Below are 105,121 nucleotides of genomic sequence, written 5' to 3'. Positions count from 1 at the left end.
GTTAAACAAGAACAAAAGTGTGAAAGGGTTGTGTATTCTTATTTATAATATTTTTGTTTTTAATAATATAGAATTCATCTGTTCAACATGTTCTGTGTTGTCTGTGATACGAATAGTGACAGTAAGCAGACTAAGAGAATGAAGAAGATGAGCACTTTCTGAGAACAGTTTATTAAGCAGAAAATGGAGATAAAAGAGATATTGAAATGTTCCATGTGTCAAATATGTTTTTTTGAAGAGTAAATCTGCTGCAGTACAAGCAAACCACCACAATAATATAGTTTTGGTCACTAACCTTCCCCTACTGTGCTGTAATAATAAAGGAAAATATAAATAATGCTGTTGTGACTTGACGTACCCACAGGTTCACCCAGACACCGCTGAAACTAACTAGTTAAAGTTGTCGTGGGAAGTAAATCAACCTTATGCTTAAATTCAACATACATTCATTATCTAGATGCACTGTGTACATCCTATAAACTGCATATCAAGTATATGCACTCTGTTACATCCTTGAGGTCTGACAAACGCGTTGAATGCATTCACACAAAACATTTCCTCACAATGATCTTAACATTATTCTACTCTCAATTGCTTTTTAAATCATTTTTTTCTGTTTTATTTTAAGGAACACAAAATGCCAACTAATACACACACACAAAACATATGAAATATATAAATAATCTGAACCCTCAATTGTTTTCACCTTGCTTTACTTGCTAACACTGCTCCTTTACCTGCACCTGGGGCCGAGGCGCTGCTTGTGAACAGGCAAGGCGAGCAACTGCCTGGGGCCCCAGGCCATGAGGGGCCCCGAGGGCTGACAAACTTTACTCCACAGCAGTGTCTCATAATGTAGCCAGTGACTAGGAAAATAAAGAGGAGTTATCCAGCTGGAAGTGAAAATGAAAGAGAAAATAAGATGATGAGGAAAAAAGAAAGCAATCATTTTGAATTTACCTTAACATGCTTCTATAATAATACAGTATGATAATCATAAACTATATCACTTTTTAAAATCTCTCCTCAGGATCATCAAGTTCCTGTCAGCAGCAAAAGAGAAGGAAGATAAAGTTTTCCCTCCAAATGTTCATAGTGAAAACTGCAAGTTCAATATCCCACTTTATAATTTGTATTATATATGTTTACATTGTGCCACCTTATGTCTGGTAATGTTTTTATTGTTCTTTATATTCATATTTTGAAAAAATATTAGGGTTTCTTTTCTTTCTTTTCTTTAAAAGACTTACTGAGTAAAAACTCTGGAATACATTTGACTTAATTCTTTTTCACGCTTCCTATCCTTCGTTGGTGTAATGTTGAAGAACGCTGTTCGAGGGGCCCCCTGGGAATTTCTGCTTGGGGCCCCAATAGACTCGAGACTCGCCACCGCCTGGGGGGCAGTGTGAAGCCGCTGGTAGGGACTACTTTACGCGCGCATGTGGACGAGACGTAAATAGGGAAGTACACTACAAGAGGTCAGAGGTCACAGCTGAACCTCCGGGGTGAACCTCCTGACCTCGGTTAAAAGCAGCAGCATCCGCTCGACAGGAGGCCTGCTGCTGCACGAGATGCTGTCATGGCTGCTCAGGAACAGGGCAGTACTCAGGCTAGCTGATAGCTTGTTTTATATTCGTTATATTCACAGGCTATTCTTCATATTAGCATCAGTCACAGCTGACATGTGATGTGCCCTCTGTTACGTGACCCTAGTTAACATTCAGCTAGTTAGCTGTTAGCTCACACCTGTTAGCTCCTCAGCAGCAGTAGTCTGGCCCCTCGTGTCTCTGACCCTTCACAGCAGGAGAATGGATGAAGCTCCAGTGGGACACTGGTCAGACCACAGCACATGTCTGCTTCACAGGTCAGTGCACCACAGACCCCTGGTGACTCAAACTGACATGAGCACAGCGAGTGTCCGCTGTGCCAACGCTAGTTTCATACTCTACATCCACAATACTATGCTTTCATTTCTGCTTTCTGTAGCAGTGTAAACACAGGAGCCTGACGTTCCTGTCTGCAAGTACATTAACCTAAACTTTAGTTATTGAAGCCTTGTTATTCACCCATCCCAGAGATGAGACATAGAGAAATACATAGTACTTATATTTTATGTGAGTTTGACCCTCAGTCATTCATGAACACCCTTGTTTTAAAAGACAAACTGGCCAAAGTCTTCAGTCTCCAACAGTAGTGTATGTCATAAATCCCACCTCCTCCACGTTAGTCGATGGGACATGGACCAAACTACAAATTAGATTTTTGTTCAAGTGCTAATTTTCTGATAAGTTAGGTTTTAATTCGTTATTTGAAGACATGAAAACAGAGTGAAAGGTCATGATGGACAGCTGGGACTGATTTGTGATTGTTTGAGTGTGTATATCGACGGGACCTCGCTACTGCGGCTCCATCCTTCAATCACTAGTCCACATACTCTTGGCTCCACACGTGCAAGTTGGCAGTGTTTGCATCCAGGATGTTTTAGCTTCATTTCTGGATAGTGGGAGGAAGTGAGGCTATGTCTCACTGCATGGACCCAGTTTGTCTTTACTGAATCCCAAATTTAGAGCCCCTGTGAACAGTTGTGTGAACATCTTGTGTTTGCACAAATATAACCCTGTAGGCCATCATACACTAAAAACTGCTCGTGATTCTTACATAATGAACACAGGACTGTTTGGGATGACTGAACAGTTACCAAAGATTTCTCTGACCAATGAGAGGAAAACAGAGGACCTCTTACTGCAGTCTCTGAATGTGATGCAAGAGGCATCACTTGATTTGGTCTGTGTAGAAATTACTCTCATCACATTTGAAGGCTGTAGAAGGATTTTCCTGTTACTGAGTATGTGCACTATATCAGATGTGTCCCTACCCTGCAGAGAATAGTAGAGTGCTCGGCCTAACTGGAATTGGATGTGACGGGGAAGAAAAGCAAATCGTCTCATCTGCAGAGGTATCGGAGAACGCTGGCGTGGATGACCCAGAGGAAACTGTAAGTGATGACTGGACCACTGTGTGTGGTAATTGCAGCTTCATTTTTGCTGGAGCAAGGCTTATCCTGCATCCCAGGTGGGTGGTAGTAAAGTATTAAACAAATAAAGTGGATTTTTTTGAGAGTATTATTAGTCTGTAGTCAGATTAAACCCTACAGCCACAGCAAATCATCATTTTAAGTTCAATTAAAGCTTGAATTCTAAGCTCTACACAATCCTAATGTGTATTTTACATTTAAACACTATGTATTTGAAAAACTACAGTAATACTGTTTACATGAATGTGATGCTATAATCTTTTAAATTTAATGAATAAACACAAAAATATCAAAAACTACACATATTCTTCAAAGACAGTGAATTTCTTCCATCTTGCTCTTTTTTTCTTATCACTTAAATGTAAGTGTAGGTGATTTCATTGTTTTTTGTATTTCCTGTGGCAGCTGTGGCATGTTGTCGCTCTGTGTGTACTGACAATAATCCTACATCCATTATTATGTAACTGCTGAATACAGATATTTATAATCTGATCATGCTGGAGCTATGACATCATCTGGAGCCGCTGACCATGACACGCGCTTGGGGAAGCATGCAAACTGTTCTGTCATGGTAAGCTACTGCTTGCAACAAAACAGGATATGTATCACCGAGATGTGTCATGACGTGATGCGTGGCTTAACTTCATGTATTCTCCTGTGCTAGGGGGCGATGGGTTGTCAGACTTGCAAGGTGGAGAAACTCCTGAAACAATCTCAGAGGGAAGCTGTGTTGAGCCAGAGACAAAGGTTAACCACCTTGAAGGAGAACAGCCGGATGACTGGCACTGATAAGGTGAGCGTGTGTTGTTATCCTGTGATCTGGTTGTTAAGCTTTCAATGGACAAAGCTTAGATTCGGCCGGACATGGACGATGGCAGGGTCAGCACTAGACGCCTGCAGCCATAATCTGACCTCACCCTGCACTCCTCGCCGAGTCTCCTCACTGTCACCGAAACTCAACATTAATGACCGCAACCATATGTGGCACATATATCTTATGCTGATCTAGATTGTAAACAAACCAAATATTTTCAGACTTTTATCTTCTCTAAATGCTATTTGCTAAATCATAAAGAGATTACATAACAAGCCATTATGTAATATGCATTTTACTTAATACATTTTAAAATATACAGTTTCTACAAATTGTTTGGCAGCTTTGCTGTACGTTTTGCATTAGTCTATAACAGTTGATACTGACATAACATGTATTTTTTATATTTTCAGGAAAATCTTATTTTTAGATAATCTTGTGAGTTAGAAGTAACTTTTTAAGAAGGTTAGAAGAGTGTCAGGGATTCACAGAAACTGAGCATAATACACCACAAGGACAGAGAAGAAGCTGCACAGTAAGTCAAGTGGCTGTGGTGTTAACTGTTGCTGGTACAATCTTTTGTATTTAGGATCAATTTTGGAGAACAACTTTTTTTTTCTTGCTCTATATTTAATGCGAAAGTAGATGATATAAAATAAAAGCAATTTCCCAACAATGTTAAATAAAGCTGGGTTAGTAAATGAGTATCTGACATCAGTGTCCACGTGCAGATAAACATTCAGGCTGTAACATTATTACAGTGTTCTTAGTTTTTGACTGTAAAAACTTGCTTTGGCTTTAATTGCAGTGTAGTGTGTAAACTGCAGTGGTTTCTATATTTATTTCCTTTGGGTCTGGGCAGGTATTTGAATTTCCGTCTGATCTATGTGAGATGTTACGATACTCTTTTTACCTTCCCGATACAAATATCTTGAGTATTGATCCAATACCAGTGCATGTAATAAAAATCAACTAATATTACATATTTTAACAGCTGTATGCTACTAACCCTGTATGGAAGGGATGATTGCTGCCATTGTTGTTTGGCCTTGCTCAGGTTTAACCATTTGAAAACAAATGAAAGAGATAAATGAATTGAAAAATAACATAAATAAATGAATCTGGGAATATACAACATTTGCAACCTTTAATGTCTTGCATACAGTAACCATCTGTGTCTTTGCAGAGTGAAATGTTGACAAATAGCTTTTTGAAAAAATGATTTTAGCTAGCTCAGGCTAACTATACACTACTTGAAACCACTTTTTCTTCACTGCTCTTCGCAGTGCTTGTCAGTGGCATAACAGTGCAACTGCTGTTTATGAGCAGTGAAGAAGTGATCTGCGGGAAAATTCTATTCTCTCTATTTTAAAGACGTGGTTTTGAATAATCCTGTGTATCGCTGATGTCCAATTCAACATTTTTGCTCATATGGGAGACATTTCTGATGTTGGCATCATTATTGAAACAGGAAGTAGAATTGTCTATAGCTGAGTTGTGTTATGTAGCTGACATAGGAAGAATTTCCTCTGGTGTTGATGAAATTGAATGATTTGTATTGTTGCATTTTCCAGCCAGAACATTTCTGAAGGCTACTTATGAAAGTCACTACCCATGATATACACCATCATATCACACAGCTCTAATTTTTGTAGACTCATCTTACTCTTGAATGCTTGTTATGAAAGCTGTGCCGAAGTCCTCAGACAGGACTGAGAGTGGGCAGGTGTGGACAGCATCAGAGTAGTTCACTCTGTATGCAAACAGCAGGAGGCAGGACAGGACCTGCTGTACAAGGAACCTCAATAAGTGAGTTCCTCTGGTCTGTAGCTCTATAGGTTAGTATTTATGCCCTGCTTTGGAGTGGGAAAGAGGAAGGATGTGATGAACACAGCAGGACGTTTTATATTGATATCAAATGCATATCAGTCAATGATTAAGACTAGATATTATTGATAGTTGATGGTGATACTATTCTGATATATTTTGATCTTAATATATTATTATTTGTGAGTGTGTGAATCTCATGTGACTGGATCAGCATTTATCTCCAAAATATCCATGTTGCTCTTCTTTATACATATATTTTTTACTGCTTTTAAAGCTTTTTTAAGCTGCCATAGCTCATGATGATGCTGCTGTTGTTGCACCTCACACAGCATTTTGTTAATCTGCAGAACCTTCACAAAAGGGAATGTCAAAACAGCTGTTCACACCTCCAAACGTGTCTCAGTCAGCTGAGTTAAGGCAGGCCCGGAGCTCCTGTTCTGCCTCCTGACATCCGTTGACAGCTGTCTGAACAGGTTTGGTGCCCTGTAACATAACAAGGTAGGCAGCCATCCTCTGAATCACTATGTGAAAAAATAAAATAAGCTAATATGAGACCAACAGCAGCACCGGTTAGTGTTTGCTTCTTACATAGCTCTGCCCTGCTGAGGAATCAGAAGATACCTTGATCCCACAGATTATGATTTTATTAGAATGATTCATCTAATCAGTGTCATAGAAAAAGAATCATGCTACATGATACCACATTCACACTGGACATATCCTGCTGAATAACAAACAAGGTTTGTTTTTTTAAACAGAGAAAGATAATTATATGTTCATCTTTTTTTGTATGCAAATATGTATTAACAAATACATGTGAAAATTATATATTTTTTAATTAGTCTACGCATTTGTGCATTTTTCCACATTTATATAGTGCTTGTTGTTGTTTTAATCCTGCTTATCTATGGATGTAGTTAAGTGAGTGATTGCTCCAGAGGAGATCAAATGTACAGTGCAGTTGTCTGTTGCAGCTGATGTTATTGTGCTAACATCAGGTGTGCTTTACACTCATTGCTCCCAGTCAGCACCTCCCCTCAGTGTTTAAACAGCAAGTAGTGGACATAGGCGGGAACATTTGACATCAATCGCATGTGAAGTCGCAATGCCTTGAGTGTTAAACAGCCACTGTGCAATATATGCTCTCAATTGGAATTGCAGAGAGGGTCCTGCTGGAGGGGGAGGGACGGATCTTAACAGGGGTAAGGAGCTACTGTGGTTGCTAGGCATCCACACTGAGGAAAGCATGTCTGTTTTGGGCCCTGATCCTCCTCTCTCCTCTACCCAAACAGAGTGCAGCACCACTGTGAGCCACAGAGGGCAGCCACACTGCACACGCTCTGCTGCTCTCCTCCATCCCTCCATAGTGGAAAAAATAACCAAGGATGGCCCAAATAATCCTCTTTAATACCCTTCTGCACTTGATTTCCTGATCTGTGATTGGATGCTAATGGTGTTGCTGCAGTTTGTGATAGCTGATTGGTCTAGCCCACCATTCAGTGAGTGAGGCTTTGTCAAGGCAAGCCTCCTGGGGGAGCCTGTGTGGCATAATGACCTGTGACGAGGTGAAGCAGAGTCGCTGCAAAAATAAAAAAGCTGAGAAGCAGTGCAACAAAACTGGGAGCAAAGACCAAGGGGTATGCCACCTCACATGACCTTGCCATCTTCAATCATGGCTGCTGATCAGTGGTGGTGAGGTGGACAGGCAGGAACGATGGAGACGTTGCTGGGAGAGTTTATTGACGGGATTGTCTGTGACTGCTGAGAAAGACCAATTTTGATTAACGGAGACGAAAGACATCCTGGAGAGGGAGCACTGCTCAGTGCTGCTGCGCATTATACCGCCTCTGCACCCCTGCATATCTGTGTCTGTGTGACTAAGTGTGTGTGTGTGTGTGTGTCTGTGAGAAAGTGAGAGAGAGAGGGAGAGAGAGAAAGGGGGCGTGTTGATGTGTGTGCTCTGCTGCACAGCCACTGTAGTGTGAGCTGAATGATGCTCGCTGGCTGTGTCTCTCTCTCTCTCTTTCTCTCTCCCTCCCTGCCTCTCTCCCTCTCTCTCTCTCTGTCTCTCTCTCTCTCTCTCTCCCTATTTCCTTGCGCTGCCTGGCTGTGCCTCTTTCCGCCGAGCACTGATGAACCATTTTATGCTACAGAGCTGCCATAGCCATCGTCCCGGTCACGCTGTTGGCTCCTTTTCTGTCCTGCCAACACAGTAGGAAAACACCTGCCATTGCATCAGTCCTTTAACTGCTGCTGCTAAGGTACTGTACCGTCCTCCGCCTGCTGTCAAGCCATGTTTTTCTGAGCCAGGGATTGTTGTACTGGCTCTGCTGCAGGATCCCTGTGCTGCTGATGCTGCTGCTGCTTTAGGGATAAGGATGATCATAACATGTCTTGGTGCCTTCAGCTGTTAGCGTCTTAGATAACTGAAATTTATATCTTCTGTATTTGACACACTCATTGCCCGTTTACCCTTCCATGCATTTCTTATGAGATGGATCAGTCTGTTTTAAGTTGCTCTGCACACGAGTGCAGGTTTGACAGGACTATGAGGAGCCAGAGGACATTGCACATCATTTGCATGCAGCAAGGATTCACTGCTTTATTTTTTTTGCATTGATTCAGTTTCTTTTCCAAACTGCAAAAATGCTGCAGGATATTAAAAGAATACTTGATTCTGCAAAGCAGGAGTGGTGTGTATGTTGTCTGTGTGTGATATGATATGATAATCGGGGTTAACATCGGTTTCAGTTGTCACTATCATGCCTGTCAGAAGGGGCTGTCTACATGCATATGAGATGTGTTTGTTTAAAGTAAAGAAAATCACAAGGATTACAGGAGTTAAGTTAATTGATTTGTGATATGTAGCCTGCCATGATGTTGATTAATGTGCTTGCGTGAAATTTATCGAAAATTTGTGCAGAATATCAATACCAAACTTGTGACGACAAGAGCTGACACTGTGTGGTTGGTGTTTTTTTTCACAATCCAATAGGTGTTGTGTAAACATTATGAATTACTGGGGTGTAGGAGGGTTAATAGGTGTGTAAAGGAGATAAGTGTTTCTGTTGGTCGTGTCATTAGACTCAAGAGTTTGCAGTGAGACAAGATCCTATAGGTGGCAGTCATGAGAGCAGAGGGCAGTAGTGGGTTCGGACAGTGAATGCTGAGCTGAGATTTCCTCTGGGAAAATATCTTGTCTGTGTGTGTATGTGCATGTGTGTGCAGGTATGGATGTCTCTTCCAATTCCCAAGGTCACTCATTTGAAGAACCTCCATAATTAGGGCTGTCAGTCTTGACCCACACCTCTGATATGAGGGAGTACTCTGAAGACAAATCCTCCATTCATACTGTGCCGCTCCTCCTGCCCACCTTGACAAGCAGACATGGCCATTCATCATTTCAGTGGTTATCCCTGAGCTGCCATCAACTGACTTTTATCTTCACTATGCACAGGAGACAGGTATTCATATTTTGGATCCAAAGTTGTTTTCTCCACAACGAGGTGATAGCAAAGAGAGGAAGTGGGAGGTGTGGCTTTTGTGGTGATGGTGGTGGGGAGTTCAAGGGGAGGACGAATATTGTTGTTGAGCATTATAATTTGAATTCAGCCTCAGGTCAAATAATATTTGCATAACATTTTTTATGTTTATTTCGTCCTTGTGGTCGCAGCAAATGGGTGGGGCTTACCGCATTGAGAGTTCAGACATTTTGTTTTTACAACAGACTGTACTATACTTACTAAAATGTTTAGAAACAATCTCACAGTTTTATTTCATATTGAAGCCATCCGGTATTTGCTTGATTTGATAATGTACTGGATTTTTAGTAGTGTGATATTTGAGTTTTAAAATCTGGTACTTATATATTAACTGGTTTGTTTTTAATTATAACAGTTCAGTAGTATAAATTAAGATAACTTGCAATTGAATAATTACCAATTTTTAACTTGGGGGTAGCAGAAACAGCAGCTGTGGACAGGACACTGACATACTGTATTATCCCCTTTAAAATATCTCACGCTTGCTAGGAAACTCACGCCAAGCAACATTAGCATTAATATGGAGTCCTGTTTGTGTCCACCTAGCAAATTTGAGTTTTTACTACCCTTTAGCTCTGTTTACAGTCTCCAGCAGCCCCTGATGGAAGTATCTGTATCTTAAGCTGCAATTTTCTTCACCAGCCAATTTAAGTCTGGCACTGAGCTGGGAAGGTAGTGTTTTCCTTTTTTTGGTAAAAACAGCTCCCTGTGTCCGGAAACACTAACTGTGAACCAAAACAGCCGTACAACCAAAACAAAAAAGATGCTTAAATACTCAGCAGAGGTGAGAAGAATTGTAGAGTCAGGATCTTCACTACAAGTGGCCCCCTTTCACACACTAGACCTATAAAATTACTACTTAGATCAGCTTTAAATATACTGCAAAATAAACTTGTCATTGCTCTCTGGTGGGCAATATTTGTACAGTGTGTTTCTGAATGACCCCACAGATATCTTTGGCATTTCTCTACTCCTATTTCTTTGAGATTTTACACTGATACTGACATACATATAACACAGATGAGCCAAAAATGTAGTATAGTGTAATATCACCATGCTAATGAATTAGTTTGGCTCTGAAAATGTTGTTTTGACATCCGACAGTCCTCTGAGGTCCACTGTGGTCCTCGTAAATGCTGTCATCCTCCCATGTCTACTAGGGTATACACCATGCGGATTCCGCTTGCAGCCCAAAATTTGTGAACATGCTGACTGTGCCTGCCAACTGCATATGCTCCAGGTGCAATATATCCACCTACTGGAATGGAATGTGGGATCAGCTTATGCATGCATAGAATGCAAGACTGACACTGACCCTTATTTTAATATGAATGGAACCCTGGGCATGTACATCTGACCAGAACCTGTACGGAACACAAAATTGTGTTCAGAAAAAAATCTCAAGGGTTTGTGCTGGTGAAGCTAGTCTGTTTGAGTGTGTAGATATTGTGTACAGTGACAAAAACATATACTTTACAATATGACCCTTCAGTATGTGCTGTGTCCTGTCAAACAAATATTTCATCGATGTCTTCAGTATGTATGTGCATTAGATAAGCTGGATAGCAATGCTAGTGTGACGCATTGTCTCCACTGCTGGTGTGACCAAAAGTGAGAGGAGGGCTGTGGCGCTGAACATGGCTGCTCAGTGGAGGATGAAACAGTGTGAGTGGTGCCCGGCTCAGCGTGCTCCTGAGTGACTGAAGCTAGGCTGTAGTAACAGCTGGAACACTGCTGCTGCTGGCGCCTGGATGTGGCCTGGATAAGGCACGTGACCCCGCCACAGTGTGAGGCATTAGTGATATGAACAGCAGGGTCCGCGGCCGCTGTTACATAACACCATCTTCACTGGGAAATCTCTGTAAAGATGGCCCCGGGAAAGTCACTGACAGCAGAGTGAATGTGCATTATCCTTGTCAGCAACCGCGTCACTTGTTCTGATTGTTGGAAGGTCCTGTGCATGACAAAGCAAGTATGCATCTCTAGTGTGTCCTGAGGGTAACTACATGTGAGGGCAGATTAATGTAGATGTTTTGTGCTATTTAAGCCTCTAAACTAGATCCGCTCTACGTCATTGTATTTATGTACATGCTCTTGTCAACATGTGTATCTACTTGAATGCACCAGTGCGTATATGTTGGGGATTGTGTCTTTAAATATATGGATGTTTGATCATTTACAGGAAGTTTGAGTGACGCCATTGCTTCCGCTGCTCAAATGTGATGTAAGTAGATATGTTGTGCCAGCTGTCATCACCTTGGCAGTTTGACTGACTGCTGTAGTCGTGCTCAGACATTCGGGAGGGATTGGCTGCTGACTTCCCTGGAGGTCACAGGAGAGTAGCCAGTAATCACCTCAGGGATCTGACTACGTTCATAATTGATTGTTCCTGGAGTTGATCAGGGCTGTCCACTCAGTCAGATGGACAACACTGATCTGGTGTAAACAGCACAAGATTAGATGAGTCCCCGGAAGTCAGCTGTAGCTATTTGTTCATAGGGTGGTGTTATTTTGTTACTCCAGTTTCACATAATGGGACACAATACTAAGTTGTTGCTCTCATACTTTCATAGCTTATGTGTATATTTTAGCTTCATCACTGTAATAAAGAACTCCAAGCCAAGACCTTGCACACAAATAGGATTTTAGCCGATCCTGACAAATGAGGCTTGTTATGCCTGAAACATATATTGGAAGCTCACTCTGAACTGTCATTTCATCCAGTTATGTTTTCACCACTGTCTATTTGATTGTTAATTGGATTATATGTTTGTTTGTTTGTAAGCCAGCCTGGATAGATTTCATAGAAACTTGGTGGAAGGATGCAGAATGGGTCAATTTTGGTGTGGATCCGGATCAGCCGGGTAATTCAGCCGACATTTATAACCTCTCACCGACCTAATTTTGCTCATCACAGTTCATTTGGTCAATACTTTTCCCAATGCATTCACGACCTGTTCAGTTTCCGCTACGTTCTATGCTGTGTTACCCTGCCACGTGTCCTCCCGCTTCACTCCCCCTGCTGACCTGCGCTCATCAGAATTAGGACCTTAATAGTACTGAAGTTTATTTTGTGTTTGTTTGATTTGCTTGAGAGTTTAAAAATAATCCTTTATTATTATTTAGTTAAAGTTTGAAATAATTGGGATGGTGATTTGAAGTTATATCGCCCACACCTACCATAAATTATTTTTTCACTTTCTTTAGAATTACCATCTTTTCAAGGAATAATGCATGACTCCTAATGAAAAAAATTATGTATCAGGTGGAGGTATTCGTTCTACTGAGTGCCATTCTAGTTAAGTCTGAGTGAGGTGAGATGAGGTGGAAGGCTGTCTGTTGTGGACAATCACGTCTAAGGGGGGCAGTTGGGGATGATTATTTGGATCTTGCCAAAATCCACAGGCAGTGATGATTATTTGTCAGGATTTGCTTTGTATTAAAAAAAGCTTATCTCCACAGCTTCAATCTCAGACTCCCTCTTTGTACCTGTACTCTTGCTTACAGGTTTTTCAGACTGTCTGCTTTTTCCACGCTCAACTCATATTTTCTTAAAAAGCAAAATTATGATCAGTGTCATGTTGCACAAGTACCTTAAACCCAAATTTGCTAAATTAAGTTTTTCCAAAATGATGATTTGAACTCTTGTACATTTGAAATCAACAACAGAAGCAACAGTAATGTCTAATGTAAATGTCTGATGATGTCTAATTTAAATTTCTTTAATATGGACACATTGAATTCTGTGTCCGCCATGTTGGGGGTAATTACACATGCTTTGATAGCATAGGCTCAGAACTGAGGATTGTAGGCTGCACCACAACACTCTGTGCCAGTGAGTTCAAGGCACACTTGCTGTTTCTACACCACTCTCAATGTTGAGGAAAATTAATGGAATATTAATGTGCTCCAGAGTTAAAGCTTTGTGTTTATTTGAGGATGTAATTGTTTTTAATGTTCTGATCAAGTGGAATTTCATAACAGATTGCCTGAAAGAAAAGGGCTTGGCTGTGCGGTGAGCGTTGCAGCACAATGACTTTTTTTATGCCTCCGCTGTGGTGACAGCTGTGGCCAGACGCATAAAGTTTTCAGCCTGTCCGTCAATGCATCCACCCGTTCCCTAAGTATGGGGAACATTTCAGAGGAATTTCTTCGAAATTCAAGGATCACCTGATTAGATTTTGGTTGTCAAAATTCAAGGTCACTATGACCTCACAAAACATGTTTGTGGTACATACATTACTTATGACATAAATGATGATATAATTTATGTGATGACATTTTATATCTAAAAGGTGAAAGGTAAACTTAACTGTAACACCACTGTGTAACACTGTAAGTATTATTCAAATACACTTGATGCCTTATGACAGTCCTTCAAAGTCTTCACTTCATATATTATATGACAGACATGGTAATCTGCAGCATGACTGATTGGGGGATTGGATGCGACTGTGATTTGTGTCGTGATAGTAGTTTTGCAGTGTTTCCTCTCTGTTCACTGTATGATAGGTTGCACTACACTGTTGTATGTTGTAAGTCTCTGTGTGGTTGGTAAGCCCTCTCTCCAATCCACTGCTCTCAATGCTGGTGCATCAATGAACAAGAACACAGGGTAATTGCATGAAGAAGCTCTAATAAGTTGTATTGAATTAGCTTTGCCCTCACTGAAATGAATTAACGAGGCCGTCATGACAGACTCCCAGACTGACTCATTATACCTGCTCAGCCAAATGTATCATAAAATACTGTATTATTGTAGAAAGGCTAACAATCTAGGACTACAGCCTAACATGAGTTTGTATGGTTGAATAACAATTAGACTCACATTTTGCCTGAATAACAAATGCCTGAATGGATAACAGAAAACTAAATCTAATTATGACAATTATCACAAATAATGAGCTCATATTGTTCTGACATAGTTGCTATGTGCGTGTTTGAGCATGGTAGTGGCTTTGTAAATTTCTGTTACTTCCCACCAGTTTAAACTGGAGGGAACAGGGATTCAGGCTAACTTTGTCACAGAACTCTCCTGAAAACAAATTTGAATTGTCTGGAAGTGAAGTTAAACATCTCAAAATCAAATTGTTGTTCTTATACTTATTTTATGATATTTAAACTGTTGAGGAATTAAATGACTGTTTATATGTGCTCCATTCCAATAATTAAGTTTAGAACAAAATAGAAACATCTGTTTCTTGGATGTATTTAGCCGGCGGTGGTCCCGTTGTGGCATCTAACCATGATATGTTCCGTCTAAATGTAGCTAATATTCTCACACAGCCAGGGTAAAGCTAGTAAGTAGCATTAGCAATCAGCTTGTGACTGTTTCTCTCCACTGACTAATAAAAATACATCAATTTAAATTGGTCCTCAAGTCACCTCAGACTCTGGGTTCTGTTGTAGGCCTATTTGGATTAGATGAAGCTGATACGAGTTTCATTTAACCAATGCAACTGTAATGAAGGTCCTCCTCATTACTAGTATTTTGTAACACCTCTCAGTGGAATTGAGTGAAGGCCGGACCTGTGAAGACAAACATATCCACTTAGTTTGAGTAGTTTGTTATCTCAACATGATGTGCTCATTGTGATATAACCTTTACCAAAATGATTTTGGATTGAGTAGGGTGAACTGTTGCTTGATTGTGTAATGTTTCAGGTCACTCACCTCTGTTGTGTCTCCTCTCAAGGGTGTTCGGGCTAAAACAGTCCCGAGGGTATCGGAGCACCAACTTAAGGGTTCTGGGAGATACCATGTGGCAATTAGTGTAGGGTTGTTAGTGTATGTCAATCTGCTGTTCAGGTTTTCTATGCCTCCTTTGTAATGTGTAACATAAATGAAGACTATGCAAACTATTTAACATGAGTGTAGTAGCGATGTATTTTAATGTATTTGTTGTGTTGGTGTAGTTTGGATGTCAATTGAGAGGCAGAGTTCCCTATACTGTGGTAGGGGTCGAGGTCGTTGCCAGTGGCAGGCTATATAATGCTGCCAGTTTCCATCAAGTGCTGCTGCTGTCAGGACCACATGCTGCTGGTGGTTCACTGTATGTTATGTGGAGAAGTATGACTGTGACTTTGTCTTCTTTGTGGGTGAAATGAACACCTGGTTGGTCTGCACCTAACCTGTGCCTCAAGCCTCCTGTTTTAAAGTCCAGCCGCTACACGGCCATCCTAAAAGCAACATATTTGCGAGTGGAGAGATGGACCAATATTATGTTTTGCACCAGAACATTTTGGGACCTGTTGTGTTGTCACTACTCTGTGCTTTGTTCACTACTTGGCGCTCAGTTCAATTTGTCATTTCCAAAGTGATAGTTCAAAATAATCTAATTAAAAAAATATAAATAAAACCTTTGTCCTGGAGGCTTCTGTTCTGTTTGTCTCCAACACATATATTGTCTCCAGGGATGCTGTTTGTCTCAAGCTCTGAAGTAAGTTCACAAACATATAATCTTCTAAACATCTCCCTCACATAAATCAATAGGTGTTTGAACTCACCAGAGTCACCTCTGCTCAGATTAAATGTTTCACCCAAGAACATGGATTATAATATGATGAGGTTAACCAGTCACCTGTTGATAGTAGATGTAAGAGAAAAGAGTGTTTGAGCCCTGATGAAAGTTAAGGTGGATGGCGACGTCTACATGGCTTTAGGAGTCGTGCCTTGCAGCAGGGTTACAAGCAGGACAGAGAGAGCCTTCATCCAGATGTCTGTTTGCGTTAGGGAGGTTACGGCACTGCCTCCTGCCATGAGAAACAAACACTAATTGCCCATTGGCCCCCGGTTGGAGATGTACAGCTGGGGACATGTGGCTAAAAATACACTGCTTGTTCCCATGAGTGGCGGACACACAGCACTATAGCATTAGTATTCAGCACTAAAGCATGGCATGGACTAAAAAAGGTCATCTTCTGGCCATGGCCACAAATGTCAGGGTATTAGGGTACAAAGCGACACCAACACAGGGTGGGTGAACTGCAAGCTGCACCCCAGGCTAAGCCCCCATATGGACCAGCCTACTGAACTATCGTCCTCTTGTCTGAGCACTTGCAGGGAAATGTCACATGGAAACAGCCAGACGAGTGTCATGACATCCTGCGTTTTGTTTGTACCCAGCAGAATCCCTGTTTGTTTTTTTACCTCCATGCAGCGATGGCCCTCCAATACTTTAGTCGAGTTTCAACTCTCCCTCTATGACACAAAGGCAGCATCTGGTTCCACCTGACTGGAGCCATGAATAATTTAATAGGGGGCATTATTATTTCCAGCCAGCTCCACTAGCTTGGCAATAACAAGCAGTTTAGGTAGTGCTATCAGCGTTGCTGGCTAAGTGGTTGAACATGGAGAGAGGATGTTATTTTACCTTGTTGGCATCTTATAGTTATGTGGGTTTGTAAGTATCTGGTTGACTGAGTTCTCAAGTGTTGTTTTTCCATTGATACACTTGGTCAACGTGTTGCTTGGTTCCTTGCAGGTTTTGGAATGTGAGTTAAGCTGTGTGAAGCATCTGGGTGACTGGGATAATGATCTTAAGTTACCATTATACCAATCAGTTGATGTGACTTGCACAGATTATCTACCAGCAAAACCCATAAGTTATTTATATTTTCAAAGCTAATTCATTATGCAAACATTATTTTTTGATTTGAAATTTGTGAATTTCATTTGATTGCTTTTATTCTCCGTGTACTCAAGGTGTAGAACAAAGCTGTACTCAAAGCAGCATGATGGCAGGTAGTTCAGTGGGTACTTTATCCTTTTTGGGTCAAGTTGAACCTGCAAGGATCATTGATGGGGGAACACACTGTGTTCGCATTGTATCGAGTGTAGCTGTTAGCTGTTTTTCCACTTAGACCACCTGCTGACTCTGAGCGGCCACTCACCCACACTTGACTGACGGAGTGTGAGCAAATTTGGTCACATGTGGAACTCTGCAGCAGTTGGTGAAGGGTTATTCAAAAACGTCATCCAAAAACTACACAATCTAACTGTAAAACTGTCATTCTTATTGTGATAACCATTGAGGGAACGTATTATTATTTAACATTTAAATGAAAAGATTTAAATGACTAAAGCTTTTGTGTTTTTGTTTGTCCACGCCACAGCTAAGAAATGAAGTTTTGCCCCACCATCTCCAAGATGTGCCAAGTTTGAACAGCTTTTATCTTCTAGAGGACAACAGCAGAGCTCTGAGACACAACCCGGAGACCTTCAGTGACCAAAGGCTCAAGCAGAATTTACTGGTGAGTTCTCTGTGTGAATGGGATCTAAATGCCTGCTTGTGTTGGACTTGGTATGGACCATTAGTTGCAGATGAAGACTGCTGTGGAGGCATTCCCTTTCAGCCCTTGTCTGGCTTCGCTGTTCTTCTTCCAGCTATGAATTGTGAATTTGTGAACCGTGAGTTATTTTTCCTCCAGTTATTGGTTTAATTTTGAAATGGCTGTGCCTGACCTCTACTTTTACAATCATTGTTGGGCTATTAATTGGGGTCAAACTGACAGTTTTCTCAGTATTTCATGACCAATTACCATGTCAGGGGAAACACAGGAGACAATACCTCCTCACTTGGCCTGTGCATTTACCTCCTCAGTGTTTCACGGAGGAGACAAAGCCTATCAGAAAGTGTTTAGTTCCTTTGGCTAATTTAGCATTCTTTTAATCGTTAAACCACATATTTTCTTCACAAATAACTATAAATAAATGTATACACTGCTCATAAAATTAATGGAAGCAATTAAATCCTACATCAGATCTTGATGAACAAATTATTCAAGTTAAAAAAATCTTTATTAATGTACGTTGTAAAATTAGTTAAGAACAAAATGACGTAACAACGGTCAATAGAAATGAAAATAGTCAACTCGTTGAGTGTATGAATTCAAAACCACATTGAAAGTCAAAGTCAAAGTTTGAAATCACATGCTGATCCAACTTGAATTTCATCATGGCAACTCATAATGTGTCATACTGTGTATGGCCTCCATGTGCCTGTTTGCACTCCCGACAACGTCTGGGCATGGTCCTTTATGAGTCGGTGGATGATGTCCTGGGATCTCCTCCCAGACCTGGATCAGGGCATCAGTGAGCTCCTGGACAGTCTGTGGCCATACTTGGCTCTATCAGATACACTGATACATAACGTCCCATTGGTGCCCAATTGGATTAAGGTCAGGGGAACGAGAGGGTCGGTCAATGGCATCAATGCCTTCATCATCCAGGAACTGCCTACACACTCTGGCCGCATGAGGCCGGGTATTGTCCTGCACCAGGAGGAACCCAGGGCCCACTGCACCAATGTAAGGTCTGACAATCTCTCTGAGGATTTCATCCCAGTAACTAACAGTAGTCAAGGTACCGTTGGCTATGGCATGGAGGTCTGTGCGACCCTCCAAAGACAAGCCTCTCCAGATCCTCACTGACCCACCACCCAACGTCATGCTGGATGATGTTTCAGGCAGCATAACGTCCACCATGGTGTCTCCAGACTCTTTCACGACTGTCACATGTGCTCAGTTTGAACCTGCTCTTTTTTGTGAAGAGAACTGTTTGCCAGTGGCGGCAGACCTGCCAATTCTGCTGTTCTCTGGCAAATGTTGTTAAACGTTGTTGACGATTAAGTGTTCCCTTAATTTTTTTTGAGCAGTGTGTACCCATATATATATATATATGCAAGTTGAATAAATATATGCCTTGATGGCTTCTCATCAAGGCTGGATTACCATCAATGGTAAATGGACTGCTATATCATTATTTGCTCTTCATAATGACCAGTCAAAGTGCTTTACACTACGGGTCACATACACCCATTTGAACACACACACACACACACACACACACACACACACACACACACACACACACACACACACAGAGAGACACAATGTGGCCAGGTACTGCTTTGTGGACTGGAAGAGCCAGTGTTAAAACCACCAACCTTCCAATTAATGGACAACCTGCTCTAGTTCATGATTCACAGCCTCTCCTTCTTTCTTGTCCCAATGGGTCGCAAAGACCCCTTCACCCTTAATCTCTTGACACCTCAAAATGAAGTTTAACACTTTTCAGCTTATCTGACATATTATTGAATGAGTCTATGTAATCAAATTATCACAAACTTACATAAGGTAGGAGGTTGAAAGTTGCCCATAAGGACTTTAATCCTGCTGACTATAGTAGAAATAGAAAAACAAACAGTACTTCAGTTGTTTTGAATTAATGGTTTCTTATTTCAAAAATAAATATAAGTACAATAAGATCTTCTAACAATACTGGTTTCTGGCTTTCTGTCAACACAATATATATTGGTGCTACTACATGACAACAAATTTTTGTCACAAGTTTAAATATTCCTACATGGTGTATTGTTTGTTGGTGTAACAATCAGCCTTAAGTGCCATTGTACCTCTTCAGTGTCATTTTCCTGTGGAGTGAGGAGAGCCAATAGCCATGCTGTTGGAAATGCTGTGGAGAGTGTACAGAGTAAACAATAGGCTTCCAGAGTAAGGCTGGCTTCGTCTTCCTCAGGCTTCCTCCAGGCTGTGATCTCACAGCGGAGGCTGCTTGTAATTCCCCCGGCTTTCCCTGACGTCTGTGGTTCAATATGAATGAGCTGCATCGATTAGACCTCAGTGTGTTGCTCGCTCAAAAGGGGGTAGGCGTGTGTGTGTGTTTGTTTGTGTTGGAAGGGTTAGCTGGCCTTCTCTCCTGTCTCAGCAGCACTTACCAGACTGTTGTTTTCGCAGAGGGCCATGTTACTGGTGACATGTTTTAGCTGAGCCATAAACTGAGGCTTTGTTATTAGCAGCTTCTATGTGTTAAAGAACAGTGAATGTAACTGACATTTCCCACTGGCATGAAGGGAGACAGGAATTTCATTGGCAGCATTGGTAACATAAGACACTAGTGAAGGTGTTGTCGGTATTCAGTATCTCTTTCCATGTTTTCTGGATTCAGTTTAGATACTTTGCATGATGAAGGTGATGAGAACTATTTTCAAAATCTCCGAGTCATGGATACTTGATAGTCAGCTTGATAACATTTCTTAAGGGCACACCTTCCATACCAGAAACTAAATGTGAATAACATCCTCGATCATAAATGGTTTTATTGATCTGTCAAACTCCCTAAAGATCTTTTAAATATTCTGCCTAAATGAATTTGATTCTGCTTTTGATTCTTGACAGAATGTTTTTTGTATTACTTTGCTGTTGTTGCCTAGGTCAGTCTTCTTTCGCTGATCTTCTGATGACTATAACATCCTTTCACCAAGCACTCTTCACACAAAATCTCTTCCCCTGTACCTGTGGTGGTTTCTAGTAATCAAGTGCTTTTTAAGTCAATGCATCCTATCATATCATTACACTGGTGTAAAGAGTCAACAGAGAACTTGACTGGGAGGAGTAGGGGTATTGGTGAGGGGATGGGTGGGTTGGAGGTGGTGTTGTTAGTTCCCTCAAGTGGAAAAACACCTGATTATGAATCCTGAAAGATTGACACAGCATCGGTAATTACCAATACTGCATGGGCCTGTGTAAGACGTGAGCGAAGTGGTAATGAAAATCTGACAGAGCATGGTGGCACGTCTTCAGTGAGCTCCATTTGCCTGCAGCTCTACTTATTTTATGACGGAGATGCAATCAACAACTGCACCGTGGTAAAGGTATTTTCCTTGTGTGCACAGCTGTCTGTAGCTATCTCTCTGTCTGAGGCAGCACATGCTTTCCTATGAGCAATCTTACTAAAAAATACATTTATCAAACTTTGCCCCTAGAAATTTTTATAGCCTTTTTTTTTTTACCTTTGTTGCTTGTCCTCTTAGGTTTGCAGAATTCTGCTGGAGATGGATTTTCACAGATGCTGACTTAAGTTTTTATTCTGCAGAAGATAATTTGCATATTGTTTCCTCTGTTATGACTTTTTAGTTTCATCTGATGATGAGTTCAAGGAAAGTGGCAAGATAAAAAAGCATGTTTTTGTTACTTACCTTCTGATGAATTAGGGATGTAACTAATGTCATTTTTCAGTCACACTGAGATATAATATACAATACTTTTAAACAGAACATTTCAACCAATCAACAAGCTATTAGGAGTTGGAAAGTATCGTACATAAACCTTCTTCAGGTTGAGGTTCTAAAAATGGCAGAATAACATCAGACGCAATGTCGTAGTGAACGTGATGACCATAATCAAACTATGCTCTGTAACATGGTTATACGGATATGGATGGTCAATAGTCAGAATATTGCTGTTCAGTCTATGTAGTCACTGTCAAATCCTCTTTTACTTTGTGATCAAATATTTTACTTTATTGAAAAACTGTGAAAAGTGAAATAGATACACATACACAAAATATACAAATAATAATAAAAAAACAATCACTGTGAAAAAAAAAACAGACACATTTTTTCAAATCCAAATTCACTGAGACTAATTAATTTCATTTGCAAGGTGTCGAATCTGTTATTTCCCCTTTTCAAAAGTAACATTTACTTGCTTTAGATGGTCTTTAAAACCTGATAGTAACGAGGCGAGATGTTTTCCCATCCTATGAGTCCGTCCTCGTCTATGTTTTCCTCCCACTCTGCTAGAGGCGTCAACTTCTGATGTAAACTAGATGGCTTTCCAGGGTGTCAAAGATATAAAACAGGCTCATCCATCAAAGACTGATCGAAAAGAGTGTTTGAACATTTTTCTGCACTCAGCACTTGACAGATGTGAGTTGCATGAATAGATGTGCTGCTCAAAGTGGAGAAGATTTAATGATTTACTGCCCAATGCAGTGATGTGCTGTGTTTTAGGCAACGTCGTTCTCTTAGTATCTACTGTATCTCTCCACGTCGGTCGGTTTTCTGACCTGCGCTCTGATTGGCTCATGCACCTGCATATTGCATAAAGCTGAGGATGTGACCCATTACTCATCTGTTATGTGGGAGTGTCTCATTGACACAGCTGGGACGGGCAAAATACTTATTATGGATGTAAACACTGTCTCATTGGTTAACTCCTGCCCTCATAAGTATTCATGACTGCGAGCGCATCTTTAGTCAGACTGGTGGTGTGATTTCGTCTGTGCTCAGTTTGATGGTCAAGTGAATCACCAAGCTGAGACACATTAGAACGCTGTTCATTAATATGCATCACACAGATGGCAAAAATCACAGTCACTTTGAGGTATGGATATCATAGATACTGAGTACCACCAACATCATGTTCTTCAAATTAAACTAATCATTTTTATTCTTTTTTATTCATATGCAGAAAACATAAACATCACACAGAATGGGCTGAATCATCCCCCTTCCTGCTTTGAGACGTCAGCGCTAACCACAGAGCCGCTCTACTAAGATTTAATGACACTTTGCCTACTGCAACGTGAACTGCTTACACTGCCCAAAAACAGTGTGTCTGGTTTCCTTGTGCCACATAATGATGAGACGAAGGTTGGATTTTCTGTGTGTGCATGCAGGATGCTATGAGACAAACAGGTGTACCTGTGGATTTGTGGGTTTGTCATTTATTTCTGTACTTAAGCATCTTTTTGTTTGTGTGTGTGTTTGTGCTTGTATTGATGTGGGAGGCCCCTGTGCTGGGGGCCAACCTCATGTTTACATCACTTGTAATGAAATTAGAGCCGCATGGCGCCCACACTACAGGCCTCCACTGATCCTCTAATTCAATTACCCCCCTTATTAACGCTCAGATGGTGCTGGCTGACCAAGGACCGCACACTGCTTTTGCAACACAACATTCACTCAGCAGCCATTTCTGCTTCTCTGATGGACTGACAAGTTATAAATCACTGTCTTACTGATGCACAGGGGTCAGGCAGGTTTCTCCTTGATACAAATGTTTGACTGCAGTTGCAGCCCCAAGTTTCTCTACTTTGATGGCAATTATAGATACAAGACATAATTTATATGCTTACAATGTACAACATGTGCGAGAATGTTGGCGCATATTTTTCTTTCTTTCATCCACTTTGTCATGTTTCTGTTGCATCTGTTGTTAGTAGATCTGGAGTGATTCGAAATTTGAATGAAGGTAACATTCATGTGGGCCTCCTCCTTCATTACATGGACAGTCAGGCTAAATATACTGATCATACTGTATAAAGAGCAGAAACAAAAAATGAAGAATCATGTTATTTTTAACTCTTGATGGTAGCCCTCCCTAATCACTTTGCAGTGCGATGAATGTACTGTAAATATTTTTCATATATAGACAGAATGATACAGATAATTGTTATGTATTCCACTGCTCTAAAAGAAAAAGCAAGTAAAATAGATGTAGAGGGTGTTTAGAAATGAGTGAAAATGACTAACTACTACATTTAATGCTAAAAATCAGATTTCGGTCTACAATTTTCAGTGTACAGATAAAAAAACATCATTCATTAGCAGTAAACATATTTTTGGCTGTCTTATTTCCTATCTGAGAAGCAAGGCTTGAATGTAAACTGCAAGACTGTGTTGCTATTGGAACAAGGCCCATTGCCTCTCTGCTGTAACAGGTCTGCAAGGAGCTGGCGGGATATATGGCTTGATTTAACACACAGGGTGTCTGGTGCCAGCAAGCACGCCTACAAGGGCAAACACACACACATACTCACACACAAACATGCATACACAGCACTGTATGTAGTCAATGGTTGGGCCTTTACCTCACCAGATAAGAGAACATTATGATGCTTAGATACAGTTTATCACAACTACATCCGAAATAGCAGAGACAGGGAGAGAGTCCTTTCCAGTCTCCTCCAGGGTCAGGTGTTTCTAAGCCTGCTGACAGCCACCACCTTCATCCACAGTCTGGCCTGTCATGATAGCCTTGGGCTTTGCTCTACACTTACTACTTTCGTATCCTGTAGGGAATAATGCAGATTTTAGATAACATGAGAGTACAGTCATGGTAAATAAATCCTGTAAAATGAAGATATATGTCGCCCTGATAGGATCTTATGATGCTGAACTGAAAGGGACTTCATTAAAACTAGCGGCTGAAACATTGCTTCATATCACAGATTAAAACGCTTGTGGATGTGTCTGAAGTTAAGCCGGTTAATGGGTTTATCACAGGTTTGCAGAATCCCCTGTCTTTTGACCCGCTTGAGTGCACGGCTGATACAATGAGGCTAAATCATCTCATGCCCGTATTCAGGATTTCAAAGCTAAATCTCTGCCAAGTTTCTTAATCTCTAGCCACTGCATTGAGTTTATTAAAATTTCAATCTGCTACAGGCTCCCTTTCTCGCCTCACAGGATGAATGTGCCCTTTTAATAATGTAACCGGTTTTAACAAGATTGTAAAACGTTCATCTAACTTTCATAAGCCCTGTTAGCAAAGTGACAAATTCATTTGATGGCAGGAATCACTTTGGCAGTCCCTCAGTTTTGAAAATGGCAACACAGTCAGTTTATTAGTTTTTTTTTTTCTCTGTCGGTGCAGCTCTGTGGAGACTGGAGAGTTGTGCCTAAGTTTACATTAGCCTGCTGGAAAGGCTGGGCTTGTTGCTGTATCAACCCCATGGCTCTGAAATAGAGGGAAGTCACGATGGGGGAGATTTAGATTGGCCTTCTGGTAACTGATCCACTGAACACTCCCCTTCTCCTCTGCCTCATCTATAATGTACATGAGTTACACAGCGCTAAACCCTGAAAACATAGCCTTTGCAGATGCAGCCACAGAATCCGCCACTTGATCTATTTATGGCTGATGATACATCTCTCCCTCTGTTTTTAAGATCTTTGATACAGAATGTGGTTCTGTGATATTTGCTGATCAGGAGCAGGGTCAAGGTGGTGGGAATGCGAAAGCCGCTGGCTGATTCAGTTGAGTGTGTACTGTATGTGTGTGATTCTTTTTCTCAGGCGTTGTTGGAGTAATGTGACCTTCATAGGGATATTAAAATATGGAACATGCATGCATTGATTTTTGGACAGGCCACTGGTATTTATGGACTCAGTGCATAAATATTGATACTCTCCTTCTAAAAAAAGACCTGGCTTTGTGTATTTGTGTGTTTGCACACCCATGCAACAACTGAGTTCAAAGATGCCTGATGTAAAAGAGTAAATGGCAGCACATGTGTATTGGTAACCTAAATCTGCCTGTGACCCAGCAGCAGCTTAATAAGGTCGTTCCCATGTGGTGGCTAATTACAATGCCTTTCATTGAAGTCCCCAAGCTGCAGGTCATGTAAAAGAGCAGTTTAAAGGGCCAGTTCATGCCTAAAACAATACCACTTTTTTTAACTTAAACCCAGTGTGCTGGTTATGTTTGTGGTTATTTTTACCCATACTAGCAGTCTGTCCACTTTGGTCCAGACTAAAATGTCTCATCAACAGTTGGATGAAGATTAATGTCTTAACTGTCAGAGAGATTTTCAGAAGATTTTTCTTATATATTGAGCAGAAAATAAATCATCTTCCACTCAGTATTTACTTGTAATTTAGTAGGAGATAGAGCGGGTCGTATACTAAATAAAGCTTCATGATTCGATCCCCCCTGTGTCATTAGGCAGATATTGAGCCCCAAATTGCATCCAACCTCTGAGAAATACCAATGTTTGAATCTAGTAGTTCCACAGACTGTGGCCAGCTTTTCAGCAGCAGCCCTACAACATGGCCCTGCTGTTCTCTTCTTCAATGTATGCTGAGCCAAAAATGTTTTTATCCATCCATTCCAGTACATAGATCAATTAAATTTCCTTTTTATCAGATTGTTGACAGTTCAGATTGCAAAAAAATACTTTGGAAGAGAGTTTGACATACTACAATAATCCTCGAGTGGAATCAAACCACAAATGTCATTATAAGGCATATACTATCATCACTAAGCCACCAGGATACTCCTTTCTATCCATTTAAGTTAGGTGTGATATCTTGAGTTTTAGAAAATGGCTTAGGGATAATGGGATTTGTTTTATGCTCAGTCCTTTAAACCTTTATAAGTTTATTATTGTTCCTTTATGTCATGAATATGCTATTTTTTAAAACATGTTACAGGTTTTGTTTTGTGGACCTAGTGTAATTGTAAATCATCAGGAGTTGTTTGATTGTGCTCAGTCTAGTGGCCCTTAATTAGATTGGTGCCTGGGTGGAATTAAAGGCCACTGATGGCTGCCAGCATTTCGGCTGCAGACAGAGGAGCTGACTGATAAACCGGTCAGAAGAGCTGCAATGAGCTTTGTCTGGAAAGTTGCTACTGTTTCCAGCTATAACCCTCTCCCTGGAATTGCTCCTTTGTCTCAGTCGAGAAAGTTCAACAGAGCGTTTTGTTCAGTGGTTAGGCTTTTTTTTTTTCCTCAGAGCTTCCCGTTGACTCTTAAGTTCAGACTCCTGCATTTTAAGATGCTGTCCTCAGAGTGAGGGTTTTGTTCTTAGTACATACTTGGGGATTAGTGTGTGGGGCAAGTGGCCCTGACAGGCCAACTTGGGATGAGTCACACTGCTGACATGACTTTTTGTCCATGGAGTTCAACAGAAAAGCCTGTTTTCTGGGTCATTTGCTTAGATTGCATCTCTACCCTTCTCTCGCTCTACTTCTCGTCCCTGTTTTTTTTTTCCAGTCAGGTTTCTTAGGTATCATGCGGCTTTCCAGTGAAAAGAGACCCAGCCTGGGAGAGTCTTGTGTTTGTGCTGACTAAAGCAAAATTCATCTTCAATATCCCACTCTTTTTTGGTTATATTTAATGGAAATGTGAAAACAAGAACAAGAAGCCTTCTTCCCACTCCCAGAGCTGCATCTGAATGCACTTGGCAACTTAAAGAGAGTGAGAAACGGAGCATTATATAGTACCAATTACCAACAACTGAATATCCAAGTTGCATTCCCTAAGAGAGTAAAAGATAAAGCAGAAAATAGCTAGAATGCATTTTTACACTGTCTAAAGAAGCATTTGTAACCATTGCTGAAAACAGACTATCATATATGGTTGAAGCTGTTATGCTGGCCTTAAATTCATATTCATTTACAGTGTCAAACACTCAGTCTGTGATGTTGTATTATTGAGCAGCTGGAGCTCTGGCAGCGTGCAGTAATTTAATCAGCAGGCTTGGATAGCAGAGTGGACTTCAGCTGAACTTTAGGATCAGGTTGCAGACTTATGCTGCGGTATCAGAATTCTGTGAAGAGAAGTCCGTCTATCCTGCCACTTCTGCTACAGTCTGGACGAGACTATCGGAGACTGAAACCTTTCATTTGTTACCGACTGCTTATCTGGATATGAGGGAACTTGTCTTTAAGGCTTGCACCGTCTCTGTGTGGGAGAGGGTAAGACCAGGCTGATGAGAGTGCACTGTCAAAAATAACCTTTGTACAGTTTGCGTGTAGACATTTCAGGAGGTCGAGGGAATGTTCACAAAATTGGATGGAATTGTGTCCGTGTGTTTCAGTGACAGATTTTCTGCTTACTTTTTTAACAGTTACTCCTTTATTATTTTTCATACAATGGAATTAATAGAATCCTGCTGTAAGAGTTAAAAGATTCATTTTTTGTTTTGGAATCATCATTCCTTTGATTACAAGTGCTTATTTATCCAAATTCTCTCTGCAAATTTGGTTTGTATGGTAATTCACATAGTAATTCTGCAAGTATTTACTTTGGAAAATATTGACTTTAACGCCATTTTGTCTCATTAGGTTGTAATATTTACATAAAGGCTTTGAGAAACTGTGGCACTTTGAGAAAGTCTTTGCAAAACCATGCACACATGAGCAGATCTTAACTTCCAGATGGAAAGATTATGGTTATTTTGGCTCCCATGATACACCATATGATGTATGTTTTGCGTTTTGTGCAGAGTTCACGTTAATAACCTGAACAGCAACTAATGCCAAGGATGTTATGTTTTTGTCTGCATTTGTTTGTTTGCTAGTTAGGAGATTACACAAAAATATAATGAATCCAGGATCTTTTTTCACTTTATTTAATATTTGAGAATAGTGTGTTTTTCAATGCTTGAATTGATTTCTCAGATAATAATGAATGGATCTTAATAAAAAGAGGAAAAAAACAGACATGTTTAGGGGAAAGATATTTTTGAGTGTATATAATTTGAAAATAAAAATCTGGATCTAGTGAATTGAAATGTGGAAAGGGGACAGTGAGGTTGAGGTATGCACTCCACTGGTTGCCATTCTAGCGTTCTAACGTTTTAATTCATCAGATTACTTTTCATTCAAAGTAATCATCTTAATTTTCTTTTTGTTGGTAAAACGTCAGAATGTTTTGACTTCAGTTGCCTCATTTTGTCTGACCAACCATCCAGACTCCAAAAATAATTGGTATACAAAAAAAGTAAATCATCATATTGGAGAAGCTAGAACCAGAGATTGTTTGGAGTTTTGCTCAATAATTGATTTAATTGATTAAACAAAACTGGTTATTGTTAATTCAAATCAATAAATGAAGTCATAAGTTTAGTTTTGAAAATGATATTATATTATTTACTGAATTTGTTCTGAAGAGAATTTTACACTCTTCTTACACTCCATAATGGAAAGTCTTAGGCTTTCCATTGTGGCTTTGGACCCATTAGTATTTGATGCTTAGATCATTTAGTAGGCAACATTGGATCTGCTTTGCTGAGCCGCTGTTACATAACACAGAGTCAACATATACGTTCACCAGCTGGGAGTCCCTCACCTGCTGTGTGATATTTGTTGTAGATCTGAACCCTGATAAAGAAGCTGTGCATTTGGCATTTCCCTGCTACATTGCTGCCATAAGAGCTGTCTTCAACTTAAAGGATGCCTCTGCTCCCTTTCCCTCTTTCTCTCTCTGCACTGATGATGACTCACACTCCAACACACCCTGCAGAGAGAGGGGGGTAGGGGTGGGCGGAGGGAGATGTGCTCTTTTACGTGGCTCTTATACACACAATACTTGTTCATGTGTCCTGCTTTACCTCCTCTGTTTCTCTGTCTGTTTACAGAAATACCTGTACTCATCAGTATTCCCTCTGGTTCCCTGCAGAGTGGAAATGCAGCTGGTGTTTTGTGCGCTGCTTAACCCTTGAGTGCATTTTTGCATTTATTCTGGCAACCAGTTCTCTTCTCTGCAACCACGGGGCTACAGGCCCACATTTACATTCATCAGATGAAGTTAATACCTCTAAGAAGGTGACGACAAACCCTGAATCATAAAAAGCACAAATTGGAGGCATTCGTTTAAATGAAGGAGTTGCATGTCAGATCAAAGCATTGGCAAAAGTTGCATCCGTAAAGAGCCGGGTGGAAAGGTGCCATTTATAGGTTGTCCTCATGATCCCCTCACCATAGGCCGCCCTCTAGTTAGCGAGCTAACATTGGGTGACATTTGCAGTGATGCTGAAGTGCGGCCTGCACGTGCTGCGGTGCTGTAGGTCTGCTGCCCTCAGGATTTCGCTTCTCTGGAAATAGAAAAAGAGCAAATAGCGCAAGCATGATTAATGACCATGTATGTGCAGCAGAAACACAACAGGCCTATTGCCTATTGCCGCCATTTCCTAACGCACGGCCCCACAGGCTGAGAATTACATAAAAGATCTGCATAGACTCTCATGCTGATTCTTAATTGCTTTAGTTTGGGTATTGTATGTGCGTGTGGCTGCGTGGCCTTATGTGACACTTGTGTATCAGGTGGGATCACAGTAATAGTTTCAGATTTGGAGTGGTCTTCTTTTATCTACCTTGCCCCTTATTTGATCTCTAAGGACTGTCTTGGGAAGAAATGTTTTATCTCTCCCTCCTCTTGCCAGTCTGGAGTTGACTGGCACTCTTTTTTTCTATTAAGAATCTGCTATTTTTAGCACGCTGTGTCAAAACACGACTGTCTCATCCTGTGTATGTATGTGCTCACTGAAATAACTTCCCTTCCCCAGAAGGCTTGAGTGGTCTCTTCAGCTGCATGTGCTGTAGCCCTGTTTGCTGTGCTTCACACTGCATACAGACCCATTACGCAACTCTGTGAATCAGCCGCAGGGCCACCGGGCCAGAATGGCGCCCAGCTACCAATCACTCTCCTCTCATCTTCCCTTTCTTTCCTGTTTTCATCTCTCGGTCTTTGGCTCTATGTTTTACCCTGAGCTCCTCCTTTGTTCCTTTCTTAGCTCATGTTATTCAAGGTAAAGGAGGATGCATGGTGCATTAATTTGTTTGTATACCAAATTACAGCAGTCTGTGTTAAAGGGAGTTGGTAAAAGCTGTGCATGGCCACTGGCATGCAGAGTGGGTCTCTCTCAGTGTACTGGAGTGTGAAGGCAGGTCAGCAGAGGCCAGCAGAAGAAGAGGATGATCTGTCCTTTGTTGTCAGTGGGCTTCCTGCGTGCTCTGCCTTATCTTAATGCAAAGTGGAGGCTTGTATTTTTTAGAAAGGATGAAGTCTGCAATAGTCCACTAAATGTTTGATCTACCATATTTGACAGTGCTCCTGGCAGGTTTAACAGAGCCTTGAATGTGCCTTGAATTCCTAATAAGCCAAGTGTAAGGTGAAGATCATTATGGTATTCCCATGAAAAATACACTGGTTTGATTTTCCAAAACCTGCTCTCTCACTGTCTGTCTTGATGATGGTGGTGGAGAGCGCTGTCTTAACGCGTCAGTCCAATATCTCCCATAGGTGTTCAACTGGACTAAGATCTGGTGACTGTGAAGGTCATAACGTATGAATCACATTCACATTCAGTGACCCTCACATGTCCTACAGATGGGGGCATTGTCATCATCCTGTTTATCATACTTTATAGTTTGCTAAATTAACAACAAAACATTTTTCAACGCATACCAAGGGCACTGAAAATCCCAGATACCGATTAAGCTGGAAGGTTTAGGTTTGAAATCAAACACGTGTTTGTCAGTAGGTCTATATTAATGAGGTGGTATTAAACTGTTAAACAAATCAGAGAACTAGACTGTAACAACTAAAAAAAAGGAGGGATCCAAATGTGAATTGAAACGGCTTCATATTTGTTATGCAGACTGCATTTCTACAACCAACTGCTAGCACAAAGACTAAAGTAGGAACAGGGAATCAGTTATCCTGGCTTAAGTACATTAATTAATTCTGTTAATCTGCAGTGTAAAAATCACAAGTGGTGGTCTGCCAGTGCCAGGATAGCTGTTTCTCTCTCTTTGCAGTCTTTGTGCTCATCACAGCTAATGGACTGCTGGCTTCATATTTATATATTTACTCACAAATGAGTGTGATATTTATCGTCACATATCAGTGTTGGCAAGTGAGCTAATTTCCATTTTCTTTAAGTTTGAATAGTTTACTTTGAGTAGTAAGTGCTCACTAAACCATGATATTTTATGCTGCTGATGCAACAGACAAAATAATGAAGAGAGTAAGTTCTGTTAATTTATTAGCACATTATGCTCAAGTTCATTTTTGTTTTTAGTGTGTGTTTGTGTGACATCCTGCTGAACCTCAGATATCAACTTTTCACTGAGACACTATGAGTATAGTGATAGAATCTCAGATTAGACTGATTTGAAGTAGTGCGAGTTTGAATTTAATTAACAGAGACATTCTGTTGAATAAGACACACACGACAATCTATATGATAAACCCATATAATATTGCAGTATATACTATTTAAGACTGTACAGAAACACATGTGATGTGGATTTTTAGTCAGTGTGGAAAAGTAGTCTGTAAGTTAAGTCACTGTAAATTCCGCATCAATTTATATGTAAATGTGAAACAGCATTTGTTTTGCATTTTTTGCAAAATAGTATTAATCTCTTAGGTTTCAAAAGAAAATGTCCTGTAATGGTAACTGCTGAGAGCAGTGCAACATCTTTTTAATTGTTCTCATTGGAAAGATGATCAGTGAACATAATGGGCACTATGTGTCTTCACTGATTAAAGTAACCATCAATCTGTGCACATTGTATTTTTGTTTTGGTCCTTTGACAACTGAAACATGCTTGTTGTGAACAGCTGCTTTAAAACACCAGCAGCGTCACTGTGTGAAAGATGTATGTGATGAGTGTTAACTGCTTGGGTCAGTACTAACATTGGCTCTGTCCCCTCCAAACCAGTGTCGCTCAGCCACTGCTTAGTGGAGGCAGCAGATATGAATGGGTGCTACAGTCCTTTACGCACAGGCACACACACACACACACACACACACACACACACACACACACACACACACACTACACGCACAATACACTCTAAGTCATGTCCACTCTGTCTGGAGGTCTCCAGGTACATGGTGTTACCTTTTGCCAGAGGAAGAATGAGATAATTGTGACCGTTGACACAGCTCCAAGTTGTCCTGATATGTGTTTTATTTTTGTCTGCTGTTTGTTGAATACAGAAAGAAATAATAACTTGTTATTAACTTCCCTGCTTATAAAAATGAAGTACATCAGAGTGAATTATGTTTGGGAAAACAGAAAAGCCTGTTATGACTATTGCAGCCTTTCTCTATCTCCCACCCACTTGTATGATTTGAAGCCTTCTGAGTCAATTTTTCCAAAAGCAAGAATCAAAATTGCAGGCCTCTTTTTCTCCTGCCGAATGCTCAAATTGGCGTTTTATAGTGATCGAAACCGAGAGTCCTATGATTGACAGGTCCGAGTGTTGTTTATCTGCTGTTTATCCTCTCCTGTGTGCAGGAATCAAAGTTCTGACAGCCCTTCTCTGATCCCTGGATGAGGACTAGCGAGCATATTGACAATCAAGCCTTGTGCAGCAGCAGCAGCCATCTACTCCAGGCTGTTGTTTATATGCTAATGCTGGTTTCTGTCACTCCTGCACAACTGACTCTCTGTCATACTGTTATTTGAGCACCGTGGACTTCATATTCATTTTAATTCCTTATCTATAAGTTCTCGATACCTGCTCAATTTAGTTTACCAGCAAAGGTCCATTGATTAGAAAATTTACTTCACGGCGGCTTCTGGGGAGCTGAGGCCGAAACAAAATTAGTTTGAGATTTGCAGCTCTTATTTACCCTGGAGTTACAGAGCTCTCTGCTGTAAAAATAAGCAATTTGTTTTCATTTGAGCCTCAGCAGGAGCACCTTATCATTTGTTCCAAGCTAGCTATAGCTGTGTGACCAGTGTCTGTGGGTGTATATGAAAGTTGGGGTGTACATTTTCTGATAAGCTCTCATGTTTTAATCCAACATTTAAATTATCAGAGCATTTTGTTACTATAAAATATAAAAATGATTGAAATACAATTTTTTGTTTCCACATGTAAGTGGTGTGGTTATATTATAAATTGTATATAAAGATGGACAACATTGCTTCTTAATCACCACCTGGTGACTGGCCCTGCCTCCTCATTGTAAACGTTTGTTCGAGTTCACATTTCGTTTTGTGACATTTAGTTTTAATTAGTCACTAAAATGTCAGGATTGACTGATATTGATATTGAGCGTGTGTTATAAGATTGGTACCTTTACAGATAGTGGGCGGACGTAATCAATCTGTCTATACAGTCTAAAGGTTAAATGTAAGGCAATGTCAGTCAATTGGTCCAAATTTTGTTGGAAATGTGTAAACAACTAAGATGGAATATCACACATCTTTGTACAGACAGCCACAGTACTTTTACTTTGTGTAGTAGCAGAGTAGAGGTGTCTGGCACATCACCATCATCACTGAATTGAATACCTTTTTATCATAATTTATTCTCCTTCTAGCCATGGATTTTATTATTTTTCCTGTGAAGCACTTTGTAACTTTGTTTAGATAAGTCCTATAGAAATACAGTTATTATTATTATTATTATTATTATTATTATTATTATCACCTACTTCCATAGTGGATGGGGAAGAAAAATAGTCTAAAGAGGCCAAAACTCCAGCAATACCTGCAGTACATAGAACATCTTTAGTGTTAAACTATGAAGGCTACTGTTTCTGTGTGTCTGTTGTCTTTAATATTTGTATTTACCTTCCTGCCTGTTCTATACTTCCTGTACACATTGCTTTGTAAACATGAAGGTAATAGTGCTAAATCAAATAAGTGTGCATCCATTAATGGTGTTACTTAGTTTTTCTGTCCGACCACTTGTACAATTTGGCACTTAGATCCTGTGGGCAGCAGGTCCTCTGTTTAACTACTCAGGTAGTGACCAGTAATTGAGTGTCCTATAAATTGGCAGTGATGGTTAAAGAGTGTTCCCCCAGATGGGAGGCAAAGGCGTCTGTTTCTGCTGCGATTGTGCCAGACTCCTGTGGGGTGAGAGCCTCGCTCTTTATCTCCTCCTAGGCACCACCTGTCTCCTATTACTGGGCATAGGATCGCCTCACCAAAAACTCTTCATATCAGTCTGTCTGGTTTTGTTAAGGCCAAAAGCCAAGTCGGCCTTGTTGATAAGCAGATGATCATATACACTAGGCCATACACAACCTTTCTCTAGTTTCCCTCTTTCTCTGGCATTAAAGCTAGAGTTGGTAATCCTGGAAATCTAACAAGAGCAGGCAGGCTACACTTGGTGTACACAAATATGTAACCAATATATCCCACCACTCCTATCTGCCCTCTCTTCCAAGCCACACCCCAAAAACACATGAATGAGCTCTCTGGACTTTCCTTCTAACACGGAGCCATCATCTCTTCTTCAGCTGTGTGTGCCTCTCCACGTTTTCGGCTCGCAAAGACTCTGGTCATGCGCAGTGAGAACACAGGTAGAGTGTGTGCAGGCAGTGATAGGTATGTCAGAAAATGGGGATACAAGGAGGATTTTAATAAATTTGATAAAAAGGTATTTCAGAAAGAATTCACCAACTCCCCCTTTATAGAGCCATTAAAGGACACCTCTGTGGATCCAGATTGACTGCTCTTTGTGACAAATACTGAAGATCAGATTGAGTGTCATCAAAACCTGATGCTGAAGTTCAGAAGTAAAAGCCACCATCGAGTTTACCCCTTTGTTGAGGCACATAAAATGTACAGTGTACTCATTATATTGGTTTTGCAATCTGGAGAGCAAACTTATTAGTCAACAGCTGTTGCAATGTAGTTAATGAACGGAAAGGCAAAGGAGAGCTGTTCCTTCCATCCAGTACAGCTCCTCCCCGTAGAATGGAGGAGCATATGTCCGTGACTCTGGCTCATGATCAAAGTGAGAGACAAGCCACCTCAGCTGGGGACAGCCCCCTTTGCCTCCAACAGCCTGTGCTCTCACTGTGTGACGATTAAATTAGCGACGGCCAGTGTAGAATTAGCGCTTATAAGAGTTTATCATTACATTCTGTTGAATTGAGCTTTAAACTGAGGGAAAGACAGGGGGTGTATAATTCTGTGCTGGTCATTGCAGATGGCAGTTCAGAGTGTGCTGCTCTGAGGCCATCAAGAAATGTTGCTGCTGTGTGACACAGTCAAGCACAGCAAGTAATGCAGTGGGTGGAAAAGGAAGGGAGTCCTTGTGCTCCTTTGACTCCTCAGTCATTTCATAAATTACAGGTGTGGATGGAACGATTGGATGTAATTGTCACAGCCGATAATCAGCCTGTTTGTGCCAAAGGCTGCACCAGTTTAACTTTATATACCAAGTAATTATCAGTTTTAGTCTACCTTGACCTTTCATAGGTCAATAATTTTGCATTACCAGGGACATCAGGATAACACTGGATCACAACAAATAGGACAACATGTAATATTTTGTGTTATAATCAGCTTATCTGGTCGGGGCCTAAGCGTACAGGCAGCCTGATTCGATGTGAATTCATTTGATCGTGGTAGGTTTGTGAGATTCTCATCCTTCGTTTCCTTCTGAGTGAGTGGGGCCGCAGATGTGAGAGCACCAACTCCCAGCAGAAAGAGAGCGAGTGAGTCTGCCAAAGTCATGACAGCATGAAAGGAAAGATGGCTCCTTTTTTACTTTTGGGGCCTTTTTGTTATATGTCTGGTTCAGCTTGTTTTATCTGTTGAGTAATTCATACTGAATGATGTTATTTATGCTGCAAATCTGATTAGATAGTAGGACGTTTGACCCTCAATGCCTATAGGGCCACATTTTTTATTTTTACAGTTTAGACACATGACAAGATCAATTTTATTTGATATGACCTATTTGATCTGACCTAATTCAATTATTCCATTCCATTTCATTTTTGTTTGCCTCGATAAACCTTTTGGATAACGATTGCAAAACATAACTCCAACCTATTGTAGAGCAAAGTGCAACATTTAACTTTGATCAATAATTTTTACAAATGATATTTTTGATATAGTTTGTAGGGATTGCTTCCTTTACCATATTGTGTGTTATTGTTAATGTATGCTATGATTTGGTGCTATATGAAATAAAACTGAATGGAATTGAATCAAATATTGATAGTGTGTAACACATACTGTGGACACAATTTTATTTAGACGTTTTAACTAACAGCAAATAAAATTATATATTAGCTCTAAAGACGAAAGGGAAGAAAAACACCTTAATGGTTGTGCCCTGATCGCCAAAATTAAATTCAAAGTAGTTTTATCTTTTGAATAATATAGTTACAATCTTTTAAATCCAAATTGTGATCTTTGAGACCATATCTGTAGCCAACATACTGTTAATTGAATAAACAGAGGCCTCTACTGTGGTTTACGTGTTAGGTGTACCTCACAAGTACCTTGATAACCTGTGTATTGCATCGTGTTAGAGGGTCTTGATTCATGCTCCGTTTGTTCTCCCATGTTTGCTCCCCTGCTCAGTTTCCGATGTTGACACTGCCGCCCGGGGGCTTGAACACTTTGTCCAGACTGCTCAGAGAGCAGTCCATCATCTCAGCAACTCATCTACCTGCACGGTTACTGGCCTCTCTAATGAGACTGAGCCTGCCGTGGTACTCGGGCGTTCAGGTCTCTGTGTTGTGTATTTACACACTGGCCATCTGGGTACTTAAAACTTCTGCAACACAGTGATGCTGCACAAACTGTCTGAAAGAAAACATTGGGGATCTGCAAGAAAGTTGGCTTGCTTTGGCTGAGCATTCATTTTATTTGACTTGGTCCCATTTCATAGGTTGGATAATAGATAGCAGGGTAATAGTTTTTTCTGTATTTTGAAAGTACCGTTTCCACTTTGACTAGCTCCTGTAGAAATACTTTATGGAGTGGAAAAGTTTGCAAGGTCTTGCAAATATTCTGGAAAATGTTTTAAGTATTTCCTTTGAGGTAGATACTATGGTGGCCGAGGCGTCTCACATGCATAATTAATGGATTAATGGAAAACACAAATGCAAAAGTCACATTATGAATGCAAATGTTTCACAACTATCACACAAAGCTACACAATGGACACACAGTCACAATGGAAGTGAGTGATAACGGATGTTAACCGAAACAAGCCGAGTTACTTCAACGGTCAAGTCGCTGCTAAACTTTTGATGATGGTCTATATGAAGTGTAATGGTTCTGGTGGTGGAGTTTATAAACAGGAGCTAACATTTTGTCTGCGTCAAGCACCTGCACTGCAACACCTCAAAGAAAGGAGTATTTTTTATTTTTTTGTGGCTTTCTCAGTTATGGTTTCCATTGATGCGCTTGTGTGAGATGACTTGGCCACCAAGAAATACAGAACCTTCTTGCTTATTTTTCCTGGTTTTAGAGCATTTAGCTTGTTTATTAGTTTGACTTAACCAGCATCTATAAACTAATGTTAAGCAATCTCTAATTACAGAAGAAAACAGAACAATAATGACACGCCACATCATTTTCGTAATGCGGGGAGACAACCCCCAAAGTTGACTTCCTCACATGCCTCACATACATGCCTTTCTCTGTGTGGTTGATTTTCCGAGTTTGGTCAGAACAGTCAAAATAATGGTTGCAGAAGGTGATACACCTTTGTGAGAGCCATCTTTTGCTACAAGGTGCTTTCCACTCTCCCGTAAGATATGAAGGTTACCATTTGAACCGAATGACAGTCTGGAGAAGCTCGGCCGGCATTTCCAGCTGGGGATGAGTAAGCCTCCATGTCTGAGTGGGCAACAGCAGTGCGCTTTCAGCATTTGCTATGTTGCAGCAGTAATCATCCGATCTTCTCTGTGGACCTTTAGTCAGCAAGTGGTTTCGTCTGCCAAAACACAAATATAAAACCTGTTTATTCTCTCATCTCACCCTCATTTTTCCACATAATGGTGCATTATTGAATCTTGAGTTGTCACCTACCACACGGGCAAGTGAATAGATCTTACATTAAATACACATAGCCTTCTTTGGAGTCTGTTGTGGCTGGATGAGTCATTGTTTGGTTTCCATTAAGGTAAAAGTCTCATCTGACATCTTGGTGTTCGTGCAGTGGGATTATCAGATTTACAGTCCTCTCTCTGGAGCCTCTCATACACACTGGGGCTGCTCTTTCAAATTAGCATCCTATTCCAACAACCTTACATTTTATTATAGATCTCAGTTTATCCTTTTTTGCTCCTGTCACTTTCCCTTCATCACATCTTTTATATCATAGAGGCCTGTGATAGTAGCCAATTGTTCCTTCTGTCTGTTTTTTAAATTCATTATCATTCCTCCTCTTCACCTCTGCTTTGCCGATAGTATTCCCCCTATCCTTTCTTGCCCTCCCTACTTTATTACTCTTCAGTTGTAGCGTGTTACAGTCATAAGACATCAGCTGGCAGGTAGTGTAGCGTTCAGTGGCTCAGAGAGGTCAGACCCTGGTGATAGTGGCACCTTCATTTGTGATTCTGCAGCACGCCGAGGCTCGTGCTTCATGGTGGGGAGGGAGAAAGAGGGAGAGCACGTGGAATCCAGACTGGGTTATTCCTTTTGCCACTGCTGCATGATGTTTAATATGCCTGATAGAGGACGACTCGCCGAGGTCTTATACCCAGGAAAAAATGCAGCGGTGCGGGGAGTTTAGACAGTAAATCCTGCCTCCATCCCATTTTTGTTTTTGCCCATTCTCTGTTCTTTTTCATTTGCATTCATATTCAGACCTCGTTACTTTTGCACATCGCTCTCAAGATCATACATCAATTCACCATCACTCTTGTTACCTCAGCCTTTAGCCTTCTCTTTCTCTCTCATTCTGGGTGTGTGTGTGTCTTTGTTGAGGGACCTGTTTATTGACCTCTGGAAGCTACACGTATTTTTCTTGTAAATCTGTGATTCAGCAGTAAGTCTGTATGTTGTTGTGCATATACACACACACACACACACACACACACACATACACACACACACTGTTGCAGGCGGCGGACGAGTACAATATTAGTGGAGTGCAAGCATCTGTGCCTAAGCACACAGACTTAAGCAGTAGAGGTTATGTAACTTACTCTGCCATTTTAAATTATTTGAAATCACGAGTGCTTTCTCTGCTGGACTAGATTACTGTGTGTCTGAGCCATGAGAATCTACAGCATAGTCATATACTACACATACTAAATGTGCATATTGTTCTTCGGTGTTGTGTAACAGTAGGGAATCCTCTCATAAAGACCCTGACAGCACAGTGGCTTGTTAACGCTCAGCATCTGTAATCTTTCCCTCAGGCTTGTTAAAGGCCTTTCTTTTAGCTACAAGAAACAAAGACACAATAGTAAGAACAGTCTCAGAACAATATATGCATCTCAGGGAGTACCGCTGACAATTTGAGAGGCAACAAATTAGCTGTACAGCTCCAGCAGGTGCCAAAGATAGAGGTGATGTACTAAATTCTTCTCTTGGTGTCCATCAGTTTTATTATAATGTAGCTCAGCTGAGTTGCAGGACACTGCGTGCCTGCATATTTTTTGAGGATTAACATTCTGTGTCATAATTAGATGTGAAGTTAACCTAAAAGATTTTGCAAGAAGAACAGAAACTGCTGTAAAAAATAAACTAATCCCAGAGCAAGTCGTACTCTTGTGCATGTCTGTCTATATTTGATATCTCCATCAGATTTCTGCTGTTTGCATAGAATCGCCCCCTGGTAGCAAACTTTTTTTGCTCTGCCATTGGCAGGATTATTACCCATCATTACGCATCATGCATATTCAACGTAACAAGGGATGAGAGCGAGAGAGAGAGAGAAAGAAAAGAGAGAGGGAGTAATGAGGTTACCCCTGCTCACCAGAGATTATACACAGAGCTTTCCCAACTACAAAAGATCAGAAGACTGAACGCTGAGAATAGGATGGGGAAAGCCTCCTGTGTTAATTAGTCAGTGCAGAAGTAATGGCGCAGTATGCGGACCTCATTTCATCGAGACGCCTGTGTGCGATGAATTCACAGAACAGAGTCAGAAGCAACCGAACCAGTCGAGGTAAACTGTACATGTATACACTGTATGCTACTGGTGTGTGAGCTCAGGGGAACTCTCCATGGTGCCTAAAAACAGAGACAGCACTGTTTGTCATGTTGTCTTCATTTGTTAGCCTCTGTGGCTTGCTTCACTTCTAGTTTTGTTCATGATAATTAGTAGTCAAGACTGCAAATATTTTAATGTATTAAAATTTAAATGGGTTCAGATGCATATACTGTAATTTATTTAAATATTTATTATAAAACACTTTATACAGCCCTAGCAGTGTGGGCTATAGTCCAACATACCATCAGTGTTGATGATGGTAAAATTAAATAAAATAGTGAAATGTTTTTTTTCTTTAGAGATATAGACATGTGCTGAAATGCATTACTATTTTCATTATTCATTCATTTAGATTTTTTTTTTCCATTTTGTAAAATAAAAAGGAACCTAGAGCCTAAGGTGAAACCCCGAACCACTTATACTTGATAGGAATAAAACGAAAAGCAGCATGTTGCTTGATGATTAATTCGTTTGATTAAAGGCTAAGTTAATTCCCCTGATCGACTTATCGGATAATCGCTAAGTTCATCACTGGCCAAAATGAAATAAAGATTTCCTGCTCATGATTCTGGATCCCAGCTAGAGGCCAAAACATAACATTTGCATCTTGCACTCACTCACATGAAAAATAAATGGTGCCATTGTTTTTTCAAAGATGTACAACCGTTTGACAAAAACTCCAAATGGTAGTACACCATGATAACTGCCCTAACTGCACAACCGTGAAAGAGGCGCTGTGGATGCACCTCTCTTGTGCATGCATTTGCATTAGAGCCACTGAGGCACGAATGCTAGATCCAGCCTACGGGGATAGTCTACCTCATCTGTCTTCATCTGCTGTGTAGTAAAAGCGTCTTCACTTAAACAGGAGCTCATTACTCACAATGGCAGCCGTTTGAATCTTTTATCAGAGGGGGATTTCTAATTGAACATTGGCAAATATGCTCCAAACAAATGGTCCTGAGAACAAGCTGAGAGCTGGGTATTTGTGCATGCATGTGTGTGTGATTGAAACATTCATCGCGCATGTTAGTGCAATGTCATAGGCGTCTGGTTCAGAAAACTGCACACATTAGATACCAGCCGGAGGCTGTGTGTCACTCAGAAGAAATCTGTCAGTAAACAAGGTAGTTTATATTGTGCATATCCATACTTTTTTACATACATACATACTTTTTACCCTTTTCGTATTTCATACCCAATCCATTTTTGCATTTTCTTAGTTTTAGAAATATAGGGAAGAAGAGTGGTGGAGTTTTATGTGTTAGTAATCCCTCAGAAAGTGCATTAACACCCACAGTGGTTATTATAACTCCATGATGAATAAGCGTGGAATGAATCATCTCTCAAACATTGATGTCACAGTAAATGTCCTCACTTTTTAGTAGACCTGAGCACAAACATGTCTTGTTTTGCTGGTGTTTGGTTGTTGAATGTCGTGTTTAGTGAAAAGTTTACAAAGCCTAACCTTGTCCTTATCCATTTTACTTTCAACAATAACACTCACAATACATTTAAACAAATCCCAAACGTATAAAAACATTTGAAAAACTCTTCATCGTGAAATCCTCTTTTCTGAGAACATTTGTTTTCCATATCTGTGTCTCTGTGAGGGTTTTAGCCCTTGAAAGGATAGAAACAGTAGACCATATGCACACATTGTGAATGCAGTTGAGCGGGATCATTGGTGGACCAGCTCTGACAGATAAGGGGTCAACGATTTATTCCTGCCAACTGTCACATGCCTGAGGTGAAACACCACAAGGTCACAGATCATGAAAGGGTCAAAGCTTGTTCCTCCTCCTTCTGCTCCTCCTGTTCGCTGAACTTATTGCTCACTGTTTTGTTAAACATTGTTGGCACTCGCGCTGGTAACGAGGTGAATCAGCAGATGTAGCAAAGAGAAGTATCTTCAATTTAAATGGATTTTGATCTATATTCAAAGTCAAACCAAGCTGTGAGCACTGGGCTGGCTTTGATGAAGTGCACGTTGATGAAGCGTGTATTGTGCGCTGTGGGCCTCTGGTGGCTCCTCTGGTGCTTATTTTAGTTTTGTGTAGGGACACATGGTGCCATGCTACCAGAGTGCGTGCGTGTGTGCGTGCGTGTGTGACACCGATTAAGCCCTGTTTAATTCTATACCCTAATCTTGGAACCTTCAGCTGCACTTTCACTCCCATCCATAGACGGATGTTCTTCATACACTGATAGAAAGCTCAGTCTGCTGATAAACACAGGATCTGGTAGGTGATGTAACACTTTCATGTATTTTGCTTTACTGGAAGAGCAGTGCAATAGCTGGTTATGCATTAAGTGAATGCACATAAGGCAGATGTGCACTCTCTGCTGGGTTTACCCTGCACTACTGAATGTATTACCTGTGTTATGTCCACATTAAAGTGAGGTCCCAGATATGTGCAGCAGGACTGAACACAGGCTCTCTGATGGGGGAATCCTACTTCTGTCGGCTCATACTGAGAAGGCAGCAGTGATGAGTTCCCTGAATAAAGCTGATAGACTAAACAAGTTTTCTCACTGGAAACTGTGACAGACTTTAGTCATGTATTGGCTCATGTCCTACATTGTGAAGAAAACTAAATGTATTCTCTTCATTATAATTCCAGCTAATGCAGCGTTCAGCCGCCAGATCAGTTCAATGGCTGCTTGATGGAAACATAACATGCAGTTCAGACAGTTCACAATATTAGGTATATTAATATTAATTATTAATATAAAGTAGTTAAGCATTGAGGGAACCTTTTTACAAATGAACAGAGAAGGCAATCTACTGCACATATGCTAATATATTTATCTATATTTTTGAACTGTTCAATTCTATCTATCTATCTATCTATCTATCTATCTATATTTTCATTTTGATGCAGAGTGGATGTAATTATTAATAAAGTAAGGCTGCATTCCAGAAGTTTCAGTACCCTGCTGCTGTGCTGGCTCACCTGGGTCCTTAAATGGTACAGAGACATTTTTTAAGTCATTGGATGCACATGTGCTTTTCCTTTTTAAAAATTGGATATTTTGTTTTAAAAAGAGCAAATACAGATTTTGGGAGATGAATCATCATATCAGAATAGGGAAAGAACCGTTGTGGGTGATGAGGCACTCTCTCGCCCTCCATTTAAACTGCTCCCATCTTGTTATTGCCCCTGTCTGTTTACAAAAATAGATCGAAAATGTTCTTCAAGCTGTGGACCAAATGTCTACTTCTTTCAATCGAAAACTGCTTAAGTGTTTGTTCTGTCTGTTGATATTTTTGGGAGGCTGGTGTCTGGAAAATGGCCTGTGATTATTGCTGCAAACCAATTTTCCTATAGGGACACAAACAATCTTTTCATCACGACATAGCATTCAGTTATTCACCTCAGTTAAGTGGTTTCTTGATGTAAACCTGCAAAGTTTCTTGAGGTGTTTGGAGCCTGAACAGCAGGTATCAATCAGCTACGTACTGATGCAGCCTTACAAAATGATAGAACACATACTGTGCATGTTGAAACATAATGAGTTGACAAAACAATTACTATGGGAGACAGAATAGACATTTTAGGAAGTTAGCTTTTTGAAATGTTACAGCAGAGGAAGCACATATGTAGCTAGAAGTCCATTTTGGAGTTTTCTTATACACAAACTTATGTTGACATTGGTACCCTGAGGTCCAAGAACACACTGAATGCATTCAAGTCTTCATAAAACATTTGCAAAGCCAATTTTAAATCCTGCATTGTTTACATCCATGTTTACTAGCTTATATTGTTCCCCCCAGCTTTGACTGGTGCACTGACACATTTCTTCAGGTGCACGAAAAACAAAACAAGGACCCATAAAGCAAATCTAATAACAATAATTAGGACTCCGCCATTATGAATGCTGCCCAACTAGCATAGCTTTAAACAGACCCTTACATGGAACAGAGCCACCGTTAAAATCAGAAACGTTTTGTGCTGGGGAAAAAAGTATTTGAACCCAACAACCATATGTGAATAATAAAAAAATAAGAGCACATCAAGGAAAGGTAAAGCTTGTAGTTGCCAGTTCACGTTTTTAACCACAATCATTGCAATTTTATCAAATAAGGTTTAATTAATTAATGATAATTTTATGTTTAGCCCTGATCTGACACACAATGGTAAACATGACATTTGATAAACATCAGCTTGTTACCGTAGACATTGTGAGCATGTTAGTAAGCTTAGTGTATTGGGGGCACTAAATGGGTTGATTTGGTTTGCACAACAACACCACTTGGAGGATCTACACTTTCAAGGTCCTTCTCTGGACACCAATCAATTACGCAAGTTCTTACTGATAAGAGACAGAGACGTGTGTCTTCATCAAAGAAAATGTTATTGAAACAACTCAAAATAATATAATAGGGTCTGGAACTGAAAGGGAGAAACAAAAATTAGTAGGCAAAAATATTACAGCTGCAAACAGGATACAAATGTTACTTTATTACTATTCTTGTCTATTACTAAAACTACATCTTCACAACGAATCTCTTAAAACTATAAAAGTCAACCCTGCAAAACAAAGGAAAGGATGAGGATGTGAGCTGAGGCCACGTGTGGAGAGGCAGTCTAATCCAAGGACTGCCCAGAGGTGCAACCAGTTACTCACCAGTTACTCACCTCAGGTGCATCACAGCAAAGCACAGCAACAGTGGTGCACACAAAACTCGTGTCCCAGTGCTCTCACTCACGTGCGTTACGTGGGGACCTCACCGGAGTGCCTAGCCTCCCAGCAGTGTGGCACTCAGTTGCACTGAAACAAAACTCATATAGAAATTAAGAATAGAACTACAAACAATATAATTATAACTGGTGTCACCCAGTTGGTCAGATCAACAATACAATTCAAATGAACTAAACAATAAAGTAAATGCTGGAATAAAAACAATATTGACCAAAACAAAACAGCAGCAAGTGAACCTAAGACAAAGAGAACAATAAATAATTATGCTTAACATGCTGTATGACAACATATTCAATATGGCGGCCACCACAACTCACCACCTCCAGTATGGTGCCTTAGCCTGTGTCTCTCACAGCCAGGACAACAGGGCACATGCAGGCTGTAATAGAGGCAGTAAATTTAATGTGTAAGCCACAGAAAAGGAACCTGGCAGGGTAGAGAGTCACTTCAGCCACATCCCTGTATAACCAGCAGCCACAACCACGGCAGGACAACAGCAGAGAGAAAGACAGATGCTCACAGGTGCCTTATGTAGCCTGGCTGATTAGAGGACAAGTCAAGGCTGGGGCTGCGTTCAGCGCTGCTGGACACTATGTTCACCCACAGTGAGGACTCTTCCCCACCACATAATGTAAGAATTTAAGTTGAATCATCTGTGTCCTTATGTACAATCTCACAGAGCCTCTAGTTTGGCAGTTAGTTGGTTTGTGTGAGTTTTACCAATTAAAAATTCTAACTGGGTCAGTAGAGTAAAGAGTAAAAGCTTTTAAACAAACTCTAGTTTGATCTTTTTCATCACATTATTTCTTTTGGACCACACCCTACATGCTCATCATCTGTACGTTACAATCAGTCCAGCCTCCTGTCTGTTTTCCTGCAACAAACACATTTTGTAATATTTATTATCTCTGGAAATCTCTCTCCATGTCTCTGTTGCACGCGAACAAACACTGGATCGCACACACATACACACCTAAATACTGCTGAATAATGAAATGCTCCTGCACCCTCTCTCTCTCTTTCTCTGTCTAGTTCTCTCGGGAAGCTTCTGTTCCTGACAAACCATAGCAGCCGTTCTCTGCTTTTTCTCTCTCCCCAGGAGACTGAGATCAGCACCAGAAGGAAGGAGTGTGAAGCACTTGAAGCAGAGGTGAAGAAGAAAAATCAAACATGTCAGACTTTGGTAAGTGCTCCAAAAATATACAACACCTTGGCCTCTGAGTGAAAGGACAGAGGCTAAAATTGATTTGTACCTGAGAGCCTCGCCTGCTATCATCACATACAAATGTCCCCTGAGAAAATGAGTGGCGGGCCACTGTAATGAAAGCTCGGTGCAGGCGTTGATGACTGAAATTGAAAAATGGGACCACTTTTACTGCAAGTTGCAGTGTCTGTGGGTTTTGTTTTGTTTGCTTTAGAAATACGTTTGAGAATGAGAGATAGACTTCGGTGCAGTAATTATATTCTCTGTGTGATCATGCAGCAAAACAGGAAATACAGAATACGGTGTTGTGATTTATGAACAAATATGTGCATCACTAGTGGTGTCTTTAGACTGACTACATTAGTTTCTTTTGTATGCACATTATAGTGCATGGAGCTATTATTACGTCAGCACACAGGATTGTGTGTGTTTTTTAAGCCATTGCATCAGAGGCATTATGTTTTTGAGTTGTCCGACCCTCCATCTGATTGTCACATTCCAATCAACACAATATCTCAGGAACACCTTGAGAGGATTTCTTCAAATTTGGCACAAACGTCTACTTGGACTCAATAATGAACTGATTAGATTTCAGTGATCAAAGGTCAAGGTCACGATGACTCATGTCATCTCAATTCATGTTAATAAGTTATCTAACAAATGCCTGAAGGAAACAAATATGGCACAAATATCAATTTAGACTCAAGGATGAGATCATTATAATATGCTGGTCAAAGGTCAAGGTCACCAAACACAATGTTGGTCATAACTCAAAAATGATTGTGCTAATTATTAAACAATTGAACCCAAATATTTGATAGAATAACAAGATAAAGTGACAATATTTGTATATTTAAAAGGTCAGAGATATGCTACAATAGTCTTTTATTTGCATATGGTTTTTGGTTAAAAAAAACCAAACAACTGCTGATAAGGAAATAACCATGTTTTGCATGTGTCATCTTGACAATGAAGGCAATGGATATTTTAGATAAATAAAGTGGTGTGTTTCTGTTGATGGTGGCAATGGTTCAGTGGTTAGCAATAATGATGTTGTTGTGTTGTTGTAATTATCATAACTGTAGAAAAACAGACTAAGAACCTTAATGAGTCTTTTTACCAGTGGTGGTGCTGTTGAAGTGTTTTGATGTGTTGATTCCCTGTTTGTTTGTATGTTTCCCTGAAGCATAAAAAAACATAAAATCCAAAATCAAAATACGCCACAGCAAAAAACGAAAAGAAGACTTAAAAACGAATCCAAATGCTGCATGGCTGATGTATGAATGGCTTAAACAAGCTGAAATGAAGCTATTTCATCATTTCAATGATTTAGGCCCAATCCCATTTAAACCCTTCTCCCTAACCCTACCCCTTGTTTTCAAGGGTTATCTTGTTGCTTGAAACTGAGTAATAAGGGGTCATGGTTGAAATATTCCCAGATGAATTGGGACAGCACTTCAACAAGCTGTTACATCATCAGTTGTCGTCATGGGAATCTGAAAGGTCATCAATAGTCCTTGATGTAAATTCACGCGTCAAAACGTTTTGCCGGGGATGTCATTGTAATAACATTGTTGAGATCTTAAATAAACCAATGCTCTTGCCTGCAGTTACTAAAGTGCCAACCCTATAATATCCAAATAACATTCCTGTTAATGAAGGTGAATCAAATTACCAGGTAAATGCTCAGGACATGTTTTCCTACTTTCCCTCCGTACTATGACAATAATGGATGAAAGCTTATTGTTATTTATTAATCCTTATTAATGGAGAAAATACTACATTGTGGGTCTCTCTCACATCTTGCTGGTGATTCACAAGGCATTCTGGGACATTTCTTAGCCCTAGGTTTAAGGTGTGGGTCTGAAAAATCTCAGTTTTGAAGGCTGTACAGCCCAAACACTTGGCCCTTCCCCTTCATTCCAACTTGTATCAGGACACCCTACCCCACTGCTAACGCACAAAACAGAGGGGTCGGGAGAAGGGGTGACGTGGGATTGAAATTCCCATGGCCATCAGTTACAAGTATTTTCTACTGGTTTGGGAGGTGAACCAGATTTCCAACTTGGGCCACTGTGGCTGTGCTAACATTTGTATTAATAAGAGTGAGTATGACCTGTCTGAAATTCAGTGTTTATTGTGTGGTGATGCTGCTGAGGGGCAAATTTGCAGTTGCAGTCAGGTTAAATACTGAGTACACTGACATATCCTCTGAGCAGCAGAGGAAATAACTCTGTTATGCTGTTATATTTTAGTTGGGGAAACACTGTGTTATCAGACTCTACCAGTCTGTCACAGCAGGAAGTCGTCATAGTTGCTTATCACTGTATGAATAATCCTTAAGTAAATGATTCTGGTCTGAGTAAAAGTTTTAACATCACAGTTACGGGAGCCACACTAAGCAGAATAACTCATCACTTTATATTACAGTGCACTGTAATAGCACTCTGAAAGTTTATTCTGGGTGAGAAAGGCTGCTTACTGATGATACCAGCAGTCAATGTTGAGATGTTCCTGTAGTCGAGCGGTTCGTCAGTTAGCATGACCCAAGGAAGAACCTGTTAAATTTTGAAGTGATCTGGATAAACGGGTGGATCCTGGAGTTTTTCTTTAACAAAGGAGATAAGATGTTAGCCTGCGTGGAGGTTTGCACTCTCCCAGCACCCTTCCAGCTATAGCTGAATTTACTAACATTTTTGAGAAAGTGTAAGTGTACATATTTGTTTATCTACAGTAATTCTTTCGGTTACTGGAAAAAACAATACAAGCAGTTGTATAGCTGATGTAGAAGTTGCTTAATGAAAGTTCAGCACTGCATAAAAATAACACATGTTTGTAACCTGTTATGCAGAAGTAGGCACAGAGTAGTTCATGCATTCCTATGATTTTCTTTCTGAAAGGCAGAAGCTGTAGGGACTCAGCAGTAATTTGAGTGGCGCTGTTTGGTCATAGACCGTTTGAATTCATTCCCCCATGCCCCTAAGACGTCCTCTTCAGATGAGCTGCCCCAAATTTACACTCCATTAGGACTGTTTACTGCTCTTCTCTCACATTCCCTGCCCACAGCAGCCCTCCCCTCCTCACCCATTGTGAGCCTGCTGAGTCCAAGGGACGCGACCCAAAGGACAAACTGTCCCCAAACTGCGAGCAGAAATGGGAGGATGGTCTCCACAGAGTGCAGTTCTTATCTCCTCTGCCCTGAGTTCTAAGAACAGAGACACAAACACAGACAAGACCAATGAAGGGGATGGCGAGTTTACAGTAATGTCACTCCGTGTTTGGTCCAAACTGTCTCACCTCTCTCTCTCCTTCTCAATTCTCTCCTTCTCAAAAGAGTGCACATTCTACATACATAATTAGCTGCAGCTGTTAGCAGCTCAGTGTAGTCTCTCTGCGGGTGGATTTTTAATAGTCACCTTACCAAACACTGACATCTACTCTTTATACAGGGAAATGAATAGATTTTTCTGAAATTCCCACTGGTATTAATGCCACGTCGCCTCAGTTCAGCTGTCTTGTATATCATCATGTAGTCTGACAGTGGGTGTGACAGTAAACACTGGCATAGCCATCTGGCACCTCCACCTTCCTGAATGTCAGGTGTATAAAATTAGCAGAGAAAGCCCTCACTAGTATTTAAGGCATGTTACCATGGTGACAAGCACAAGTTGTGCCGTTGTCACTCAAATATGTAACAGTGCTAATCGAACATCAATACTGAGGCAGACAGGAGGCAGACTCAATAAGTCCAAGGACTAGACGGAGGAGCTGTGCTCTCAAATATAGCTGAATAACCGTAGTGAAATGTCTGCCTCTGTGGTCGGCTCTGCTTTCATTTTGTGCTGTTTGTAAACACAAACACCTTCTGTTGAAGGCGTGATTGGCAGCTCTTGTTGTTTAGACAACATGGCGTGCATTAAATGTGCATAAAGCAGAAACTGTCAGGAATCCATTTCAGGATAGACTCCCATGTATTTATTTATTTTTTCCATTTCACACAATGCAGTAAATTCAGACGTGTAGTTGTAAATGCTCCCTGGCTTTGCGCTTACTGATAAACCACAGAGAGCAGTGCTCAAGAAGAATTCTGGTCAGTGATGTTAAATGTGTGCATGACCACAAACCCTGTGTCGGAGATACTGTATGTATATTTACATTATACACTACAGCAGAAGTCATTACAATTCAGCTGTACAGTTGAATATTGTTGAGTGACGTTTTAGGCTATCTAGGGTGGCACAGTGGTGCAGTAGTTAGTGGAGTTTGCATGTTGTCTGGGCTCTGTCTGCGTTCTCTGGCTTCCTCCCACAGTCCAAAAACATGCAGATTGAGGTTAGGTTAATTGGAGACTTGAAATTGACTGTGTGTGTGAGTGTGGATGGTTTTTCATCTCTGAATGTTGTATTTGTGATAAAATGGTGACCTGTCCAGGGTCGGGGTGGGAATCTCTAGGCACCTCACAATTTGATTGCTATTTAGTGGGCTACGATTTAATGATAAAACTATTGTCAAAACATCAAAGAATTTTATTTCTGTACATGATTTATGTTTTTATCACTGTGTGACTACTAGAGGTGTGAATCTTCTCTAGCTTCATGATTTGTGCTTTAATAAAGTATTGTAAGTTTTACTGTTATTACAAGTGTTCTGTAATTTACAAAATAAGGTTTTCAATTCAAAAATCAGACTACAACAGCCTGTCTATAACAGTGGTCAGTGCTCTCCACACTGATTTGACATTCATTCAGTTTAGACTTGTGCGCTGCATCTCTAACTGTATCAGGGTGCCTGGCCCCCCTTGGCGCATTACTCCACCAGTCAAGAGATCTGCTCATCTCCTCTTTTCTAATCACTTACACTTAGAGCTGATCTTTATAAAAACCTGCTGAATTGATATTTATGTTCCTGGATAAATGGGATGTTGCTTCACTCTGCAAAAATGAATTAAAAAACAACTCTGCATTGTGTGATAATCTGCGGGAACTTCTGTCCTCTCTGCAACACGTGTGGGTATGTGTGTGTGTGTGTTCCCCTCTCTGTTGCTGACAAAAACTGATAAACAAATGTATTTAGTTATTAATCAATGCTGTCGGATCATGAATCTGGATCGTTCCAGTCACTTTAACCCTGATTTCCTGGCTGTGTGTGCCTTGTGTTGTGTGTAGCAGATGAAATATGTGCGAAATACATGCCTCATAAACTCTAAAGTGAAAGTCACTATTGTTCAGGTCCTAATAACTTCTGATTAGTGTCTGTGTTTATTGTTGATGTGTAAAGTGAGTCCAGGTCAGTGGTGGAGGAAGCACACCCACACATGAGACACCCACATGGTAAAAGACAACCAGACCTTTAATTTACATCTCTCCTGATCCTGAAGCAGTGGTGGTTATAATTATGCAGCGGCTAATGGATTAACAAAGTTAACTAGCGGAAAACATGAAACGATTATGTTCTGTCTCTGCATCGCGATGCATCTAAGAATCGAGAAACGTCACCTCTTTTAATGATGATGATCATTGTACAGAAATAAGAAGTAATCTGAAAGGGTTTAGATCAGTTGTGTCATCTACACTTAACAAGAGCAAATCATGCTGCTTTTTCTAACTGACTCTACCGAACAGGAAGTCAGTGAATTAAATGTTTGTTTTGATCCTGTGTTAAATGTCTGGACAAAACACACTCGTGTATTATCTATGATACTATCCTGGCTTGTCAAAAATGAATGAACACGTCCCTGTTTATCAAGACACAATGATGTTAATGATTTTAACTTGTCTCTTTACTCAATAGATAGTATTTTTGTTAAATGAAAAATATTCAAATATTCTATCACAGTTAATGAAATAAGGTTGTGATAGGTTTAGTTTTTATTATCATCTAGTCTATGAAGTATTACAAATCATTACCCAATTAATTTATGTCTCTTTCAAGTGCATATTGGTCTTGGTACTCAAAGCAATCTCAAAGAGCAAATCTCACGTCAGCAGAAAATCTCAGGTTTCCAGCTTAATAATGTTGGAGGCTGCTCAATGTAGGTCATAGTGCGTTCTGCCTGGAGTTCTCCCTCCATCACTGGGCTCTCCATACACATGTGTCTTGCCAAAGGATTATGGCGTATAACTGATCTTTTTAAAGCGTTAACACGTCGACAACGCAGGACAAAGAAACAGCTGATTCTCTGTGTTCAAGACAATTTGATATGCATCATTGTCACATTCAAATTCCAAAAAGGATTTTAAATGAGGAAGGCATGCATCTTAAAATGCTTAAATCAAAAACAAGTTTGAATAATTTTCCAACCATTTCTCTCATGTTCACACTGTTGAATGTGAGCTCTGTTTTTTATTATATTTCAGTAACCGTTTGTCCTTCAGACTGAACACCTGGAGGCTCAGCCAGCCCACACCAACTCTTGACTGCAGGATCAATTCATATGAATAGGAAAGCCAGTGCAATATAGTGCTTGTACGGGAAGCATTAAAATTGACTGGACACAATTTATTCAGGTTGTAATGCCGATACATTTTTTTTTAATGTGAGGAAAATTAGATTAATGAAAAAAAGCGCAGAACTCAGTTGTGACTTTGGTGATGTCTCCAGGCTGTTGTTTACTTATTGCTGTCTGTCCTTCACAGTATTTCTCCTCTATCGTGTGCATTTCGTTGGTACAGTTCATGTCCATGTCAGAATTTATTATCATCATTATTATTAGATGGAGTGAGTAGTAGCAGTAGGGTTAGGGCAAAGTAGTAGCAGTAGAATATTTGAGCAAATATAGCTATATCATGTAATGCATGATACCTAAAACATGTGTTTGTGCATTTCATCCTCTAAAATACAGACATTAAAATGTTAATAGCATAATATAATATGATAAAATATGAAACAGGTATTCAATACAATGTCTAAATCCAACTGTATGTTATATTATATATATTTGTTGACTTGTGTACTTCATCATCCAAAATATTTCCCAAAAAAAGTATCTTTTTGGGCTCATTTTAATTGCATTATATCCGCTTTGCCCATCTCTTTGTCTCTGCTATAACTTCAGGGGCAAATGATGAAGGAAAAACTCACTACTAACCAGTTTGTTCTTTTTTTTCCCCCCTGCCATTGTTTGTATTTGTCACGCGTAATGATCACACTTATTTGTTGCTGGATGCTACATACTGTGAATAAAACTTAAAGGTTCAGTGTGTAGAATTCAGTGACATCTAGTGGTGAAGTTGCATGTTGCAGATGAATACACCTGACCTCCCCTTCTCCTTCCAAACATGACAGAGACATTTTGGTAGCCTTCTGTTGTCATAAAAACTCAAAAGATGTTTAGTTTGACCAGTCTGGGCTACTGTAAAAAATATGGCGGCCTCCGTGGAGAGGACCCGCTCCAGATGTAAATATAAAGTATTTAAATATAAGAGACCCATTCTAGGGTAAAGAAAACAATTTGTACAATTTAGATGAAACTCACTGGTGAAAACATCACTAGGATTATTTTATATTCACTTTCTGCCAATAGATCCCTTTCACCTAAATCTTACACACTGGAACTTTAAGTACATTACCTCATCAACTCAGTGGCCATGTAGACAACAATTCCCATGATCCCACACTGCTTCACCATGTCATCAAACTAGATCTTTATTATTGTTTGATTGAGAGACTCCTAGCAGCCGAAGTTACATATTGTATGTTTGAATAATTTAATGTAATAATAATACCTTTTTAATATAAATACATTTATATCTCATTTATTAAAATGTTACTCTTAATGTTTATATAATATATTAATAATTTAATTTAAGTACAGGCCAGAATCATATATTTTACATGTAACTGTGCTTTCAGTACAGTTTATATATTTATTAATAAATATAATAATGTTAGTAGGTTTCTCTTATTTGTAGTATTATTCATTGACCTGAACCAATGTCTGAATGTCTGTCAGAAAACATATTCATAGCAATTAAAGACGTATTTTGTAGCTATCATTTACTTAGTTACATTTTGACCTTTCATCGTAGTAAAAGCAGAGATGTTCCTGATCATTCTAACAATGTCTCTGTTCTATTCCTGGGAAGCCATGCCAGTGTTACAGTGAGACAGAAATCACAGGCACCTTTACAGCTTTAAAAAAGGCCCACTGCCGTGACCAGCACCTATTTCATTTTGTGCATTTGCCAAGGAACTGATTTGTAATTTGTTTTGAGTGTCTCTGCAGCAAAGAAAATTGCTTAACATATTCTAGCCTGTTAACATGTCTACCCTTGCTTGCTACTTTTTATGTTTACTCCTGTCTTCATCTGCCCTCTGAAACATCCTTCATAAGTAAAACATAAGAGAGCAGGAGCACTAACGCTGCTACTAGCCATTAAGAAGCACTGTATTTACTGTAAATGTATCATGCATGAGCCGGTAGGTTTCTTCCTCCTGACAAGCACAACACTTGGCCTACATGCGGCTGTAGCTACTGTGAATTGCATGTCTCAGAGAGCTCTCCAGTTGACACTGCAAATTGCATCCATGGCACTCTCATGACTGTTGATTGAATGTAATTAAATTTTCCTCCTCTGCAAATGAAAGGATTTTTTTACTCCCATCTGTACACACTTGGTTGGAAAGAATGGAGAGAAGAGGCTCTTTATGTGTGTTTGGTTAAGATGATATCCAAATACATGTTTGGTGAACATCTCTCACAGAAGAATAATTTATTACATCTGTTTCAGTATGTCAAAGACATCAAGATAAAAACGTATATTTTAATAACATATTGTTCTACTGTATGATGGAAGCTTCTTTTTGTCACGCTTTCTACTGCATACCAGAGAACCTCGAGCAGCCTCCTCTGATAAACAATGCATGAGCTATCGCTAACTAAATGCTGGGTTTGATTGCTGTGCTCTGGTCTAACAATGGCGACATCTTGGGTGCTAAACTCTGTTTTCTTTTTTCATCTTAGGAGAATGAGCTTCAAGATTTCCTTCAGGAGAACAAGCACTTGAACCTCCAGTTGTTCAACAACAGCCACAAGGCATCTGAGAATGAGAAGGTAAGAGGCAAAATGGCTTTGCTTTTTTTTGTTACTATATTGTGTAAACATAGCAATGCTACAGAAGCGTATGCTCTCACACCAGAAAATAGAAAATGTCACGTTATAAGGTGTAGACTGAAATATCCAAGTTATTATTGCCATGGAATTTTGTACTGACACTCATTGTCACCAGCTCTGTGACTTGTACTTGTTGGTTACATCTCGAATATTCCTCAACCTTTCATTACAAGAAAATGTTGGTTTCTTCAGTACTTTGGTAAATGACCAGGCACTACATAAGTAACTAGAGTAGCAATCAGCTGCACATACCTGCATCAAGACCCAACAGTCCCCTTTAATTCAGTCAAGCCTCAATGTTGAAAAAAGGAAATAATTACTGCAACTGCCCCTTTATCCAGATCTGTTCCAAAATGTGACAGGCTCTGTCTTGGCTAATATCCCATCCTTTCATCAAATTCTGAGGAAATCCATTGTCTAGTTTTTGCATAATCCTGACGACAAACAAAGCAATCAACCAACCAAAAATGGACAGGGCTGAAAATATACCTCCAAGGCAGAGTTAATGAGATTCCCACTTGCCTTTTTGGTGCTAATTAGCACTTCATACCTGGTAAACATCAGCATGTTAGCGTTGGCATTTTAAGCATATAAGTAATTTGCCTTTTGCACAAAGCATCGGACTACAGCCTCACAGAGCTCCTTATGTGGTTGTAGAGTCTCAATGTTGGGTCTTCATAGACCACAGCCTCTCTGGTCCGACAGTAACACTGTATCACATGACTCTTTCATACTATAACTTTGCCAAAACTGCTCGAGGATGCTGGATAAAATGGAGATGTTTTCCCACTTACCTGCATATCAATGCAAGCAATAAGCAATTAAATTAAAACCTCACTTTCCTTCAAGGCTCAAGACCTCAAAGATCTTCAGAGCTGATAACACAAAGTCAAAGTAGATCAACATACAGCGCACAGGGCCTCTCTGTGGACAGGAAGGCAATTTCCTGAAGGAGCTGATTGGCAGGTAGTCGCTTTCGGGGTTGAAGAAGGCTGAAATGCTGGTTATTGATGTTTTATCAGGACTAGGATGGCTCTCGGAGCAGCTATCACACTGTCGGATATGAGAGCAGCACTCTGCAGGGCAGTGCGGATATTAGCCCTCGCTTATACCTCCTGTGTTCTGATCCCTATCGTATCTGAATGAACTAGGTGGGGCGGCATATGGCACCTCCTTCTTCCCATAATAGACTTCGAACTGCTTCTGCTAAATCCAATTTAGTTATATATTTATAATATAGTCCTACCCATGCAGATAGGTTTTAATGGGAGTGGACTGGATGGTGGATTCACAAACAAGTTTCTGTTTGTGTTTTGCTCTGTTGGTGTTTGAAATGCCCTCCTGGAGGAGTCATTAGTCATTCATAGCAGGTCCAAGGAAGAGGTTTTACCACATTATAGCTGCAGGAACCAGTCATCTCACTGCAGTCCTTAAAAAATATTAAGAACAGTACAACTGGTGTAGAGTATGAAGAAAATGTAGAAATGGAAATAGAAACATTTGTCATATATTGTTCTCATCAGCAGTATCGATCTTGTTGGTGTTGAATTGATGTACAGTGTTAATAAATTGTGATTGTTTCACTCAGTTAAATGCATTGTGCTTAGTTAACAATAAAGCATGAATAATGAATTAATGGTTTGGTCTGCAGCCACTGGAATCTGTGAATTACTCTTTTATTATAACAGTATATTGTTATAATAGTATTTTATCACAGAAAGCAGCCAGCTCCAACATCTGACCTTTAACAATTTCATTTTCTGCCTGTTTTGACTGCTTGGAATAGGTTGAGTGACATTTAAAAAAATCTTTCTTTAAACTATGATGTGTGAAATCAGCACTTCAATACCAGAAAAACAGCTCTAAAATGTAATTCAATCCAAAGTAACTGCTCCACTTTTATACAGAATAATATATTCAGTTGTAAATATTGTATTATAGATGCATTGCTTTGACTGTGTAGTCAGTGACTGGAGGACGTTGTGGTGTTTCTCTGCCCTAGAAAGGAAAAAGCTGCAATTGTCATGAATTAATATGAGCTATTTAATTTAAAATAACAGAAGTCAAACGTCAAAGTTAATTGTTTTGTCATTCCTGCCATATTTACAGGACATAGACAGCTTGTTGATTAATTTTTGACCATCCTCACACACTATATATATATTATACTATATATATGAATATTATATCTGTACAGGAGAGTAGTTCCTGTCTAATTCCACAGATACTCCCTTCTCTCTCTAAGCCGTACCAAACATCAGGTAATAGATAAAGGCCCAACCAACGGTGCATTGTAGTGTCTACATTGAGGGACTTTCATATCTAACTCAGATGCCCCAGACAGAGAGGAATCACCTTTAACTCTTTTGCATATTTCACTGGTGGCAAGATGTAATGACACAATGTGATTGAAGAATGCATGCTTTAGGCTTAACTATCCAATATGATGTGAACACCTACATGTAACATAGAGAGAGCATTTCTAGCCTTTCATGGATGTGTTGTTGGAATGGGTGACACAAGTAGAGGAAGATATATGGGAATGCTGTGGGAGACATCTTCAGATTCGGGGGTGACAAATTCTCATAGCATCTGTATGTTCCATCTTCTGGTCTCCTTGTTGCATCAAGTCTAAATTAAAATCTTCTGCATAAGACATCAGCTGCTGCCTGAGTTCTCCTTTTACCAGCCTCCAGAAAACTTCATGGTGTGGAAACCAAATACAAAAATGCATCCGATTGAAACTTTTAACAACCTGCTTTGACCTACTGAAAACAAACTGTAATGCATCTCTGGTCTGTGTCACTGAAACTCAGCCACTCTGCTCCTTGCTTGTTGTGTCTGCGCAGGTGAAGTCTGAGTATGCCCAGCTCAAAGAGGCCCTTGGTGCTGTGACGCAGGAGAGAGATTTAGCCCTGTGGGAGAGGAACCAGCTCCAAGGCAAACTGGAGAACCTAGAGCAGGTGCTCAAGGTGAGGAAGCTGGCTCCAAGGACAGATGCTGTCTGTCAGTTCTGTGTGCATTTCTAGTTGTAGTAGTCCATCTGCTGGGATCCTAATTCAGGTGTTTTAACACAGCCTAACCCTTTGCCGGTAGCCCTTCTCCTACCTGTGCTACACTGCCTCCATCTGGTTATCTTCTGCAATACTGTCTAATGTCCCTGACATGTCTGTTGCCTTCCAGTGTCGTGTTGGGAGTTCTGACCAGGAGCTGTGAAAGAGTAGAAGCTTGGAGCAGTCTGCCCCTCTTTCCTTTCCTATTGCACCCTTTCATGTTGTCCTACCAGCCCTAACCTTTCCTTTCCTGCCTGTCCTCTCTTCCCCCTGCTAGATTTATAAGGTATCACTGCTATGTCCTTCTGTAGGGAGCAGTCCTATTCAGTCCCATTCTGAATGCTTTCTGTCACCCTCAGTGGCTGTGCTTATCTTTCCCTTATCCGTGGGCTGCTTACTAGACATTACGAATGGTCACCTGGCTATATGACCACAGCACTGTTGAATGTAATTTTTGCATGAGGCAGGACAAAGAGTTTGGCTTTGTGACGACGGGAGGGGGAGGAAGAGGAGATAGAGAGAGTGGGTCACCCTTCACGATGATAATGTCACCTTCAAGTTTGATGACATTACCTATCTTAGACCTTAAATTCTTACTGGCATGAATAAATGTCATTTGCTTCTTTCACCTTTACAGTGTCGCAAAATATTCACATAGTGGGAGCAGTGATGTGACTGGATGACACAGGCATATTGTATTATGAAGAGTCCCTTGTATTGTGTGGCTTCTTCTGTTGTTGTGGATGACCACAGACAAGTGAGCACGCTATGGAGTTTGCTCACCCTTTTCATGTAACATTAAACCCTGTATCGATCACACAAAGCCAACATAGCTGAGGACAGCTTTTCAAAGAGTCCTCGTAACCAGACTTCTAACAGGTATTGTGTTACCTAAAGGGGGCAGCAAACCTGACTGTGGATTGATGTTAGTGTGTTTTTTGTTCACACAGCAAAGCACCTCTAGTCCTCATCCATGAGCACCATCGTGCAAAAATTGATCTCTCCTGCGGATCACTTGACATAAACTGTTCTCACATGGCATTTGCTGTGGCATAGTTTATGTCTCTCTCTCTTGTTGTTAAGGGTTTTAAGATCAGCACACTGTTACTCAGCCTCTGTGTGTGTGATGTGTGTGCACATGTGACACCTGTGTTGCCTCTGAGTGTTGAGTAGACAACTGGAGATTTTTGCATTTTGTGTTGGCTCAGTGCCGTTTGGATTTTAGCTCCACTAACAGCAGCCCTCTCTATGCTCCCCCTCCCCACAATCCTCCCCCCTGGTCTCTCCACCCCTGCACCTCCTGTGGACAGCATATGCGTGAGGCTGCAGAGCGGAGGCAGCAGCTAGAATTGGAGCATGAGCAGGCCTTGGCTGTACTCAATGCAAAGCAGCAGGAGATTGACCTTCTTCAGAAGGTAAGAAAACATCACACTGCACAGCACCAGAGGGTTGGGCTCTCTTGTTTGCCCAACCTGTGTCTGTGTCATGGGGCAAAGAGCGTTTTGTAGGGCACCGGTGCGACACATGTGGTCCGACAAAGGTGAACGTCAACTCAAACTTTATTATAGAAAACAAAGCATAGAGTAGTGCACTCAGACAGTCTACAGCACTCACTCGCTCCCAACGAATCCTTTCAACCCCATCCTTCAGCTGTCTATCACTCTCCAAACCCTGAGTGCTCAACAATTCAGGAGCACTCCTCTTGTTTGTTACGAGCGACCAAATCAAACATTCAAAACGCAGAGTGGATATGACACTTTTTGGAGTCTTACTTGGACAAAAAGAAAATGCTGGCCCATCAATGGTTGGTCTTCCTCTTCTGTGCACTGGAGCTGACTGTAATGTCAAAGCAAGCCTAGCAAGGGCCGAGATTGCTGATAGTGTGAACGTGATAGGAATTGTCACCAATGCCTCTTCCTCTAGACACTGTGCGTGTGTGTGTATGTGTGTGTGTGTGTGTGTGTACCCCAGTGTTGCTGTTGCTGCAGTGTGGCTCTAACTTCCCAGTCAGCCTTTCACAGGCAGAGTTCTCAGCTTTTTTCTCTCATTAACAGAAGCTCATTACTGCCTTATCTTCCCTCAGACACTGGCTGCTCTCTGCATTCTCCTAAATTAATTGCCTGCAAAGTAGATTTATGAAAAGTCCACAGATGCTCCCATATTCTTGTGGAATGCTTGTTTTTTTCTCAACAGATGTTTCGGGTTCCCATAAGAAAAATGGCATGTATAATGTTATGTTCTGATACAGTTCGATGCTTCTATAAAATCTAAACCTCATTCCTCTTGAATGCATTATGTACAAAATGATGTTTGTTTGTTTGTGAACCACTGAAATATCCACCTTGACAACACAGTCTGACGCATATACAGTGAGTAAACAGTTGGCAATTTATTAGGTACACCTAAGCTAAAACTAAAACATCCAATACAGCAGTCCTATAGTAGATCATACCCTCATCAAACTAAACATTATCCTCTGCATTAGTTTTAGCTAAGCATTCCTAATAAACTGCCAACTGGGTAAACTGTAGCTGTAATTATACACCTGTTTTAGCTGGGATTACCGTGTCAGGACATACTTTGTAGATCATGGGTCTTAAACTCAAATAACCCCGGGGGCCAGTAGCGAAGTTGTTCTTTCCTCGGGTGGCACATGAACTCTCACTTGGAAAAAAAAACTGATGCTGAGAAGAAACTCCTTAATGTTGAAGCAATAACTCTCTTCAACTCTCGGCCAGAAATCTAATAGACATAGTTCCCGTTAGGCCTACTATGTCTTTAAGTGTGAAATAAAAGCCACTTTCAGTTCTCCAGGTGTAGTTATAGCTCAGGGGAACATTGCTTTATATTGGTAAAACCAAGATGAGAAAAAAAAAGCATTTAAATATAACATAAATTATTTTATGGCTGGATGAGGCCCCTGGGTCAGTAGTTTCAGGCCCCTACTTCAGATGTTCTCTGGCAAATGATATTCACACAGAAGTGTAGTAAACTGATAAATGCCTTCTTTCTTGCATGTACACAATTGTTTCATGTTGCATAACTCACTGTTAAATTGGCTTAAAAAAGCATAAATTATAAATGGTGAAAATGGTGAAAGAAAAGACACTATATCTTTAGCTGGTTGTGGCTGAGTAAAACAATATCTCTGCTTAAATGAAGGCACTGTAAGCAAATGTTAAATAAAGTATGTAATGAGGAAGAAGAAGTAAACTCAATGTTTTGCTTCTTGTATTCTGATCAGAGATGGTGGCTTTCTTTTAAACCATTTCACCCTGCAGCACCAATGAATGAGAATGTTTCTGTTTTGTCTGCACAGGCCTTTCATTGGTGTTATAAACTGCAACTAAACTGTAATATAAATGAAGGTGAACTGAAACACTGCACCCTGTGTTTCCTAGGCTCAGGTTGAGGCTAAAAAGGAACATGAAGGTGCTGTCCATCTGTTAGAGGTGAGCGTCTGGACTCGGGGGGGGCGGGCGGGCTTCACTGTGTGTTTGTGTGGTTTCTGCTGGAGTTTAAGGGACGAGTCAGCCTGAGGCAGACCTGTGTAGACGTAGAGACATGTCCTGCTTTTTTTTCTTGTCCTTGTACCTGAATTTTTCTGTTCCGTTTTTACCTCTCTTTTTTGTATTATACATAAATACTTGGTTGAGCAAATTTTTTAAAACATTATTGTTAAATGGACTTTTGAAGTACACGTTCAACCGTATTTTCAGAAAAAATTAATAAATCAAAAAAATTTGAGTGACAGTATCTATCTTTTTTTCGTCTTTCTATTAGCTGTATAATAGGGTGATATGTATGAGTGTCAAAGCAGCCCGTTATTTCAGGTGCTTTGAAGATGTGTAAATTGAAATTGAAATTGTGCTTTATTTCTTTCTTACATCTCTGTACGGGTGTGTTTATGCTTATACAGAACCACTTGGACAGCATGCAGGTATTTCAGAATTGCTTTTGTCTACTTACTTGATATTTCTTTTGCTAATTTAGTCACTATGGTTTAAAGTCCACACATTACTTTGGCCCAGGATGTACAGTGAAGCGTGCGTGAAACTTTGTGTTTTTACAGGGTTTCTGCAGGATCTTAGAAATTAGAAAGTGTTCTATGTTGAAAATATTATTTACTGAAATTGGTCTTGGTAGGTCTTAAACACATTAACGTTCATTTAACACTACTTATGTCACGACAAATGTTTTGGTGGCATGCATAGTTTGCAATGTCTCCACGTGTTGTTCCTTTTCAACAGCATAGATATTAACATGCTTTTGTAATCAAACTACAAACAAGACCAACATGGAACTGATCATCGCATCTACAAACTCTAGTCAGAATTAAGCTTGGTATACTCAGCTCGTCCGTGGGAGACTATGGATAACATGGTGTTTCAAGGGTTATTCTCTATTCTGCTACTTCACCTTATCTTCCATTATGGGGAAGTGAAAATAATTTTGGGACTCTGACCAATGTCACACTTGAAATTGATCATTCATTATGGTCTTGAAAATAACTTAAACTGTAACTTTAGTTAAATGAAACTTGTTGAAACCTGCAGAAAGCCTGTTTTAAACTCTTCTTTATAAGCAGAAAAAGAAAAACAGCAAAACATTTTACAAATCTGAGATAGATCAAAACTGTGCTTACACAATGCATAAGCATTATAACATTTCTTATATTGCTATTGATTAAATTTATATTGCAATAATTCTCCTGTAGTTCAGAGCTGCTTCAGCCCAATCTTTCTTGGCCTTTACCACAAATCCATGTTGCCCTTCAATACAATCTCACAAGGGCTTTTAGACAGATGTGATTGACAGCATTCACCAGACAACTCTCCCACATGATCATAAGGAAAAATTCAGCTACACTCACTTAACAATTGATGAAAAGATGCAGAAAGTTTCAGAATATGAATCCAGTACAATAAAAAATAAATGCGTGGGGCTTCACTGACTGACCTCAATTCCACATAATCAAAGACCATCATCACATGGAGGCATGCAAATTTAAATTCATCAGACCAGACACGTTTATGAAGCTGGTGCTAAGATATAAACATACAAAAAATATAAAAAAGGTAGCTACAGCAAATGAACCCAGAAAGTATATTATATTAGTAAAATTGCAGTAAAAAAAATTATGTATTGCAGATGTTTTAGAATTTGATATTGGTCATTATATCTCAGTATTGATGCATTCAGTAGTTAGTACTGTATTGTTATCAAAGAATCACAAACAGTAACGAATGTGATTCTTTCCCCTTGTAGCATTGTATGCATGTTCTTCAGCATGTGTTTTACAACCTGTCTACTTTGCATACACCTGAGAACTGTATGATGCTATAGACATTAATACAACTTCATTTACTAATTCTACTTCACAACTGCTCTAGTTCCTTTTGTCGTCTGTTTGCTAACAGCATGTGCTATCTAGCAACAACCAGTCTGCATGAAATGAACTGTTTTAACAGAACAGTGAACACAGTGCTGTTGCAGCAGGCCTTGCTGTGTGTTGGGCAGTGGAAAAACAATTCCACGGTAGTTTCAGCGTTTCAGATTGAGAAGTGGTTACTGATGCATGACATTGTTGAGAAACTTGCAAAATCACTGTAGCACCTGGACTTTATTTCTGCCCAAACAAATATGTTCATGTTGTAAAGAGATGTTTCCTGCTCTTAAAGTATGGGTGATGATATTTTACATTTTTGTTATTGTTCACTGATCCAATAAAAACACCATAACCAACACTGGGGTGGCACTCATTAGAGCACACACCTCTGCCAAGGCTCAATAGTTCCCTTGATTCAGTCAAGCTGCACCTAATTGGACACACAGATATCCGTTCCTTTAAAAGATTTTCCCTTGACACATACCACATTCTTCTGTCACATTTGGTAGACATCTGTGCTGTTGTGTATGTAATCCATCTTACGAACAAAAAAACAAACATACAAACCCACAAACAAGCAGACAGGGATGAAAATAACCCCTACGAATGCGTGTGAAGATTTAAATCTCTAAAAACAGATATTCTGTTGTCATTGATATGTAATTTGTAAAAAAACATACCAAAATACACTTTCATTTTATATTATATAACTATCTTCGGCTCTACGTTATATCTGCAACAGCAGAAGAGTGTAATAAGAATTGACAGCAAATAAACTACGTTTGCAACAGTGTGGCTCATTAATGTGTTCCTGATAGATTTTGGACAGCGGAGGCAAAATCCATACCAGACTTTGGCTACAAAGACAATACCTGTTCACGTTGTTGATTTTGGTCTTTTCAGGTTATACTTGACAATAAGTAAAAATATAGAATATCATCAGACTCATCCTCTAAGACATTGCAGTTTGGTTTATGCATACCACCCTAATAAGCCTTGAGGCTTTTTTATTTTTCTGTATTATGAGCAGTAAGTGTAGCTGTGCATGTGATTTGTAAACTGTACTGTCAGTAGTAGTTTAGTAGAATTTTCTCTGTGATGACTGATTCAGATGTTTTAAGTCCTATGATTTCATTCCTTCTTCTGTTTGTGTTTTTTTACAGTAGTGGTACATACAGTACCCTCTGTACATATGTGTGTTTCTGTGTGCAAAATGTTCAGCCCTGCGTCCTGTGCTTTCCTTATTTTTCTTTTGCTTCTCTCTTTTTACCGTCCTGTCTCTACCTCTCCTCCTAATCTGCCCGCCTCTCTGTCGTCTTTTCTTTCTGTCTCTCTCTTTCTGTCTCTCACTCCTCCGTCAATGACTCTCCTTCCTCGCCATCATCAGGCCAAAGTCCGTGAGCTGGAGGAAAAATGTCGGAGTCAGAGTGAGCAGTTCAACCTCCTGTCAAAAGAGTTGGAGAAGTTCCGGCTCCAGGCTGGGAAGTTTGACATCCTCAGCACGGAACCTTTAACTCTATGTGAATCTCCTGGGTCACCCAACAAATCCCTTTCTCAGCTTCTCAATGGACTGGCTGCCCCCATAGGAAAAGGTTTGTAAGGGATCTTTTTATTCCCGTATGTCTGACTGGTCATATGTTAGTAGGTAAGCAAAAGTGTTTTCATCAAAGAAAAAACATTATCACAGATATCCCATGGTGCATGGATCATCTTTTCAAATTGAGATGTAAAGATACAATTTTTCCTTCCTACTTCCAATTCAGATACTTGAACCGTGACTCTCGGCCGATACCAAGAACAGACCCGATACCTCTGCATTTGAAAGAATAACAACTTGAAGAACGAATTTTAATAGCTGTGTGCTCCAAACTGTGTGGAAGTGATGATTGCTATCATTGTTATTTGGCCTAGCTCAGGTTTAACACATACACACACATACAGAGAATTAATGACACAGGACAGTCATAACTGAAAAAGTAATGAAGTCTAGATCATCACAACAATTACTTACTATAAATAGCTCCAAACTGATGTGTTGCATTCAGTACAAGCTGCTGTTTTACTTGTGGGACTTTCCTTGCTCACGTTTCTGCATCTGGTTAATGCTACACTACCAGAAATCACTTATGAGTGGACTCAAAATGAGGTGAAAAAATTGCAGCTCCAGTTAGAAGTGTCAGTTCAGGATTCAGACTGTATCTGCAGTAAACACAGACTGCTAATGAATAATCAATCATAGTGTAAAAGTGGGTCCAGCTGACAGAACCTGTTCTCAAATACACAAATGCTTCAATAATTACAGTTGTATTTATCAAACAAGTCTTTGAAATGTAATTAATTATGTATGGTTATAAGTTGTTGGAAAGTGACGATAATCGTAAGTGGAGATCTCTACCTGAATGATACCTGGTTGAAAATATTAATAATCAGTTCAAGCGGTGGAACTTTTCATTGATAGTGGGCAGGTACACTGATACCATATTTTGCAGGGTACAATCACAATTGTTTTTTCAAATTTGTGTCGCTTATTGAATATTTCAATGTTTCTATTTCTGTGTCCTTTATCTGTGTCTCTGTCTCTGAAATGGACATAGACAGTAGCTCAGTTAGTTAACTCTATTGTAATATGATTGATAAAAGTTCACTTTAACATATTGTGATATGAGGATCTGATGAGAGACATGTTTGTTCCACAGGCAATGAGGCTCCATCAAGCAGATCTTTGATATCAGAGTTCATTCGACCGCTCCAGATCAGTGGAGACAAGCCCGAGCTCCTCTCTGTCAAGCCAACATTCCTCACTCGCAGTCGAGCCAGCAGCCCGGCAAGGGCCTTCCTCTCTGAGGTATCCCATAATGTCCATTTTTTCTTTGCAACTTTCTTCAAGCTACACATAGTAACTATATCTCAACATCATAAATTACAACATGGGGCTGCAATAGAGAGTAATATTTTATAATTTCAGTGTTTTATTCTGCCCTCTGCTCAAAGTGAATCCATTTGTTAGGTATGTGAATGTCCACCAACACCAAGTAACAAAATGAAGAGTCTCCTAAACAGCATTGACCTCTACTCATCAAAGTTATATCAGCTTCCTCTCTCATAACTTTTGATCCTTTTGTACAGACTGCACTTTATAACAGTTTTTTGAAATATGCTCCTTGCTTAATCTGAGTAATGTGTTTGGGCTGAACAAGAGAGAAATCTAAACAGCAGGGCTACATGAGGCTTCCTGGTTTTACTCATTCGACAGACTATTTGGTGCTGATCACAATATTTGAGTGCACAGGAGGTGAATATATGAGATGAAAGAAATATGTTTATTGTGTGCTTAAGGAAAATAAAAAATTGTTGCACCTGAATAAATGTTACGCTTTGGTTGTGAACATCTGAGCATTTATTCCAAAAGGTTGGTAATAAATTATTTTATGCTCTCTTGTGTTTGGAAACATGTGACAGGTAAACGTATTTGATGTTGGAAATAAGATTATTTGTTCCTTTTTTATTTTATGTAGATGGACAAAGAGTTGAGCTCAACCACCAGGTCCAAACCAAGATTCACTGGGAAGGTTCGTCTGTGTATTGCTCGGTACAGGTACGTAAACACAATACACAGTTACCTATTCTGTTACCTTTCACAGTTTATGTAGTTTCATTAGAAACCCTAAACATCTATCTACTAATTCCAGAAATATCTGTCAGTCTGTCTGTATGTGGAGCATACAGTACTGAATATCTCGAGATCTGTTTAGGGCCAAAGGAAGTTCAGTGCTGAATGTGGTGCGATTTGTCCACAAAATACGTTCAATATTAATACAGTTTGAACAAACAGTCAACCAGCGCTCTGTAGCCGCGGCTGCTGTGACTCGACGTGAATTACGTTGTTGGGCGCTTGAAATGACCACTGCTTTTCCAGTCTGGGGTGCTGAGCTTCACCAAACATTGGATAGGACCAGGAACAGGTGAACAGCTCTTTGTGCAGCAGCGGTGGCTTCAGGGTTCTGTAGACCTGTCCAGCAACCGGTCTTTAATTGCCACGCCTCAATCACTGCAGGTCACAAAGCTTCACAAATAAAGCTGCAACCAGTCCCATTCCAAACAGGCAGGTTTATGACAGGCAATTCACTGGTAGACTAAATAATAACATGTTAATGTTGTTATGAAGCGGGGTTATAGAGGGTGATCATTAAGAGAGATGGCAACAATCCTGTGCATGCCTCTTTACAATAGACTGAACTGGCTGCTTAGTGTCCTGGACACATTTTGCTGAGATTCTTTTCTTACTCTCACAGAGAGTCTGTGGTCTTAAAGATGATTCAGTGTTTCTCTCTCTGAAGAAAATTACCTGTCAGCACAAAAATAATTGGAATTCTCACAGCACAAGAGTGTGAGCCCGAGCCAGAGCTTTCAACCCACTCTGTCTCTAGTTTTATTTGTAAACCCCCCAAACATTTTTAAAAAATGGGATCAAATTTAACACCCATCAAGGCAGCACTCTGCAAATCATTTCCCATGTTGTACATATAAGAGAATATGTGTTTGACATTTAAAGAATCCTTTAGCAGAGAAACTAAATGAAAATGTAATGAATATATCACTTTGACAGATTAATTGTCCATTTATGTTTTTTGCTGTAGTTACAATCCTTATGATGGGCCTAATGAGCATCCTGAGGCAGAGCTCCCCCTGGTGGCAGGGAAGTACCTCTACGTTTACGGGACAATGGATGACGATGGCTTTTATGAAGGTCTGACCTGACTTGGTTGTTGTTTGTTGTTTTGTTCTTAGTATCACTACAATACCATCTGTGTTTTGCTTGTTTCTCAGGAGAGCTGCTGGATGGACAGCGGGGCCTCGTCCCATCTAACTTTGTAGATTTTGTCCAAGATGAGGAGACATCGTCTGTCCAGCATAGGGGCACAGTGGCTAAACAACCTGGCTACCTCAACCACAGTAGCCTGGGAACTCAGAGACTGGGGGTCGGCACAGGAACAAGCATTAGCAGCCTGCTGTCTGACAGTAAACTAGACTGTCTGAGTTCAAGCAGCTTGGGCATTGACCTCATGGGTTCTTCCAGCAATGGGACGGGAACGCTGGATGTCAGCATTGACGAGGTCGGTGAAGACATTGTGCCTTATCCCCGCCGCATCAACCTGATTAAACAACTGGCCAAGAGTGTAATTATTGGTTGGGACCCCCCTGTGGTCCCACCAGGCTGGGGTTCCATCAGAGGCTACAATGTATTGGTGGATAAGGAGGTGCGCATGAGTGTCCCCTACGGGGGCAGGACAAAGTCTCTTATTGAAAAGCTCAATTTAGCTACCAACACTTACCGAATCTCAGTGCAGAGCATCACTGACCGGGGCCCTTCGGATGAGCTCCGGTGCACTCAGCTCGTGGGAAAGGATGTGGTGGTGGCACCTTACTACCTGCGGGTGGATAGCATCACGCAGGTCTCTGCTGAGCTCTCCTGGATGCCCAGCAACAGCAACTACAGTCACACCATCTTCCTCAACGGTGCAGAGTATGACATGGTCAAGGCCGGGGGCTACAAGTACAAGTTCTTCAACCTGAAGTCCATGACAGTTTACAAGGTGAAAGTTGTGGCGCAGCCGCATCAGGTGCCTTGGCAGCTTCCGATGGATCAAAGAGAGAAGAGGGAAATCTCTGTGGAGTTCTGCACTCAGCCTGCAGGTCAGCCTCCGAAACGTAACTCACACTCACACTTCATGTGCAGGGACTTTTTCACTGTGAGGTGAATAGATACAGCAAGACTTACTGTGATCATTCTAGCATGGCTCTAATGTTGATCAGTTGGTTGGTGGGATGATCCATCATTTGGTTCATATTGCCATTATACAGATATCCATAATGCCCAGAGCATAAATCCTAATGATCCCCTGACTCTTTCTCTAGAGCCTCAGATAAGTTGATATCTTGGTTTGGGGTGAATTATCTCGACCACTGCTGGATGGATTACCATGAAATTTGATGCAGACATTATTGCCCCCTCTTCCCCCCCAGGGTGAATTCTAATAACTTTGGTGATCCCCTGATTTTTTGACTGGTGCCATCATTAGGTCAGAATTATAATTTGCTCAATATTTGCTAATTTGCAAATGATCACATCATTCACTAAGATAATAAACATGGTAAACATTATACTGGCTTATCACCTGCATGTTAGCATTGTCATTGTGAGCATGTTGCCATGAACATGTAGCTCAAATCAGCACCCTACCTCAGACTCACAAAAAAAACACTTCCATAATCGGATTTTTATCACCATTTGGGGACAGTATAAATTTAAGATAAACTTGTTTGCAACTTGTTTCTTATTTACTCATCTTGCAAACACAAAGCGACATTAGCGTTCATTTATAGGAATATTTTAAGGCATCTGACAAATGTAAACCATTCACAAAATGTACTACTTAGTTTGTCTCTCTGCTATTTGGGGCTGAGCAGGTAACATATCTGCTGTCTGCTGTAGCTGGGGAAAAAAGCTGGTTGTGAGCAAACACACCAGACAAGGTGTCTGCAAATTCTGCCAGTATGTGTGTTTTGGTATGTACCAATGACAAAGGTTTAAAAGTTTTAACATTGCTCTCTTGACCCCAATCTGATTGTTGCAATTGTTTAACTCAGTTCTGTTTCAAAGTCCTGTCATGTTAATAATGGAAACCATCTGATAATTTACATCCAACAGGGCAATCTTTCTATTTACTCACACACTTCAAGCACATTACATTTATAAACCTGAAAAACATCTCTTCCATTAAAATTTTCCCCCAGCCACTTTTAGATTGCCCTTTAAGATTTATGTATTTATATACTATGCACTACAGTGATAACACACATACATGGTAGAAAAACACTGAAGAATAGTGCAATGAGAAAACCTCGGAGAAGTATTTGCTGAATAGAGCCACGTAACACTGGGAGCAAGAGTCTCTCAAAGCCAAATTAGTGTAAATAGTGAGCATAGATTTCTTCTCCCTCGAGGCTTGTTGATGCTTTGCTGTTGCCAGCGTTAACTCTGGTCTCACAGCCTGGCTGTCTTGCTACAGGAAAGTGAGAGTGTGAACTGAGAACAGGCAGCTACAGTTTAGTGTGTGCGTCATAGTATAGGTATGATGTATTTAGCCAGATGGTTGCAGCTAAAAAAAGGTTCAAACATTTCACATTGGTTTTTTTCTATCACTATGTGCTCAGGGGTATGGGATTTCAATTTTTAATTGACATGGTAAGTAAACAGAGGTGTTGGGATAAGATGAAAGCAGTTTAGAAAATAAGATACAAACAGGATATAGACAGAGATGATAAAGTAATGAGTATTAAAGGTTAAATAGAGGGAATAAAGGAAGGACACAGAGGGACTGAGAGAGAAAGAGAGGTGAGGACAGAGAGAGAACGATGCTGAAGTTTGAATTTACTTTTTCTGTTGGCAGCTGACAAGCAAACACGCCTGGAGTTCGTTAAATGATCTGTCTATTGAACATGTTAATCAGAGGCATCTGAACAAGTCTCAGTATTGTAGTGGACGACTCAATAAGGTGGCCAGTGTCTGGAGGGACTGTATTAAAGCTTTCAAACTCAGCATGTGCTCGTCAAACAGGCAACTTCATTAGTTGTCTGCTGAAATGTGATTAAGATTGCATTAATGTAGATTCTCTGACCCACACACAGCTGCACGCTGCAGCTCAGAGATACTGCTGACTGCATCTGCTCGCTCTCTCTCTCTCACTGTGTGACTGCAGGGGAGCAGCAGCATTGCACAGATGGGGTATGTTGTTTAGTATGCAGGCATCGCTGACAGATTGTGGAAATTGCAATGTGTCTGTGAGGTTGTTTTTTGTTTTTTTTTTACATACCACAGAATATTGTCAGGGAATCCGGCAGCAGGATTTTGCACCACATACACTGATACGTGAATGTTGGCAAACTTGGCTTTTTCAACCAATGTAACGCTTTCAGTTGATATGCATATGAATGAATCTCGGGAAACTGCGTAGAGAGGAGTATGAATACAGAGAAATCATCAACAATATTTGAATATCATTAATACTCCATTCATCTGTCACTGGCTCATTGTATCAAAGCAAATGTCAGCTGTTGATCTCCGTGGAATAAGTGAAATTGAATTCATATTATGTTTACGATACAGTTCAAAGTAAAACACAAGGTTAGGATATGTGCAGTGTTTTAGAGTCATTCAACATGGTTCTCTGAATGAGGATATCCTTACTTCATTCCTCAGTAAAATGGTCACTACATGTGAGATGTCCATAATGCTGAGGTCAGCACATGCATCTGTGATCAGATTGGCAGAAATGCTTCAGCCACTGTTGAGCTCTTTGTTTTTTCTCTCCTTATCCAGCGAGTGTGTTATGCTCCTCAGGGCCCCCTCTACCTCCCCAGGAGGTGCAGGTCCAGTGTGGTCAGACGCCCGGGTTCCTGCAGGTCAGATGGAAGCCGCCCCCTCTGACGCCTTCAGGAACCTCCAACGGAGCCAGTGTCATTGGCTATGTTGTGTGCACAAAGGGAGAAAAGGTACCATGTGTTACAAATGTTCGAACAAATTCTATTTTTGAGTCTTACAGAAGGTGGCCTTTACCTTCCTCCGTTACGAATTCTGTCTGTAGTACTCCATTGCCATCTCCTGGAGAAAAGATATAATGCCTCTGGGGCTGTTGTGTTGCAAATTTATTGTGCTGGACCTCAAATTTATCTGTGTGTTATGATATTATGGAATAATCTGGTGTTTCTTTTTAGCCAATAGATAAGAGCTAGACATGCCTGTAGTTATGTCTTTATGGTGGTGTGGGTACAGTGTCAGTGCTTTTTCATCCTAACTTTCTGAACTGCCATTGGTAACTTTGGACTCTGGTTTCTTTGTGAATGCAGATTGCAGAAGTCTTGTACCCCACAGCAGATTATGTGACTGTGGAGTTAAACAGGATTCAGTGTCTGGAGGCCAGAGAAATCATTGTAAGGACGTTATCAACACAAGGCGAGTCCCAGGACTCTCCTGTGGCCGTCATCCCACACAATCTCTTGGGCTCTCCACGCCTCTCCCACCGAACCATGGCACCCCCTCCCCCTATGCCTCATCTGCAGTCCCATCCAGCGCACTCACAAACCCATCCTCCTTACCCGTCAACGTATCCCCCAAATCACCCTCAGCCCCAGATGCAGGCTCTGTCTCGACCGCAGCCCCACACGCTGCCCCACACGCAGTCGCAGCCTGTCCATCATCCTCCTCCTCAACCCCAGCCTCATTTCCAGCGCCACCCAATGCCCAAGTCCAAGCCGTTAGTAAGTGCCAGAGAGCCAGAAACCAAAGAGCATGAGGTGGGCCCGCGGCCAGCCCAGTCTTGGGAGCGCTCCCCGTCTCCGCTGCCTCCCATGCGCGGTCCCAACCTAGAGCCACCGCACTTTCAGCCACGGCGATCGCCCTCTCCTCAGAGGATCCTTCCGCAGCCTCAGGGAGTCCCCATCACCAACACCATCGCCAAGGCCATGGCCAGGGAAGCTGCCCAGAGAGTGTTTGCCGAGGGTAACAGGGTGTGTGGAGATTTTAGAATAAAGCAGTATTTATCTCATGTGACAGAATCCAGGATTTCAGCTTCCAACCATTCATTAGTATCATTTTCAGCATAGACTTGTTTATCTTTTGAAAAAGATACTAGATTTATTATGACATTGTTACATTTAATTATTACATTGTGACATTCAATTTTTTGGATCCCTTTCAAATGTAAAGTCTTACTTCTCTTGTCAGATTGAGAAAAGGAATATCTTTAGTGAACGAGGTAACACGTTGCATCCACTCAACTCTGACGAGGAGGAGGATGGATACGACTCTCCTCATGCGAGGAGGAGAGGAGCCTCGGTGGATGAATTCCTCAGAGGCTCGGAGTTGGGCAGACAGGTACTTAACAGTAAACACAACAAGCTGTGCTCAGCCAATCAGTGAGTGTACATTTGTAGCTACAAAGAACATGGAATCAGTTACTTACATGTTGACAAAATCAAATGGAATTAAATCTAATCTAATCTCTTCCTGTGAAGTTAAAGCCTTAAAGTTTATTTCAGAGTCTGTAAAGACTTTTTAGCTTTTGTACTACAGTTTTACCTAAATACTTTTAAAAGAAGTCAAAACAAATCCAATTGTAAACGGAAATTCATTTTGCTCACTGTTGTGCATGTTATTTTGAAAACTGTAGCTGACTACATTAACATGGACTCCAATTTTCTGACTATTTACCTCATTCAAAATAAGACATTATTCCAATTATCGTGCTTGAGTGCTAATAGAATATTCATATACCCGTTTACATGTTACAGTGCTTAGCCTGATTATGATTCATGTCATTATGTCGACCATAGCATTATGTCCAGCAGTATAATTATTTGCCCCAACTTGAAATAGATTATTGTAAGATGTGTGTATAAAATGCTATGAACACTCCAATAGGATGTTATAATGCGATACATCTCTACATAATGTGACTGAGGTCAGAATACTCCAAGTATTAATTCGATTATTGCTTATTCTGAGTATGACCTTGTACTATGTATACATAGTCAATGTCCTTTGTCTCTTATATAAAGTTGGCTATTGCCACATAATCCAGCACCAAATATGTCACCAATTTAAAAAGATATGAATATAAAGTTAAGAACTTGTTGATCCCATCATAATATGTGTCATTTTGTCTCTCCCTCAGCACCATCATCACCACTACAGCCACAGTGAAGAGTACCACACAGAGAGCAGCCGGGGTTCCGACCTGTCCGACATAATGGAGGAGGATGAGGAAGACCTGTACTCTGAGATGCAACTGGAGGAAGGCCGCAGGCGCAGTATCAACTCTCACAACACTCTTAAGGTACTCAACTGCACGCCTTCAGTCTGTAGTGGCGCCCGGGGGAAGATAGAGGAGGGTGGGGAACATGAAGGGTGTAGAGAGAAACAGGGAGGGGAGGGTCTTGCCACCTGCAGATATACCCACTCTCTCTCACAGGCTCTACTACCAGGCCCATCGTGGCTTTGCCTGGCTGAGCTCCCGTGCTTTGCATTAGCTAAATCAGCCTCCCCACACAAGTCTGCTCCTCCACCTCGACCCTCCAGCACTGCTTATTCATTCAAGGCTGAGCTCATAGGAATGGCTGTGTATACATAACTGTACAGCATGAGAGAAGGAAAGTAAATCTTTTTTTTTTTTTTTGGTTTGCCTTGCATTTTGATGCTCTCTATACTGCACTGAATGGAGTGTTAAAGTCAAATGTTAGAACGTGATATTGAATTACTAATTTTAATAATATACTGTACTGTATCAAAGGGTCATGGCATATCAAGGGCATATGGGAATCTCATTTAAGTGAGTACTTAAATGGAAATATTCGCTTTTGTTATGTCTGTCATGTCCTAATGTTTCTTTTTTTTCTGTTGTCGATGTGGATGTTAACATTGTTGGTACATGATCCTGTGTTCATTTGGTCTGTCACTGGGGATATGTGGATATAAAGCCAATCTGCTCTGTTATAATGTGAGAGAGAGGTCCTGTAGGGGCTGATTGGTCCTCTGTATTATGGTAGACGTCATATCAGAAGCCATATTTGCTCAGGTTATCCCTGTTTTTGTGTGTTTTGGTTTTCACGAGAGGTATTTACTGGTGTATTAACTCTTTAAATACACCAGTAGAGCACCTCCTCTTTGTCATTGCCATCCAATCTGTAAATCTCTGTTGCACATCATCCATCCCCTTCTGTAAAAATATTACAAAGAGGATAGTTAAAGAAGTGTTTTCTGTGAGTACATAGAGGAAAGTTCTGTATGTTTCACTACATTGTTGCGTAAGAAGTGTCCTAACGATATATGTTACTTAGCTTCATGTTGTAGTTTTTGGCTTTTATGAGGGTTTATTTATTCATCTCATCCACATTGATGTTTTCATTAATCCTCTCCTGTGGCACTAACACAGCCTGACACTTTTTTTTGTTTGAATATTTCTAATTTCCCATAAGAAAAATTCCCTTCTCCTCATTTAACCTCTGTGCTCTTGCTCAGTTTCTCAGTTCTCACTCCATATTTTAGCCTTTACAGATTCCTGTTCAGAGCATGCCACTTTCTCCTCACGGAATGAGACTGCATGTCTTACTACATTGCCACAAGTAACTAATTCTCTCTTTATTTTGTCTTCCCTCCCCCATTTGTTCTATTCACATTCTGTGTTGTTTCCTGCCTGTTCTAAAACCTCGAAAAACGTTCCAACCCCCTCACAAAACAATCTAAACTGAACCTTTTGAATTGAACTAACCGAACTGTGAAATTGTGGAACTTTGCCTCCTGGTCTTGACCGAAGGCATATTACAAGCGTCAGGACTTAGCTGAGGAAAGAGACTGCTGGGACCTCCAGAGGGAGGTGGTGAAGCAGAAGTCGCTCCGCAGCAAGCGTCTCCACAGCATCCCTGAGGTGGCCGAGGAGGAATCGGACAGCGTGGACAGCATGGGCCAACGTCTTTGCTTTGAAGACGGCGGGCGCCCGGGAACGCCGCACACTCAGAGGAGGATGTACCCCCAGGATACCCACATGCACAACAATTTCACCCCCAACAAGACCTCCCGCTACCTGCAGCGCCAGCGCTCCTCCCCTCGCTTCACCGACAGCCGCTACTACTGCAACGCAGACGATCGCAGTCTGGGACGCCCCAACCGCCAGAACACCAAGAGTCCTGACAGCGGCTTAGACTGCGGCAGTGAGGAAGAGGGCTCTCTCGGTCGGGGTCATCGAGGGTACTACACTTATGGGAGCCCACTGCGGGGACCCGTGCGCATCATTCACTGTGAGGGCCCGGTAGAACGGCGAGCGCTGGCAATGGGCCGTAAAAGAACTTTGACCCGCCAGTGCAGCGTGGAAGAAGAGTTCTCCGACCTTCCAGTGACTGCAGTCAAGTTGGTTCACAAAGGTGACTTTAGGAACAGGGAGCACTTTGGGCCTGGTCGGGAGGCCGGGCAGCGAAACTACTCCAGGGAAGGGGCCCTGAGCGAGGGCCGGCTGAACGAGCTGGACAGGGTCTATTACAGCCCCCACAGGGAGGCTAGGGCCCAGTCTATGTCCAGGCTCAACCGGGACCAGCCGCTGGTGTGTGATCCACACTTTCTGCTGTACTTTCCATAAGCAAGCTACAGCCATTCTGTTTTCTTAATGTTGTTTGTTTTTTCTTTTCCCTTCCTTTCATTTTATTTCGCATTTAATTTTTATTACACGTTCATGGTTGGTCTGATTTTAATTTTGTGTGAATTAGTTTGCTTGTACTCAGAATGTCAGGTGGAGTTTCAAGTCAAGCTTTTTATTACCTAAAGGCCATTTAACTAAGTTTTGACTTCTCATGTCTTTGAGGGGAAAGATTCCACTTAAGGAGAGTCTCTGGTGCATGGGAACGTGCTGTTTCCATTTTTTATGCCCTTGCCCCTGCCAGCTGCTGGCTTCATATGTTGCTCTCCACATCTCGCCGTCTAGAGCGGCGGCTGCAGCGCTCCACCATGTGCTTGGAGCTTTATTTCGGCCTCTCATTGCTTCACATACAAAACAAGCTCGAGACTCTGGCAGCCCGCTGTGCTTCATTTAGCCTCCAACCCATGCACATCATCTCTCGCTCATCTCTTTCACTTGTTTCTGCAAAAAAAATGTCATCCTCACTTTGAAATATTAAATGTGTTGATTGTTGTAACACAAAGCCCCAGGATGCAACTATAATGGCTTTGCTCATCTAACCACATCTTTATCCATTTTCAATCACACTCACCCTCTGCCATCACTCTTTTTTCTTCTCATCCACTCCTCTCTTTCTTTTCACCATCTGTCTATTGTGCCATCATTTGCTTCCTTTTCTCATCAAGGAGCCGACATGCACAGAACAAAACATTTCAAGCAAATGGTCTTTAGCTAAACATCTGACCCTTTCGAACCCCCAGTTCTTGTTGTTGTTGTGTTGGGGGTTGATTTGATTTGATTGTTTGTTTTCGATGGTTTGTTGGATTTCTTTGTTGTTTTATGGTATTTTTTTTCCTATAATTTTGCCTCCCTAAGGACAAATGGAAACCACATAATTTGCTCTTGTGGTTTCCAGTTGTTTCAGCAGGATTTTGGGATTCTTTTAAACGGTTTTAAATGTCTACTTGTCCTTCTGTTGATTGTCCTTTTGTTGTTCTTACCTCTTATCTGTTGTTTTTTACTCTTAAGATCATTGGGAACTCACCGTCACACGGAAGCGCTGATCGTCTGGACCACTCAGGGAGGAGGCCGGTTCACATCGGCACCCCCCCTCAGCGACGACCAATCCCATCCATTGGTTAGTGAGGTCACCATGTGAGGAGACGCCTCATCCCCACCTGCAGGGCCACTGATGTTTGTGCTATTTATACCATATGTTTCCCTTACCCATGTGAGCCGAGCTGTACATCTCTCCCAAAGAGCTTTAACGACCTCGTAGACCCTTGTATGTGGGGTGTCTCAACACCCTGTAGCTCTCCATCCTCATGAGCTGGATCCAAATGTTCACATGCAGATTTGCAGGAAGGTTTCCTTAGATACACCCCTTACTCTTGTGTTTACTGTGGGTTAACATGTATTTTTATTTTTTTTTATACGTGACCACCAAATTTGACCTTCCCTGCAACAGTGAAAAGCATTGCTGTTTTACACCCAGTGACTCCAGAGTGAAACCTGTTGCCTTGTACACCTTCCCACCTCAGGGCAACCTCATCATCCTACTGTCTCAGCATGAGTGAGTGGGCCATGGGGTAGAGCAGAGTGTGTGTGTGTGGGGGATCTCTGACCGTAACGTTGTGATTGGTGTCTTCTGTAGAGATCACCATGGACAGTAACAGTGAGGGGAGTGAGGGGAACCTCTCACCCGTCAAGGAGGATGTTTACTATGGCAGTGTAGCTCGGCGCAGGATATGGCGATCTATGTCCTCAGAGGATCAATATGGTATGTGATACAGCTTCTCTCCAAGATGACAATTAACTATAACAATGCCAGAAAAGGCCAAAAAGAAATCATTGTTGAACACATGCAGTGATATCATGGTGGTCTTTGTTCTGATAGCTGCTTTGTTCAGCTTATCTTATCTTAGCTGAATAAAGCTGACGGGGGAAGACAAGACTGGCCACTTTTTCCGTTGCTGGAGAATGAAAATCCTTTTCCCTGTATGTACTCCTACTCCTTCAATCCCAAGAAACCCCAAACCACCCACTCTTCCCATCCAACCTCCATATCCTGGCCACTCTCCCACTCCCACCTCAACTAAGCCCACCCTCCTCTTTCCTTTTCTTTCTGCCACCTCTTCTTTTCCTTCTCCTCCCACCTCTATGAGCCAGAGGCCCGTTTGCATTGTTGGTTTTTGCATGACCTGTTTACAACACAGTGAGAAGGAAAGACGCATTACTGGAGGAGTTTTTGCCTTGTTGGGATCATTCGGTTGCACGTTCATAAACTCAGCTGCCATCAAAAACACATTCTACATCTTCAAAAAAAAGATTATCTCAGTTGCTTAGTTGGTATTGGTTGCTATATCCTAGAGCCATTATTCAGACTTACAATCTGCCATTGAAACATTTAACATGGTGATCCATGAGAAGCATGGGGAACTGATATCAGGTTCATCCCTTCCCCCTCACTGTCCCTGATATCTTCGTTGCCAGGAACGACTGGGGCATTTGATGTGTCTCCCTTGGGAACGTTTCTCCTTTGCCTTTTTTTTTGTTTTTGTTTTTTTTTGCTGCACATTGTTTCCAGGTTGTGGCCTAAAAGCATGACACTACACCTGCATTTAAATGTAGGAATGCTCTCCTCGACATGTCCAGTCCAAGTGAAAGCATGCATGTTGATCAGCCTCTGTGAGATAAGGCAGTGAAACAGCAATGAACAATAGTGCAGCGTTACTTGTGTCCTCCCGGTGTCCACAGTCTTTGAGTTTTCCCTTGCAACCCAAAAACTGCTTGACGTGTGTGTTTCCTGTGCGTGCTGTGTTGTACTGTGTCCTGTGATGTTTGGTGACTGTCACGCCAGCAAGCAGAAATGTGTGAACGAAGATCGCTGCTGTGCTACGATTTGTACTGAGCCTTTATTGCAAAGCATCCTTTGCTTTTGGTGCGTGAACGCAGCAGGAGTATCGTTTTCAAATTAAGAGAAATTAAAACAAAAAAACTACAATTATGCTATTTGATCTCTGGCTCTTTTTTCACACATGACTCTCATCGCCCTCTCCCCTGTCAGCTCTAACAAAGAGACATCTTCTGCTCTCATTGCCTCTGCAGCCAGCGTGGCTGTATAAGGCTGGTAGTAGCAGCAGAGGCCTCCTCTATGTTTCAGACGGCTATGGCGGTCGCAGGCACGGGCGGGGACGGCGATCCCCGGATTACTATGAGGAATCGGAGCCAGAGGAGATGACCCGTGTGTTCGTGGCTCTGTTTGACTATGACCCCCTATCCATGTCTCCCAACCCCGATGCTGCTGATGAGGAGCTGCCGTTTAAGGAGGGCCAGATTATCAAGGTAGTGGCTTGAATCCTAAAAACACAACTCTGCTGGGATGAATGTTTCATGCGTATGCCTCAGTGGTGTCTAAGATCATGCCTTTAGAATTAAAGATCAATTCTAGTAATCTTTGCAGGTTTGGTGGAATGTGGTTTTTGTTTTCGGCTGCGTGTCTCCCCCTGACACTGTCGTTCCTTCAGGTGTTTGGGAATAAAGATACAGACGGCTTCTACAGGGCGCAGATCCGAGAACGAGTGGGTCTGATCCCCTGTAACATGGTCTCTGAGATCCAAACAGAGGATTACGACATGATGGACCAGCTCCTCAAACAGGGCTTCCTGCCTCTCAACACTCCTGTGGAGAAGTTAGGTGAGACATCATTTTTCCTCTACCCACTCCCCTCAGCTTCTTTTGGTTTTACTTTAACCTTCTTCCCTTTACATCTTTCTTATGCTAACTTTATGTTCTGCTAAATTGTCTTTTACTGACACATTGTCTCCTTTCCTCTACTTTTCCCACTTAATTACGTTTGTCTGCTTTCCTGTGAAGTGAACTGCGACCGTTTCAAAGATGGCCGCTCAATAAATCGCAGGTCCAGAAAATCCAAGAGAGGTCTGTGTCCAGTGAAACGCTCTGCTGCTCTCTGCTCTATCTTTTCTTCTTTTTTCACTCCTGACCATCCTCATTGATCTGTGAACTCGTTTCTCCTGTATGTATCATCTTTAAGCATCTCCCAGCTACTGTACTAACCTGGACATAGTTCATTTTGAATAATAAGATAAAGATTGTGGGACTTCTCAGGCTGTTATTTGTTGTCACTGGTCATCGCATCCTTCAGTGAAGTGTTTTTTACAATATAACCACTGATTACTCTTATTTTTCTGTCTGTCTGTTTTTATTTATTTTTCTCTTTACAGAGAGAAATAGGCGGAGCGGCCGTCAGCACCCACTGTCGACACGAAGAATGGTCGCTCTGTACGACTACGACCCCAGAGAGAGCTCCCCTAACGTTGATGTAGAGGTACTTTTCTCCTGTCTCTCCAGCTTTCCACTTTGACTGGACCATTCTGTCATCGTCATCATCGTGTGACAAATGTAGAAAAACGTAAAAAACATTTCCAGGTGCACAGACAGTGAGATAGTTACTCTGTCATTTTGAAGATTTAAAAAAAATGATTTGACATTTTGAGAAATATGCTTATTAATATGCCAACAGTTTGATGAAAACATCCATATTACTCTTATGTCAATGTTAAATGTAATGTTTTAGAAGCTGGTTAGCTTAGCCAGGCAAAAAGGAGTGGAAACAGAGGGAAACAGCTAGACTGGGTCAGTCCTCAATTTTAATAAATCTACCTACCTGCACCTCTGAAGCTGACAAACACATTTCATTTTACAGCAGGAGAGAAGATCCGTGTGCTGACCCTCACTCTGGCCTTGTACTTACATTATTTAAATGGTTAAACATGCTGATTTTGCGGTGTTAATTGGAATGGTTCCTTAAATGGTGAAACAAATGTATTGCATTGGATGTGGGAGAATTAAATGGAATTGTCTACACTGAATCTTATCCATCACCTATTCACTTATCCATTATGGGGAGCTGGAGCCAGTCCCAGCTGACGTTCGGCTGCTAGCGTATTGCAGGGCCGTCGTACAGAGACACACAACCTACGGTCAATTTCAAGTCTCCAATTAACTTAACTCAACCCTGCATGTGTTTGGTCTGCGGGAGGAAACCTGAGCACCCAGAGAATATCCACACAGTCACATGAAAAACATGCAAACTCAACACAGAAAGACAGGAACTGAACTGGAACCTTCTTACTGTGAGGTGCTTCCCACTGTGCCACCCACAGATTCAATTATAACATGTAAATGTGGCATTAGCTCATAGTGATGACAAGGGAGGTGACTGCACTCAGCTAAATCTAGCACATAAACCACGTAAACCACAAACTCCTTTTTTTAATTAGTTTTGTGTTTGTATAAATATGTTTTTGCATGGATTAAGATTCAGTGTGAATCAGTCAGCTTGAGAGGAGCTGGTAGGTTTTTAAACTTCTGGACAGAGTGACGCTGTTTTCCTTCTCCTTCCAGCTTATTGTCATCTGGTGTTATTCTTATCTTTACCAGGCAGATAACAGAGTGGTATCCATCTTCTATTTGACTAACTATTTATTTAAGATCAAGATTGTGCAGTATATACGAAGGCGAGGTTGAATGAGCAGTTTCAGTTAGCACTGTGTTAGCTCGAAGATTGAAAGTACTGTCCCGTGCTGTTGTTTTGGCCCCCCCCCCCCCCGGTTTCACTTACTCTCACCTTTCTATTGGCACTGCCACCGACACAGTATGAGGGCAACAGACTGAATGAGGAGGTGAGTGAGGGTCAGGAGGGTACAGCACTGTCTGCTCTGTTTGTGTTTCCTCCCCCATTTGTTGGCGTGCAAATCAGGAGGTGGGCTTTTGAACGAGGGGCCACGGCCCTCTCTCCCTGGCGGTCATGAATATACAGCCCCTCATGCATTGCCCGAGCCAGCATCTCCCCTCCACGGTTTGGTCTTTTGTGTTGACCTGTCCCCTACACATTGTACACTGTACTTATGCTGTGTTTGGTTTGTGTGTCCTTAAGAGTCCCGTAGGAGAGATGTGTCCACTGTGTTGCAATCCTGTCTTCACAGTTCCAACATCTGATGCATTTACAGTTGTTCGTCTGCTGAGACTGAATTGACACTGGTGTTTAAGATGCATCACATTGATTTGGAGAAGGAAGCACAGCATTTCAAACTCATACAACCCCAGTAGATTTGATGTCTTGGAACCGTCTTTAACTCACATTGTGTAACTGCTGTAAACAACAACTACAGTACAACAGGGCAGATGTGTCTCAAGCCTCTTTTTCCTCTGACAGGCTGAACTGACTTTCTGTGCCGGTGACGTCATCATGGTCTTTGGTGAAATAGATGAAGATGGCTTTTACTATGTAAGTACCAACCATCTCTCTGTTTATTTGTCTATTGGACGAGAGTTAGTAGTAGTAGTAGTAGTTTAGTAGAGTAGAAACATCTTTACATAAAATCACATCAGTACAAACGTATAGATTACATTTACAGTAGTATTCTGACTATTCACTGTACTGATGATAAGACATTAGTTCAGTTATGATGTTTACACGAGTAGAATATTACATTAATATTCCAGTTAACATGTTACAGAGCTTAACCGATATGGCTCATATCTTTACGTCCACTACGTCAGTTTTAAAACCCCAACCTGAAATCATTTAATGTTTGATGCTCCTATATATATATCAGTTGTCTTTTCTTTCTAATTTTGCAAAAGCTACAACTCCTTTTTTATTTTTTCATCTTGTGTACTTTCCAAATGCTGTAAAAACGATTATAAAACTTATAATGCGGTTAAGACGTATGCATGTTTACATAATGTGACTACAGTCAGAATACTCCAAGTCTTAATTAGATTATTGCTTATTCAGAGTATGACCTTACAGGGATAGTTCACCGAAATATAAAAATTCACCCCTCCACTGTGCCGATGGAGGGGTGGGTGAAGTGTTTGAGTCCACAAAACACTTTAGGAGTTTTGGGGGTAAACAGAATAGCAGCCAAATCCAATACAGTTGAAGTAACTGGGGACTCCTTCTTCAGACATAAAAAATAACAATAGAAAATAACTTCAAATGCCTCCATACCGCTCCTGTGGTGTCATCCAAGTTTCCGTAAACCGAGAGCTGGGTGAGAGCTTGTGTGGAGTGTGTGTGAAACTGAATGCGGCTCCAGAGGAAGATATCACAGGAAATTTAGGCTAAAAATGTGGTGTACATTTTAATTTGGGGCTTACAGACACAGGGCTTATCAGAAAAATGCTCTTTACATGTCCGTCTTATTCAAACTGTTGGATTATTCTGGTTAACATCAGAATGTTGGTCCATGTAAATACAGTCAGAGAGTTCTGAAGAGGGATGATTCATTTCAGGCATCCGAGGTCCTGAACATAAAAGTGTCTTTTTCTGCAGGGGAAAGATTTTTTAGTTGATTTACAGACTCTCCAGTCCCAGCAACAAGTCTCCATGTTGAATCATCAGCACAAAAGATGAGCAACTTCTAAAGAAAGATTAAGGTTCTGTGATAAAAAAGCCAAAAAATCAAAAGACATGAAAAGACAATTCCTCCCCCACATCCCTGCGAGAAACAGCCCCAGCGTTTAAAGTCTGCTGTGAGCTCTGGTCATGCCATGCTGAATTATACTTCATCGAGCTCTGCTAATACATTCAGCCATCTTCAGATTCTGGGTCAGATGAGTTTAGCAACAACAAAGCGAACTGAATCTGTTTAAGCTCTTTGTGCCTCAGACTGGAGTCTTCACCCCAGCAGCAGCAGCGAGGTATTGTAGCAACACACACCACATTAATATCTGAGAAACAGTGATGAACAAATATTTACAACCTTTTAGAATTATGTAAATATGTTGTTAATATATTCAGGAGAGTCCCATGTGTCCTCGTTGACCATGAAGAAAAGTGTTGCACTAAATCTCATTCATGTTCTTGAATAATATTGGTTAAAGTCATTTCTCCTATAACATTACAATAGAATATTAAATTAGAATATTCAAAAATGTGTAAACTTCAGCCAAGCAGAGTTATGTTACAATGAAAAACCTGATCCCTGTGCAGCGGCTGTTGTAAACCTGCCTGTTTGGAATGGGCTGCTTGTTCGTCCTGTGCTGATGCTGGTCGCAGTTTTGTTTCTGAAACTGTAAAAGTGACCTGCACTAATTTACCAGCGGCAAATAAAGACCGACTCAAACCACAGAACCCTGCAGCTGCTGATTATTACCGTTTATTCAAAGTTCTGTGAAACTGAATCAGCACGTTGAACACAGAACTGTAGAATTGTTGTTGTGATCGTCGTTGCTGCTACAGTGTGCTGGTTCACCTATTTATCAACATTAAGTGTATTGTGTGTCCAAATTGCACCCTTAACATTTATACCCATGCCAAGTACGAAGCTGAAGATTGTTCTTGAGATACAGTATGTGATCCATATACAGACGGACAGAGACGGACCGAGATTTCTGGAATTGGTTCATAGATAAGAACACAGAACTATCTAGCTCTGATAGTAGAGTACAGCTCAACCCACAATTGTCTGTGTTGACTATAAAAAATATTATCCGAGTCACAACCTGACAGATATTCTGTTATTTTGCCCTAGCTTGACCTGAGCCTGATGTTTTCCCCGATTAGGTACATGCTGCTAGAAAAAAACAACAAATATCCTTTTTGTCTGATCCTGACCCGACAGGCTCAGGTCAGGTGACCACTCTCTAAACACCGGAGCCAAAACTGTTGTAGCAGCGAGGCCGGCTCTTATGTTTCTGTTGTCCACTGAAGACATTTTGGTTGGAGATGAATATGAGATCAGAGTGTAGGATTTCAGTGAATTAGCTGCAGGGAAACATAACGTTGGCTCGTCCTCTCATTCCTCATCTGAATTTCTAAATGTGTTGATAAAGTTTGATACCACCAGAGGGCGTCTCACTGTTGTGTGCTCCACAGGGCGAGCTCAATGGACACAAAGGACTCGTTCCTTCCAACTTTCTAGAAGAAGTGCCTGACGATGTAGAGGTTTTTCTCACTGACTCACCATCTCGATACCCCCAGGACAATCCAGCTCGGATAAAGACCAAAAGGGTACATGCTCCTTCGCAGTACTAGCCCTCTGTCATCCATTTACTCTCTTTCAGTTCCCTCTATCTCCTTTAGTTCTGTGTCTGTGTGTTTGTGTGTCACATTGATTGAATTGACTCAAGTACAATGGGATTTCTGACTTTGGAGCATTACACTGTAAATAAAATAGATATCTATGAAGATCTATGAAAAAAATAAAACTTATAAGACTTTAAAACTAATACTTGACAGAGGTACTTTTATTTTTTGTGTTTACTGCTGTGAAGGGGGGGGGGTCTCTGCTCTGCATTGTATAATACGAGGATATATTGTATTCATAAAGAATTCTCAATGAGAGTAAAATGGAGACAGAGAAGCTCCTGTGACTTTTTACTTGTTCTGTCCTGTCTTGAGAACTTAACACTTTTTGCACATGCATACTCAGCATTCTGTGTTTGATCTCCAAATGATTTCTAATAGAGTCCATAGTTTTGTTGTACTGAAAGATGAACTCTGTAGTCTGTAGCTCGGCATGTTCTATAGTCCAGATGCATGAACTCTTGAAGATTTTATATCAAGATAAAAGTCCAGTGTAGTTCAACTTTTGTATCTGCTCCTGAACGCCTTGTTTTGTAAATTGCTTTCTTGTAAAGTAGCACGCACTTCGACGACGTTGCCATCAGAGAATAATTTCAGACGTAATTATTTACCGAGTGTAAATGTGTGATGTTATTTTTGTGTTGAACAAATAATGCAACTGTTGAAATAATATGAATAGGTGTCATCAGATGGTTCTTTCCTTGTGTTGCTAATTTGCCATTGTCATAGTGCAAACTGTATTGAAATGCCATCACCATATATATTTTTTTATTTCTTTTCCTCACCCGCTTGGCAAAACAGAAGAAGAGTGTTCATTTCACACCTTAAAGGCTCTGTTTCCGTCACGTAAGTGAGCAACTGAGGATACCACGATTACACCCCCCCCCCCCCTCGTCTAATGCAGATGACATGGGTACCCTTAGTTTCTGGTATGCAACATGTGTACTTTGTTTGATTTTCCTTCCTGTAGGTAGATGTGATAAGACTCTTCTTTGTTCCCCTAAAACACTGAGTGCTGTTTGTTTGGTAGGAGACAGAGAGCCCAGCCAATGCATTAGACAAGAAGTATGGTATCTTCAGTTGTTTCTCTTGAGTGTTGTACCTGACAATGTCCGTCTCCTGCAATAAGTCTCCTGCTGTAACTCATGGGAAGCTAAAAGGCCATTGTTGCACAGTTGATTGAGAATGTGGGATGTATTTAAGGCAAACGCCTCCAGCAGTTTGGCTTGTGTCAGTGCAGTGTGACCTGCTGCATCATAGCAAAGTATTAAAAGAATCCACAAACAATTCTATGCAAAAACCCAAAGAAAAGCATCAAGTGTTCATTTGGTTTCACACTTGTAGTGTTGAGCCTCTGGCCAGATTCAGCACCTTTTTTCTTGTTTAAAAAGAAGAAGAGTAAAAATGTTATGGATGTTGTGAAATCTAAAATGAACAAATCAGTAGGTGTTTTGGTTTTCAAATTAGTTCCACTTTTATGAATCAACGTGAATGTTTGAATTGATCAGATAGCAAAGTAACAGTTGTGGATTAAGAGTGAGACTATGCTGCTTTTGCTGAAACACTATACGGACGACCATGTTCTTCTTTTTAGCTTTAAGCTCAGGGGCAGATCCAGGGTTGAAATCTGATTGGCCCTCAAAGTGCCCCTGGCCTGTCACTAGTCTTTTTTTAATAAACTAGTCACTAACTAACAATACTAACTCTGACTAGTTCTTCAGATTTTTTGACGAACACAATGTACTTGGACAGAGATCACCCTGACGGAATCAGGAACTGTTCATGAATGTCGGACATGTAATAAATCGTGGCCCTTTCATGGCTCCTGATTTCGAAAGGTCCTAGATCCGTAATGTTTAATGTGATGGAGGCTGCTGGTCATATTGGACCGCGTTGACTTCACACGTCTGAGTGAAGTGAAGGAAAAAGTTTTGTTTTCTCAAAAGTCCCGTAGTCTCACTTTAAACTCAGCATAATAAATGATGCAGCAGAAGGATTTACATGTTCTGACGTGCAAATTATATTCACACAAATTGTACATAGAAATATTAGCTCATACAAACGTCATCGTTACCACCGGTCTTTCCAAAGTGCAATTTAAAGGAGCCTTTTAGCTCATGATTACAGAGAAGGAATAGTGACTCGTAGTTTCTCTGTAATCCAGTTGTATCAGTAAATATTTCTCTCTCTACATATTTATCTATACACACATTGAAGAAGACAGGAATGTGATTTAAATGTTCCCAAAATACAAATGTATCTGTTGATGTGAGGGGAGCTGCCCCGCCTTTGGTAGTCATTGTGGGGAAGTGTTGTCACCTTTCATTGATGTGGGAGTTAGTGGATGTCACGCTTCAGTTCTGTGTCGTAGCTTATTCGTAGCAGCTTCATTTAAAAAAAAGCACCTGACAGAGGGGAGGTGTGGGAGGAGGGAGGGTGAGTGTTGTCTGACTCCGTCCGGGGAGGTAGATGTCAGAGCTCTGGTGAACCTGCTGGGTCATAAAGAGGAGGGGAGTGGTGACTGAGGTGTGTGACGCTCGGCTATTTTAACACCCTCAACTGTCCCTTACGGGTCTCCCATTAGGTTCCATTGGACAAATCGGGTCCGCCCAGAAGAGCAGCCTCTCCCACAGCGCGTCCATGCGCCCTGGACTGGGGCCCGGCCGCCGTGGGGCCTCGCAGTCCCATCAGGGCCCCACTGGACATGTACTCCTCCAAAAAGAAAAAGGGACTGATCTCCAAAGGGAAGAAACTGTTGGGAAGACTTGGCGCTGTAAAATAATTTCTTGAGTGTCAAACACTCCTTCATAGTGTTTGCAGAGAAAAAAAAGAAAACTCATACCACCACAGTGGACAAGACAGGTTACATTTGTGAGCTGAGCAAAGGCTTTATTCTTGTACATCAGTTGTATACTAGAATATTTGTATTTTGTTAACATCGATGCATCAATGACATATTTTCAACAACACATTTCATACTGTGGTCCTGAGACCTCGTGGTGTCAGCTCGTGCCGTCTCTGGCTGACGGCATGTTGCTGCAGACAGACGAGGCCCCGGGCGTCATCCAGTCTTCACTCAAGGGCTCGCTCTGGGCGTCCCGTTGTGTGTCCCATTGTGTGTCCCGTTGTGCGTAAAGTACCACAGGTCCACGTGCTTTTACTTCAGCACATTCCCTCCTGAGCCTGGGAAGGCGCATGTGGCGTGACGGGCTCAGAGCGGAACCTGGACAATAATGTGACATTTCCTGCCCACTCATCTTCTGCCTCCATCTCAGAAGGGAATAGCGTAGTGACCCCCCCCCCACCCCGAAAAAAAGAAATGTCAGACACCATGAAAACAAGCACACGTGTTCCTTCTTCAGGGTCTCTGCAGTAAAATGAGCCTGGATGGAAATTCCTAGTGGATCCAACCTTAATGTATTTGCCTTATAATCGCACAATGTTTAGTAGTTTGTCCAGAAGAAGCTTAATGCTTCTATTTACAGGTGGATGACAAATTAAAGGAAACCCCTGCAAATGAGTTGAGAAACAATGTCCATCCATACCACACCAGGGGTCTTTTCAAGCCCACAGCCCAAACGATTTGGATTTTTTTGGGGCCTGTTGCCAAAATGAGGTTGTAAAAAGGTTTCGATGATATTGGCCGGTACATATTAATTTCAAAAGGCTTCATGTTCTACAGTTGAACAATAAACCTCAGCTATAAACAAAGAGAAAACAGACATACACAACTTCAACCAATTATATAGGATTATATTGAATTTAAAAGTTTTTTATAAGTAAAATATCAACATACATCTTTCCTGCTGTTAATTCTGTAAAATAAGTTTTAATATCGTACAGAAACACAGATCATGACGTCTGTGAGAGGCTCTGTGTGAAAACAACGGGATGTCACATGTTGTGGCCTTTGCAGTCACCAGATCTCAGTCTGGTAGATTTTGAGCTGCTTTCCACCGAGTTAACTGTTGGATGAGCAGTGTCAAAAGTTAAATACACTATATTTATATAAAGCTCTTATGACGACCAAGACCAAGTTTTACAGTGACGTTCACACACACTCATTCTGCCAACAGATTCTATTTGCAGCACTTTTATTTCTATCCAGGCACCAACCTTTTAGTAGACGACTGTCTCGACCCCGAACCACAGCCCCGCAGTCTTGTAATATCTACTCCTACATTTTTTACCCTTCGTCCTTAAATTTGTCACCGATACATTTGTTGTCATATTGTAACATCTGTCTCCAGCTGTTTATCCCGGACTGGGACATGCAGGGTACAGTGATTTCCACAGGGCCAGAGATTACACGTAACCATCCCATACAACATCCAGCATCCATAACTGAGCCCAGAAAAGAAAATGTTTTTATTCATTTAAAAAATCTTCCCTGGAAAATAAGAGAAAAACGAGTTCTGGTTGTTGGCACCACACTTATTAAAAACAGTGACTACAAAGTAAACAATGTTCCATAAACAGTAAAAGACTAAATAGTAGCTGAAGTGATGTCTAACATCAGCTCATGACCCGTTGTACTGCACAGGAGACGGACCGGGTGACGTCTTTCAGTCGATCACAGTGAGACACAAGGCTACCTCCACCCCTCTGACCCCCCCTCTATTAGATCTGAAACGTTTAAGCCTGTCAGTCTGTCAACGATGCCCGTTCAGTGTCCCCAGTTCTGTTGGTGCAGGATACAAGTACTGTATATCAATATATATATAATATACATATATATATCTACACCGTAGAGTAGTGAATGTATGATGAATTGAAAGCCAATGTATTTTCAAAGCTGCCCAAAAAACGATTGTGCAGATGTTCGTCTTTGTGCGTGAAATGAAACCGTCCAACTTTATCTCCTCATATCGTTTTTTCCATTTCATCCTCACGTGTATTTTCAAATCGAGCCTATTTTTTCTATAACACACGAGTTGAAACTGAAACTGCCAAAAAAGAATGTATGCAAAACATTCTGATACTTTCTGTACTGATGATTTTCAGCCATGTTGACCTAAGGTAACCTGATGTACATGTTTTCCTATTGACGGACCTCGTCCTCAAGACATTGCTTCTGTTCATTTTGAGTGACTGTTGCTCTTTTTGTACTTTGTCCATTTGTAAAATTGTTTTTAAATGTTTATACTTGATTTTAAAACTGCCTTTTTTGTACATTTAACTTTATAATCAAACAGTGCAAGCTTTCCCCATGGTGTCTTTAAGACCATATTGTTTAAAGTCTGCAGTTGTGTGCTAGCTTTATGATAAGAATTATCAGCCTATATTGATGGTTACAAATTATCGTGTGGGTGTGCATGTGCAATCTTTTCTAAAAAAAAGTCTAAATAAATTTGATATTTTGTAAAGTTTGGGCGTCTCATTTAACTACAATTTAAAAAGCACAAATCACATAACACACAAACGTTTATTAGAACCAGCAGCTACAGAAATGAGTTTTAGGGCCTAGATTCTGTTACAACTCCAGCAGGTTTTTACTCTTAAATAATATTTTTATGAACATTTAAATTATCTGAGGCCAACATTAACAATACAACACAAATAAAGATTCTAGGTTCTTCCTAACAAATGCTATTTCTCTTTACTCAAAAGACAAAAGTTCACATCAAACTGTAGAGAATCTTCCAAATGTTTCGTGTATCACAAATAGCCTGGATTCATTTTGTCTTGTGTCACTTCATTCTGAACAGGGGAAGCTCACGAGTATTTTAGATGTTCAGACTTTTCACCTTTGTTATTACATCAGACCTGAGTGTGATACAAACCAGATACACAGAACTCAGAACTCGGCATCTTCAAAACTGAACTTGGAATATTTTCACCTGAAGAGAACTTTTGGAACCAAACTTGTCATTAGTAATGTTCTTCCCGAGGAAACCTCAGAGTCGAACACGTTGCTCCTCTTTGTGTCGTCACAGGTAGAAGAGGAGGTCGTCCAGGTGCATGTTGGGCTCCCGGTGGATGCTCTGACCCACGAGGAAAGCCAGCTTGTGTGCGTACTGGCAGGGAGCGGGCACTTGGATGATTCCCTACAGCCCAAACAGGGGAAAAGGAACATATTCTATTGGGTTGCAAAAATCACAATGACTCTTCTCTGGAATCTACCATGATTTGGTTGGCTGGTGCCTGAGTATTTTTTCCAACATGAAGTGATTGGCTGGAGCCTTTGCTGCCGTATGTGACAGAATCACAAAGCAGTTCAGCAGCTCATGACCTCATTCAAAGTGGCTGAGCATTGTTTGTGTTGAAGCCTCTAACGCATGTGTGTGAGTCGTGTGTTACTGTTACTCTCTTCAGGTGAAACAATAATAAACTTAATAATAAAGTATTTGTATATCATCTTTTACAACACAGGTACTTTAGAGTAAAGGAAGAATTAAAACAAGATAAAGTGTAAAATAACTAAAGAAGACCTAAAGATCAGAACTAGGGAGGAAGCACACATCTGAAAGAAAGAATTGGAGAATTCAGAGTTGGAGCCCAGACAGAAAAGCTCGGGTCACCTCTGGTCCTCAGCTGGGCAGGTCCTTCGCATAAGGCACTTAAAGAAAATCTTAAAAATCCATTCTAATATTCACTGGAAGCCAATGAAGAGAAGCTTAAATCAGAGAAATATCCTCAATGTGGACGCTGGTCAGTTATTCTCCTAACATATTCCATAACAGAAGAGAATCATTTTCAGTTCAACTGCACTGCTGATCCTTGCAGACCCCATTCATTACAGCCATCCAGGATGAAATGTGTCAAAGAGTGATTTGAATGCCTACCTGCCAGTTGTAGTACATGTGGCACAGCTTGTAGGTGAGCCGCTGCATATGATCAGGCTTCAGTCCGCTGGTGTCGTACACGACATTGTAGTGGGTTGGAGAGACGCTTCCTGTGCGAACATACTGGCTCACGATGAAGAAGTCGTACCTGACAAAGGTTGCAATGGTTCAGCACTAAATCCATCAATGAATAGATGAGAGGAAACAGTTCAGAAACATACCACTCAGGACGGGTGACATCTGTGTCGATGACGGTTCCGGGGGGAGGGTTGTTCACTTTGCCATCGAACTGGGCGAAGAACCTGCAGCTGATGCGCTTCTTCACCACCACCACACTCAGCTTGGGCCTAACATCAACAAATTACAGGATGATTTAACCTTCATTTACTTCTTTTGCTGCTTCAATTCTTACTTGACCAGATTCAAAGCACAGTCCCTGTCAGTCCATCAAATTAGTTTTAGCAACAACTGTTTTCAATGTTGTTTACACATTATTTAGTGTCCTTAGAATAAAAAAGAAGGAAAACTGAGAAAATTAGAAACTCACGAGTAGTCGTGCCCCATGGACTTGATGCAGTCAATGATCTGGGAGACCTCGTAGTTGACCACGGTCTCCAGCTGGCCGTCTCCCACTCCATCTCTGTACACAATGATGCGTGAGGGGAGGCAGTTGTTGAACTTCAGGTAGTCTTTCAGTGCACCTGTTAAACAAAGACAGAGTTACTCAGACTATAGACAGAGAATTGTTGTGTGTATTGAAATTGTAAATGAATGAAAGCAACTTGCCACTCAAGGCCATCTTCAGTCCGTCCATGATTTCCTGGCCTTTGTGCTGCAGCACACACTTTGAGAACCACCTGTAAGAAATGTCAACTTCACAACTTATTGGATGTACTACTGCACTATATTAAAGATAAGGGGTCACCAAAATACCCACATCCATGCAATGATCAAGGGGCTGTTAAACTCTGACCTGCTCATGCTCTGGTTGAGGCTGGCCACTAGAGCTCCAATGGACCTTTTCCCACCAATAGTGTCATGGTAACAGTCAATGCCCACAATCATCAGCTGTTTGAGCTGCACAGGAAATGAAACTATATTAGTAGAATACCAACATTCATCATTGTATTTGCAGAATCCAACTGTGACTCAAAAGCTGTAATGCAAACTAATTCATCCGCTGCTTTTTTCATTGTCTCATATAAGACGTTATGGAATCATTTCAATAACCTAGACTATGGAGAAACAATGGTATTGCATATGTGAAAGTAAAAACATGAAGCCTCCCAAGTGATGAAGATGAAATTCTGTTCTGCTGTGGGGACCACTGGAACTTTCTCTACTTATTGAAGCATTTGTGCTTTTGTTTATCTGTAGATAAACAAACCTAACAAACTCCCTGTTGATCCTCTTCTGTGTTTTGTTTCAATGTGAAACAATTGTACCATCATTCTTTATCTGCTCTACAACAACTTTAATTTTCTTGATTGTATAATTTTACTGGTGATGTTGACTAACAGGGATTTCCACGCTCCACAGCTCTCCTCCCATCTTGCAAGCCAGCTGCAGGGCAATCTTGGTCGCCACAGTCATGAGTGTTTGATGTTTGCTGATGGTGCGGAACACCACGCACTGGCTGGGGACAGGGCAGTCCACACAAAGGAACTTCTTGACGGTGTCGTACTTGTCCTTCCTGTTGCTGGGGAGGATCACCACCACCTAACATGAAATATAGTTCAAGGTGACAATGCAAACATCCCGTTCATCAAGGAATGTCACAGTACCAACTAGATAAGAGGAAAAAGCTCAAACTAATGTAGGAGATCTGCTCGTGTTCAACTTATTCACATTGAGTCACTAACCATCTGTGTATGTTGATCAACATTCTGCTGCAGGGCTCTGAGGAGAGACTCCTGGTGATCCTGGTACTCAATCCTGTTTTTAACAAAATAAATGAAATTCAACTCAAAGGTAGGATTGGTGAGTTGTTTATGAAATACTTCTTTAGTTGAAATCCTTTTCAAGTTAAGATAACATCAATAAAGTCGTCTGAACCCCCTGGGATGTAACGGTTGCATTTTTCAAAGTGTAGCCTGCTCTTGTTAGCTTTTCCAAGATTACCAACACTAGCTTTAAGTGGGCAACAACACACTAGGTATCAAGTTAGCGTATAATTCAAATTTCAATTCAGAAGTATGTAGAAGCAGACTGTGTGAATGGTAACTATCTTGCTCCTACCCTCAGATCCTTGTTCTGATTTCTAAAATTAGTTAAATGCTGTTGTAACAAGAGCTGCTAAAACAATTTTCACTGTTTTAATGTCGGTGACAATGTTGAACATTGACAATAAAGGATTCTGATTACTTCCTCCCTGAATTTGTTGCACTTATATGGCACTAACGTGTAGCAATTTGTAGTTTGGCTTTTTTGAAGCAAATTGTACTTGATTGTTTCTTGTTGGTGTGGGTTTGTTCTGTCATGGTCTATGCACTTATTGTAAGTCGCTTTGGATAAAAGCGTCAGCTAAATGTAACGTAATGAAAAAACACCTACCTTTTTACCTGTATGGTACACGTTACATAATGCTAGAACTCACATGACAGGTCTCTGTATGCGAATTCCGAGTGGACCTGACACTTTGCTGAGGGTCTGCAGGAGGGACTGGGCCTCGTTACCATTGCGACGGGTGTATAAAATGAGCCAGTTGTTCAGTGGAGGGGCGTTGATCAGAGGTATCCCACGCATCTCTCTGGCCCAATCAGCAGCTGGAGGGACATACTAGGTAACACAAATAGTTTTCAATCCCTCAATTACAATCATACAAATAGATCATTTTAATTTGTTTGCCAGAACAAAGGTACGTAACCCCATGCATATTATACCGATCTTGATCCCTGGAAAATCCTCTCTACTGGGAGGACTCTGCCAGTCAGTCTTAGGAGTTCCTTATCGAAGCTGAGTCCCCACTTATCCAGCTCTGCCTGTGCATCCGGGTTCCTGTGAAATCATTTTCAGGTTTTTAATCAAAGCCTGGGATTAACTGCCTGAAGGAAAAATTGCTATTACAGCCTCTGTGCATATGAACAGACGAAATAAAAGAGAAAACAAACCTTCATAACAAATTGAAAGAATATGAGTTATTGATTTTAAATGGACAGAGAAACGTTAATGCGACTAAACCTACAACATTTTACAAACTGCATTTGAAATATAACTTTACATCAGGATTAACCAACTTTACGATAACCGCAGGTTCATAGCGTCACGGTTTTATTACCATAAGAATTATAAAAACTACGATATCCAACTATGGTGTCTTGCTTCTCACGAGTCACGTAATGTGTGTGTGAGCCACTGACACGTTAGTTGAGAAGACTTAACAGCCTCATTTCCACCAACGCTGGCCAAAAAACTCCAGAGAAGTTCACAGCAAGAGGAGAAATCCTCGTTTACATTCAATTTCAGTCTTTCTCTCTTCCTCTCCCTATTAACCACTATAAATGTAGCAGAGTTTAATTCAATATATTTAGAGATAATAGTATAATAAGGACATGAAAAATGTGTCTTGAACCAGGACAATATGCCGGTTAATCAACAATTCTCTTCTAAAACAGAGTCACTTCTGTCGGTGACACTTCACAATAAAGGTCCCATGAAGATACACTGCTAATGAAGACAGGAAATACAAATTCACTGACCAACCTTCCACAACAAGGCAACTATATAAAATAGTTGACATAAATTACTTTTACATGGCCAAACGTTGAGATATATATATCTATATATTGCTTGTTGTGTGTCTTTTTCCTTCTATAGTATCGATAATCATGAAAAACTTGATATTTCGTCTGAGAATAATCGTGGCACCAAACTTTCATATCGTGACATCCCTACTTTAAACTTGATGCAAATGGGGAGTAATTAGGATTTTCAAGGCCTTTAAATCAAATCTATGTTACCTTGTGTTCATTAGACTATTCAGCAGGCTCTCTGTGAACTCTGACAATAAAAACAATTATTCTTTCTAATATTTGATGGTAGCATTAGGCTGCTATTGGTGCAATGAGCACCTTGTGCGGACAGATCTCAGATATTAATATTAACGGGTGCTTGCAATATTTCTTACAACAAAATGAGTACACAGATAAAACACAGTTCACGTGTTGATTATCACCTACTTCTGTATGTTAGAGACAAATCTGTTGAGGCGTCCCTGTCTCTGATCTGGGTTCAGTCTGGTGTGCCCACCCAAGTCCTTCATTATGACGAAGTCAGATCGCATCTTCTCAGTCAGCCCTGTCAAACACATCAACAAAAACAAACTTCACTTTAGTTTATCATAGAAGACAACTTAACAAACCAAGAACATTTGCTGCAATTAACAGACATCACCAACGCTTACAGTCGAGCCTCTGGGTCGACTGATTTGTGTACTAAACAAGTGTGTAGCTGATAAAGTAGAATGGGCTTTTTATATTATACATTTAATCGAATTATTGTGCTCTGGATAGAGCAATAAATTGGCATCATGTCTGAAGTAATAGTCAAACCAAGGTTTCCCATTCTCTTTAAGAAATCCTTTTCCTGGAGTTTCTCCCGACAATTTAAGACAGCAATTGGTCTCCAACATATACACAAACATAATTTAACAGTAGGCCCAACATTGAAACATTAACCTAATTCATATTCCTCCATAAACCACAATTTTTATGATCAAGTGTCTCAATAACAGGTGATGGATACATCCTTCATGGTCAACTGTACTATAATCTGACCTCTTGGTAATTGTTTTTGATATTACTTGACTACTTGAATTGAAGCAGTTATCCAAACATTCTTACACAAAGGTAAGTTTAACTTTAAACTTGGACAAAAAAATAACAATGCTAAACCTCTATAACCTCACATAGCTTATTACTAATAGTGGGTTAAATTTCAAACAAATAGGCACTGTAGGCAATCTGTGCTGGGCCATAAAATAAGATAAAACAGGAACATGACAGATAAAAGTATTAACCTGTAAGGTAGCACAGCTCTGGGATGAGCATGATCCGACCAGGAGGCGGCGCTCCAGCAGGAACAATTCTCTTCACATCGCTGGCCAGCAGCACCTGGTTCCTATCAGTGATTTCCAGGTTATATTGCTAAGAACAAAAGTAGAAATATTTGAGAGCATACTGAAACAGGAGTAACAATATACACCACTCAGGTGACCTGCCTCTTAAAGGTATTGTCAGTGATTCCAATCCATTGCACTTTGTCAAAATCAGTAAATGCCTCTTTACGGTTCTCTTGCTCTCAGGTGTGTGTGTGAGATGCGTCTGCTTGACAGGTGTGTTACATAAGCTCTAAGGGCAGAAAAGCTGCGAGTATCAGTCTGCCGCTGGTGTGCTGGCTCTGGGAAACTGTCACGTCCTCTGCATGTTAGCCTCACAACAGCAAATTTAGCAACAATTTGCGAAGCCACAATTTTAAGTAAATGTACAGCATGCAAAGAATTATACATTTTGTCAGCTCAGTTACAATCATCTCTTTCAGTCAGAATTGTTTACTCTTCCTTTAAACGTTTGGGACAGATGTATCATTTCTTTTCTGATTCTAAAATTTGCAATAATAGATACATCCCCCCCCCCATCCTTCTTACATGACCTTAAATGTAGAACCTGCGCTTGCATTTTCCCAGTTATACTTTTGTTGAGTGTATGACACCTACGTCCTTGTAGTACTTCATGAAGGTGGTTTCTTTGTCTCCCTTTGTGAATGTGTTGTTGGGAGTCTGATCCCATGCAATGTCGTCAACCCTGTAGGTTTTGTTGTTGTACCTAAACATTTTAAAAGATAAGGTGTCCATTGCAGGTAGTTCATAATGTTTTCAGGCTGTTTGGATGATAAACCAACTGTATTATAAACATTTATAATTTCATATGAATACAAATATTCATGTGCGAGACGTGGAGCCTACTTGGTGAGTACTATGAGTCCAACAAGCTCCTTCGTGCAGATCTCAGGGAAGCGATGATCTCCACACTTTTGCCTCAGGTTGACCATGAAGTCAAGGACTGTCTCACTACGAAGCACTTTGTGGCTCACGTCAGTACACATCATAATCGCTGACTCATACTCCAAGATGGTGGTTGTGTAGCCGGGCCAGATTGTCAGCCTGTTATAACAGACAGGATCAATACCTTTTATCTCTTATCTGATGAAAACGTTGTTTTCCATAAATGAATGTTACCCATCAGCAGTACACGAGTGAACAATTTTTCCAGATGCATAACAGGCTACTATGACCTTTATCCTTCATCTATGATTCTAAGTGACAACTGATCAAAAGTTGAGGAAATTCGCTCAGGCATTCACATCCAAGAGGCCATAAACATGTTTCTTGAGGCCACCTTGACCTTGAACTTTGATCAGCAAATGTGAGTGAATGTGAGCCAAATTTTAAAGAATTTCCTTGAGATGTTCCTAAGATATTACATTCAAAAGGCAAAACATGTGTTTGAGAATTCACAGTGATCGTTGGCCACCACATTCTAATCAGGTCATCCATGAGTCAAAGTGAATTGTACGAGATGTAATGAAATTCCTTATGGGCAGTCCCAATATATCAAATTCACAGGAATGTTAGGTCACTGTGACCTTGACCTATTACCTCCAGGCACCAACATCTTTGACTTCAGTTCATTCTTTATTCCAAGTGAATTTTTAAGCCAAATTTGAAGAAATTCCTTTAAGGCATTTCAGTCAGACAACTCACTTTCAACTGTTTATTGCATTAGGACATAGTTTGTGTTTGGCTTCTAGGCTACGACTCTATTACTCCCCTCAATATGATTACACAGATATGATGAGATAGCCGAAAACATGACTCCTTAGCCCACTGGCTATCACCTGCATGGAGGCATAAAAATAAGTTTCTTCTTAATGTTGATGTTGAAAAAGACTGAACCTGCTGTGACCCTCTTGGTTTTTAATTAAGGTCTTTGCACACCAAGTCTTTTTTGTAAGTGTTTTTTTTTTTTTTTTAAAATCAGTCAGCCAATGAAAACCGTCACACACAGAAACATTGCATAACGACTGATGCAATTTATTCTGGTTGTTCCAAAAATTTGCAGTAAAAGACAAATTGGAGTGGAGCAGTGAGGATGATTATGGTCCTATCACTACTTAAAAAGAGAGAAAGAAAACATTGGGTCCATGCAATCCTGAGAAGCCATCAGGAACAATGAGTATTTCATCTTCTGATCAAGGAGCTGCAAAATTAGCCCAAACGCTTCCAAGTATTTATCAGAATATCTGTAGTCCAGCTGCTAGCCAAACTTGATCCAAAAGTTAAAGAGAAAACACATTTCTGTGATCCAACTGATCCCAAACAGCGGCTGGCAGCATGTCTAAGATAAGTGTGCGCACACAACAACTGCCTCTGAGCACCACTGACAGGTGTGATTGACACAACGTGAGGTCGCATTTATCTTTAAACGTGGTACTGTTTAAGAAAGAAATACAGACTGGGTGTGCAAAGACGATTTACATTAAATGCAGTGTGTGTGTGTGTGTGTGTGTGTGTGTGTGTATTAAAATGAATGGTATCATGAACTGGAAGAAAGTCATTATAAATGCATTATTTGCTATTACTTATTTGGGACATTTGATGATCACATAAAAGAGAAAAGGAGTTCTTTAATCTTAATTAGTAGTACCTGTGCTGTGGGATGTTGAGTGCATCTTTAGGGTTATAGTAGTTGCGTCCAATCTGTTGCATGTCAAGAATTCTCAAGATCCTGCAGAAATGGAATATCAATCAATAATCATGTTAGGAGGCTTCAACAGCCCAACAGGCTGCATCTAAGTATACATGTATACACTTCTGTAATAACATGTAGCAACCAGGTTAACTAGTAACAACGAAATGCTAGTATTGAAAACTACAGGAAACTTGCCTTCTGAATAGGATGTTGTAAAACTGAATACACACAGGTGATGTGGGTGGCAGTTCATTTGTCAGCACGATAGTGATCTGAACCTTCTCCATATTATTTGTTACACTGTGCAGCACAGTCTCCTGCACACAAGGTTAGACATGTATTCCAAGTCAGAAAACTTCCATCACATTATCACTATTATTACTGTTGTGGTGAACTTGAGCTTGGAGTAGAATACCTTTTTGTGCAATCTGTGGGGCAGAAAAAGCAGAGCTCCATCAAAGCTCCTCGCTGAGCCTAGTGTTTCCTCATGGTGGTACAGGAGGGCAGATCTCAGACGACGAGACTCCATTGGTGGGTTGAAGTCCACGTGGTACTGATACAGAACCCACTGAGGGCGGGATATGATGCGAAAGAAGTTGGCTGTCAACTGAATGGCATGTCCACTTGAGCCTGAGGAGGTACAAACAAGTCTGAGGAGGGACCCATCATCCTTTTTTTCAATGACAACATTTGCAATTGCTATAAGTGCTTTGGATATTTAACTTAGTAATGATGACTGACCAGACTTTGATTCCTTAACATGTTCCATAGCTTGTCTGGTGTTAATGCCTGCATCATGAAAATCCCGTCGACGTCCACCTCTCTCTCCCAGCTTCACCTGCTGAAATCCAGCTGATATCTGCAGAAGAGCTTATCACAAAAAATAACAAAATTCATACATGATGTTGAAAATCGAATTAGTAGTTTGCGCACAATAAAGTATTCAGGATACAATAGGCACAACATAACACAGCAGTGTAGGTGAGTACATACCCCACTATTCTGGCATGTGATTATTTACCAATATAATCTTTCTACATATTTTTTATTCAATCCTATGATTTGTATCAAATTTGCAGTGCTGCTCCCCTTAACATGGTTAACTTGGCTCTTGGTTTGCAGAAGGTGATGGTGTGGAAAAAATGTTTATTCATTATTGCATTGTTCAATACCTTTCTATCACTTTTGCATTACTTTTAAAATTAAAGAACAGTTGAAACCATTACATAAGTAGAGCAAAGTAGTATAAAAGAGTGTGTTTGACTGTACTTTCTGTAGAGAACGGTCCCGGAGCACCTTTCTGCCTCCCTCTGCCAACCAGTTCTGCAGCAGGTGCTGGAGTGGATTCTACAGCCTTGCTCTACAAGAAAGTAAAATGTAGAGATATTGGAAATGTAGGGTTAACATTTTTTTCATTTTCTTTCCAAAGAAACTTTCTGTTCTGTAGTTCTTTTTACGTTTAGTGTGGATACGCTTTGTGTGCACCAAAGTTCACCCACCAAATAAAAAAATGTGTTTAGTCTTCACTTTGTAGCCCACTACAAGTTTCCATCAGTGGCTCTGTCTTTGGCTATTGACAACCTGTCTCATATTTTTTTACAGTGGGACTACATGATGCACAATAATTAGGATGTTTAGTCACTGACAATGTTAACATCTCTTGAGCAGATGTAATATTTACCATTGTGAGCCAATTTGAGGTTTGAAAACAGAAAACTAGGTGCAACACTCTCCAGTCGTCGAGTCATCAGGTCATTTTTAAGAATTTCTATTTCTTTTATACAAAGTACCTCTTATGAGAATAATGAGGTCCATGGATCATCCTCCGTATTTGTGTTATCATTTTGTATTATGTGGATGATACAATGTCACTGATCAACACCATATTTCAAATTACATTAAACAAGAGTCGTTAAGAACACAACAGGAGATTGTCAGGGTCAGAAGTGTTCAGAACAACAGAGGAATGACAGGGTGTCTGGGTAGAACATGTGTTTTGTTTATAGCACATGGAAACAAGCTCTTATCACCAGAAGCTTGACCTCTTCTACATGTCTGACTCCTCTTTTCCATCCTGAGATATATGAATTACTCCAGTTTGGCATCTCTCACATGTTAGAGATGTTATCAACACACCCACTTGCTCATATTGAACATTTAGGCTCAATCATATATTTTACAAGGGGCGCTGGCAGACAACTAATAGAACCCAGATTTATATGTAAGGATCTTGATATAAACTCCTTAATACTTGAGTCACACAAAGATGGACGCCATAACAAAGTGTGTACGTTGTGTCCAGATGTGCAGTGGTGTCGTGCAGACAGCTCTCACCGCTCCTGGCGCCGCAGTCTCTTGACCGCGTGCCCGGCCTCTTGATCTTGCTCGTGCGCGGCCAGTCATTTTGGGACAGTTTCAAACTGTTCAACAAGAAAACATCATGGACGCTGCATTAAGAGCAATGAACTTTCAAAAACACTTATTTCAAATAGCTGGAAACTCAGACACATTATATAACGAGACTATGTATTGAACATGTTAAGAAATTGTAACACCGGTACATCATACAGGTTTCTATCTTGGATCTAAGTGCAGGTTTAGAAGCGTCCTACCTGCTCCGACACAAAATGGCGCCTGCTGATTATCGTCACGCGCACCCCACCCTCGGCGCTAAACCAGCTAACGCTATCTTCAGCTAGCATGCTAACAGCTCCGAACACTGAGACAAACCTAAAAAGTTTTTCCTCTTTCCGGATATGACACCGACTAATCACTCGTAGACAGTATTTCTGTGGCCTTCGCAGGGAACAGAGTTATAATACTGTTACGTCAATTTAACGGATGGGTTATCTTTCACATTAAGGAGGTGTGATTCGGATCAAATGTAAAAGAGGTTCACTCAGTGTTAAGAACAAACATATTTGGATATTAACGAAGTGACTCACCTCAGAAAAAGTTTGTTGAAAGACGAGGATAAAAGTTCTCCTCAGGTGAATCAACGTTCAAGAGGAAATTACTGCACCTTCTGATAGCCAGGCCTCTTCACTGACCGAATGAATCCGCTTGTGAAGGGAAAAGAAATCTAACTTTCATTCAAGCCTCCCTCAGCTTGCAGGTTCGATCATTGTGTGTTACACGTCATGGTGTGAGAAACAGAGCATCTGATTAAGACATTAAAGAAAGAAAGGCTGTTGTGGCAGTTCATCAGAGAAGCCCATGAGAACTACTTTTTAAGCGCAGGGATCCTTTCTGACCTGGAGCTGCTGTGTGGTTTTTAACAGCACGATCTCATCAAGTGCCACTAGATGGCAGCACAGCTTACCCAGTAAATGTAGTGACTCAGTTCCCAACACTCCAGTGACTGATGAAGCTCACAGCTCTGACAACACTGAACCTGCAGCTGCTCCTACAATCCCACCGTGATCTTTTGTGATCAGTCAGACGATCAGTCAATCAATCAAACTTTATTTTTACTGCACCTTTCATGCAGCTCACCAGTGTTCAAAGTTCCACAAAACTGACAGATGATAAGACAAAACAATTAAAAATGCTGACATCATAAAGTAATAATTCGAAGTTATAATAACAATATAATATAAACATGTAACAATAATAATAATTATAATAATAAGATGAAGAATAGACAGGTGAAATTAACATTTCAACCATGGATCAAATCAAATAATGTCTTTAAACCATACTTAAGCTGATACATGACATTTCTGGGGGCATGACTGTATTCATGCCGCCTTGAAATAACAGCATACATCAGTCTTTATTTTATTTTCATGAGCAATCGTGTAAATATACAAAATATACATGTACACCACACAAGCTTCTCAGGTTGAAACAGCGAGTAAACAAAGTGAAGATGGATGTAACCTTTTACTGAAGCAATGGGGAAGAAATCAGTCTCAAGGGTATCAAATAGAAAGAGTGTTCTTTCGTATTCTTAATAGTATTGACCGAGAGACCAAAATTAAATGATCTGTGAAGTATTATCTGCATACTCATGACCGTGTAATGGTGATGTATGCAATGAAGACATGAGGGCTCAAGCTGACTAACAAGGCCTTGTGTCTTGGAGTTGGTCATTCACGTTCTTATCAAGTTTAACTTATGACCATGATGAAAAAAACCAAAGACTGTGTTACGTGAATGCTTTGATGAGGTATAAAAAGCGAGGTACGTCATTGTGAGCTATTAATTCTTCCCAAACTTTCCCTCTCTTCCCCACATGCATTTGAAACAGAAGTTGACACCTCAGAGGGCATTTTTAGGAAGATGAACTCAAGTCTTTCATGT

At 40.7% G+C, this 105,121-nt stretch overlaps 2 protein-coding genes across 11 annotated transcripts; one reads left to right on the top strand and one right to left on the bottom strand.

The window, feature by feature from the left end:
- Positions 1-1,496: 1,496 nt before the first annotated feature.
- Positions 1,497-91,649, top strand: rimbp2b (RIMS binding protein 2b). 10 transcript variants are annotated; one of them, XM_069524118.1, is made up of 31 exons: positions 1,498-1,864; positions 2,883-2,995; positions 3,512-3,605; positions 3,699-3,827; positions 17,335-17,472; positions 46,284-46,367; positions 55,351-55,440; positions 58,350-58,472; positions 59,864-59,968; positions 61,955-62,005; positions 62,473-62,493; positions 65,330-65,534; positions 66,639-66,787; positions 67,458-67,537; positions 68,580-68,689; positions 68,770-69,636; positions 72,344-72,495; positions 72,850-73,509; positions 73,727-73,876; positions 74,676-74,837; positions 76,314-77,093; positions 78,195-78,303; positions 78,820-78,945; positions 80,329-80,510; positions 80,693-80,861; positions 81,042-81,104; positions 81,410-81,513; positions 82,844-82,870; positions 83,404-83,475; positions 86,074-86,208; positions 88,868-91,649. In XM_069524118.1, exons 3-31 carry the CDS (start codon positions 3,540-3,542, stop codon positions 89,063-89,065), a joined length of 5,307 nt encoding a protein of 1,768 aa, XP_069380219.1. In that variant the 5' UTR covers positions 1,498-1,864; positions 2,883-2,995; positions 3,512-3,539; the 3' UTR covers positions 89,066-91,649. The 10 variants fall into 10 exon arrangements, with proteins under 10 accessions (XP_069380226.1, XP_069380219.1, XP_069380228.1 ...); XM_069524127.1 differs by lacking the exons at positions 76,314-77,093; positions 81,042-81,104; positions 82,844-82,870 and having other exon boundaries at positions 1,506-1,864; XM_069524123.1 differs by lacking the exons at positions 76,314-77,093; positions 81,042-81,104; positions 82,844-82,870 and having other exon boundaries at positions 1,507-1,864; positions 72,323-72,495.
- Positions 91,650-92,189: 540 nt separating this feature from the next.
- On the bottom strand, positions 92,190-103,935 carry piwil1 (piwi-like RNA-mediated gene silencing 1). Its single transcript, XM_020094090.2, has 21 exons — positions 103,762-103,935; positions 103,151-103,236; positions 102,086-102,176; positions 101,558-101,686; positions 101,232-101,446; positions 101,012-101,133; positions 100,772-100,852; positions 99,031-99,228; positions 98,782-98,890; positions 98,086-98,212; positions 97,247-97,364; positions 95,951-96,065; positions 95,665-95,846; positions 94,931-95,003; positions 94,587-94,787; positions 94,042-94,145; positions 93,855-93,925; positions 93,616-93,769; positions 93,290-93,415; positions 93,069-93,216; positions 92,190-92,330 (listed from the first exon to the last, which is right to left on the bottom strand). The coding sequence occupies exons 2-21, from the start codon at positions 103,217-103,219 to the stop codon at positions 92,214-92,216; spliced, it is 2,550 nt and encodes an 849-aa protein (XP_019949649.1). The 5' UTR covers positions 103,220-103,236; positions 103,762-103,935; the 3' UTR covers positions 92,190-92,213.
- Between the last annotated feature and the right edge of the window lie 1,186 nt (positions 103,936-105,121).

This window comes from Paralichthys olivaceus, chromosome 4 (genome assembly GCF_024713975.1).
Source record: "Paralichthys olivaceus isolate ysfri-2021 chromosome 4, ASM2471397v2, whole genome shotgun sequence".
NCBI classification, from domain to species: Eukaryota; Metazoa; Chordata; class Actinopteri; order Pleuronectiformes; family Paralichthyidae; genus Paralichthys; species Paralichthys olivaceus.
This window is presented reverse-complemented; position numbering and strand designations above follow the sequence as displayed.

What these genes read in the sequence shown, in the direction of transcription:
- rimbp2b (XM_069524118.1), top strand. Translation starts at nt 3,540, where the DNA reads ATGACATCATCTGGAGCCGCTGACCATGACACGCGCTTGGGGAAGCAT. An exon ending in GGCTCAAGCAGAATTTACTG is followed by an intron (nt 17,473 to 46,283) that starts GTGAGTTCTCTG and finishes CTCTCTCCCCAG; the next exon opens with GAGACTGAGATCAGCACCAG. An exon ending in ATGAAGATGGCTTTTACTAT is followed by an intron (nt 83,476 to 86,073) that starts GTAAGTACCAAC and finishes TGTGCTCCACAG; the next exon opens with GGCGAGCTCAATGGACACAA.
- piwil1 (XM_020094090.2), bottom strand. Translation starts at nt 103,219, where the DNA reads ATGACTGGCCGCGCACGAGCAAGATCAAGAGGCCGGGCACGCGGTCAA. An exon ending in CTCAACATCCCACAGCACAG is followed by an intron (nt 99,229 to 100,771) that starts GTACTACTAATT and finishes CTGTTATAACAG; the next exon opens with GCTGACAATCTGGCCCGGCT. An exon ending in CTCAACCAGAGCATGAGCAG is followed by an intron (nt 93,926 to 94,041) that starts GTCAGAGTTTAA and finishes CATTTCTTACAG; the next exon opens with GTGGTTCTCAAAGTGTGTGC.